General features: G+C 44.5%; 1 protein-coding gene across 5 annotated transcripts; it reads right to left on the bottom strand.

Moving 5' to 3' along the window:
• Positions 1-76,993: 76,993 nt before the first annotated feature.
• Sfxn1 (sideroflexin 1) lies at positions 76,994-143,860 on the bottom strand. Of its 5 annotated transcripts, XM_074058661.1 has the most exons (13): positions 143,441-143,859; positions 130,361-130,526; positions 113,846-113,948; positions 111,690-111,862; positions 101,022-101,192; positions 99,291-99,389; positions 97,901-97,976; positions 97,312-97,397; positions 96,178-96,305; positions 91,518-91,567; positions 83,926-83,975; positions 83,272-83,319; positions 76,994-79,025 (listed from the first exon to the last, which is right to left on the bottom strand). In XM_074058661.1, exons 4-13 carry the CDS (start codon positions 111,851-111,853, stop codon positions 78,929-78,931), a joined length of 969 nt encoding a protein of 322 aa, XP_073914762.1. In that variant the 5' UTR covers positions 111,854-111,862; positions 113,846-113,948; positions 130,361-130,526; positions 143,441-143,859; the 3' UTR covers positions 76,994-78,928. The 5 variants fall into 5 exon arrangements, with proteins under 5 accessions (XP_073914762.1, XP_073914763.1, XP_073914764.1 ...); XM_074058662.1 differs by lacking the exon at positions 113,846-113,948 and having other exon boundaries at positions 143,441-143,860; XM_074058663.1 differs by lacking the exons at positions 130,361-130,526; positions 143,441-143,859 and adding an exon at positions 128,019-128,057.
• Positions 143,861-144,179: the final 319 nt, after the last annotated feature.

Below are 144,179 nucleotides of genomic sequence, written 5' to 3'. Positions count from 1 at the left end.
TGGGACGGTGGCCGCTGGGTTGTGCTTGGTGGGACTTGAACTTGGAGCCAGCTCCATTCTGGCCCTTCTTAATTTGTGTGTCTGACTGCTTTGAGCCTCAGTTTCCTCTGCTCCAGAAGGTAAGCCAGCTGACTCTATGGGATATTGACTGCCCTCGTGCAGAGGGCCAGTCCATATTTTTGTGTCGTGACGTCTGGGGGAGCAGCTTCCAGAAGTCATAAAAAGCCATATAAGTACATTTCTTTTAACTTCCATGGGCACAGAGCCAAGGGATTCTGCTCTTGCCCCACCTTCCTGGAAGACTGGCATGGCCTTGGTGCTAGTGGACCCCTCAGGGAATGGCAGGCTGGCCCAACCATTGGAGGTCCCTGAGTCTGGGGTGCTGAGGTGGGCGTGGGGACAGGGAGGCAGGGAGACCTGGACTGACGCTCTCGGTGGTTGGGAGTGTGACAGTGAACATTTGGAGGCCTGTGGTGGTGGTCTCCTGAATGTCAAGTCCTCCCTGCTCTGGGCTGCCTGGCCTAACCCCTGCCACCAGGGCAGAATCAGCTGGCCTGTCTTAGGCTCCTATGTGTTTTGCCCACACACGTGTGACTGTTGTTTTCTGGTTGTGTTTGTGTTTTTCCATTTACATCCCCTACCTCCACCCCAGGCTCTGGAATCTTAGAACAGAGTGACAGCAATGGTGACTTTTTAAATTTTTGTCCCCAGGCAAAGTGAGGCAGGACTCCATCACCACAGTGTCCACTAAAGGCATCCACACTGTGGTGTCAGCAACAGCCACATTCTAGTGATTTGGGTCATTTATTCACATGGGGGCCTCTGTTGACCTGGAGGCCAGGGGTTACTTTCATCTTTGTGTCTCCAGCTCTTAGCACTCATTAATAAAATGAGAAAGGAAGAACAGCGGTTGCCAGTGGCTAGACACTCGAGGACCTCCCCCTGCAGCCTTATAGTTAAGGAACTTGCAGCTGGTATTTTAAGGAACTTACTTCCAGCCAGGGGAGGTGGTGTGTACCTGACGTCCCAGCGCCCGAGAATTCCAGGTCAACCTGGGGGACATAGTGAGACCCTGCCTCAAACAAAACAAAACAGGGCCAAAACAAAGAATGTATTTATTTTCTTTCATTCCCCAGGGCTCTTGCTTAGATTGATCCAGAATGCAACTGAAGCTCCAAGTGAGGTGAGGAACCAGGATTAGAACCCAGGCCCAGCAGAGGCCTGTCTTAGGCCACCCAAGAGGTGGTAATAAACCTTTACCCCCAGGGCCATAGCAGGATTGACTCCAATGACAGCAGTTCTGATGATCTTCTGTCCACCCCAGTGCACATGGGGAGAACGCTGTCGGCTATTCTCAGAATAGGAAATTGCTGAGCACAGCCCCAGAGGCCCCAGGTCCGTGACCACCAGGGCCAGACCAGCAGGTGACAGGCCTTGTTGTGATTTACCCAGCAGCAGGAGAGCACGAGCTACACAGTAGCTCTCCCTTTGTGACTTTGTGACACATGCAAAATGCAGTCCTTGGGTGTGGCACAGCCGGAAGAAAAGCCCCTTGTCCAGCCTCAGTCATCCTGACCCTGAGCAGGTCACCCCATGCCCCAGGGCCTGTCACTCTCCAGCTCTCCTCTCCACCACACCCCCTCCTTTTGTCCAGTTGACTCTGCCTTTTGGAGAACCTTTGGGTTCACCTCCTCCTTCTCCACTCAAACCTGTCCCTGCCCCTGTCTGTGGGAACTCTGAGTTGTAGCTGGGTGGGGCCCCTGGTGTTGTGAACCTTCAAGCAGCGGATAGTAAGGAGCTCCTTTGTGACTCGGGGTCCTGTGGTTCTAGGATCCCCCTAATTTCTTCTGTCACCAGACCTGCTCTGAGGACAGCATGGGCCTTGGAGGTGGCCATCTTTCCTCAAAGCTAGTGATTGTGGGCAAGTGTCTCTGTGAGATCCCTGTGAGGCAGACTTGAGTTAGGCAAAGTTCAGGACTCACAGAAAACATATAATTGACTGTGCCCTGGCTCAGGGATGGCTTGTGCCACCCTCTCCTGGCCCTGGGATAGCCCATACCCCTTCCCACTCATTGGTTATTGGGTGGGAATCACCTGCTTCCTCCCTTTGTGTGGGTTAGCGTAGGTTTTAAAAGCACCAGGAGAAGAGAGGCACGCTCCCTCTGCCTCCAGATTCCACCTGGGCCCCGCCATGCTCCCTTTTGTGTTTCTCTTCCCTAACTTGTCATAAACTCCATTTATACCCACATGTTCTGCCGTGGATTCTTCCAAGTGGGACACAAAGATCACAGACTGCACCGTGACCATTAACACCTGGGCCTCTGCTTCCTCACCTGTGCAGTGAGGATGCTGACATTGCTGCACAAGACTGTGGGGAAGAGGATAAAAGAGGTTTGTAAAACCATTGTAGTGCTGGGCACATACACCACACCCACCCTCTGCTGATCCATCACAGATCCATCGGTTTCCATGTGGCAGTCCAGGCCACCAGGCTGAATGGGATACTAGGCATGGACAGAAGCCCCTGGCCCCACTAGGAAGGCAACTTGGATGCCTCCTCCCTTCTCTCCCCTATTTCCACATTCCTTCCACCAGGACATCTTTCTCTCCTCATTTATCCACCATTCTTTGGCATCCCTGATGTGAAGGCTGATTTGATGCTGAGTAGTCCAAGAAATAATGACCATCTAAAGATATGAAGCTTACATAATAAGGAACCAGTCATGTAAAAATTGGAGAAGGGTGGATTCCAGGTAAAAGCAATAGCAAGTGCAAAGGCCCTGGGGCAGGATAGAACTTCTAGGAAGAAACAAAGCCACATGGAGGAAGGACAGTAAGTGAATGAGTGAGTGAGCAAGGAGTGGCTGGGTGGAAATGTGGGTGGAAGTTGCCTTGCTTTGCAACACTGCTGGCTGCTGCCACAAAGCTCCTCCCTCTCACCTCTACCTCCCCCAATTCAGAAGTGACCACTAGCTGGGAATTCTCTGCATGTGAGTCGTGCTCTACCTACTTTCTGCTCTGTCTGGTGATTATTTATGTGCAGTCTGACTATCAGAGTCCTCAGAGGCCAAGGTCAAGGCTACATTTTCATTTCCGTCTTAAACCTGGAGACAGCCTGACAATCCTCGAGGTCAGCAGAATGATCTAATCAGCTGCCCACAGCAAGGAGCTGAGCATGGAGGGAGCACCACTTCCAGCTCTCACACCGATCCTATACCAGCCAAGCCACAAGGGCAAAATGAACAGCCTGCAGGAATGTTCCTTGTACTCTAATTTTTCACTCCCAGCTCAGAAACTCTGGCAGGTGGTAGGCGACACAGTTAGGGACCTGTTTTTCTTGTTAATGAAACCCCAGTTTTCTGCAGACCTAGGAGACAGAATGCAGTTAGCTGATCCTGGGGTCTGGTTACTCCCTGCCAGAGCCTCACAAGCTGGGACCGGTATCGCTCCCTCTCCCCACTCCCTTTTCCCATAATAGTAATCTCTGTTGGGTAAGAGGTTGCCTGTGCAATGATTTATACCACCGGCTTTGGAGTAGGACTTACCTGTGCTTAAATTCTAACTCCACATTAGTTGCTACGTGACCTTCAACAAACCACTGCCCCTCTCTGGGCCTCACTGAATAGTGAGGGGAATGACATTGTCTGCCTCTCTAGGATGTAGGGAGGGCTAAGGGGATCATGTAAAGAACATGTGACCCCGAAGCTGGCATGCAGTGTGCCCAGTGCAGTGTCACCAAGGATGCATAGCCTCTCAGACCCAAGTGTCAGTGATGATGGTCACCTTCATTGGCTCAACAATTCCGTGCTCTTGAAGGCAGGAACAGTGATGGTTGTGAAGGTGATGTCACCTGGCTGGTCTCCAGGCATGGTGGAGTCCACCTGTGCCTTCTCCACGTGGGGCTTTCGATGACACTTGTTGAGCTGTCATTTCTGGAGCAGACGATCCTGCTGAAGCCGTCTCTAAGACCATGGCTTTTATCAAGTGCTGCTCCATATTGCCCAAGGTCACCCTTCCTCTCCTTCTGCTCTGTCACCTCAACTGCACTTCTTCCCACTTCACTGCTACCACCCAGTCTAGGCCACCTGCCCTTTCTCACCACCCACTGCAGCTATCTGTTGAGTGGCTTCATTTATCCACCCAAGGTCTCCTGAGTCCAGAGGCATGTTTCTAGCACATAAATCAGCAGATGTTCCTCCAGTGTCTGCTTACCACTCAGGATAAAGTGCAAAGTCCCTGGCCAGGTCTCCCAGGCCTGCAGCCCGAGCCCTGCTGAGCAGATCTTTGGGCTATTAGAACCTGGATCATGGGCGGATCTCCAGGAACACAGCAGCTTAGGCTCTGGTCCTATGGCTGCTCCATGCCCCTGACCTGGCACCAAGAGGATGATGTTCCTGCTTCTCACAGTCACCATTTTTCAGAGATGGAAACAGAGTCCTGAAGAGGGTAGCAGCCTGCCTGTGGGCATGTTCCAAGTCTGGCTGGAAGCAGGAGTCTAGCTCAAGTTCATAGATCTTGACTCCCAGCCAAAGCCCTGCCACCATTCAGGAGATGAATGAAGCCCCGGAGAAATGCAATCAAGTTCCCAACCAGTCAGCCACAGCAGAAGGCAAGGGCCTTTTTCCAGAGACTCTCAAACTTATTAAGATATCCCTACACTCCGGCCACACCCACCCTCGGCACAAAGCCAGCCCAGGGATTAGGGGGTATCCAGTCCTGCCTGCAGCTGTCCTTGGGGACTGAGGTGTTGGAGGGGAAGGGCTCAGGCTGAGATCTGGAGGCACCCCACACTGACGTCCAGATTCTGTGGCATTAATTGAGCGTCTGTGGTATGTCCAGGCCAGTGCTGAGAACTCCTCCTAGCCTTCCTCTGGTATCCTCCTGCCTGCCACCGGATCAGCCTCTAATATAAGCTCTAACCTCACCTCTCCTCTGCCCACAACCATTCCAGGACTCTGCACCACCCCACATTCCCAGGCCTGGGAGTTTCCATATCCTTATCTCTGAAACACTCTTACTAACTTGCTGACTTGCCACTCCTTCCCCGCTCCACGCTTTTAGTACTGTGTCTTAGAGCCCAACACAGAGCCTGGAGTCGTGGTGGTCAGTAGACACCCACTGAATGAATGAATGACTGAATGAATGAATCGTGTGGACCCTGGCTACCTCCCCAGTAACATCATTTAAAATTCTCCTTGCCATGCCCTGTCCTGCATTTTCTGCCTCAGCCCTACCCCACCATACCTGTGATCCAGCCATGCCTAGCCACCTCCCTGTTCCAGCTGTGACAACCCATGTCTGATTTCCAGCTGTACCCAACCTTGTCTGTGCCCAGCTTTCTGTGCTTTTACCAATGCTGTCCTCTTCCCAGAATGACCTTCCTGTCTTCACGTGCTGACTCCTGTGCATGCAGCAAGGTCCAGCTCTTTCTGGTATTTCCTCATCCTGTCTGCCCCAACCTCTGCGTTTCTCCCTCCATCTCTCTATGAATCCTCACGCATCATCTGAGTCAGGGATTCTGTCTGGGAAACACGTTTACCATCTAGGCCTACAGTTCAGAAGTCCAGAGGTCAGACCATGGAATCTGCAGTCCTGAGTTCGAATTTTGGCCCTGCTGTGTAGCATCCCACTACTCTGTACCTCATTTTCCCACTTCTATGAATTTTTTTTTTTTGGTGGTACTGGGATTTGAACATGGGGCCTCATGTTTGCTAGGCTGCTCCTCTACCACTTGAGGCCATTGCCGGCCCATTTTTCCACTTCTACAATTAATAGGGTCTTTCTTACAGTGTTGTTAAGACACTTGACAAGGAGCCTGGCACATTGTAAATGCTGAATAGATGTCTGCTGTTTCCCTTGTGACCTTGACTCTGCATCTCGTGCTCTTTTCCATGAACGGTTTACCCCATGCTCCAGCTATCCTATAAAAAACTTCACTGGAAAATAGACGGTGACAGTCGGATGTCAAATTGTTTTTGACCTATAGCCGCCAACGTAAAGGTCAGTGGCGTTTGAGACAAGCTCCACCCATGGCTTTGATTTGAGGGTTGGACAGTTAGGGTCTCTGACTGGGCTGGAGTTGGGACACATAGCATGATTGCCTTGGAACTGGAGTTTTAAACCCCAGGCTCAACTCTGGGGGTTCTGCATGTCAAGTCCACCACTCGCCCATCACAACAAATAGACGAGTGATGATGACGGGCAGAAAAGGAGGTTTGTTATGTGGCACTGGCACACCACAGAAAGGCAAAGTCAGCACTTCAGCTCATCTTTGGGGTGCAAAGTTCACTTCAACCTGAACTTAGGTTCAACTAGCAAATGGCAGGTCTGGGAAGGGGCTAGTCACAGGAGGATGTATGTCTCTTTAGGACTCATTCCAAACTAGAATCTGGGCCTGAAGCTGTGGCGAGCAAAGAAAGGGCAGCAAGGGGTCAGGTGAGAGAAGGGAGGAGTCTGGACATTGGATGCTGTAAGTGAGAGCCCCCACCTTTAGCCCGGGAAGTGGGGTTCAGACCTGAAGCTTAGAATCCAGGTCAGAAGGAGGCCTAGGGAGGGCCTGTGGTTATGTACGCATGAGAAGAATGAGTCACAGGTAAGGTCATTTCGTGTACAGGTCACTTCAGGGACAAGATATCTTGAAAGTCGAAAGCAAGATCAGAGCCTGGAATTTAGTGACGGATTTGAAGAGAGGGAGGAGGGAGTGCCCAAGGGAGGCATGCTATAGTAAGAATATATTGGGTCTTTGTTGGCATTCCTGGCATAGAGCGTCAAAAACCCCTTGAATCTCCTGATTTATAGGAGTGTTTTTCTTATGCAAATGAGACTTCCAGATGCGGGCTGGTTACCAGGAAGACCATGGGGTTAGAAGGTAGGTACTTTTGGTCAAACTGACCTTAGGGAAAGGAAGACGATGGGGTTTGAGTTCAATCACATTACCAATGATTAAATCACTCACACCTGTAAAGTTAGACTCGGGAGCCTGAGCTGAGAGCCACACTTCTACCTTCTAACACTAGGGATTTGTCGCTGTAGGAACCTCAGATAAGGGGCCTATACAGCATGCACCTTTTGGCGACTGGCTTATTTCACTCAGCTTAATGTCCTCAAGGTTCATCCATGTTGTAGCATCGTCAGAATTCCCATCCTTTTAACAGCTGGATAATATTCCATTGTAAGTACATGTCATACTTTGTTTATACATTCATCTTTCGGTGGACATTTGGGTTGTCTGCACGTTTTCGCTATTGTGAATAACGTTGCTGTGAAGTGGGCTTGCAAATATCTCCTTGAGAGCTTGATTTCATTCTTTTGAGTCTGTAACCAGAATTGGGATTGCTGAGTCACATGGGAATTCTACTCTAAATTTTCTGAGGATCCGCCATACTGTTTTCCACGAAGGCTGCACGAGTCTACATCCCACCAACTGTGTGCAAAGGTTCCGGGTACTCACATCCTTGTCAACACTTGTTGATTTCTGTGTTTTTTTTTTTAAAGTAGATAATTATCCATCCTAATGATTGTGAAGTGGTTTTGCAAAAGTCATTAGCTTACATTAATACTACAAGGGTGTTTCATTGTGATAATTATGTGGATATGTATAGCATCCTTTCAATAAGTTCAACCACTCTATTGTATTCCTTAGTTCCCCCTTTCAAACAGTGTTTGATGGATTTCATTATGCTACCCTGCTACCCCCTTCCCTTCCTGCAGACTCCTGCTTTTACACTCTGTCCTATCATCACCATCATCCCTTTACTCTAGATTTCACACACATGAGCAAAGAATACGTGATATTGGGCTTTTCAAACTTGACTTGCTCAACATGGTGATCTCCAGTTCCATCCATTTTCTTGCAAACAAAATATTTCCATTCTTCTTTATGGCCAAATACTCTGTTGTGATATATGTTTTCTCCATCCATTCTCAGTTTTTGGGCACCTAGACTGATTCTACAGTGTGGTTATCTGAATGGTGCTGCTTTAAACTCGGGTGTGCAGGTGTCTCTCTCGTATGTTCATTTGGATACATGCCCAAGGGTGGTATGGAAAGGTCAGAAGGCAGTTCTATTTTTAGTCTTTTGGGGAACCTCCATACTGATTTCCATAGTGACTGGACTAATTTACATTCCCACCAACAGTGTGTGAGGGTTCCTTTTTCCCCACACCCCTGCCTGCATTTGTTGTTGTCTTCTTGAAGACAGCCATTCTGATTGAGGTGAAATGGAATCTCAGTGTCGTTTTGATTTGCATTCTCTTTATGGCAAAGGATGCTGGACATTTCTTCGTGTGTCTGTTAGCCATTTGTACTTCTTCTGAGAACTGTTTGATCAATTCATTTGCCCATTTATTAATTGCATGAATCATTACTTTGGTGGTTAATTTTTTGAACTCTTTATATAATCTGGATATTAATCCTTTTCAGGGGGTATAAACCAAATTTTAATCAAGAAAAAGCAGATCTGATGATGCTACCTGTTTTCTGGCCTGTTCATTGTTTTAAACAATTTCATCTGAGTGTTGATAAACACTCAGTCAACCAATAGAGTCAAGCAATAAAGCAGTCAGTGGTGGCCGCCTTACAAAGCAACATGTCACCAGGTGACAGGTGATGCTGTTATCTGAGCTTTCTCTGCTGTTGGTCCGTGAAGATGCATCAGGCACTAAAATTACATCATAGTGTACATCTGTGCTGTCTGTTTCCTTTTGGATGCTAATCCTTTATCTGTTGACTAGCTGGTAAAGATTTTCTCCCATTCTGTGGGATGTCTGTTTACTCTGATAATTGTTCCCTTTCTTTTTAATTTGATGTAATCCCATTTGTCAATTCTTGTTTTCATTTCCCAGGCAATTGAAGTCCCATTCAGAAATGAATTGCCTATGTCTTCCAGTATTTCCCCTATCCTTTCCTGTGTGATAGTTTCAAAGTTTCAGGTCTTATGTTAAGATCTTTGGTCCATTTTGAGTTGATTTTTGTACATGGTGAGAGATAAGGATATAGTTTCAGTCTTCTACATGTAGATAATCATTTTCCCAGCACAATCTGTTGAAGAGGATGTCTTTTCTCCAATATATGTTTTTTGCTCTTTTCTCAAAAATCAGATGGATGTAGCTAAGTGAGTTTATTTCTGGGTCTCCTGTTCTGTTTCATTGGTCTTTGTGTCTGTTTTTGTGCCAGTACCATACTGTTTTTGTTACTATGTCTCTGTAGTATAATTTACTAATTTACACTTGCTAATTTACTCATTTAGTGGGATTTATTCTTTCCCGTATTTTCTAGGTTGCACTTATCTTCCTCTTTTATGTATAAGAGTCCTTTAAGTATATTCTGCAGTGCTGATTTAGTGGTCCTGAATTCCTTTAGGCTTTATTTGTCATAGAAGGTTTTGATTTCTGTTTCAATTATGAAGAATAGCTTATGGATATATCAACCTGGGTTTATAGTTACTTTCTTTCAGGGCTTGGAATATATTATTCCATGTTCTCCTTGCTTTTAGGGTCTCTGTTGAGAAATCTGCTGTTTTCTCTGATGGGTTTGTCTTTATGTGTGACTTGTTGCTTCTCTTCTGCAGTTTTTAAGATTCTTTCTTTGTCTAGGGGCATTTCTTTCTCTGACTTTGCTTGTTTGGTGCTCTGAAATTCTCCTGTACCTGGATGACTGCTTCTTTCCCAAGATTGGGGAAATTTTCTCCTGTTATTTTATTGAAAATGTTACCTATGTCATTAGTTTGTATTTCTTCTCCTTCATAGGTTTGGTCTTTTGATGGTGTCCCAGAAGTCTTGCATGTTCCATTTGTATTTTATTTGTTTTTGTCTGATTGATTTAATTCCTTTACTTTATCTTCAATTTCAGATATTTTATTTTCAACTTGTTTTGTTTCATTAACAAGACTTTCAACTGAAGTTTTATTTGGTTTATTGAGCTTTTTATTTCCAGGATTTCAATTCGATTTTTAAAAATATTTCTATATGATTTTTGAATTTCTTTCTAATATCCTTTATTGTCTTCCTTCCCTGATGTCAGTGGAGCTCACCACTGCTTGAAATCTGCAGGAACATGCCAGACCCTCTTACTTTCACCAACAACCTCTTGTGTCCATCTTCTACCCAGACTCTGTGGCAGGACTCAGTGAACAAGACTCTCAAGCTGTCAGTATTCCTAGGTTTCAGGTCCTTAGAATATTGTGGTCTCAAATAATAAGTCATCTTTCAGAATGGTGCCTTGCTGTTGCTGTCTGAGACAAGAAGAGTGGCAGAATGTCACCACACCACAGTAGTCACTCACTGTCTCATAAATTCTTGCACTGGGTTAAAGGTGTGTAGGAAGTGTAGGCTTATCTTGACCCTAGAATATCCACTCTGTTGCCAGAGTCATCTGTATTACCTTTGATATTGTTTTCAACTTCCCCTTTCTCCCCCTCTAGAAAGCTGGGGTAAATTTGGAACTGCTTGCTGCTTTTTTCTGTTGCCTCAGTTTCTTCATGCCTTTGTGCCATCGTGATACTTCTTTCACAGATCCCAATAATTTTCCCCTCTTTCTCTCTTCATAATATAGTGCCTCCTGTGTTACCTGACTCTTCTCATTCACAAAGTCACAATGATAAGTGCTCCTGATCCACCATCTTGCCCTGCTTTGCTGATTGTGGTTTCGATTTTTACTCCCTAGTGTACTTCTTTCCAGGTGATTTTTGGCCATGTGTTTATCTTCTTTGGAGAAATATGTATTCATGTCCTTTCTGGTTTTTAAATGGGGTTGATTCGTTGTTGAGTTGTGAGCATTCTTTTTATATTCTGGATATAACTCCTTATTGGATTTATGATACGCACCCTTTCTTCATTCCACAGATTGCCTTTTCATTCTGTTGATTGTGTCTTTTGATGTGCAGAAGCTGTAAATTTTGATGTAGTCCAAATTATCCATTTTTATTTTTGTTGCCTGTGCTTTTGGTGTTATAGGCAAAAATCTTTGTCAAATCAAATGCCATATGGCTTTTCCCTTGTGTCTTCTTCTAGAAGTTTTATAGTTCTGGACTATTTTAAAAAACAAAGCAACATATTGAAATGTAAAATTGTCTCCACTCAGTTTGTAGCCTTCTTACTCAGACATCCAGAGCCAAGAGTCTGGTGACTGGGCGAGCTTTTGTGTCCAGTTTGTGGACAAAGCAGTACAAGGTAGGCAGCAAGTATTCACTTCAGAAATTCCTTGCATCCATCCTCAGTTGAAAAGCCTTGGTCTTCTTATCAGAAGTAAAATGGACTTGCTTCCTTGATTCTCTGTAAGAATTACATGAGGGAGGACATAAGGCAATGGCCCTTACTACGTGGTCAATAAGGGTGATGTTGCCAGTCCTCATTGCGCCAAGCCAGTGGCCTTGGTAGGTCATCAATGGATCCTCAGAGTTCCAAGGCCAAACCACCAGTCTCTAGGGAAGTGTGGCCAGACATGGGAAGTGATAAGGGAAACCTAAGCTTTATAAGCAACCCTGGAAGACATGGAAGAAGATGCAATTCATAGCTATCAGGCACAATTCATCCCCACTTTCCCTTGACACTCTGCCCACAGGGCCTGGGCCTCTCCTTTGCCAAGCCTCACTGTGGCTCCCCATGTCTCCTCCCTAGGAAGCAGCTGCCCAAACCCAACAGGCTCCTTTTCCTCCTGGGCCACAAAGGGACTCTTTTAACATCTCATGGGCTCCTTTCTTTGCCATTTTTTAAAGCCCAAATCACATAAAGCTCTCAATGATCTCTAAGGAGTGGAGTGAGATGAAAAAAATCCAGGTTAAGGTTTTTAAAAATCTCTTCACACAAACATGGACAAACCTGGTGAACTTGGTGCTAAGGAAAGAAGCCAGTCACAAAAGCCCACATATATGCCTCCATCTGAGCCTCCATCTATGCAGAAGTTCAGGACAACAAATCTATAGGTGTAGAAAGCAGATGATTGGCTGCTGGGCTGGGGTGGTTGGGTGTGATGGATGGTGGGGTACAGAGTTTCTTTTGGGGTAGTAAGAATGTTCTAAAATTGATTGTGGTTATAGAGGCAAGACTCCATGAATACACTAAAAGCCACCAAGCTACACACTTTGTGGGATAAATTGTCACATGAAACCCTTACTGGTTTCACTTGATGTTTTCAGTTACCCAAACTGTGATCTAAAATTATTACATGGGAAATTCCAGATCTAAACAATTCATAAGTTTAAATAACTTTTCTTATTGTATATTGTTAATATAATTGTCTTATTGGTATTATTATATGTTAGTTTTTGTTGTTAATCTCTTACTGTGTCTCAAAGATAAAGCAAACTCTACCATGGGTATGTATGTGTTGGAAAAAACATAGTCTATGTTAGAGTTAGGTACTCCCTGTGGTTTCAGACATCTCCAGGACATCATAGAAAGAATCCACCCCTGTGGATATGGGAGGGGTTTACTATATTTGAGTTGTATTTCAACAAAATTTTTTAAAACAATCTCTTCACATTTCAAGAAAGAAACTGGGCTCTGAGAGCTGAAGTTACTTCCCAAGGTCACATCCCAGCCAGTGACTAAGCTGGGATTGAAGACCTGCCTGCAGGACCCCTGAGGCTGTGTCACACTCTCTACTGTGCTACCTCTTTGGAGGATAAGGTGAGGGGCAGGCCGTGTAGCAATTGTTACACTAAAAAGAAAATATCTCTCCCAAAGGGAAATAGCTTACATTTTACAAAGATTTTCTTCAGGTGATCAGATGGCTTTCTTCTTTGTGGTATTGCTTGGGTATTGTAACATAACTTTTAAAAAACATCTTAAAAAGAAAAATCTCAGAGAAATGTAGACCGTAAGTTCAATTGCAGACAACTGACCCCGTCTTTGTGCAGCCAAGATGGCATGCTTTTTTCTGTGGTGGGCATTGCACTTGGTTTGTAGTGCACAAAGCAGAGATGACTATTGTTCTCATCTTACAGATGAGAAAACTGAGGTCTTAAGAAATGAAGTGGCCTGTCCAAAGACACTCAGCAGGTGATGGCAGGGCTGGAATTGACTGCAGGTCTTCTGGTTTCAGAGTGCCTCCCAGGGAAACAAGGGCCTGGCCATTGGCCCCTGGCTACACCATTGACCATGGTGGTCAGTGCCAGCCCTGCATTTATGGAAGATTAGTGACAGGAAAAGTAAGTAGAGAGGTGAAGGACAGGGGCCATGATGTGTAGGAACAAATGGGGCCTGAAGGAACAGAAGGGTGCCCCAACTCCATCACAGCTTCAATCTCTGCCAGGCTGTGCTAATTGAGTTGAGGGAACTTCATGATACCAGGACACAGGGCAGAAGGTGGCTAAAACCGATGTTCAAACCTGTCGGAGACAAGGCTCCCTTTGTGAGCCATTCTGTCTTGACCTTGCCCACGGTTGTTTGTCCCAACTTCTCCACCTCCAGCACAAGATGGCGCCGTCCCTGCTTCTCTTCCGGGAGTTTACCTTGCCGCTGGCGTGAACGTGCACCCTATCAGAAGTCCTATAGTAGAACCAGCCAACCAGCCTGCACCTCGTCGTACCCCTCACTCCCTCAGCACATAAATACCCCTGTGTGAACACTACCTACCAACCCAGGGCTGTGACAGAATGATGTCCTCAGAGTCCAAGGCTAGGGGGCCCTCAGAATACGCTGCAAAGCTGTAATGGAGTTGTTAAAAGTCTGAAATCATTCCTGGAACTGTTGGGGTGGGGTGTGCAGCCCATCAGTTTGAATCTGGGTGTTCCAGGCCGAGTAGCAAGGCACCTGTGGTGTTGAGAGAACTTTCTAGAACCTTTTGATCAAGCAAGTGCCCTGAAGCATGCAGACTGGAGGCTGGCCAAGGCCAGGCAGCTCTTTTTCCCGGAGTCATAGAGCATGGAAGAAGGGTGAGCACAGTCTAGGAAGGCACGAGTGAAAGCCACCGCTTGGCCCCGGAGACGGAGGTGGAGTTTATTGGATGGTAACAGTGAGGACTGGCATCTCAGGTGGAGGGAGGCTTGGAAGTAATCAGCTAGGGAGGGACGGTGCCAACTTCCCTAGTTAGCACAAGCATTTAATCTCTGTTCCTGTGCACGTCTACCTTCTGCTAAAAAATGAAAAATGTATTCAGATGTATGCTGATTGTACACTCCACGCCCAGAATAGAAAATCTCGTAGGCAGAGGCTGAAAAATTGGCCCTCCTGCAAGAGTTTTGTAAAGTCAGAGAGAACAGAATCTGTGGCTTCCCTGAAGGATTGCCCAGACCCTGTCACTTCACACCACTCTTCAGGGAGCCACACATTGCAGAAATAGCTTGGGCTGGGGTTCACCCCTGACTTTGGTAGCTTCAGGCTGAGTGACCTTGGGAAAGTCATTTCTCCTCTTGTGGCTTTGTTTGCAAAATCTAAAATAGAAATGCAGACCCATCCTCGTGTTGCTTTGTCCCATCCAGAGCCAGGTGCTTGGACTACGATGACCAGTTGGGGTCCTCAAGGCAGCTTCGTCCTTGAGCTAGAAGCTGCCTGGCTGCCTGGATTTTAAGTACAAAATCACTTTCACCTATCTTTGCACCCAGTTGCTGAAAAGCCCTTAAATAAGTGAGAGCAAGCAAGGAAGAACACATCTTCTGCCTCCTTGAACTCAAGGTAACTTTCCACCAAGGTCAAGGGCCACAGTGCCCTCAACAGGATGTGGATTCCTGTGTCCCCGGTTTCAGGAGGATGCTCAGAGGGGACCTGTCTTGCTTTTGCCCCACACAAAGCAGGGAGAAGCCGCCTGTTCTTTTTTTCTGGTGACCTCAGGAATGTCCAGGTCCTGGGTTGAGATCCTGGCTGAGCTTTGTTACTTCAGGTAAGTCCAACTCCGCATCTGAGCCTCATTTGCTCACCCTTAAAACGAAGGCGACAGCATCCACCTCCCAGAATTATAATGAGGGTGACATTAAATAAGATAATGTATGCAGAGTGCCAGCTGCACGACGGGCGCTCATAAACACTGGCTATTTTTGCCTCTGTGATGCATCTTCAGACTGTGCCGGGTTTTTCTGCAACTCTCATCCAGTGAGAATTCCTACTGCATTTGGGACACTGCCTCATGGTTTATCATCTTGCTTGCTTCTACCAGCACCCAGGTTTTGAGTGCTTGACCTTTGGCAGATGAGGAAACTGAGTCTTAAAGATGTGACATGCAGAACTGGGGTTCCAGCCCACTCCTGTGATGCCAGATTTCAGGCTTGCTTTTTGTTAGTCTGTCACTCTGGTGTGCAGCCTGCCCTGGGAGCAGGGCTCTGGGGCCCTTCTGGCCTCAAAAAGGGATACCAGATCAGGAAGATGGTAAGACTGGGGTCCAGCAAAGCCCAGGTGATAGAGAATTGAGCATATGGAGGTCCAGGGAACAGTGTTGTGTCAAAGTTGGTTCACCTAGAAAAGCAATAATGAGTGAATTTTCTGAGAATTTGACAGCAATAATAAAAACCAACTAAAAGTTGTGCTGCTCTTTTATTGTTTCCACGTTCCTGGTTGGGGTACTGTTTGAATGTGTCCCCCAAAGTGTTGGAAGCATGGTCCTCAGCGAGGCAATGTGAGAGATGATGGATCTTTAAGAGGTAGGGCTTAGTGGGGATGGGTAGGTCTTGCTGGGACATGGCCCTAGAAGGTCTTAAGATAGTTCTCCTGGGACTCCTTGGTTAGTTCTTTCCCAAAAGTTGTTATGAAAGGAGCAAGCCTGGCCCCTCCCCCCTTGCTCTGACTTCCTGTCTTCTTCCTTTCTCCTGTGTTCACACCATGATGCCATCCTCCATGGCATCCTCACCAGAGTCATGCAGCCTGACTCCATGTCCTTGACCCTCCAGAACTGTGAGCTAAATAGACCTCTTTTCTTTATAATCTTACTTAGCCCCAGGGATTTTGTTGTAGTAACAGAAAAGGGACTAATACTGCCTGTCATTCTAAATAATGTTAGCAAAAATATTTCTCTTTGAAAAAAAGGCTTTTTGTTGGTCTAAATACTAAATAATTGCTGTGGTTATTACTGGGGCTTTACCAATATTATGACATTTTCAAATCATTATTACTTATCCTTTACAAATACAATGCAACATATCCATTGATTCTGAGAACTCTCATTGCACGGTCAAGTTGCCATGCACACAGAATCAGGCGTACACCCTTGTTTTGAGAGTGAGTTCACGCAGTTTGGAATCATTCAAGTTCACCTTGGTGAAGTTTGTATTTAAACCCTGTGATATTATACACTCACTCCTGTGTTTGAATGATAGATTTGGGATAAGTGTTAGCACTTAGTTAGGGATGGTAATGAGGATGAAACAGAACTTGAGTTTTTTCATTTCTGTGACTCCATGTGCCCACTTGGAATTTTATTTGTGTTTGATATTTAAAACAGCAGAACAAAGCACAAATGATTAAGGAATCACATTTTTGTTTGATACTGCACACTTTTGTTTATACATGAACATATCTGTCCCTTTTTGGATTGTTATTTTATTTCAGAATATTATAATTTAATATTGCCCTTATATAGAGGACAGACTACTAAAATAATTCATTATACATGTCCGATACGGTAGGTACTTTCCTCCCCAGCATGGCCAAGGAGCCAGCCAGGCTGAGGAGAGGATCCCGGGGACACCTGAGCAGCTTTCATGTCCCATCTCTCAAATCACAACACCCAGGTGAGATCAGGTGCATTCAGGGTGGTATGGCTGTAGACAGACCACGACATCCCAAGGTCCCATGTGTTGTGATCACACCACAAATGGCAGAGCAACTGGGATAACATGAAAGCACAGCCTTGTGATCAGAAAGACTAGGTTTAAATTCCAACTTGCTGTGTGGCCTTGATAAGTCACCTCGCCTCTGAACGTCAGGTCACCTATAGAACAGGGAGAAGAGTAACACCCCTCCTGGTGTGGCTGGAGCCTTCAGTGAGCTAAGGTGACTGGCTGCCCTCTGCCTGGCCCATGGTTGGTGCTCAGGCCTGGTGGTCACGGTTAGAATCAGCCTCCACCGAAGGCTGGTGAGGAAGAAAAAGGAGAGAAACAGAAGAAGGTGTGAGCATGGGCATCTTCATCCTGACCCAGGCTGGCTGTGCTGACCAGAACAGAGACTCTGCTTAAGGGCTCAGGTCCAAGTTCTGGAAGTTGTGAATTCCCAAGAGAAACAGGAAATGGGAGTTTTAATTGAAATCTAACATTTTTATATGTTGGTTCAAATTCTTCTAAAATACCACAAGGATCAAACAAAACATATCTGTGGGCCGAATTTGATCCATGGGCCACAGATCTGCCATCACAGTGTGAGAAACAATAGACCACAGACTCCAAGTAGTAAGTCTGTGCTGTGCGAAACATCAGTTAATTTCTGTCCCTTTACTCTGGCTTGTTATCGCTATCTCTGTCTCTCCCCTACTCTATTTCAGCTGCAAATGTCAGTAGTAATCTGCGATTGATAAGAGCTCTAAAACACAACTATAGCTCTGTTATCACACCTAAAATGCTAACGATTTTTCACCAGATACCCAGTATTCAACATTTTCCCTTCACTCTCACATACATATGTTGTAACTCATGTGTTTTCTTTCAGTGTCTTCAAATCTTTTTTTTTTTTTTTTCGTTCTGGTCGCCTACGGAAATACTTTTAAACATTTTCCTCAATTACAATTTCATTTCACCTGTGAAAATTGAGTTTCCTGGATTAAATATTCTGTAGTGTGAACACTCTGTATCCTGTATCCACAGACTCTCCCAACTGTGGATGGAAATACTCAGAAAAAAAAAATCCATCTATAACTAAACACACACAGGGTTTTTTTTTGTCATTATTCCCTAAATAATATGCTATTAGGTATAATAAGTCATGTGGGATGGAAGGATGAGTGTGGGTTCTGTGTGAGCACGAGGCCATTTTGGTATTTTGGTGTAGGGTTAGGGGTACGAATCACTTCCCTGTCGATACTGAGGATCAACTGGGTATTTCTTTATTTACAGTGTCCTCCAAACCATTGCAATAGCTAAGAATTTTCCATTTCCTCAAAAAGCATTTTTTTGTTCCTTTAGGGTTGATTTGATTTCTCCTTTCCCCCCAAATACATGTTTTAGTGGGATCAGGTAAGGGCCATAAATTACAGTTGGCTGATGGATTCTCTTAGACCCCTTTTCAGGTTCTCTCTCTAGTTTTAAAAGCAAATGTTTAAAAGAAATGTGCTCATTGGTCATAAAGAATTTCACTGACTGCTTCGTGCTGTTGCACGTGTTTCCCTGTCTCCTGTGTCTGTGGTCTGTTGTTAGCTGGATGCAGACTTGCTCCGTGGGAGGAGTGTAAGAAAGCAACTTGTTTATTGATAGGAGCAGACATTGACGATCCAGGCTAGATCCATGTGTTTCCCTTTAAAACCCATGGTTTTGGACTGGTGATGTGGCTCAAGTGGCATGAAGCCCTCAGTTCAAATCCCAGTCCCACCCCCTCAAAAAAATTCAATGGTTTCGAAGAGTTAATTCCTCAAAAGACTGAAAATTCTAGCATGTCTTTATCCATTGCTCTTCCTGCAAAAAATAATTTAAAGCCCTTTAATCTAGAACAGAAAGGCTACCATGAAAAGTTCAGCTCAGTAGTTTTTGAAAGGCAGGGAGATAGTAATAGACGTGAAATTCACACATTTCCTAGCCTGCTACAATCACAGGGGAAAACACACATCTAGAGATGTCTTCTGCTTCCCTTCCCTCCTTTCTCCCCTCAACAGCACTCACTATGCAGCTAGTGTGCACTGGGTTCTTTCCCAGTATTGGGGCGCAGGGGTGGAGCCAGCCAGGCCCAGTGGGAAGTCACGCTTCCAGAGCTACCAGCTCCTTCTCTGCAGGCTCAGCCATGGCTGGCTTCTTCTGACCTGTTTTCTTTTCTTTGGCATGAAGAAAATAACAAAATCAGATGCTTGGTTTTTAGGGCGTGGGAAGCATGGTCAGAAAGAGCCCTGGCTAGCCAGGAGCTGGGAAGAAAATAGGCTGTCTGCCGGACTCCGGGTAGCCAAGCTTGTGCCTTGTCCTGTGCAAAAGCTGGTCTGGGAACCATGGCAAGGTTAGGCAGAAATGAGTGACTGTGACTCATGCCTTAGGTCCACCCAGTTTCTTGTCCCTCAATGCAAATGTCCTTCCAGGATTGCCAAGGCATGCAGGAGACCTGCACTACTGCCATTTTTGTCAATTTAACTTCCTTCCTTTCCCTTCCTACTTGGGTCAGGGTCAAGAGGAGAGAGGGCTGGGACTCCATGTTCAGCTCCACAGAAAGACTGACTTGAGCCTGGTTTTGGCATCCCTAGCTCCTGCTGTGTGCCTCCTTACATAGGACTTCTGCTTCCACCTGGTTAAGAAAGAAACTGCTGAGTAAATCCTTTAGGATGTTCAACAAGTGTATTCAAGGAAGTTTGAGGGGAGGGAGAGGAATAACATTCTAAGAGCCAAGTCCAAGTTTGGAAGGGAATAAAGCCACTGGAGGCTGCAGAGCTGCTCAGAATGTAATCTCTAACACAAAGCCAGCCTGTGCAGGGCAAGGTTTAGCCAGAGACTTGCTCCCGGTGTTAATGAAGTGGGATTCTGGCTTCCAGGGCAGAGGCAGGAAGTGTGGGAACCCAAGAGGGGCTGAGGACAGGACATCTGTCCTCACAGGGCTCGTGTCTAGTGGGAGCTCAGAGCCAATGCTGAATAAATGAAGATCAAGTGAATTAATGTGCCCCAAAGTGCCTTTGAGATCTGTGAAATGCTGTAACCCAATAAAGGAATGCTCCTGTTAAGCGTTTTTCTCTTGACCTTGGAAGCCGTGGTTGGGGTGAAGGATGGAGAAGGGAAGAAAAATATTATGTGCTGAGTACAAATACTTACTCTATGGCTTGCATGCTCTGGAGATTCATTTTGGTTTTATGTATGTCAGAGACATACTAGATTGGGTGCTAACAGGAAGAAAGCCTTCTAGATAATTCTCCCAATTTGTTCATAGATTCACTCAAAGTATGCATTGAGTGCTGGGCTCTCAGACATTTTACAAATGCGGATACTGACGCGACAGAGCCAAGTGTTTCATATCTGGGCAACACTGGTTGGACAAGTCACTGAGCCTCGGGACTTTGGCTTGTTTCTGTGCAAAATTGGCTTTTCTGGTCAGCTGAGAGGATTCAACAAGATCTTGGCACACAGAGTGGAGACTCAGTGAAACAGCAGATGGATCACAGCACCTAAAATTTCCTTTACTTCAGAGACACAGGCTCTCATCTGGACACTGTCACCTCTTTAGGGGACTTTCTTTTTCTTTCCTTCCTTCCTTCTTTCTCTCTCTCTCCCTTCCTTCATTCCCCTTCCCCTTCCTTCCCCTCCTCTTCCCTTCCTTCCTTCCCTTCCTCTTCTCTCCCCTCCCCTTCTCCTTCCCCTCCCTCCCTCGCTCCCTCCTTCCCTCCTCCCTCCTTCTCTGCTATCTACTTTGGTGGTCCTGGGGGTGGAACCCAGGGTCTCCACCTGCTTGACAAGTGCTCTACTATGATTACTAGCCCCACGCAGTGTTTTCCTTGTCTCAAGGATTGTGACTGCTTCCTGCATTTGGACAAGATACCTGGGGCCTGGCGTGGGGCCCAGTCCTGCACAGCAAGGCACAAGGAAAATTGTCTGCGTCCCTCTAGACTTCAGATACCCCAGCAGGCTAAACAGCAGAAACACGAATCAATAACACTTCAATATTTGAAGAAGGAAACAGTTTTAGACGCTATGTGAAATCTCGGTAGTTAAGAAGTGAGAGAGGCTTCAACGGAGAGAAATATTGCCTGGAGATGATTGATCAATTTCTCTTTTCTCTGCGACAGACTTGGTCCTCACAGACTGAAGCATTGCTAGCCCCCCCGATTGTTGACAAGTGTTTCCAGCCACCAGTGCAGTGCCACAAAAGCAGGCATTGAATATTTGTAGCTGGGATTTGCTCTTTCTTACAACAATTTAGAGCCAAATCGTATTAAATTAGTGGAGAGGTATGGAGTGCAGACGTCTCACTAAATTACATTAGTAAAGATTTCAAAAGTATTTAAAATGACTGCTATTCAATGGGGTTTTCTTATAGGCTAACAATAAGAAAACTAAGTTCTGGAACTGGGCTTGGTGGCTCACCACTGTAATCCCGGCTACTGAGGAGGTGGAGGGAGGAGGATGGCAGTTCAAGGGCAGCCTGGGCGAAAATGGTGAGAGCCTATCTGAAAAACAAACTAAAGTAAAAAAGGTTGGGGAGTGGCTCAAGTGGTAGAGACCTTGCTTAGTAAGCAGGAGGCCCTAAGTTCAAATCCTAGTACCACCAAAAAAAAAAAAAAAAGAAAGAAAGAAAGAAAAAGAAAGTTCTGGAAGTTCTCCACAATAAAGTGCTTTATTTTGGAGTGTTCATTTTTAGTTAAATTGGTCTAACACCTTCAGTGCTACCATTATTCTCCCTTTTCCATCAAATACCTACTTCCTGTCTCCTTTCTGAGAACACAGATTCCCAACTCTTTGAGAGCAAATGTATGGCTTGGGACGCACTAAAATTTCAAGTTAAGAGTTATGCTTTCTGGGACCTTTCATCACTACCCTGTCCTTGTCACACACAAGGGATTACCTTGGCGCTACACTTCAAACGAGATGTGCCTATTTTGCAAGAAGGCCACATTTCCTTGTTTTTCCGTTTGTCTTGGCCAACCCTCTCGGAAGGTCATTTCCTCTCTCATCACAGATAAGTAAGTCTGACACTAGTTTTTATTCCAAGGTCCTTTCTGTCTCAGTCTCTTCATTTGCTTGAATTTCTTACACCTTGTGAATAGCATCTGAATGCTTTGCACCCCTTTAATTGAAATTTATACCTCATGATTAGAAACCAGCTGCTAACTACTCACCACATCTTTTACTGAGGTCAGGGCTGAGCACTGACCTTGGAAATATGCATTACTGTATGGTATCAGTCTGCTTTCCATTGCTGTAATGGAATGTCTGAGTCTGGGTCACTTATAAAGAAAAGGTTTATAAATGGTGCTGGCTCTGGTGAGGGCATCCTGGCTGTGTCACTTCATGGTGGTTGTCATCCCAGCAGGACAGCATGGGAGAGGAGAGGTCTCATGGTGAGACAGGAGACCAGCAACTAAGGAGGCCAGGCTCAGTCTCTTAAAACAACTCACTTTGTGGAACTAGCAGAGGTCCCATGAGAATGACTTAATTCCTCCCAAGGACAACACCAAGGATTTCCCCACTTCATATTGGTTCCACACCTCCCAACATCGCCACATGGATGCTCAGCTTCCAACACAGAACCTGTGGGGGACACTTAAACCATAGCATACTTTAGGAAGTGTCTCTTTTATACTGTGTGTGAAGGATTTTGCATGTGTGTGTATTTAAATCATGTATATAAGTATAGATAATTGCATCATCTAAAATTTTAGGATAATAAAGGGAATACTGTTTAAAAACTTGAATTTAAGCTTCCAGCTAAAAAATAATTCTTTGTAATTGTGCAGATTGGAGATGTTAGCTACACACTTTTATGATTCCCTTTCAAATATTGATTATACAAAGCAGTTATTGGGTGTATGGCTCAAGTAGCTTGCCTCAGTGAGCTCGAGACCCTGAGTTCAAACCCTAGTACTGCAAATAAAAAAACCCCAGGTGTTGTATGTGTGAGTGGAGAGTTAGGGGTCTGGAGGTGCCCTAATTGCCTTGGTGATTCACCTCTCCTGTCCTCTCCTGTTCTCTCCTCTCCTCTCCTGTTCTCGCTCTTTTTCCTGACCAGGGCCTCCTACTGTGGCCATGGTATGCCTCCTGACCACACGATTCCTCACTGTTCAGCCTGCCCTGGCCTCTCTCCAGCCACCCTCTGGGGTGATGGGCTGTCTTGTCCCTCCCATGGTGGAAGAGGGCCATTTGGGGTGTACAGCAGGGATGTCTCACATTTGGATTAAAGACCCAGCCACTGCATCCCACCTCTATGCTCTGAGGAGTCTCAGTGATTAGGAAGATCCAGATGGCCTGTATATGGTGCTCCCTGCCTCATCACTGTGGACATTTGGGGGTCTTCAGAGGGCTGAGGCAGGCTGCTCAAAAGTCAGTGTTTGAAAGACTACTATCTAACATTCATTATGTCCAGCCTAGGTCATGGGCAGGGTGTCCAGAACTGCTTAGGTTCAAATCCCCCCTCTACCACCTTCTGTGTGACCATAGCCAAATTACTCAGCCATTCTGTTCCTCTGTTTCTCCATCTGTGAAATGGACACAAGAGTGGCATGGACCTTCAGAACGGTTGTGAGACCGCAACAAATCAGTCCACTCAGTATCTAGCCCATCGTGAGGCCTATGCACTGGCTGGGTGCACATTGTTCAGTATTTTCTTGACATCAACTTCTTTCTAGAAATCTTAAATGTAGGCTGGGTACAGTGGCTCACGTCCATAATCCCAGCTACAAGTGAGGTATAGGTAGGAGAATCCTTGTCCTAGGCTGGACTGGGCAAAAAGCAAGACCCTACCTGGAAAATAATCCAAAAGCCAAAAGGATTGGAGGTGTGACTCAAGTGGGGTTACTGTTGTAGGACGGCTCAGATAGAGAGACGGGGCACCAAGGCCTTCGGGAAGCAAATTTATTAAGCAAGCTGGCATCGACTCAGCAGACTTGTATCCAAAGGCTGAGCCCTGAGAACAAAGGGGGCTTTCCTTATATACCTTTTAGAGCAGGATACAGAAATTGGGGGTACAGCTTGTCCCATACATGGTCACATGCTATTTCATTGGCTACTTTAACCTCTGGGGCAAGGTGACCCTTCTCTGGTCTCACTCCCGGTGACATTCCCCAAATCGGGTTTTTCTTTGTTTCACTGCAACACTCATTATTTCTCATTATCACTCATTATCTCCCTTCTCCCTCCCTGCCTTCCTGCCACACACCCCTCTTTGATGCTTGGACCCTCTTCTGGGTCAAAGAGCATCATCTGGATCTAGGGGTTTATATTTCCACAGCATCATTACATGAGCAAATGTCTTTCTTTCTATAGTGGCTTCCATAATGGTCCTGAAGGACTGCAGTACCAGGGGGATCAGGCAGGGTAATATCAGGCAAGCTCCTAAGACAAGGAAAGTTGCCCCTGTTAAAGTCTTGAACCCACCTAGGGTTGAGAACCAGCCCCCAACAGGTCATAGGGACTCCATCCTTTCCAGGTCTGCATAAGAATAATAAGTATGGAAAACTAGAGCTTTGGTAACAGCACTCCCTGCTTAGGTAGTGTGCATACATGAGTCACAGTCCAAGGCCTGGGGGTCCCCAGGTAGAAAGATGACTAAGATTAGCAAGAAGAAAACATGGAAGGGAATCATCCTCAAACGTGAGGTGGATGGCTCCTCAAGCTTCCACTGTGCATAGACTAGTCAGCTTCCGGAGTGACTAGAGAAGGGCTGCCATCTTGTCATTCACGGTCTCCTGTTGTCTCCTGGGAGCAGGGTCCTGCCTTCCTGCAGTGATCTGGAGTGCCCGCGTGAGAACAATGAGCTACTCAACTGTGTAACCAGAGAATAATTTCTGCTACCTTAACTGAGGTGGTGGTGGATAAAACAATAACAAAAGGGCCCCTTCAGTGGGACTTTAGCAACTGAATATTCTGTTCCTTTACCCAAACAGCATCCCCTAGTTTACAAGGGTGCATGGGAGTTGTCAGGCTAATGAGGAATCTCTCTCTTATCCAGTCATTGATTTTTGAGAGAGTCAACCTGAGGGCCTGCATCTGCTATCTCAGGGTGAGGTCACCCATTTTCTTAAGGTCCCCTCATAGGCCTTTGACTAAAGGGGGTGGGCACCCAAAAATAATTTTGAAAGAGGAGAGACCCATCCATTTGGTGGGGCTAAACCTAATCCTGAGCAAGGCTATGTTCGGTGACTGATCCCATTGTAGGTGGGTCTCCTGGCATAGTTTTCCCAGTTGCAGTTTTAGAGTCCTGTTCATACATTCTACTTTCCCTGAACTCTCGGGGCAGTAGGCTGTGTGCAGCTTCCAAGTTATTCCTAAGCTCTCAGCCATCAACTGTGCCACCTCAGCCATGAAGGCCTGCCCATTGTGCGATCCAATAGACTCAGCTATTCTGAACCAGGGGATGATTTCCTTTAACAGGCACCTGGCCACTTCCTGGGCTTTCTCAGTCCTAGTAGGGAAGGCTTCCACCCATCCTGAGAAGGTGCAGATAAACACCAGCAAATATTTACATCCTCTGGTCTGCATCTCAGTAAAGTCCACAATCAGGTTTTTAAAAGGAGTTCCTCCAACACTTTGCCCTAAGGTGGCACTGTTGGCCCTTGCTGGGGATTGTTTTTGGTACACAGACTGTACCTCTCACATATGCAGGAGAGCTTGAGGACATAAAATGCTGGGTCAAGGTGGTCTCAAGAGCTACTTTACCTGAGTGAGTTCCTTCATGGAATTGCTTGACCCGTGGGAGCTAGTGATTCTGGAATTACAATACGGTGTTGGCAAACTTCCACTATACACTAGGTAGAAAATTTCCTTCCTCAGTCTTAAACCAAGCCTGTTCTTGTGGTGTGTACTATGGGTCCCATTCAGATAAAGGGCACGGGAACAAGGCAGCTGTCAGTGAAGTTGGAAGTTTGTCCTCCTGTGAGAGCTGCTTGTTTGGCTTCCCTTTCAGCTTTTCAGTTTCCCTGAATAGCTATTATTTCTTCCTTCTGGTGCCCTTGGCACTGCATGACTGCTACTCACTTAGGGGCCCATACAACTTCTAGCAATTCCAGAATCTCTTATGTATACTTTAAAACAGAGTGGTGAATTCGGACTGAGTTCTTGTCCCAAAGTAAGTTTGTCTGCTTCAGCCACCAAGACAACAGTGGCTACCATAGCGCACAGACAGGGCAGCCAGCCTCAGGAAACTACATCAAGTTGCCTTGATAAATAGGCCATCAGGTGGTGCCACAAACCTAGCAACTGGCTCAAGACTCCCACAGCTGTCCCCAGTCTCTCATGTACATATAGGAAAAAGGACTTCATCACATCTGGCAGGCCCAGAGCAGGGTCGTTTGTGAGTACCCTCTTAATTTCTTTAAAGGCCTTTTCTTGCTTCTCTCCCCATGCCATGAGTTCCCATTTTTCCCCCTTTGTGGCTTCATAAAGGGGTTTTGCTAAGAGAGAGTAATTGGGGATCCAGATCTGCCAGAAACCTGCAGCCCCTAGAAATTCTCTAGTCTGTTGATGGGTCTTGGGGTCTGGAATGGAACAGACAGCCTGTTTCCTCTCAGGGCCCAGTTCACATTGTCCTTGTGACAGGTGAAACCCGAGGTATTTGACAGTATCCTGCCAAATCTGGGCTTTCTTTTGGGAAACTTTATATCCTGCCTTCCACAAAAGGGAGAGAAAGAGGCGAGTTCCTTCCATACAATCCTCGTGAGTTGGTCCAACCAAAAGAAGGTCATCTACATACTGGAGAAGTGTGCAGCCATGCTGGTTGGCTGAGAAAGCCTTTAGGTCTGGTGCCAGGGAAGTCCCAAAGATAGTGGGGGAGTTTTTGAAGCTTTGGCAACCGAGTCCAAGCCAATTGTTCCTTCTCTCCAGTACTAGAACTTTCCCGTTGGAAGGCAAAGATGGGTTGGCTCTGTGGGGCCAGACAGATGCAGAAAAATGCATGTGTAAGGTCCAGGCAGGTAAAGAATTTGCCTCTGCTGGGATAAGGTCCCAAAGCATGTATGGGTTTGGGACCACAGGGTGTAGAGTAACAGTTGCTGAGTTGACTGCATGCAGGTAGTCTGTCAAGATACTTTTGGGTCTCAATTTGGGTGTTGTGAGGAAGGTAGTATTGCCTCTGGCTAACAGGAATAGCTCCCGGCTTTAATTCTACCACCACTGGAGGTGTGTTCTGAGCCAGTCTGGGGTGTGTTGGGGGAGGGAGGTTGTGCTCAGCCCATACTCCTGGAATCTTAAAGGGAACTTCAGGCTTCTCAGGAATTTATTTCTAAGAGGCATAGAGTTGCCATTGCTCCTCCTACACAACCATGAGAGTTAGACTCTTGGCTTCAGGTCCTCTCAGCTTTAAAGCTGCCATGCCATCAGAGTCAAAAGTTATCTGTGCCCTTAGTTTGCACAACATGTCTCTGTCCATCAAGGCCACAGGGTGATCAGGAAGGTAAAGGAACTCATGCTTTCCAAGATTGCACTTTCTAGATATGAGGAGGAGGCAAGAGTCTGATCTCTCATGGCCCTGACAATAATTGCATGTCTCTGTGAGAGAGGGCCCACAGGTTGTGTTACAATTGAATGGGTCACACCAGTGTCCACCATTAGGTTAATGGGATGGTCCTCATCTTTATTTGGCCCATAGGCTCCTGGGGGCCCAGTAAAATGGAGCCCAGTCTGTCCTAGTCCTTCTCATAATCCTCAAAAGTGGCCAGCCCAACGATGTCTTCCTCCCAGGGGCTGCTTCTCCCCTGAGCTGGCTGATACTTTCCTTCAACAACTTGGCCTCTGCTTCTGGTCTGGAGGACTTTCTGGGAGTCCCTGGGCCATTGGGAACACTCATTTTTCCAGAGTCCTTCCTGATGACAGTAGGCACACTGGTCTCACCTTATCTCCTGTCTAAGGTAAGGCTCTTCTGTTCTGAAGGTGCTGACTGCCATCCACGGGGATAGCCTCTTCCTGTGCTGTGACCTGCATGCTGAAGCCTGCCTGACTGTTCAGCTAGAGCCACAGCAAGGAGGTCCACCTTCCTTTTCATCTTTCTATTGGCCTCCTGTTTGGCCTACTGGTCTCGATTGACAAAGATATTTGTGGCCACCTCCAGAAGCTGGCTGGCATTTATACCAGCAACCCCACAAAAGCTTTTGTAATTTTTGCCTTACATCCTCCTGAGCCTGGCTGACAAGGGCTGCATTAACCATCCTCTGGTTTTCAACCGCCACTGGGTTGAAAGCTGTGTACAGACGAAGGCCTCACATTGTCTCTCATAAAACCGGCTGGCTCTTATCTGGCTCTTGGAGGACTTCTGCTTTTCCCCCTCCTTTTTTCATGCCTTCTGATACCGTTCAACCTGCTGGTAATCTCGGTCATTGTTTGGGTCCCAGTGGGGGTCCTCCTTGGGGAACTGACTCTGGGCATAGGCTTGGGTATTTAGAGTGTCTGCAGAGGCATGATCTTCCAGCCACTTTAGAACTGCTGAAGTTATATAGTGTTGCTCCTCAGTATTAAATAGAGTCAGAAGAAGCTGTTGGCAGTCTGTCCCAGTGGGCTTGTGAGTTTGGATGATGGATCCAACTGCATTAGATCAATCAGGGACTGAGGCTTTTCTGTGAAGGAGGTGGTGTGGTGTTTCCAGTTAAGGAGGTCTGCAGTAGTGAAGGGCTGGTAGATGAATGTCCACTTTCCTCCTTGTATCTGATCTTGCTGGTCATAATATATTTGGCTCTGAACCTCTCTCATTGGCATCTACAGGACAGTGGGTCTCAGGGGGAGAGTCTAGGCCCATAGTGGACTTTTCAAATGTTCCTGGTTGAACCTAGGGCCAGTCTCACAAGAGTCCTTGAAACTTCAACACCCCCATCTTCCTCAGGCCCCATAAACCTCATGCTCACCCTGAGCCGACCAGTCCTCACTCCACAGCCCCTTGTGAGACTGGTCCCTAGGTTCAAACCCTGCATGCTTCCTCTAGGTGGAGATTTAGTTATGTGGGCCGACTGAGGACTGCATCCTGCCAGCAATATAAGAAAATTGATCTGGGTGCTCAGGTTCCCCTACGACCACTTCAAAAACCTCTATTGACTATGACCTTATCTATTGACCCCTCTGAGAGCCATCCTACAACAAAAGCAGGCTAATCTATTTTATAGAAGGTCCTAAGTTTGTCAGTAGTTAGCTTGACTCTGTAACCTCCATTAAATCCCTTTTTAAAGTTCTTAAGCATGAACCCCAGAGTGTGTTCTTACTCTCACCTCCTTCCATTCCTCCTGCTGCCAGACATCAAGACAGAGGCAGACACAGAGACGGAAGGGATGAGGGCTGTGGAGAGGAGGTAAAGGGTCCTCCTCTCAGGGACACAGGGGAAAACAAATAAAACCACTTGCTTTGTCTGTATCTGGCCACTCCCCTCGTAGGCATTTAGGTGTCTCTTGGCCATAGTGAGTCTGTATAAGCCCTGGAGCAGAGACCCTGTTAGCGCTCACCCAGGACCATATGAATTCACCACAGACCCGTGGATTGGGACTCTGCATTTGCTTTACAGCTGGGTTGCATCTCAGGCTCTCACTTTCACACACTCTCTCACAGCACAGTACTTCCACCCTGCTCCCTGAACCTGAGAGACACGGTTTCACCACAAAATGTGGTTACTTGTGTGTCTCACTGGGAGTTGATCAGACTCCCCTTCTGCCTCCTGAGGCAGGCCTGAATTTGAACCAGGGTTCTTACCAGTCTGATGAGCAGGGTTCCCAAGCCTTTCTCAGTTCCTTTGTGTGGCCAAAACTTGCCTCCTTGGTTCACCAGGAGAGAGGCTCCTTTCCCTTGGATCAACATGGTCTGGTCGTGCCTGGCAGGGGCAACCCTCCTTGTGGGCTGGGGTCACTGAGCTGGTGACATGGAGGTGAAAACACTGCCCTCCAATCCCAGACAAGCCCCCAGAAATGTAAGATGTCTCAGACAGAGAGACAGGGCACCAAGGCTTTCAGGAAGCAAGTTTATTAAGCAAGCCAGCAATGACTCAGTGGACTCAAGTCCACTGAGCCTCAAGAAAAAGTCTTTCTTATATACCATTTAGAGCAGGATACAGAAATGAGGGGTATAGCTTGTCCCATACATGGTCACATGCTATTTCATTGGCAACTTTAACCTCTGGGGCAAGGTGACCCTTCTCTGGTTTCACCCCATGTAAAATTCCCCAAATTGGGTTTTTCTTTGTTTCACTGTAATAGTCATTACTTCTCATTATCACTCATTATCTCCCTTCTCCCTTCCTGCCTTCCTGCCACAGAACATGAAGCCCTGAGATCAAATCCCAGTACAACCACTCTGGGAAGTCACTCATAATAACAAGTCCAGATTGGATATACTGGTTATATATTTTCCTCATTCGCTTTCAAAGAAGTGCATGACTGTTTGAAAAAGAAGACTGTGAGCCAACTTGTCATGTGCAGAGAGGGAGCATGAATCCTTCCTCCTGTCCCCTAGAGAGGAAGCCCAGTCCAAGTCCAGCCTCCAGGGCCTGGGGAAAATCAGCCCTTGTGGATGAAGGAATTCTTGGGTAATGGATTTGAGAGAACAGAGTCCTGGGGATTGTCCAAGGTATCCCTGGAGTCCCCTCCATTGCCCACAGGCCACTGATTCAGATGGGGGTGGGGAGGGGAGTGGCTATATATTCATCACCACCTCCCCAGTCTGTGGAGCCTGTGAGAGGGAGACCAGGGAGACTGTTATGTCATTTTTGCTGAAGCCATGTGTTTTTGGAGCTATCTGGTGTCTTTCACATCCATCCCTGGTGGGGGTGGCTGTGAGAATCACTCAGCTCTGGCAGATGATTAAAATTTCAAGTGAATAAGGAGCCTAGGATGCATCTTCTGCAGAGGATGTGTGCTAAATGGGCTTGAAGTGAGGGTCACAGCTGTTTGACCAGGAGAGATATGCAGAGCTGTCTCTGACCTGCCCTGCCACCTGAGCCCTCTGCTGCCCTGCCAGCTGCAGCCTGGCCTCTCATCCTGCCTGCATTTTGTCCTTTCCAGGGGAATTGAGCCTCTGCCTCTCCTGATGGAAGCCCTTTGGGGTCCTCGCTGCCCCCACCAGTGCTTCTCAAGTGAGTCCCACAGGTAGCAGGTGACAGCAGCACCTGAGGACATGTCAGAAAAGCAAATTCTTTTGTGGACACCAGTGGTTCATGACTGTAATACTAGCTTCTTGGGAAGCTGAGACTGGGAAGATTACAGTTCAAGGCCAGTCTGGGCAAATAGTTCTTGAGACCTCACCTCCAAATAACCACAGCAAAATGGACTGGAGGTGTGGTTCAAGCAGCAGAGTGCCTGCTTTGCAAGTGCAAAAACCTAAGCTCAGACTCCAGTCCCACCAAAGAAGAAGAAGAAGAAGAAGAAGAAATAATTCCCAGTCTTACCCCAGACCCACTGGCCAAGAAAGGCTGAGATGGCACCCAAAAATCAGTGATTGACCCCAGGAGGTCCTGGTGTTGGCTCTTAGCAAGTCCAGCCTCATCATCTGGGGTGTTTTCTATACCTCTCCCGGCTTCCACTGTGACACTTGTCCTGTGTCTTAGAGCAGTTGACTGTTTCCCACCTTGTCGGTTCACACATCTTGGAGACTTTAAATGAGCTGAGGGTGTGAAGTGGCAGCCCAGGCCGATGCTGAACAATTCCACAACAATCACAGCAACTATTAAGCAGTCTCTGTATGCCGGCAGTGCTGTAGACACTTGGGACAACTCTGAACAAAACAGGTAACAACCTGGGCCCTCATAGAGCTTAGAGTCTAACTGAGGGGTAAGACACGATGGCTCCCAATTTACAGTGGCTTGACTTAACGCTTTTACAACATTACGATGGTCCAAATGATGGGTGTGTGTCAACACATCCAGTAGACACTGTACACTGAATTTTTAACCTGGGTCTTTTCCTGGGCTGACAGTCTGCTGGTCCACTCCATGCTGTGAGTAGCAGTGAGTTGTGACTCTCAGACAGCCCCAAGATAGGAGGTGGTAGGGGGTTGGGACATGGACCCTCTGCAGCCTGTTGTGGTGCTGAACTGGGGTGTTTGGTAGATTTTCAACTTTTATGTGTGTGTGTGTGTGTGTGTGTGTGTGTGTGTGTGTGTGTTGATAGAGATGGAACGCAGGTAGAGCATGCTAGGCTCTACCCCTGAGCTACATCCTAATGTCAATTAAATACAGTTTGACTTAGGATATTTATCAGGATGTGACCCATCATAAGTCACAGCACATCTGTACAGACCATGGGCAAAAGACATTGCTCAGAGCCTAAGGAACTGATGGGAAGAAGAATAGAAGAGAGCCCGGTAGGAGGATCAGAGTGGTGAGTGCAGGTGAGGTGTGTGGGTTTGCTACTGACTTCAAGGAGGTGAGGTATTAGCCAGTGGAGCTCCAGGGAAGTGTGTCCCCAACAGGGGCAGACCCAGGGCTAGAACAAAAGTCCTTGAAGGGCACATATCTGAGCAGTGGATGGGTGGCACAGGGCTGGGGCTGGAGGAGAGTGTGGGTCTGGTAGAAAGGGACTGAGATGGCCCCATAGGCCTGGCAGGTCCCCACTAAGGACTGAAGCTTTTCCCTGAGTGTGATGGGAGCACCTGAGAGATTTTGATCAAGTCCTGTCTAGGGATTGGCACCAGTGGTGGGGTGGAAGATATAAGAAGGGGAGCAGGAGTGTGACTATGGAGGCAATATGTCCTCATGTATGAAAATGAAAACTGAGACCTGTTGAAACTATGCTAAGAATGGGGGGATAAAGGAGAATGATGGAGGGAGTGAATGTAACTAGGATACATTGTAAGTGCTTTTCTAAATGTCACCAGGTGAGCTCAGTACAACAATAATATGACAATAAAAAAAGAAAACTGAGACTACTGTCACTCACTAACATAGATGAAAATCCTCAAAAAAACATTAGCAAATCAAAAAGAAAAGCCAGGCACCGGTGTCTCACGCCTGTAATCCTAGCTACTCAGGAGGCAGAAATCAGGAGGATTGTGGTTCAAAGCCAGCCTGGGCAAATAGTTTGTGAGAAACCCCATCCCAAGAAAGGCCTGGTGGCATGACTCAAGTGATAGTGCACCTGCCTAGCAAATGTGAAGTCCTGAGTTCAAACCCCAGTACGCTAAAAAAAAAATGAAGATAGTGGTCACAAACAGAAGGCAAGACTGCGGACAGAACAATATTTGGAGCAAGGATCTGAGCTAAGCTTAGACACAGAGTTTGTCTATACCGCGGCCAAAGAGAGACACTAAGTAGGAAGTCAGTTGGGAGGCTGGAGTTTGGGAAAATGCCTGACGATGTGAACTTGAGCATTGTCAGTCATAGATGGCAACTGAGTCTCCTTGGCTTTGGCTGAGAGCCCCATGGGGGATGGGGGAGGGTTGATAGAGAAGGTGACCAAGGACTGAGTCCTAGGACACAAGAATATTTAGAGGAAGGGACAGGTCCTTACAGTGAAGGCAGCTGAGAGGAGGGGCTGGAGGGTTCAGAAGAGAAGGGTGTGGTGCCAGGAAAGGCCACATTTGCAGGAAGTGGGGATGACGTGCCATGCCCAGCACAGCTGACAGTCCCACAAAATGAGGATGTGGAATCGTTGATGACCTTGGCAAGAATGGTTTTGGTGGAGGGTTGGGGCGAGAGCCTGACTGAGGTGGGTTTACAGTGAGTGAGAGAACCAGAGACTACAAGCTTCCCTGCAAGTGGGAGCAAAGAAATGGAGAGCAAGCTGGAGAGGAGTAGGTGTCAGAAGTGGGATCCAGCTGGGCACCAGTGGCTCATGCCTGTAATCCTAGCTACCCAAGAAGCAGAAATCGGGGATTGGGGTTCGAAGCCAGCCCAGACAAACAGTTCACGAGACCCTATCTTGAAAAACCCTCTCACAAAAAAGGGCTGGCAGAGTGGCTCAAGTGGTAGAGTGCCTGCCTAGTAAGCATGAGGCCCTGAGTTCAAACCCCAGGACCACCAAACCAAAAACAAAGGGGGGAAAAAAACAGATCCAAATAGCATGTGTTTATTTTGCAAACACAGAATAATCAGCAGTGAGGAATGTGTGCAGGGAGTGGGTGCAGGATGTCTAGTCTCCACCCCATGTCCCCATCATCACCCTGACCTTGGCACACCACGGACAGTCTCAGTAAAGCCTTGGGTCTGTGCTGAGCATGCACATTAGTAGCTCCTTGTGTGATTCTAGCATCTTCTCTGCCTGGCAAACTCCCTCAAAGCTCCATTCAGTTGGGACACCTTTCCTGGGTACTTTTGGAGGAAGCCAAGGCTAAGTGAGTTGAGGGTGGGTGTCCTCAGGAACCTGAAACTGGGTATATTTTCTATCCTTCAGTAGCCAGGGAGGCTCTGGAATCACTAGGAGTTGTTGGGTTTTAAAATGAGGTTGTCCAGTGGGCTCTTTAGGGTGACACGATTCTGTCAGGGTCTGTGCCTGTCCTGGCCTTTGGCTGAGCTATTTTACAGCAGGAAAAATGGTTCTTTATTTTTTGTGTGTGTGTGGTACTGGGGTTTGAACTCAGAGCCTATACCTTGAGCTGCTCCACCAGCCCTTTTTCGTGATGGGTTTTTCTGAGATAGGGTCTGGTGAACTATTTGTGCAGGCTGGCTTCAAACTGTGATCCTCCTCAGTAGCTAGGACTATAGGCGAGAGTCACTGGCACCCATCAGAAAATGATTCTTCTCCATCCAGACGCTGTTGCACATTTCCCTGGAGGCTCAGTTGGCTCTGGCCTCACGGGGCCAGGTCTCCATCCAGGAACAGACAACAGACTTGCTGCAGTTTAGGGTATGGCTGCTTCACTTATCTGTTTCTCAGTTTCTCCAATCAACCTGGTGTCAAAGCTCACAGGTTCCACCATTGTTAGTGACATAAACAATGTCTTTGGCGTATGTTCATTCTGTATCTCCATGACAATCATGATCTTAACCTTTAAAAATGTTCTTTAAGAATGATTTTACTTGCAATCCCAGTTACTTGGGAGATTGGAAGGATTGCAGTTCAATGCCAGCCTGGGGACCCCATCTTAACAAGCAAGCTGAGTGTGGTGGTACATGCCTGTCATCCCAGCTGGACTGGAGGTATAGGTAGGAGGATCACCGTCCGAGGCTGACCAGAACAAAAATGAGCAAACTTATTTGAAAAATAACTGAAGCAAAAGAGGGCTAGCAGAGTGGCTCAAATGATAGAGTATTTGCCTAGCAAGTGCAAGACCTTGAGTTCAAACCCCAATATCTCCACCCCCCAAAAAATAAAAACAGTGCTTTAATTTGGAAGTGGGGTTAAGTATGGTCTGAGTAAGGATGGGGGTGAGGATAGAGACAAAAGGAGCTTAGAGTGTGTTTGCTTTGCAAGGGAGAAAATTCTGTCCAAACTAGCTCAGCCAGAGGCAGTTTGCAAGGAATATTTAAGGTCATCTGATGGGACCCGAGAGTACAGAATGGCCAGAGTCCAAGTAAACCAGGAAGAGGGCGGGGACGAAGTTTGACTGCATATAACAAAAATAAGCAGATCTTTCTTTCTCTCTGATAAAAGAAGGACAGATCTCAAGGTCAAGGTCCATGTGACCGCTTCCCAACGTCACGAAGAACTAAGACTCCTCATGCCTTTCTGTCTGTTATCTGCAGCAAAGATCTTCAAAGTTACCTCAACATCGAATGTCAGCTCTGAAGCTCCAGCCATCACTTCTGCATTCCAGGCATCAGGAAAGATTTAGGAAAGGATATGCTTCTTCCTTTTATTAGGAAAACTTCCAGGTTATTCTGTCTAACATTTCTATTGGCAAAAACTTGGTCAGATGGCCATTCCTAAATGTCAAGAAAGTTGGGAAATGAGATGGATTAGAGCAAAATTTGACCCCCAGACTGTGGTTTGAATCCAGCTTGCAGATTTATTTTGGTTGACCTTGACAATGAGTTTAAAATTTTTAAAATATGATTAGATGTTTCAACATCATGAGATGACATTTTTAGAAAACCTGTATTCCTGGCTTCTTTTCAAGACTCCGAGTGTCAACAACCTGGGGTCCCCGTCTCACATGGCAACCTTGGCTGGGACAGAGGGCCACCCTGAGAAGGGGCCTCTTCTCCAGTTTGCCCCACTCCTGTTGTCTGAGGGACCCTGGGGACATCTAAGCCTGTGACTCTGGATGTCAGCCTTCACTGGGGTGTCTCTGATGTACTCTGACCTCCTGTTCCAGAAGACCTGACTTTGGATGCTGTCTCGTCCACACCTGGTCAGTGCTGACCATGGGGAGAGGGAGTGTGTGTGGGGGCGGTCACAGAGCATCTCCCCAGATTGGTCTACGACTCAGGCTTCTGCTCCCTATTCTGTTACAGGTGACAGTTAATGTGCACTGGCTTTGTGCAGACTCTCGTGCTACAGAGCCAGCTGCTCCAGGCCTCCCTCACTGGGCACCCACTGAATGCTGTGTTCATTGGACTACAAGATGTGATCCAGAGGCTACCTGCCTCAGCCTTCCTTGGGAGCCTCCTGAGACTGTTGGCTGGGAGACCCACCAGCAGGACCATGACTTGTACTGAAGTAGTGTCCCCATTGTCTTACCATCAGCAGCTTGGGGGTGACACAGTAAGTCAGCCTGCTGTTGGGAGCCTGGGCCAGAGATCTGCAGCTCTTGGCTGTCCAGAGAAGTTGGGGACCAGTAGAAGGGTGCTTTGTTATAGGACGGTGCTGTAGGGCTCTGTTTTGAGAGGCACTTTCCAGGCAGCCCCTGCCAGACCAATCTCCTCCCTGTATGGCTGTACCTAGGCTGCAGGAAGCATCCTCTTAACTGCCTGTCTCTGTCCATTCTCTGTTGCTATAACAGAACACCCGAGACTGGATGAATTATAAAGAGTAGAGAGGTTGCTGGGTACAGGTGGCTCATGCCTGAAATCCTAGTTACTCAGGAGGCAGAGATCAGGAGGATCGCAGTTTGAAGCCAGCCTGGCAAATAGTTCATGAGACCCTATCTCGAAAAAAATCCATCATGGAAAAGGACTGGTGGAGTGACTCAATCCTGAGTTCAAACCCTAGTACTGCAATAAATAAATAAATAATAAAGAGTAAAGAGGTTCATTGGGCTCATGGTTCTGGAAGCTGAGAAGTCTTAGCAGAAACGAGAAGGCAAACAAGTGCTGGTGGAGGAGAAACTAAGGGGGCTGGGCTGGGTCCTAATGCCCCATTATCGTAAGAAGCGCTCAAGTTGCTTTTGCTGGAAAGCACTGACTCCTTACTTGAACCCACAAAGTAACTAAAAACAGGAAGAGCTTGGCATCTTTGTCTCTATATGTATCTGTCTTTGCTGTAAGCCATTCTCTTTGTAGTCACTTTACAACCACCTTGGATTTCAGAAACAACAGAACTGATACTATCTTTTTGACAATGAACTGGAGCCACCTGGATCTGCCACCCTCCCCGTGAGGGTAATTATCCCAAGAATCATCTCAAACAGGAACCAGATTACTCCCTCCAGGTAACTTTCCGAAACTGGACCAGAGCACCTGCCTGACCAAGATTGCCGGCCCCACCAGTTAAGAGATCAACCAGACCACACCTATTACTAGACTGTCTAGCTATGCACACCTTTGTCCCCTGCCCCAAGTTCTTTTGCCTATTTAAACCTATAGCTCATGTCTGTTCCCTGAAGGTGGCTAAAGATGAGCTGAGTGCTTACTCTGTCTCTTCCCGTAGCTTGTCCCTCTTACACTATTGTGATAACTACCCGCTCCCTCAAGAAAGGATGAATCCTTCTTCACGACCAATCACCTCTTAAAGGCCCCACGATGGCCATCACATTTGTCTTGAGCTGTGCAGGGGACAAAGCATTGTCAAGCTCTTGCCTTGTGTATTTCACTGGGGCAGGCAGCACACGTAGGGAACAAATCCAGGGCTCCTGGGCCGTGCTCCACCTTGGGAAGCTGCTGTGCCCTTTGAACCTGGCTTTCCCCCAGGAAGTTGGCAGTCTGTGGGGTAACGGATGTCAGCAGTTCATGTCATCTGAACACCACTGGGTGTTCCTCTCCTCTGATACCACCACTTCCCCCTTCCCTGCGGAGCCCTGTCTCCATATGCAATGACTGTATCTCAGGTGTCCTTGTCCTCAGATGCCCAGGACGGGATGGGCATCTGAACATCTGTAGATGTCAAAAGCGGCCCCGCAGAGCCAGGTCTATGTCCAAGCATGGCAGAGGCCCCTTCTCCTTGGTTGGGAGTCTGGGGATGCAGGTGAGCGGCCACCTTGTTTCCACAAAGGGAGATTGTGCCCGTAAAGGAAGCCAGTGTGGGGAAAGCAGGCTGGAGAGAAGAGAAGTTAAGAAAAAGTCCAAATAGTATCATGTCAGTCCGTGGGTCACACCATGCCCCAATGCCAGGCCTACTCCAGGATTAACACGGCCACGGGGTCCCTTGGGAGGTGAGACCCTGTGTCGGAGGAGCAGGAGAGGGGCGGGCCTGGGGATCTGCTGTCCTCTCCCAAGGCTGTGCCCCCTCCACCCCCTAGGATGAGGCTCCCAGTCAATTAGAGGTGCTGTTTACATGCTCAGGCCTGTTTTTCTCTGAGCTTCCTGCCAGTTAGCCTGAATGTGCTAAGCACATAATGAATCTGCCTAACTTTGTAACGCACTGGCAGTTCTTACTGATTTCCTCGTTGATTATGTATAATTTGGTGAACTGATTTGGCTGTGTGACTTGAAAGCCATTTGGGAAAAAAAAATCTCTAGAATTTGTCTTTCATCTCACTCTGGACTTTAAAATGAATGTAAAAACATGCATTTTTTAAAAAAAAGAGTTTCAGAGTTGTGATCTGTATTATTTTCAATGGATGGCACTGTAATCAACCAGACACAATTTTTTACTGAGTTCTACATGCTAGACCTTGTGGGAGCTTCTGCAGTTTTGCTGATGAATAGGAGTGTGTCTCTCATTTTGAAGTGCTCAGACTCAGGAGGTAGGGGAGGGGCATGGATGGACAAACCAATGAGTCAGAGATGAGAGCACAGAGGGGGAGTAATTAACTTCATCGTGCAGGTCATATGTTTGTCTCCCAATGAGCTGTCACCCTGACCAACTCCTCATTGTTCTGCAGAGCCCTGCTCAAATGTCCCCTCCTCTTCTGCTTGAGGCACAGCAAGTCAGAGCCTTCCCATGGGTTGAAGCTGTGCTGTGCCTGGGAAGTCAGAGGAAATTTGACCTTGGAGCTGGCTCTTGAATTTGACCTTAGAGTTGGTTCTATCTTGGTTCTCCAGGCAAACCAGGCACAGCTGGTTCTCACCTCCTCCCACCCCCTCCATTTCTTGATGGTAACACACAGTTTCCCCTCCACTCCCCTCATCCCAAGGGCTCTAGGTAGAACCAGGCCTTCCCCCACCCATAGCAAGATGGGGTCTTGCAATCCTTACCCTCCAGTGTGCCAGGCGTCTTCTAAGCTGGAGCCAAGACTTACCTTAATTTTCTCCTGCTGAGGTTCAGGCCCCACCTGAATTCTTTCATTCTGGAATCTCAGCCAAGAGTTCTTTACTGGGCTGCTTTTGGGTCCTCATCTGTGACCTAATTAACCTCCCCATCTTCCCTACCCTTGTAATTAAATTTGGAACACCTCTGAATTTTTCTGTTCCCAGGGTCAGTAGCAAAGGCTGGTTTCTATCGCTCGTGATAGGTGTGAAGGACCTCTGTCTCCTGCCTATAAGGACATGACTCACAGCCACTTGTCAGGTCATAATTCTGTCACTTCCCTGACATCTATACGGAGCTCTGACTCTGTCTGTTCAGCTGCCTCACTCATACGGTTACTGGACTATGTAATACACACCCCAAACCTGTACCTCGGTTCCCACTGCCCTGTCTCCAAACAATGACTTCCTCCACATCTCAGGAAAAGGCATCAGTCATCATGTATCCTTCTGCTCCAGCAACTCGTCATCTACCTTGCTTTTCACTTTGCCTCCATTGCCTTGGTATGCATGTGGTTGGTCCCTCTGAAACTCCTGGAGTTTCATCCCCACTGTGAGGCACAGAGAAGGTGGTGTCTATCAGCTGTGGTGTTTAGAGGGAGGGGCTTTGGGAAATGATGAGGATTAGGTTGTGGTGAGAGCCCCATGATTGGATGTGATAGCTTTATAAAGGGAGAGACCAGAGGGGACACATGCACACACACACACACACACACACACACACACACTCACACTCCCTGTCTTTGCCATGTGACACCCTGTGCCACTTTTGGACCCTGCCAGAAAGAGGGCACCACCAAATCTGGCCCCTTGACCTTACACTTCCAGAGTCATAAGCCTGAATAAGCCTCTCTAAATAAACTCTACCTGGTTTGCATTATTTCATTATTAGCAATAGACAGAAAACAGACTAAGATAAATGGATCCCAGACCACACTTCAGTCCTCCTGGCTCTGCCCAGATCCCACTGTGAGCCCATCCTTTTCTTCCCACAGTTACTCCTCCTGCCTGGGTCTTATGATAGCTCCCCGAGTCCAGTGTTAGACTCCTCCTTCATATTACCCCTCTGCAGAGGCCCTTGGCAGCCCTCTGGTGCACTTGGGGTGCAATTCAAAGGCCCACAGCTGCCTGGAGCTCCTGTTGTGTTTGCCCCCTTTCTGCTTTTCTGTCTTCACTCCCTCGTCCCAGTTTCCTACAGCCAGGACTCTGCTGACTGGATTTACTGCTCCTTGAGCCACAGGCCACCTCAGGGGTTTGCATGGGGAGGTCCTGGCTGGGGTACTCTTAGGTCTGGTGGACCCAGCATACCCAGGACCAGCTTATGGCAGATACACAGCAGGCAAGTGGTGGACATGCATTAAAAGAATTCAGGTGTTGTGTTTTCTGATAGTACTGATGCTCTATCATTCCCTTTTCCTTTTCCTCTAAAACACAACATCTGTGAAGGTAGAGGATATAAGTACGAGTACTGAAAGCTGTTGAAAAAGGGGGGTGGGGGGTAAAGAGGTAAGGGAGCGCAATGCAAGGGTTGAATGGACCATTTAAAGTAGACTCACAGCAGGGATATATTCAGAAACCCTTTTAAACATCAACTTAAGTATTAATAACAAAAGATAAAACTGGAAAATAGGTACACTGTGTGTTTGGGGTATACTTGTGGCGGGGGAGGGTGAATGAAGGAGATTAAGATGAGGGTATGTACAGTTGATAACTTCATATACTTACATGAAATAGAACAAAGAAACCTCTCGCAATGGCTTAAAGAAGGGTGGGGAGGGGGTTCAAGGGAGGAGAGAGTAGGGGTGATGTAACCACTGTACACTATAAGCCAAATGACTATTGTCACTATGAATCCCCCCCATACAATGAAGATTACTAATAAAAATTTCTATTTTAATAAAAAAAAGAATTCGAGCTAACTGGCTGTGATTGGGGGAGACACACAGAGGTTTGATTCGTGCTTAATGCTTTTATACTACATTCTTGCTGAGGGGCTGAGTACAAGGATTTTTTTTTTATGTTACTGGGGGTTTCTTTTGGCTCCCACACTCAGTGCTTCAGGGATGGGTGAAACAATGGAGTACTGGCTAATGGCATTCTTCTAACAAGCATTTCTCCTGTGCAAGCACCCCATAGAAATGACCTCCATAGACCAGAGTCCTTAGGGAAGAAAGGTGGGAATCAGGAATTTCTGAGAGCAAAGAAGTGGTGGGAGAGGAAGTTGAGATTTCCTGATTATGGAAGAGGTATAGAGCAAGGGTTAGATCTGTGAGTCCTCATTTTAGCAGTCACCCCCTGCTGTTCCTAACAGGTGGCCAAGAACTCTAGACTACAGGAACCATGAGTTGAGAAACTGCTTGACGTATTGGGTTCTCTGTACCCCACTCGAGGCCCTTTACCCTTGCTGTGGAAGCCCTTGTGGTGGGCACTTGGGGTCTTTGGGTACCTAAGGCTGTTAGAAAGCCCTGGTCCTGTTGGTGGGTGTAAGAAGTGAATGCAGTTGATGTGGAAGGCACAGCACATACAAGAGCTTCTAAGAAGGAACATGACTGGTTTGTGGCTGAAAGGTGAGTGATGGAGAGCAGCCAGAACCTTGAACTTCAGGGAGACATGAAGAGCCTGAAAGCAGAAATTGCAGGAAAGGTTAGATTGGGGAGGACTTGGATGCCAGCTTATGGAATGTGGACATTATTACCAGATACTGGGGACTTGAGGAATTTTCAGCAGAGAACCTTTTACCCAAACCAGTATAGGTGGGGGATAATTTCTGTTTGGTATGGCTTATCCAAGACATAGCTTCTTTCTCTCCCCTTCTCTGCTTCCTCAATTTTGACTCCATTACCAGACCTCCTATCAGAAGATGGCTGCAGCAGCTTCAACCCATTCACTTTTTCTCTTATTCTCTGGATGGGAAGAGCATGATATATTTCTTAAGTTCATAGAAAAGATCAAAGAGCATCTCATTTGCTCTATTTGGGTCAGGTTTCCATCTCCAACCCAATCACCACAACTAAGGGAATATGCTAGGCTTGGATCATGTATGTATGGAAACATAGGTGGATTTAATTCTACAGGAAGCAAAAGGACCAATAGGGAAGGATGGAGATTTGTCAAAGGAGATTTGATGAGTTCATTTCAAATTATTTACTCAGTATCTTCAGAGAACTATAGTGGGGAGGAGGGGGAAGACATAGCAGGAAACTGAAACTTAAAGAAACTGAACCTGAAAACAGTCACATAGCCCTGAGGATGGTGTAGCCAATGAAATTACAAGGAACCATACATGGGTTAAACTTTGCTTCTTGCTCCTGTAACCTGTTTGCAAGGGTATATAAGGTAAGACCCCTTTGTTCTCAGGGCTCAGTCTTTGGATGGGAATGCACTGAGCCACTGTTGGCACGCTAATAAATATTGCTTCCCAAAGAGACTTGGTGTCCCGTTTCCCTGATTGAATATCCACAACATTTCTGGGGCTCATCCGGGATTCAGAGACAGTGTTTTTACCTCCTTGTTGCCACAACTAGGCATCCCCAGCTCATCAAAAGAGCATTCTGCCAGACACCAGCAGACCTGTTGACCCAATGGAGGGACTTGCCTCTTCCAGTCTGCCAGAGAGCGAGACTTGGTTGGACAAAGGAACCTGGAGAAGGCTCAGGAACCAGTTGAGACCCTGCCCATCAGACTGCTAAGAACTTGGGTTCAAATAATAAGTCTGCCTTTTGGAGGCAGAAGGGGAGCCTGATCACCTCCCAGAGACACCCAAGTAGCTCTACCCAGTGTGAAATCCTGTCTCTTAGGTTAAGGGAGTGGGGCAGAAGTGTGTGTGGAAGTGTGAGTCTGCAATGTAGCCTGGGCACGAAGCGAGTGTGGACCCTTTGAAGGTACAGTTCTTGACTGGGGAGTCACATCCAGGTCACCAATAAGTGGCGCATATTGTTCTTACCTGTGTGTTGGAGAAGAGGACCCCTTACCTCTCCTCCAAAACTCCTACTCCTCTGTGTCTGTCTTGACATCTGGTAACAAGAGGAAATGAGTGGAAATCAGAGTAAGTAACCCCCTTGGAGTGTATGCTTGAAACTTTAAAAAGGGATTTAATGGAGACTATGGAGTCAAGTTAACTCCTAACAAGCTTAGGGCCCTTTGTGAATTAGATTGGCCCACTTTCAGTGTAGAGTGGCCCCCAGAAGGGTTGATTGACAAAATTGTACTCAATAAAGTTTATAGGGTAATTGTAGGGAAGCCTGGGCACCCAGATCAGTTTTCCTACTTTGATTACTGGCAGGATGAAGTTCTCAGCCAGCCCTCACAGCTAAGACCACAGCTGGAAGAAACCTCTAGGACCATACTGCAACTTCCAAGTGTAGGGAGAAATCAAAGGAGCCTATACTGGCTGAGAAGCCTGAGGAAACACCACTTTCCTATATACCACTTTATCCACCCTTGCCACTAGCACCCAGTTCCACACCCTCACCTTTGACATCAGATGGGGAACCTTGAGGGACAATCACACCTGTAAAATCTGGCCTGGGAGTCTCTGGGGTCTCAACACCCCTGACCAACTTGAGTCCTATGGATCCAATACCCACTCCAAGTCCTCCAGTTCTCACCCCACATCCCCCCATTCAATCAGGAGCATCCAACCAGTCTCTGTGAGGACCCTTCCTCTCCTCAGACTCCCACCACCCTGCAGATGCCCCTGAGGGAGGTCCAAGGCCCAGTGTATTATGACCAGGATGGTTCAGTACAAAGAGGAAGGTTGACATTTGTCTACCAGCCCTTTACCACCACAGACCTCCCAAACTGGAAACTTCATACTTCCTCCTTCATGGAAAAACCTCAAGCTCTTATTGATTTAATGCAGTCCATCATCCAAACTCATAAACCCTCCTGGGCAGACTGCTGACGGCTTCTTCTGTCTCGTTCAATACTAAAGAGTGGTGCCATATAATGTTGGTGGCTCTAAAGTGGTTGTAAGATCATGCTTGTGCAGGCACCTTAAATGACCAAGCCTATCTTCAGGCTCAATTCCCCAAGGAGGACCCCCATTGGGACCTTAATGATGACTGAGACTACTAGCAGCTTGAATGGTATCAGGAGACATTATTGGGAGGCATGAAGGAAGAAGGGGAAAAGTCCATGAACATGAGCAAAACATCAGAAGTCCTCAAAGGACCAGACAAATGTCCCAGCCAGTTTTATGAGACCTTATGTGAGGTTTTCTGCTCACACACCCTCTTTGACCCAGAAGCCACCAAAAATGAGTGGATGATTAATGCTGCTTTTGTTGGCCAGGCCCAGGGAGACATAAGGTGAAAACTGCAGAAACTGGAGGGATTCACTGGAATGAACACTAGGCAGCTCTTGGAGGTGGCCACAAAAGTTTTTGTCAATCAAGATCAGGAGGCAAAATGGGAGGCCGACAGGAAGATGAAAAAGAAAGTGGACCCCCTTGCTGCAGCCTTTGTTGAATGGTCAGGCAGGTCCCAACAGGCTGATCTGAGGAGAAGAAAGGGCAATCACCACGAATGGTGACCAGTGCCCCTGGGGATGCTCCCACCCCAGGGAGGAATTAAGGCAAGATCAATGTGGCTATTGTCTCCAGGACAAGCACTGGAAGAATGAATGCCCCCAGTGGGCCAGGGACTCCCAAAAGGCCCCCAGTCTAGAGGCAGAGGCCAAGTTGCCAAGGGAAATTATCAGCCCACCTGTAGGGAAGTCAGGCCCTGGGAGGAAAACATTGTTGGATTGGTAGCCCTTGGAAGGCTTTGAGGAGGAATAGGACAGACTGGGCTCCATTTTACTGGGCCCCCGGAGCCTAGGGTCTGAATGGATAGGGGACCATCCTGTTGACCTCATGGTGGACATGGGTGAAGAACACTCATTTGTGACCCAACCAGTGGGCCCCCTTTCACAAAAACATACAACTATTTTCAGGGCTACAGGGAACCCGACTGCCACCCCTTCTTAGTGTCTAGACAATGCAATCTTGGGAGGCATGAAGTAGGTCACGAATTCCTCTACCTCCCTGATTGCCCTGTGGGCCTGATTGGAGACTTGTTATGTAAACTGAGGGCACAGACAACCTTTGATTCTGACCAAGTGGCAGCTTCAAAGCTGAGAGGACCTGAGTCAAAGACTAATAATCCTCATGGCTGCACAAGAAAGAGGACTGGTGGCTCTGTGCCCCTCAGGGAAGGCTTCCTGAGATTCCTGAGACTCCCTTCAAGATTCCAGGTATATGGGCTGAAGATAACCTCCCAGGACTGGCTCAAAAATTCTCCAGGAGTGGTGGAAATAAAGCCCCATCAGCAAAAAGCAGCACTTCATTCCCTGTAAGGCCCAGGTCAGGATTCAAAAACATCTTCACGGACTTCTAAAGTATGGGATCCTTTGACCACGCCAGTCATCTGAGAACACCCCCTTAATACCCTCCAAAAACCAGGAACTGAGGATTTTAGGCCAGTTCGGGACCTCTAGGTGGTAATTCAGCAACTGTCACTTTGTACCCTGTAGGCCCGAATCCCTACACAATCTTAGGCCTTGTCCCAGCTGAGGCAAAGTTTTTTCTTTTTATTCATTTATTCACATGTGCATACATTGTTTGGGCCATTTCTCTTCCCATCCCCCTTCTCCCTCTCCCTCGCTTCCAGGCAGAACCTGCTCTGCCTTTTTTCTCCAGTTTTGTTGAAGAGAAGACATAAGCAATAGTAAGAAAAACAAAGCATTTTTGCTAGTTGAGATAGGATAGCTACACAGAGAGATTCCTAGCATTGCTTCCATGCACAAATGTGTTACAACCCAAGTTGATTCATCTCTAATTGACCTTTTCACTACTTCCTGGTCACCTTCCCATATTGACTTCTGTCATTTTAAGGTTACTATATTAGCTCCTCTGCAGTAGGGATGTTGTGGCAGTGTAGTCAGATAAGTAAGAAACCAAGTGACACTTAGAGGAGTGGAGAGCTCAGATTTTATTTTTATGCCAGCGGGCTCAGATGTGTACCTGTGTCTGAGCACTGAACAAAGGATTCACAAGATATTTAAAAGGCAGTGCAGGGCATCAGGTTACAAAAATGTGCTCAGGTTATGGTGTCCTAACCAGTGAGTTAGAGACCTAATATAGTTTAGGTTAATTGGGCTGGTAGTGAGCTAGGGACCTAATGTTGTTTAGATAAGGTCAGCAGAGGAGACCTGCTTTAGAAAGTTTATTTACAAGTAGAGACAAAGAAGGGCGGGAATGGGTGCTTATCTCTGCATGGTGCCTTTCATCTCGGTCCTGAACTTTTGCCTGGCTCTAATGGGCAATTCCTCACAGCTCTGTCTGAGGTTACAGCTTTTAATTGACAGTTTACCATGTTTTACGACCCTGTTTCAAGGCTATCTTCCTCTCCAGGGACATCAAACGCTTTCAAGTTTTGGGTTTCCTACTTATTCCCATTCCTCCCGTATGTGCTCTCCCCTTAGCGTGTGACCCAAGTCCAACCACATTGCTGCATTTGCCCTAGATCTAAAGTCCACATATGAGGGAGAACATACGATTTTTGGTCTTCCGAGCCTGGCTAACCTTGCTCAGAATGATGTTCTCCAGTTCCATCCATTTACCTGCAAATGATAAGATTTCATTCTTTTTCATGGCTGAGTAAAACTCCATTTTGTATAGTACCACATTTTCTTAATCCATTTGTCAGTTGTAGGGCATCTTGGCTGTTTCCATTACTTGGCTATTGTGAATAGTGTTGCAATAAACACGCGTGTGCAGATGCCTTTGGAGTAACCTGAGTCGCATTCCTTTGGGTATATCCCCAAGAGTGGGATTGCTGGATCATATGGCAGATCTATATTTAGATTTTTAAGAAGCCTCCATAATTTTTTCCAGAGTGGTTGCACCAGCTTGCATTCCCACATCCTCGCCAACACCTGTTGGTAGTGGTATTTTTGATGATGGCTATTCTAACAAGGGTGAGATGGAATCTTAGTGTGGTTTTGATTTGCATTTCCTTTATGACTAGAGATGGTGAGCATTTTTTCATGTGTTTTTTAGCCATTTGAATTTCTTCCTTTGAGAAAGTTCTGTTTAGTTCAGTTGTCCATTTCTTTATTGGTTCATCACTTTGGGGAGAGTTTAGTTTTTTAAGTTCCCTGTTTATTATGGTTATTAGTCCTTTGTCTCATGTATAGCTGGCAAATATTTTTCTCCCACTCTGTGGGTGGTGTCTTTAGTTTAGAGATCATTTCTTTTATTGTGCAGAAGCTTTTTAATTTTATGGTGTCCCATTTGTCCATCCTTTCTCTTAGTTGCTGAGCTGCTGGTGTTCTATTGAGAAAGTCCTTGCCTATACCTATAACTTCCAGAGTATTCCCTGCTCTTTTCTGTACCAACTTCAGAGTTTCAGGTCTGTTATTAAGGTCCTTGATCCATTTTGAGTTGATACTAGTACAGGGTGATAAACATGGATCTAGTTTCAGTTTTTTGCAGATAGATAACTTTTCCCAACAACATTTGAAGAAGCTGTCTTTTCTCCATCGTATGTTTTTGGCACCTTTGTCAAAAATAAGGTGGGCATAGCTGTGTGGATTCATCTCCAGGTCCTCTATTCTGTTCTACTGTTCTTCATGTCTGTTTTTGTGCCAGTACCATGCTGTTTTTATTGCTATTGCTCTGTAGTATAGTTTGAAGTTGGGTATTGTGATACCTCCAGCATTGCTCTTTTTGTTGAGTATTGCCTTGGCTATTCACAGTCTCTTGTGTTTCCAAATGAACTTTAAGGTAGATTTTTCAATCTCTGTGAGGAGTGTCATTGGGATTTTTATGGGAATTGCATTAAACATGTAGATTGTTTTTGGTAGTATAGCCATTTTTACTATGTTGATTCTACCAATCCATGAGCACAGGAGATCTTTCCACCTTCTGTAGTCTTCCTTGATCTCTTTCTTCAGGGGTTTGTAGTTCTCCTTGTAGAAGTCATTCACATCTTTTGTTAAGTTTACTCCTAGGTATTTGGATTTTTTTGAGGCTATTGTAAATGGAATTGTTTCCATATATTCTTTCTCAGTTTGTTTGTTGTTGGTATATAGCAAAGCTAATGACTTTTGTAAGTTGATTTTGTATCTTGTCACCTTTCTGTAGCTGTGTCTAGGAGTTTCGGGGTAGAGTTTTTTGGATCTTTAAGATATAGGATCATGTCATCTGCAAATAGGGATATTTTGGCAGTTTCTTTACCTATTTGTGTTCTTTTTATTTCTTCTTCTTGCCTAATTGCTCTGGCTAGGAATTCCAGGACTATGTTGAATAGGAGTGGGGATAGTGGGCACCCTTGCCTCATTCCTGATTTTAAGGGAAATGGTTTCAGTTTTTCTCCATTAAGTATGATGTTGTCTATAAGTTTGTCATATATAGCCTTTACAATGTTGAGGTACTTTCCTTCTATTCCTAGTTTATTTAGAGCTTTTATCATGAAGTGGTATTGGATCTTATCAAAGGGTTTTTCTGCATCTATTGAGATGATCAAGTGGTTTTTGTCTTTGCTTCTGTTCATGTGATTTATTACATTTATTGATTTTTGTATGTTGAACCACCCCTGCATCCCTGGGATGAAGCCAACTTGGTCGTGGTGAATGATCTTTCTGATGTGTTGTTGGATTCAATTTACCATTATTTTATTGAGGATTTTTGCATCAATGTTCATTAAGGAGATTGGCCTACAGTTCTCCTTTTTGGAGGTGTCTTTGTCTGGTTTTGGGATGAGTGTAATACTGGCTTCATAAAATGAGTTAGGCAGTGTTCCTTCCCTTTCTATTTCATGAAACAGTTTAAGGAGGGTTGGTATCAGTTCTTCTCCAAAGGTCTGATAGAATTCAGCAGAGAATCCATCAGGTCCTGGACTTTTCTTTTTTGGGAGACTCTTTATTGCTGCTTCAATTTCATTTTGTGTTATAGATCAATTCATGTGATTAATATATGCACTCATGGCTATAAACTTTCCTTTTAGGACTGCCTTTGCTGTGTCCCATAGGTTCTGATAGGTCGTGTTTTCATTTTCATTAACTTCCAGGAACTTATAAATTTCCTCTTTTATTTCATTAATGACCCATTGATTATTCAGCAATGTGTTGTTCAGCTTCCAATTGTTTGCATGTTTTTTACTGTTGTTTTTGTTGTTGAGTTCTAGGTTTAATGCATTGTGATCTGATAGAATGCATGTGATTATTTCTGTTTTCTTATATTTGCTGAGGCTTTCTTTGTGCCCTAAGATATGATCAATTTTGAAGAAAGTTCCATGGGCTGCTGAGAAGAATGTATGTTGTGCAGAAGTTGGATAAAATATTCTGTAGACATCAGCTAGATCCATTTGATCTATTGTGTGATTTAGTTCTAGAATTTCTTTATTGATTTTTTGTTTGGATGTCCTATCTGTTGGTGATAGGGGAGTATTAAAGTCTCTCACTACCAATATATTGGAGTTTATATATGCTTTTAGGTCCTTCAGAGTATATTTGATGAAATTGGGTGCACTGATGTTGGGTGCATATAGGTTGATAATTGTTATTTCCTTTTGGTGTATTTCTCCTTTTATTAGTATGGAGCATCCTTCTTTATCTCGTTTGATTAATGTAAGTTTGAAGTCTACTTTTTCCAAGATAAGTATTGCTACTCCTAGGCAAAGTGTTTTTTACCTGCCTTGATCTTAAGGACACATTTTTCTGCATTCACCTAGCCCCCCAGAGTCAGCCTATTTTTGCCTTCCAGTGGGAAAATCACAACCTTGGGGAAAAGGGGCAGCTAACCTGGACTCAGTTGCCATAAGGCTTCAAAAATTTCCCCAGTATCTTCAGAACTGCCTTGGCATCTGACCTCAAAGCTTTCTCAGCCAACCAGCATGGCTGTGCACTCCTCCAGTACATGAATGACCTCCTGCTGGCTGGACCAACTCAGGAGGACTGTATGGAAAGGACTCGTCTCCTTCTCTCTCTTTTATGGGAGGCAGGGTACAAAGTTTCTCAGAAGAAGGCCCAGATTTGCCAAAACACTGTCAAATACCTTACCTTTCACCTGTCACAGGGGCAATGCAGGCTCAGCCCTGAGAGAAAACAAGCTGTCTGTTCCATTCTGGCCCCAGAGACCCACTGGCAAATCAGAGTTTTTGGGAGCCATAGGTTTTTGCTGAATCTGGATCCCTGACTACTCTCTCTTGGCTAAGCCCCTCTATGAACCCACAAAAGGGGGAGAACAGGAGCCCTTGGTATGGGGAGAGGAACAAGGGAAAATCTTTAGGGAAATCAAGAGGGCACTCACAAATGCCCCTGCTCTAGGCCTGCCAGATGTGATGAAGCCCTTTTTCTTGTTCATCCATGAGCGAAAGGGGACAGCTGTCAGGGTCCTGACCTAGCTACTAAGCTCCTGGCATCGACTGGTGGTTTACTTGTCAAAACAACGTGAGGCCATTTCCTGCTGCTGGCTGCCTTGCTTGTGTGCACTGGAAGTCACTGCTGTCCTAGTGGCAGAAGAAGACAAACTCACTCTAGGGCAAAAACTCACTGTTGGGGTTCACCACTCCATCCTGACTCTCACGGAGTACAAAGAAAATTATTGACTGACCAACTCGCAAATGGTCAAATGCCAGAGTATGCTATGTAAAATCCCACACATTCCGCTGGAGGTTGTTAAGACTCTGAACCAGGCCACCTATTGTTGGTTCACTTGGGTCCCCCAGAACATGATTGCTTGGAGGTTATGGATGAAATTTCTCAAGCCAGCTGGATCTAACCAATCAGACTGCTGCTTCCGCATAGATGACAACAGTCAAGCAGTAATAGAAATTACCACTAATATTAAAAAGATGGCACATGTACCCATACAGGTGTGGAAAGGGTGGGACCCAAACAGTCTGTATGGAGGTTGGTTCTCTGCCTTGGGTGGATTCAAGACCCTAATAGTGATGATGGCTCTTGTCTTGGGAGCATGTTTGATGTTACCCTGCCTGGTTCCCTTGGTATTGCGGTCCATCAGAACCACTATGGAGGCCCCTACAGAAAGAAAAATAGCTGCCTATGTAATGATACTGTGCAAATACAAACCCCTAAGTCAGGATGATGCTCTTTGACCCTAGGCAAGTCTGAACATCAAAGGAGGGGATAATGTAGTGGAGAGAAGTGGAAGACATGGCAGGAAACTGAAACTTAAACTGAGCCTGAAAATGTTCAAGTATCACTGAGGATGAAGTAGCCAATGAAATTGCAAGTAGCCATATATGGGTAAAACTTTGCTTCTTGCTCCTGTAACTTGCTTGCAGGGGTACATAAGGTGAGACCCCTTTGTTCTCCGGGCTTAGCCTTTGGATGTGACTCTGCTGAGCCTCTGTGGGCACACTAATAAATATAGCTTCCTGAAGAGCCTTGGTGTTCCATTTCCCTTCTTAAATATCCCGGAACAGAAAGGCTTAGGTCTGAGATGTGTGTTGGATGGGGAGGGATGAAAAGTTGTCACCATAGAATGGTGACAACTCAGGTGCTGGGGGAGATGAGAGTGTGAATAAGGCAGGGAAGTAGCAGAGGAGGAAGCAGACCAAAGTGCATGATGCTTAGATGGCACATCCTGACGCAGCATTTATCTCCAGGATGACCTTGGGTCTCATTCCTCATCTGTAGAGAGACCATGAAATGGTTCCTTCAGAGAGTTCTGGAGGGAGTTGGCAAATTTATGCATAGTCCCTGGCACATGAAAGCAACTCAATAAAAAGTAGCAATTGCAATACTTCCTTGATTTTATGCCATCACTAATTATAGATGAACTATTGGTTTAATAAGCCTTTTTTTAGTGGAGGGAGCTGCCATATCAATTGTAGGAAAAATACACTGATTTCAGAAGAGTTAGAAGGTAAAAGAAGGAAATTTGAATTGTAGAAGTTGATGATGAAGAAAAGGAGAAGGAGGGGGTGATATTTGGGGGGCTAGGTCAGTGGAAAACAGCTCAGAGTTCAAATTTAAGAGTTTCCCAAGAACCCTGGGTCTCACACTCACCAGTTGCCCCCTATTGAGAGACACCAACAATCAAAAGGACTCAATGTGTGCAGCTTCCTCTCCTTGTCCTCCTGTGCCTCAGTTTCCCCTTTGATTCTCTTGTTTTCATGACATTAAACTTCATAATTTTTGCCTGCCTTATATAGGAAAAATGCATTTGTAGTCAACCACTTTCTACTTTTTGTTTACAATTAAATTGTTTGGATAATTTGGGAAAATTCCTTTTGAAATGGGTTCAAGACCAGGTTCTTATCTCATGAAGTCGAAGAATAAACTTCACAAAGAGAGCAAGCAAAGCAGGAGAGCTTATTGAGATAGAAAAGCAAAAAGTGGGAGAATAGAGCCCACAGAGTTGGGGTGGGGACCCCAAGAGAGGGTGCCCCAAAAAGTGACATGATCTGAGGTTTTTATGCATTCTCTCCAGGGCATTGCTCAATGTCTATGCTAATTAGGTGTGCAGAAAGTATCATTTTGTCTGGCTGTGCCTGCAACATTCTGATCGGTCAGTCCTGAACTTTACACTATCCATCCGACTTTTCCTTTTTTTCCACCCTCCAAGGTCACATGGAAGTCATAATGGAGGTTTCCGGGGGCCCCTCCTTCTGTCTCACTTCTAGAAAGCCAGAAGCAAAAAAAAATCATCCATGTTTCCTTCTTTCCCTCTAAATGTGCCCCTTCCGCCATGTTTTTCTTGTGTGAGGTTGTGTTGTTACTGCTGTCACGGTCATCTGTGATTTCCATTCAGTGTCCCAGCCCTACTTCTGTGATTACCAGCTCTCCCTAAATAGAACTTTAATGACTGCAAGATAGCTCATCGTGTGTCTGGAATTGCTTTACTTAATTATTTTCTATTTTGGGATGCTAGGTAGTTTCCAAGTTGTCACTAGGGGCTGATGATATCCATGACAAATTTTCTGCAGAAAAGATAATTTCATAGTTCTGATAATATCATGGGAAAACAACCTTGGATGCTGAGAGGTTAGGATCTCTTTTAGCTTCCTGGTAGCAATCAGCTCTGCAAAATGATGTTGACACTCTCTATTGGGCCGTTTCCAATGCTCAACATGTACAGAAACAACTCAGAGAAGAACACGTGCACACATTTTAGCATTTGCCATGAGTCACTCTTTGGATGGGAAGAGCAGATCTTTGTAGCTAGATAATCTGCCCTTTAAAAACCTGCCAGCCAGGGATTTGCGCTAGAAGGATCTAAAGAGGCTTAAAAGGAACAAGTTGGCAGTGGCACTACCATTTGTGCGTCAAATTCTAGTGGAGACCCAAGATTCTAGCTTTTACCCTGTACTTTTCTCTGAAATAAGACACAGCCCCTGAACCTGCAGCTCTCCCTGACTTCTCTGCACTGTGAGGGCGCCTGGGCCACTGCTGCCGACAGCCTGGCTTTCCCTGCTCCTTTCCCTTCTGTGCCATCATAGCCAGCCAGGGTCTCCACCGGGCCTCAGGCAGGTGCCATCCCCAGGACAATGTGTTCCCAAAACGCCTCTCTCTGGTGCAAGGGAACACAGTGGGTGTGGGAATGACCATGGGAACATTATAGCTTAGTTTGGTGTGGTTTGGGAGTTTTCTATAAATTGAATTAAAAGTATGTTTCCTCTTGTATTTGACCCTTTTTTTAACTCACATACTATTACGTGAGTATTGAACACATAATTTTGAGTTAAAAAAGTCAAATACAGGGCTGGTAGAGTGGCTCAAGCAGTAGACCACCTGCCTAGCAAGTGTGAGGCCCTGAGTTCAAACTCCAGTACTACCAAAAAACAAAGATATTAGAGAAAAATAAGTGTATACTGAATGTGTTCAGATTTTCTTTCCTAATCACTATGTCCTAAACAATACCATAAAATAACTATTTTCACAATATGTACGTTGCATTAGGGATTATAAGCAATTCGGAAATGATTTAAAGTCTGTGGGAAGATGTGTTCAGGTCCCAGGCAAGTCCTGTGTCAGGTTTTAGAAAGGGTTTGAGTGACCACAGACCATCGTATACGTAGAAGGTTCTGGAACAATCCCCATGGATACTGAGTGACAACTGTATGAAATATCTGGCCTTTGGCAGGAAAAGTTTGCTCACCCCTGTATTCTACAGTTGATGGGCACCTGGGTTGCTCTCCAGTTTGGGGGTACCCAAAGCAATCCTTTTAGGCACTTACCAGTAGTTTCTTTTGTGTAAGTTGCTCAAGATTTTTCTAAAGTGTGTCCTTAGGAATGGGATTTGCAGGTTCAAAGTGGCTGAACCAATTTATACTTCCAAGTCTTCCTGACCTGCATGGTCAGACTGTAAAATTTTTGCCAACCTGTTGGGTGTGAAATAGTATCATGCTTTCATTTGTACCTCCCCAATATCACGAGTGACAGTTAGCATTTTTTTCATTCTTGTTTTGCCTCTTGATTGTTCCTTTTCTGTGAGTTGTTTGTTCATTTTGCCCATTCTCTATGCAGTCAATCATCTTGTGAAAGTTTGTCTGAATCAAAATGGAGTCACTCGTGTCAAAACCCCAACAACGACACCATAAATCAATGAATCCAGAAGGTCAAGAAGAAGAGGCTTTCATGTACTTTTGCCTGATAGCAGAAGTTACCGTGGTGAACTTTGTCAAAATCATAACTGACCACCACAATCAGACACAGAAAATGCTTTGTCGAGACATCTGACGACAACTGCAGGTCCAGCCTTGTGATTGATCCTTAAGCTAGGGAGAATTGTTTTAAGATGATTTTTGTGACCCTTTGCATTTTACCTCTGAGAACCTGTGTCTTCCTCCCCCTCTTTGTATGTAGCATGCATTCTCATTGCAATGAATTAGTTCATTATTTTTGGAGAACTGTTTTCCATCCATTAATGGATGACAGTGTTTCTGTACTTGATTTATAGGAATTCTTTACAATATTCTGCTTATTAATATCCTGTTTGGTAATTATCTTGCCTTTGATGAATCATTTCACTTTGTAGGTGGTTATTTTTTACTTAGACATTTTAGACTTTAATCAAATCAATTCCTTTCCCTGTGGTTTGTGCGTTTTAAATTTACCCCCAAAAAATCTTTTGTATTGTGACCTTAAAAGTATTTTTTTATGCCGGGTGCTGGTGACTCACACCTGTAATCCTAGCTATTCAGGAAGCAGAGATCAGGAGGATCAAGGTTTGAAGCCAGCTGGGGCAAATATTTCTGGGAGACCCTATCTTGAAAAACCCTTCACAAAAATAAGGCTGGAGGAGTGACTCAAGGTGAAGGCCCTGATTTCAAGCCCCATTACCACACACAAAATTTTTTTTTTTACAACTTCTTCTAGAATGTATTCTTTTGGAGTCAGTATGTACATTGTTTTCATTCTTAGATAGTTATGTGAAGAATGATGAAGAAAGAAATCCCAAAGCCCAGTGACTTATCCATGGTCGCACAGTTGGATAATGCAAAGTGGAGCAAGGTCAAAGCCTGCCATGTCCCTGTACTTAGCTCTGAGCCCTCAGGGGGCCCCAAGTTCACTTCCTTCTCAACAGACTTCAAATAAACCTCAGTTCAGCTCTGTAGTCCAGTAGGGGGTAGATCTCAAAGAGGGAAGTGGGATCAGGTGACTTGGCCAGGGTCAAAGGGTGAAAAGCAGCATCCCATACCTGTCCCTTTGAGGAGCAGGCTGGGAACCACGGATGTACAATGCTCCCTCCCTGTTCTTGGAACACCATACCAAGGTGCCAGGCCCTGATGGGCTACAGTCAGTAATGTGACCTTCCTCACAATGTGACCGTCCTCATGGGAGAGCTGGAAGGTGGGCCCTTCCTCAATGTCCCTCCTCTCTTTACTCTGTTTTTCCCAGAACTTGGCGTCCTGCCTCCCAGCCTGTTGTTCTGGACAGCAGAGCTTCCAGGAAACCATTGCCTGGTCTCTACCACTTCCTGAGAGGACCCATTGGAGTGGCCATAGGGGAGGTGGACCCTGAGACTGTAGACTCTAGGCCTGGCTCTCAGTGACTGTGCCAGAACTGGAAGTGATTGCTGTGACTGTCGTCTTGGACTCCTCTCTCTGGGGTGGTGACAGGGGCAGTGGCTTGTAGTGCTCACCAGGCCCTCACATGGTGGGCCCCTCAGGGGTATGCCTTTGATCATAACACCTAACTCCACACCTTTCTGTAGAGGTCCAGGATCCAAATAGTCCCCTCAAACCACAGAAAATGTCCCCCTCCTTAGACATTTCGATTCATAAGGAAAGAAGCCTTCTTCCTTGGCCTTTGCCTGCTTCGTCTCACTGAATCTCCACAAAGAGTCTCGTGAAGAGCCATTCTGGGTCAGGCACAGTGTTTCACTTCTGTAATCCCGGCTACTCAGGAAGTGGAGATCAGGAGGATCATAGTTCAAGGCCAGCCCAGGCAAAAATTTAGCAAGACTCTATCTCAACCAATCAGCCTATCATCCCAAATACATGGAAGGCCATACATAGTAGGAGGATCGAGATCCAAGACTGGCCCCAGACAAAAATGTGAGACCCAATCCTGAACATAACCAAAGCAGGAAAGGGTCTGCCATAGAGCACCTGCCTAACAAGCATGAAGCCCCAAACTCCAGTACTGCCAAAAAAAGACCCATTCCACAGATTAGGAAACAGAGACAGAAAGGCTAGACAGTTGGACAATAAGGTCACATCCTTACAGTGTGGCAAAGGCAACACGACCCACTTGTTCACTCGGCACGCACTCAGTATGCTGGATCCTGATTCTTAGGACCTTGCCTTCTAGAAGGGAGAGCGTGAACTACAAGGAAATGGGTGAACAAGGTGAGTGCAGGCTGTGCCCTGCTCTGAGGGACACCTGGGGAGAAGAACCACCCCGGACCCTGGGCAGGATGGCCTCCAAAAGGAGGTGATGTTGCAGCTGAGACCCACATGAACGGACCACCTGTGGGGTTTGTGGGAAGGGCAAGGTTGGCAGAGACGACAATCAAAAGATCAAGTTCAAGTGCAATGGGGAAAGGCTGGAGTGGATTTGGGTGGGGAGGAATGCCACATGACTGGTACTTCAGAAGGAGCCCTTGGGTGTTGTATGGGCTAAGATCAGTGGAATCACTCAGTTTCATGGCCTCCTGTTCATGGTGGGGACCGGGACCAGGGTGGGGACAGTGGGAGGGAGGACAGGCAAAGCAGGGAGCCTCTGGAGATTCTAAGGGTTCTGTTAAAAAGTGTGTTGTCCAAGATACATGCCGTGAAACTCTCTTTCCAAGAGCACAATCAGGTATGCCCCCATGAAAGGCACCCCTCATAAGTGTGTCATTAGTGATACAGCCATGTCCCTGTCTAATCCCACAGTCCTCCCATCACCTTTCAAAAAGCCCTGGACCCAGTAGTGGTCACTCCCCACTCCCTCCCTTCCATTCCCACAAATTGGCTAACCATGACATTTCACAGAAATGAAATCACACAGTACATCACCCTTTGGGTCTGGCTTTTCTCACTTTGCAAAATGTCTTCAATCTGTCCACATTGTAGCATGAACAGGCACTTCATTTCCCTTTATTGCAAATAAGGCCTCATTGTATAACTTCATGGGTGGATGGACATTTGAGTTGCTCCCATTTCTTGGCTGTTATGAATTATGCTGCTGGGAACATTTGGGTTCAACTTCCTCTGTGGATAAACATTTTTGGCTCCCGTGGGTATGGGCTGAAGAGTGAATTGCTGGGCCATGTGGTGACTCTGTAACTTTTTGAGGGGCTTCCTTACCATTTTCCAAATCAGCACCGCCATTTAAATTCCCACCAGCAGGGTGAAAGTTCCATGTTCCCACATCCTGGCCAACACTCATTGTCACTCATCCCTTTGTCCTGGCCATCCTATGCTGAACATTTTTTCATGTATTTACTGGCCATTTGTACATCATCTTTGGAGAAATATCTACTCGAGTTCATTTTTAATTATCAGGTGATTTGTCTTTTTATTGTTGAGTTCTACGATTTCTTTGCATATTCTAGATGCAAATCTCATCAGATATATGACTTCCAAACATCTCCTGTTTTGCCAAATGTCATTTCACTTTCCTGATGGTATACTTTTTGTGGTATTGAGGTTGAACCCAGGGCCTTGTTCACATTGAAGCCACCTCTCCAGCACTTGGCTTTTTGAAAAAGGATTTTGTTATTTAGCTCAGGCTGGCATTGAACTCACTATGTATCTCTGATTGGCCTTGCACTCTGGATCCACAAGTGCTGGGATTATAAGCATTTGACAGCATGTCCAACAAGTTTACAATTTTGATGAAGTCCATTTATTTATGTTATTAGTGCTTGTGCCTTTCGGGGTCATATGTAGAAATCATTGCCTCATCTACGATCACAAAGATTTAGCCTATTTTTAAAAAGTGTTATAGTTTTAACACTTATGCTTAGGTCTTTGATAGCTCTTGAGCAAAGTTTTGTATATAGGGTTTGTATATGGTGTAGGAGGTCTGACTTCATTTTTTCACATAGAACACTTTCACATTCTTTTCTATGTGAAAGAATGAAGTTGTCATAATTTGTTAAAAAGATTATTCTTTCTCCATCTTCCAGGGTTCTTGAGAGGATCTGATGAGAAGCAAGAGTGAAAAATGATGCTCTGATAGACCTGATCTCCCATCTCAGGAGGTTACACCGGACCTGCTGAGTGCACAGTTTACTAGAGAAGTGGGATCAGAACTTAATAGAAAATTCCTGCTTCCTTGGAGCCTCCAAAACAATGATCCCTGAGCCTGGGTCAGAGAAGCACAGATTCTGGAGGCCTTACTTCCTAGGGAAAAATCAAGGTGGAGAGAGATGATCTGCCCACTTCACACAGCCATTAACTGGAGCTGGGTGGAGAGCAGCCTCAGCTCCCCTTTGGCTGTGGTCTCCTAGCAAGCACAGGATCAGCTCAGCCTCCCCTACATGCAGAGAGTCTCCAGGGCCCAAGCTACCTCTGAGGACCTGGAGGATGGGGAGAGAGGCTTCTTTGGCATAGATTCAGCAGGAAATAGAATAATGAACACTTTTCTTTTTAAATTGAGTCTAATTGCAACATGGAAAATAATTACAGCTTTTGAAAACGCAAATGTTTAATCTCTCTCTCTCTCTCTCTCTCTCTTTCTCTTTCTCTCTCTCTCTCTCTCTCTCTCTCTCCAGGAGCAGCTCTTCACTCCCAGGGCTGCCTTCATCACCCTGTCCTCATCAATCAACTGTACTGCTGGTGCCCTAGGCGGGGCAGAGGTCCTCATGGTCAGGGCTTGAGAGGTCCTTATGTAGGCTACGGCCATTCTTGCAGGAGGATTTGAGGCAGAGAGGAAGGCCCATGGTGGAGGGAATGGCCAGGGAAGAGGAGAGATGGTTCTTCCAGAGGTTCTGCCAGTCTGAGATCTTATTTCTTCTTTATTCATAAAATGCTCTGAGCTGCAAGTAACAGAGTACTTGACAAAGAAATGTACACATTGGGGTTTGACACCTCCTAGCCTGACAGACAAGGAGTCTGGAGATCAATGGTGTAAAAAGAAAAACTTAAGACAATTGAAATGGAAGAGTTTAATTGAGCAAAGAACAGTTGTCAAATTGTACAGTCCCTGAGCCAGAATAGACTCAGAAAGGCCGAGTCTTTCTGACTCAGCTGCCGCATGGCTGGATGACATTTATCAACAGAAAATGGCAGAGGGGAACTGACAGGTCTGTTTGTTAAAACCCAGTTTGCTTTAATTCAATTTGGTTTGAACAATTCACTGTGGGTGATTGACAAAAGTTTGGCCACTGTGATTGGCTGAGACTCAGCTATTTGTTACAAAGACAAATGCTTTGTTCAGTTTTTAGTCTGTTGAGCTACAGAGTTAGGTTGTGAGTCACAGGGAAAGAACTGGAGTATATGAGTACGGAGGCTCTCTCAGACCAAATTTGGTTTGATTTAATAGTGATCCTGAGGCAGGTTAGTAAATAGGGAAAGAGTCCCTGGGACTTCTATGTACCATGAATCTTCTCCCAGTGCATTTCCTGTTAAATCACTCCTCCCTCAATCCAGTGCTGTTCTTAGCACATGTAAATTTCCTTTCAAATATAAAAGCTCAGCAGTTGCAGAGTCCTTTTCAATTGTAGGTCCTCTCCAGGAAGACAGGAAGCCTTGAGGGGAGTTCTGCTCTCTGTCACCTCTCAGGAAGAAGCCCTCTACTTAAAACATGATTATTGGTTACACCTCATACATGCAATTAACCTGAGAGGTAAGTAAGCAAAGTGCCTACGTTGCGTGGCAAGACCTTGTCAGTCAATCACTCTAACCCATCCTGCAAAGACCACCTCAAGTTGTTCCACTATTTGCACTTTTTATTTATAAAGACCCTTTGAAACGAAGACTGGCATGTGTGCGTCCAGCCCACCTGGACGGGTCCACTGCTGCTTTTTCTTTTGTTGCCTTCCCCTCACCTCCAATAAACTTTATTATCACTTTCACTATGTTTTTGAGTCTTGACCCAAGTTCTTCTCTTGCAGGAAGCAAGTGACTAAAAGTCTTCTGACTAGAGTCTTCAGAGACCACCCATCTGGTAACATCCCAGTCTTGGTGCCCTAGCTCTGCCTTGTCAGAACTTCCAGATGGCATCCCTGAGGTCCTCTTCTTTTCCTCATGTTGCACGATTACAGTCACGGTTCTCTGGTCTAATCACAGGAGAGAAGACAGGCCACCAAACAGAAAACAAGCTCACGTGTCCTCTCTTCTGTGACTTCCACAAAATATTTTTAAAAATAGGAACTTTTGGGTCAGCCAACTCCCCAGTACCTTCAGGGCTCTATCTTCTTAGTCACTTCCCCCGTAGACTCTTGAACCTTTATCCACAAATGTCCCACTGGTACCAGAAGGGGAGTCTCTGCGAAACTCTGGTCAGAAGATTCCTAGTTCTTTCCTGTCTCTCACATGGAAAGAATCCAAGTGCGATGCAGAAAAGTGAGGGAAAGTTGTCATTGAAAGAGCAGTGGTGAACCCCTGGCCAAGTAGGGTAGAAGCTTGCATCTTTGTTTAAAGGGACTTTTATACATTCAAAGAGAAATGGCTGGGGAAAATCTAGGAGGACTCTGTGGGACAGACTAGAGTGATAGATGGGTTTGATTCTCTCTGTGCATGCACTTAAGCTAGCTCTTAGGTATTTTAATTACATGCATGAGGTATGATCAATGTTTATTTTTAAACAGAGTGCATTTACCTGAGAAATAAAGGGGGCAGGGTGGAATTGCTTCAGGATTTTTTGTCTTGCAATCTTTATGAGTTACAACTGCAAAAGACAACATTGGGCTGAGGTAAGGAGTTTAGCATGAAAGGCTCCGAGAAAAGCCACACTTCACGCAACAGGCAAGACCAGAGTTCCAAAATCTCTATGCTAGCCTCCTTCACCACCCTGCTGTGATGTTTAATCTTGACTGTCAACTTGATTGGATTGAGAGACACCTGGGAGACCACTACAGCACACCTCTGGGTTTGTCTGTGACGAGTTTCCAGGGAAGATATGCTCTGAAAGAGAGCAGCGCCGTCCCATAAACTGGGGACCTGGATGGGAAAAAAAAAGGAGTGGGGGGCAAAGGAGAAAGCCTAGAACACAGGCAAGCTCTCTCTCTTTCTCTCTCTCTCTCTCTGCTTAATAATACCCTGAAACCTCTGAAACCACGAGCCAAAACAAACCTTTCCTCATTCAGTTGTTTTTCTCAGGTATTTTGTCACAGCACAAAAAGTCTGACCAAAACCCGTGGTCCTCTTGCATCTTGTCCCCAGCAATGACCCTGCTGGTGACTCCATCTTTTCCAGTGACATTTTGGAGAATACAGAGAGACTATACAACAGGGACAGGGGCCATCAGAGCTCTTACCCTAGCCTCCTGTGTTCTGGGGAGCTCGGCCACCTGGTTTTGTTATGTGTTATCTGGGACTTTCTTCTTTGGTTGCCCTAGTTCCGAATGTGTTTGCAACAGACGTTGGGAGAGTAAGGAACTCCACTGCCACTGTTCCCATCGTCTTGGCTTTGCCCTTTTAGAGGGGTCCCATGCTTTCCGTGATGACGTGTCTCCACCAACAAGCTTCACTTCTTTACTATGCACATTTCTCCCACCTGGTCCCCTGGTAACTGATACCGGATTGAGTTCCTTGGGTTCTTGTCTAGGGTCAGTTGAATAACAAGCCGGGACACACGACACAGGGTGAGTGGCAAGTGAGAAAGAAGTTTACTGAGGTAAAGAAAAACAAAGCACCCATACAAGTGGGACTCGGAAAGAATGAGTTGTGACAATTGCACTGTCTAGGAATTTTCATCTAGTTTTTGGTGTGTTTTTGGGTTAGGCTTTGTAAGTTCCTTGGAAACAGCATTCTGGTAGGTGAGCCTTTGGGTGGGCCCTGGAAACAGCTTTCTGACAGGTGGGTTCTTAGGTGGGCCCTTATCCCCTCCTCATCCTGAGCCTACATTCACATTTTCAGGGCTGTCTACGCTCTATCTGTTTGCTTGTGTAACATCTGCTTCTTGCTGACTTTAACTGCTCCTTTGTGGCCCTAGCCCTACCTGCCTAAGATCAAGCTAGCTCCTAAGATAACAAGGTCAGAGTCCCAACTCCAAGGGCTCCACTCACCCCAACATATCAAAAAAAGAAATGAGTAGTAGTGAAGGTCAAATAAGGGAGATTTATTAACCTAGCTCAGGCCTATGGAGGTATAAGAAAAACAATCTTTTCTATCAAAATATATGTCACCCTCTTAGATTACTTAAAATTCCTCAGGTTGCCATCTTAGGTGACTTGCATTGTTTAAAGGGTTCCTGTTTCTTCTTCCAGATTCTTGTACAGCCCCATTGCCCAAGAAAATTGCCCAGCAAATTTGTGTGTCCTAACCCATCCCCTAAGCCTTTTAGGAGAAAAGATTGTGAACCTTTGACCTGGACAAATCCCATGTAAGGGGCAGGTACAGCTGCATCAGGGATATAAGGAGAAGCCACTGTCAGCCATTTTGTGCTCACATGTCTGCTCAGCTGGAGTGAATATGTGCTTGTACCTTTTTGATCAAAAGAAATTGCCTTGTCAAGATTTTCTCTCATGTATCTGTTTTCAGCCCCAGAGGATCTTTAATTCCAACAGAGGGACAAGGCAAAGTGAGCATTGCAGCTCATCTTCTGGGTACAGACAAGAGATCTGAGTGTAAACGGGGGAAGAATTGAGGCAGGGTGTGGGTGCTATGAATAGTTATGAAATAGGCCTGGTTGATCACTCTCTCAGTTCTGTGAGGATTCTGGAGAATAGCTATCACTGTCATCACTTGAGGGGAGCAAGCTGGGTCCTGTGAGATGATTACACCTGCTCCAAGGTGCAGCCTCATTATCATAACATTACTTACTTGGGGGTGATCTGTCCTGCCAGGCTCTGCTGTTCCTTTCCTTGGGGATAGTTTTGGTCTTTTGTCATAAAGATGCTAGCAATCAGTCTGTTCCTTCCTGGTACCCAAGATGACTGCAGGAGAGAGAGACTCAGAGTGAAGGAGACAAATGTAAAATGCAAGCAGGGAGGCCAAGCTTTTCTCCTGCTTCAGTTAATGGAGGGCCCAAGTAAAGAGCCAATGCTTTTGTGCAAAGCAGTTTCTAAGTACTTTTTATACCCCAGGCCTGTTTCCACCATAAGCCTTTGCTTTTCTGCATCTACTTCTGATACTCAGCTCTGGCTTGTGTGAATCTACGAGCTAATTTGCTTGAGTTTTTCTTTCTGTTGTACTTGAGAAGTTGTTCCATCCTTTTCCTCTCTCTTTCTCTCCCTCTCACCCTTCCTTCCTCCCTCCCTCTCTTCCCCTCTCCCTCTCATGTATGTTTTTGTCTTTTTCTAAATTTCTCTCTTTGTGAGGCAGGATAGATAAATGAGCAGACAGGGAAATTATATTGTTTTAATAAATATTTAAAGGGCCAGACCCTGACCTTGGAACAAGGAAGTAAAGGCTGGAGAGCCAGAGCAGCTGGCCCCTCCCGTCTCTTACATCTAAGTACAGGAACAGGGAGACCAAGAGTTGCTACCTGCTTCTGCTTTCCTCTTTGAGACGTTAGGAGCTGCCAGGATCCTTGATGGGAGGAGGAGCTAAAGTTCTAAAGCCCACCTGTGGGCTCTGTGACTTGAGTGTGATTGGGTATAATTTGGGAGGGTCACCCCTCCCTGTTTTGTCAGCCATCTCAGCCACCCGGCCCCATTATCTTTGACCACGTGTGTTCTCCCAGCTCTCCAGTACACGACTAAGAGATGGGGCCACCATTTTGAGTCTTTGCTCTCATGTCCAGCATGGACAGGAAATGCTTCTCTCTCTTTTCCTCTCCACCCCCCACCCCATTGTCTATACTTTATCCTGTTACACTGAAAGAAATCCTTGCTGAAACTTCTACCTTGTGAGGCTCCTTGTTGTTTCACCTTGAAATGCTTTTCAATGTTTATGGCTGTCAAGGACCTGAGATTTTGTGTGGAAACTAGGAAGCTGTGGGAGCCCTCTCATCTGTCCTCTGCTGACATTTGCATTGCAGTAGAAGGAATAGGGATTTCTACCTCCCTGAGGAATTTTCCAGAGAATTTCTTGAACTCTCTGAATCTCAGTTTTCTCATATGAAAAATGGAAATAATATAAACATGTCAAGGACTCTGAGAAGAGTAAGTACATAGCAGGTTCTCAGTTCATCTCAGCATCTCCGGCTCGTCATGACGTTGAAACTGAAGTCCATTGTCAAGTATTTTGTGTGCATTTATTGAACAGCTTTACAGGTTTTTTTTTTTTTTCAAGTGATGTGTATTCACAATGTTTTAAAATTTCACTTTGAAGAACTATCCTCCTCTATGTGGGGTGGGGAGAATAAAAGAAAGAAAAAGGGAAGGAACTAGGAATTGAGATCTCCCCCTCTTTGGCTGCTGCCCTTCACAGGAAAAGAAAAAGAAGAAGATTTGCTTTCTGTCCACAATTCCCCTTTTAGGAACACAGTGTTTTGGTTTTTTCTTTTTTCTCCTGAATTGACATTTCTGTGTGCCACATTTTTTAGCCTTTTAAAAAACTGCCAAAAATGATTAGAAAGGAGAACAAAAGGATGAGGATGCTGGAAGGTAAAGACTCCCTGCGTTTGAATCCAATCACCCCTTTTATTATGCAAATGAGTCCCCTTCCAGTCGCCTCCCCCGTGTGATTAAGTGTGAACTCTCTCAGGACAAAAGGAGCACAGATGCTGAAATAAAGGTCCATCAGTTCTCAAGTCCCCTCTTCTTAGAAGCCACACGGGGCTCCCCTCACCACCTCAATTGTTGTCTTTACGACATACCACATATTTCCTGCGGGAACATTTTTTTTTCTGATTCTTTCTGTCTAATTGCTGAAGACAAAAACGAGCCCTAAATCCTTCACACTAATTCTATCATTTGGGTTCAGATGGAGTGATGCTTCCTGCCTGATAAAAGAAATAATGGCACACGTGTTTACTGCGGGCTTCCTGAGTGCCATACCTTCTATCCTGGTCCCCAGACAGTTGGATCAATTAGATACTTCTTGGATTCTTTTGTTTTGCAGAGGCACAGTGGGAGCTTCACCCAGGTAGTCACTTAGCTAGAGCCAGAAGCTGGATTTAAACCCAGGGGGTTTGAAGAGCTGGAGTCACGTTATAGCAACACATGCAGGATCCCATGGGCTTTCGGGTAAGGACTCAAGCTTGCTTCTAAACAATTTTTTTTTAATATTTAATTGAATTCATGATTAAATAAATCATGAATAAATGATTAAATGAATAAATCACCCAGGTTTGATCCCCAGGTGTATAATGTGGTGATTGTGTATTCATTCACACACACACACACACACACACACACACACACACAGTTGTAAGGATTACAACTGTATCAAGGATCAAGTTCATTGACACATCCATTACCTTCCATGCTCTACATTTGGTCTCTAAGACTTGTTCATCTTATAACTGAAAGTTTGTGCTCTTTGACCAATGTCTTCCCCTGCTATCCTCACCCCTGGCAACTGACATTCTACTCTCTGCCTCTCTGAGTTTGACTTTTTTTAGATTCTACATGTAAATGATGTTACTAGAAAAATGGCCTTGGAGGTTACCTCAGTTCTTGTGTCCAGCAGGAGAAGAATTCAAGCAAGACACAAAGATTCAGTGAAAGTAACAGTAAAGTTTATTAGGAAAGGAATACAGTGTCGACAGACTGAAAGTGGCTTGTCTCTACAGTGAGAACAATGGGGTCAGGGAGGAGAGAAAGAGAGAGATTTTCTGCTCCCCACACAGGGAATGGGAGCAAAGACTCAAAATGGTGGTTCCCCAACTCCTAATTTTATACTGGAGAGCTGGGGTAAAAACACATGCCCAAAGATAATGGGTCTCGGTGGCTGAGATGGCTGACAAAACAGGGAGGGGTGACCCTTCCAAATTATACCCAATCATACCCACATCCCACCCAAGTCACAGAGACCATAGGTGGGCTTCAGAACTTCCCTTCATTACCCTCCTCCCATCCAAGGATCCTGACGGCTCCTTAACATCTCAAAGAGGAAAGCAGAAGCAGGTCTCCCTGTTCCTGTAACTTAGCATGTAAAAGGAGATGGGAGGGGACTAGCTGTTTGGGCTCTCTTTGTTCTAATGTCAGAGTCACCCTTTAAATATTTATTAAAATAATTTCCTTGTCTCCTATCTATTGTGCCTCAAATGAGATCATACAACATGGCACTTTGTCTTTCTGTGTCTGTCACTCAAGGGTTTTGTATCCAGAAGGACACCAAGCTTCCAGAAGCAGAGCTGAATGCAAGAATGGGCACAACACGCACAAAAGAAGAGGGAAAAAAGTGTGAATAAATGAATGAATGCAGTCAGGGTTGAATGCCAACCTGAGAGCAAGGCAGGAAGGTGGAGCAGGAATTGCCAGGCTCTGGGCCTCCTCTCGCCCCACCAGGCTTGCAGTGGGGCCTCTCTGGGTCTGGCTCTGTTCCTCCTGTCGCAAGGCACCATAAAACCTTATGAAGCAGGAGCTATTATTGTGCCCATTTTGCAGATGAGAAAACCAAGGCTCAAAGACATAAGTGATTTGCCCACGTTCATATTGTGACTTAGTTATCTGGACCTAACTAAGGGCCATACTTGCCTGGAAGTGTCCAACTCGCCTTGACCACAGCCATTCACCCTGGCACGCATCTCAAAGTCTACAGGACAAATGTCCTCAGACAGCCAGCTGACATGTGGTGCCAGCCACTGACACCTGGCTGGTCCCTTCACTGATGTTGGATATGTTAAGAGTTTGGAGATAGGCCAGCACATTCTGGTTGGCTGTGGTCCTCCCTTGACTACTTTATGTGTCAACCCCTTGGTGTGCAGGATCCTCTGGTCAGGTCGCCATCCAAGACATGCTTCTGATGGTAAGTCCTCAATGAACTACTCTTTGTGCAATCCTGGTCTTCCTTCTGCCTCGTCTTTGCATCCACTGGCACTTTCTGCATTTGGTAGCCGACTCTCATACACCTAGTGATGGGGTTTTTCCAAAGCATCCTAATTTCTGGGGGTGGGGAGGAAGGGAGGAATCTTCTTTGGGATGAATTAGAAGTAGGCTCAGATGTACACGTGGTTTTTTGTTGCAAATGAACTAATCAGGGCTTTCAGCAGCTACTTATTACAGGGCAACGGTGTGCCAAACATTCTGGAAATTTCATCAAAGGAAAAAAGATGCCTACTTTAACCCAATATGAGCCAAGAGGGAAGTCAACAATATTCTTAGAGAGTAATTTAGAATTATCTAGGACAGGGCCTTAAAGCATTAATTAATGAAGCACAAACTAAGACATTTCAGCTGAAAAATGCTCAAATATTAAAAGTATTTTATTTTTTCTAATTAGGAAAATATATAGCTACTCACTGCAAAACATCTAGAAAACACCAGAAGGAATAAAAACAAATAAATACTGCTTGCAATTTTATTATCATTGATAACATTTTGGTGTTCTTTCCTGGTTTCACCCTGGCTCCAAAAGGAGCCATATTAACTGGGCTCTGAAGGGTAAGTAAGAGTTTTCCAGGCAAGTTGGACATACCTTCCAGATAAAGGGAGTGGCATGTGCACAGATCCACAGGAGTTCAGGGACAGGAGGTACCAAGATAGGACTTGGACAGGCTGGCTGGGATGTGTTCAGGAAAAGCCTCAGTTCTTAGACTATGGAGCCAGGTTATTTGTCCTGGAGGTGACCAGAGGAATCAAAAGGCTTCAGGGAGAGAGTGACTGCTTGGACAGTGAGGGACATGGATCGGAACAGGGGAGCCAGTGAGGCTCTGGTCCAAATTGGGTCTGAAGCAGAGAGGTGGCAGTAGGGGCTATGTCCAACCTCAGTGATAAGAAAGGAAACCAGGAAGAAGCACCTTTGCACATTCAGTTCTTACATCTTTGTAAGATGTAATGGTAGCTTACACTAGTGCTGGTGTGAGGAGAAGGCCAGTGCAGGTGTGAAAGTCAGTAATGCCTTTTTGGAGACTTGTCCACTTATTAGCTGTGTGGCCTGGGGTAGGGGATCCAACCTCTCTGGTTCTCACTTTCATTGCATGAAAATGAGAATAGTCTTGTAGGACTGTTGAGAAGACTAGGTGAGATAGTGAATATGTTTTCAACGTCTGGCACACCAAAATAAATGCAAAGTATGGTCAGCTAGCACCACCACTACCACCACCTCCACCATTACACCACCATCTCTAACATCACCACCATCGCCATCATCACCACCACTATCACCACCATCGCCATCACCATCACCACCATCACCACCACCATCATTACCACCACCATCTCTACCATTACCACCACCACCACTGCCATTGCCACCACCACCATTGCCACCACCATCATCACCACCACCATTGCCATTACCACTGCTATCACCACCACCACCATCACCACCATTGCCACCACCATATCACCATCACCGCCATTGCCATCACCACCGTCACCACCACCAAAATTTTAAATGCTTATAACTTAGCTGATCTCACGCAAGGAACCTCTTTTGCAGAAATAATATACAAGAATACAAAGCCATGCACGTGGGCATTTACAAGGGGATTGTTTTGTAGTAGCAAAAACGTGGAAGAATGTAAATGTCCAACAAGTAGGGATGATAAACGATAACAGTCAATATTTTGGAATTCTATGAAGCTTTCAACAAGAATGAAGGTCTCTTTCTCTCTATATATGTATTGCCTTGAAAAATTCATGGTATCTTTTAAGGGATAACAATGAAATTGTCCTATAAAATGAGATCAACTTCATTTTTATAGGCACATCAACATAAAAACACTTAAAGAGCCTGGGTTTTCACGGATGAGTACAGTGTCTGAATGGCACATGGCAAGCAGGACACAGTGGTTACCTTGGTGACACAGTGGTGCTGGGGCTAGGATGTGGGAAGGGAAGTGGGATGCTGTCATCTTCTGTATGTCTGTGTTATTCTACTTATTCTTGTGAGCATGTATTGGTTTTGTAGTGAAGATAAGGAGCTTTTAAGGTCAGAGAGGTAGAAGTGAGAAGAAAGGAGAGAGAGGAGTTTGAGGCCCAGCCAGGACAGACACAGAGACAGGTTCAAATGTTTCTTAACAGGTGTGCACTCAGAATAGGAGCTCGCAGTGGGGCTCCAGATGACACCTCATCTCTCAAGTTGCAAACTCCATCCACACCAGAATCTTTATAGAGCTACCTTCTGCAGAAGCAGATGAGTTGCAATCTTGGAGACATCTGCTTCTTGCTTGCAGTGACCCTTCAGGATCCTTCTCCCAAGCCAGTGGTGGTTGTCCGTCATCCAATGGAAGGCAGGCTGAGGAAGGGTCTGGGAATGATGTGACTGTGACAGGCAGCTGGTGTATTGGCTGGGGCCATTAGAGCAAGATGCCCTGGCTCAGTCCTATTTCCTCTGGCTGGCTGATCGTGGGCAAGTTACTTAACTTCTCTGCACCACAGTTTCGTCTGTGAAGTGGGGATGACTAGGGTAGTTATTTAACGGAATTGTGAGATCAAAGGAACTTCTGTGGCTCATGTGGTACAGCACCTGCTCAGGAAGCACAGGCTCTGAGTTCAGATCCCAGTACCACCATAAATAAAGAGATAGTGTCTAAGGCAAAGTAACTGTTTGATGAATGTTAAACCTGGGGCTTGCTGGGGGCTGAGTGGATTTAAATGAGCTAACGAATGTCTATCCTCTTAGCTCAGTGCAGGACACTCATATCCTAAATGCATCTTAAATTTCCTCTAGTACTCTGGAAGTCATTAAAAATACTTAGAGCACTTTCTGATCACTAGAATAGAAGTTCTCACCCTGGCTGCCTGGGGAAGTTCAAATAATGATCCCCAAGTCACTCCAAGGTACTGAGGAGCAATTGGTGGGGACAGGACCTGATCTTGGAGCAAAGCTGGGCACTGGTGTCTCACATTTTTAATCCTATTTGGGAGGCTGAGATTGGGAAGATTATAGTTTGAGGCCAGCCTTGGGAAAATAGTTCAAGAGACCCCCATCTCCAAAATAGCCAGAGCAAAATGGACTGGAGGAGTGGCTCAAGAGGTAGAGCACCTGCTTTGCAAGCGTGAAGCCCTGAATTCAAACCCAAGTCTCACCAAAAAGAAAAAATAAGAAGAAGAAAGAAAGAAACCTTGCTCAACACCAAAATGGGGATGTCCTCCTAAAGCCCGGCTAGTTGTTATGGTGGCTCCTTGTTCCTGCCCTGGGCTGTGGAAGACCGTCAGTCTACACAGCTTTTCATCAGCCGCTTCCTTTGCCCCCTCCATTTCTTACTGTTCAGTACCCCGGGATTCCATCCTTGGCTCCCCATTGCCTGGAGTTTGCCTGCAAAGTGCACAGTGCTGAGTCCCCACAGCATCTTCCTCCCCATTGCATCTCCATCACTGGACTTCTAGATGTGACCCACCCTGTCCTTCCTGCTTCTGACCTCACCCACTCCTGGGCATCCCATTCACCACCAGTCCACTCCTGAAGTGGATCCCAAACCAACACACCCCACCACCAGCCATCCTGGATGAAATTCTGACTCAGTAGGTGTCACAAGGTTAGGGGCTTTCAACCGAGTTGGTGTTTTCTTCTCTATTTTTGATTTATTTTAAAAAAGTTCTTTCCTATTACTATTTTCTCCAGCGATGTGATTGCTGTAGTTGGAATAAAATTCATTTCATTTTAAATGCAAATAAAAGGGAAGAACTTGCTCTTGGTGGCAATCAAACACGAAAACCATTTCCTGGCCCTGGAACCCTCTGGAATGACTCTTCTTTTTGGAGATTGGCTCACTTTTGGCCAAAATCACACAGTAGCCATCCTGGAAGTGGTCCTCAGGTCATGCCGTGTCCCATTTGGGTGTTAATTGCAGAGAAGGAAAGTCCCACACGAGTGGGACCTTGGCTGAGTTCCTCACTGCTTTTCATCTTTACAAAACTCTAAGTTAGATTTTACAGATGAGAAAACTGAGGCTGAGGGAGCTTAAGTGTTCAGCGGCAGACCTGGGATGAATCTTTTGACTCTTCTCCACAAAACCCTTCCAAGGCATCACCCAGCTCCTCCCCAGGGCTCAGCAGGGCCCTGATGACTTCTTGCCAATCTGGTGGCGTGTTCCTGCACACTCACCGAGGGACAATTTCTCTGTCCCTAGGTCTTTTGTGGGCTGTCCCCTTTCCCTAGTAAGCCCTGGCTTTCTTCCTGACAGTTTTCTTCCCAGTGAAGATGGCCTACTCGTCCCTCTAGTGTCACCTAAGGTGCCAACTCCTAGAGCCCCCAGATTGCCCCTGCCCCAACGGGGTTAAGACTCATTGCGCTCCTGCAGCGCTGATGGCTTTGGGTCCAAGGACAGGTGGGTCCACCTTTGTTCTGCGTTGTTCCAGCCTTACCCCTCACAAAGTGCCCTGTGCAAACGACCTCAAAGGAATGCACATGGAATCCAGCTGCGGACGCCACTCCAGGCGTCTTTGCGGCTGGCCGCAGATCAGGTCTTTTTCCAGCTTCCTTCAGGGATCCACCATCAGGCCGCAGTCGGTCGCCCTGCGCCATCTGCCGGCATCTCCGGGAAGCGCCCGGTTGCAGCCACGCGATCACCCAGGCAATGCTGCCCCCTGGTGTCGTTCCTCGGCGCTGCGGCTCTGTTCCCAACCTGGAGCTGCGGAAATGGAGCCTGGTTCAAGGCCTGACAAAAGGGTCCTTAGGGTCACAGGTTTTCAGAGGACAGCTGGAATCTGTTGACTGAGGAGCTGAGGGCCTCCTCAGGACTGTCCTTCCTTGGCCTGAACTTGTGGCTGTCTGATGATAAGATGAAAACAAGTGCATGCCAGAAAGTGTGAGAATCAGGACACTAAAGAAAGTAAAGGTGACTTGCAAACTCAGAGACACCAACTGTCAATCATTGGATGACTGTCCTTCGTGTCCATACATTTATTATATAATTTGGTATCACATGTACTTAAGGATTTTTTTTTAAATAGCAATTATTGTGTCCTGAGTTCAGAAACAGAAGAAATTCTGAAAAACCAGGAAAGAATAAAGGAGAAATTTAAGCATCATTGTCAATGCTACCGTCCAGACATGGCCTTTCTCCCCAATTCACTTTATGTTTGTGACGGTCAACTGTAATGTAGCAGTTTGCACTCCAGCAGTCATAAAAGTGCCCATTCACCAGAAGGGTCACCAACAAAGTTTTGTCAAAGTTTTGGCCCCTAGAGCCACACACCTTAAGCTTAGCTGAAAGTGTTGAGTGTGCACTGTGCCAGGCAGAGGAGTTATATGCCTTCATTCAGTCCTTAATACAACCCGAGGAATACTGTCTCCATTTTCCAGATGACAACACTGAGGTTTGCAGAGCTTAGCCAGTTTGGATTCAAGGAAGGGAGTGGAATTCGAGCCTGGGGAATCTAAGGCCAGCACTCCTTCTCCCAGCCGGTGGCTCTAAAGCTTGGCTGCCATCAGGGCTAACTGAGGGCTTGTGAAGAGCTGGCTGATTCCCACCTCAGTGTCCCAGCCAGTAAAGTGGGATGCCTGAGAATGGTAAGTCTAGGTTCCCAGGGGTGCTGATGCCAAGGTTCAGAGGTCACATTTGGAGACTCTTTGGTCCTGTGACCCTCATATGGGACCCAACCTAGAAATGACCTTGCTGGCATAACTTTGATCTTGGCTGGGTGTTCATTTAAACTCTATGTGCATTATAAACTGTGTGTGTGTGTGTGTGTGTGTGTGAAAGAGAGAGAGAGAGAGGGTGACATCACCTCTTCAAGACTGCCTCCCACCTTTCCAATGGAGATAAAGGTTCAGAGGAAGCCCTGGGGAGTCCCAGGGATAAAGTTGCAAACAACACCCAGAGGATGTAAAGTGCTGTGCGAGGTGAGCTGTACTTGTCACAGTTGGTGGAGCTGTGAGGTCAGTACAGGGCCTTTGGGGCTGGGCAGATGTGGACTGAGACTGTCGTTCAGCTGCCATGTGACATGAGACAAGCCAATCCATGTCTCTGAGCCCAGAGTTTCTTCTCTTTAGCTGGGGGATATCAGGGGCTCCTTGGGAAAAAAGCCACCACGCCCACAGAAATCCAGCCCTCCTGCTGCAGAGCGGAGAGTGTGGGGTCTTCCAAATGAGTGGAAGGGACTGACTGTGGAAGAAAAGGTCTCAGCTTGGTGACTCACTTGCAGGTCTCTGGGTTCTAGAGGGGATCAAATTCCTTTGCAGCTCTGTTCTCAGAGAAATCTCCAGATCCCTTTTCTTTCCACATCCTGGCTATGATTTACTTCCTCGTGACACAGAACTTCCTCTTTCCACATTTGGATGGGACATGACAATACTGCAGATTTACAGGAAGACCCCAGGCTGAACCTGATGACCATGTGGACCTTGGTTGGTGCCATTTGTTTTGGTGCTGGCCATGGTAGTGGAGTGAGCTGACAGACCTGCCCTCATAAGCCTGGGGCCCCATGTTGCTGAGCATGTCAATGCTGACCCTCTGCAGTTTTCTTAGAATCTGGTAAGGGCGTGAATACATAGACTCATAAAAAAGCACAAGTTGACTTCCAACTGACCCAGCAAAGCTGACCTTGGGACATGAGAAAGGTAACCAGAACTTCTCAAGCTGTGACGTGTGCAGGGGTCACCGGACCTCCTGTCCTGCTGTCTAGGCAAGCCCGCACATCTGCATCACAGACAAGCATGGATGTGCTGGCCTGAGTATCACACCTGGCTTATCTAGTGATCAAGTGACACACCTTAGTCATATGACAGGATGGAACCTTATTTTCCTTCAGTTTTAGAAACATCCTGGATGTGCAGAAGAAAAAGTAATTGTGTTAGCACCTTCCAGTGGTCTACTTTTTTGTACAGAGCTATCTTCAATGACAGATCTGGGCTCCCAGGTGACTAGGACAGCACTCCCAGGAGTTAGCTTTCTCATTTATGCAAAACCTCAATAACTGGACATTCTTATGGGATGGACCCCGGCATCTGCACATGACTTTAAACTGATCCTTTTAGTTCGGTTGGGAGCAAGCTGCCAGGGTTCTGAAATCTTGCCGGGAAGAATGACATTCAGCATTTTGAATGAATGTCCAATGTTCCTAGAGCACACAGCTGGCAGGAAACCATTTGCTGAGTGTTTCCCATGGACCAGGCAGCATGCTACCTGCTGTGCAAAGTCATAAATCTTTACAACTGTTCAGCGAGGTACATTCAACAATGTTCTCCAAACAATCAGGACAAATAAACACAAAACCCCGTGAAGGTCACAGTGCTACAGTTCAGATCTGGAATGTCCCCCAGCGGTCCTTGTGATAAAGGCTTTGTCTCCAGGAAGGCACCTTTGGGAGCTGGTGGAACCTTTAAGAGGTGAGGTCTAGTGGGAGGAGGTTTAGGTCATTAGGGGTGTGCCCTTGCAGTGGAAATTTGGTCTCTTCCTCTTTTCCTTTTTTTTCCCCCTGTGGTCATGAGGTGAGCCATTTGCTCTGCTATGTCCCTACTATTACTGCCATCTGTAATCTTGTCCCATCACAGGACAAGAGCAATGAGTGACCTGGTTATGGGCTGGACTCTCTAAAACCGTGAACAAAGCTAACTTTTCCCTTTTTTTTTTTTTTTGGTGGTTTAGGGTTTGAACTTGGGGACTTATGCTTGCTAGGCAGGAGGTCTACCACTTGAACCACTCCACCAGCCTTTTTTTGTAATGGGGTTTTTCAAGATAGGGTCTTGTGAACTATTTGCCTGGGCTGGCTTCAGACCTCGATCCTCCTGATCTCTGCCTCCTGAGTAGCTAGGATTGCAAGTGTGAGCCACCAGCGCCTGGCAACTTTTCTTTTTCTAAGGTGATTATTTCAGGTATGGAAGGCTGAGTGACACCAGGGAATGCCATCCACCCAAAGGCACATACTTCACAAATGGGGCCAGTCAGCGAAGATGGGACCCAGCTGTTGGACTCCTATCCCCAGGCTCCTGAATGGATTGGAGTAATGTAGGCGAGCGCAGAGTTATAGCAGCAAAGCAGATGCAGAAACGTGACAAAGGAGGTTTAAAATGCTCACCTCTTTATTAAGTTAATGAAGCACACTTAATTTAGACTTTCTCTCTTAACAATGGCCAACATGTTACAACCTGACAAGCAAATTTATTTCACTAGTGGCAGTGCCAAAGCACTGCCCAAAGCAGAAACTCATCCCCACCCTGACTTACAGTTATGCTCCTGGCATGCGTTTCTATGTACATCTTCTTTTTGGTGCTGGGGTTTGAACTCAGGGCCTTGTGAGCAATTCCTCCAGGCCTTTCTGATTCAAGTTATTTTTCAGAGAGTCTCAAGCTTTTTGCCCAAGCTGGCCTCTGACTAGGATCCTCCTATACACCTCCCACCTAGCTGGGATTATAGGTGTGCACCACCACGCCAAGCTTGTTCTTTGAGACAAGGTTTTTCTAACTTCTTTTTGTCTGAGCTGGCCTTGAACTGAGATCCTCCTATGTCTGCCTCCAAGGAACTAGGATTACAGGCATGAGCCACTGAGCCCCACCTACAGTAGTACCTTTTTTTTTATGGTACTGGGATTTGCACTTAGGGCCTACACCTTCAGCCACCCAACCCTTTTCTGTAATGGATTTTTTTGAGATAGGGTCTCACAAACTATTTGCCCAGGCTGGCTTTGAACTGTGATCCTCCTGATGTCTGCCTCCTGAGTAGCTAGGATTACAGGTGTGAGCACCTGGCACCCAGCACATTCTTGTCTGTGGTTTTGTTTTTCACAATTTCAGGTACCCCTGGTCCAGTGCAGTCTAAAAATATCAAATGGAAAATTCCAGAAATAAACTACTCATAAGTTATAAATAACTTTCATTATTGTAATTGTCCTATTTTTATTAGTTATTATCATTAATTTATAATGTGCCTAATTTATACATTAAGCTTTACCATTCGTATGTATGAATTGGAAAAAAACATAACCAAAGTGCTGGCGGAGTGGCTCAAGTGGTAGAGCCTAGTAAGCATGAGGCCCTGAGTTCAAATTCCAGTACTGCCAAAACAAGACAACCCCTTCCCCCAACCATAATCTAGGATTTGGTCCTATCAATGGTTTTAGGTCTCCATAGGGAGTCTTGGAAGACGTCTTCAATAGATAAGGGGGACTACTGTGAATGGGATTCAAGAACATAGAAGACTGGTGACCCAAAATAGAAATTATTTCCTGCTAAAGGGACAATAGTAACTCCTTTGGGAGTTACTAATGGTCCTGCAAATATTAAGTCTGAAGGGGGCACCATCAATTGCAACATGCAAACTGCTTTGTCCACTTCATACAAATAAAAGAGAGAATTTCTTTTCATTCTGAGTTTATTTAACATTTCATGATACATCGACTCCAATACTGGAGAGACACTGTGCTAATACTGACATAAAAACTGCCTGTCAGTGAACACTGATGAGCATATTTCTTTATATCTTGTCAACAGAAATATTAATAACTATTCACCTTACCAGCTTATTGCACTTCGTGTAGATTTTTGTGTTCTCCAGAAAGATCAGCTAGGATTGCCAATCTTGGTTCATTTGTTCTTTTATTACTCATGATTACACTACACAGAGAACATTCCTATAGAAAAGCATTGAGTCTGAAGGTTCAACAGACAGGTTAAAAAAACACACCATTCCACACTCATTACACTTATTACTGTGCTTTGGTCCTATTTTTCCAGGGTCTAGAACATTTTGGTGAGTTGACATTTTCACTGACGGTCAGTGTTCTGATGTGGAGCTATGCGTGAACTGGGGAGGTGGACGAGTGAATGGGGGGGTGAGAACAAAGATTGATGTTAGCAGGGTGGATGGTGCCAGCTCAAAAACTTTAGCTTTTTATTAAAAGTGCCTACTAAGCACCTTGGGGAGGTCACCTTTAATTTCAAGCCTTTTACCATTGTCTGAAGAGGAGCACTGATGACAGCAAAGTCTGTCTGAGGCCAGAACGTCATGGGACAGCCATTGTGCTCACATGGCCTGACTGCAAACCTACAGAAGGTTCTATAGGTCTCACAGAAGGCCTGGATCTTCCGATCCACTAATCCTTTCAGAGAAAACAGAAACGCAGACACAAGGCACACTATTTTTCTTTATGAGTAAATTCAGTCTGGACACATCATCAGGAAAAAGGATCTGTCAGAGCTAAGTAGTTTCTAATTCTTTTTCACTTTTAAGTCTCTGGGTTATAATGGTCTACACTGAATACCTCTGGACTGGAAACATAATCTCTGCTATGCTAAATGTCCTAGGTGTGACATCACGACAGTAATGTAAACAGTGGGACATGGTTTCATTATTCTCAGGATGGGATGTGACAGACATCATTCAAGTAAACTCAGTTATTGATTCATTCACAGTGCATCTTTCTGAAAGCCAAAGAGCTGGATGTGGGTGGCTGGAGGGGACCGCAGGAAGGGGAACCTGTGGCCTCTCTTCTTAACATATCTAACAGCCCAGATCCACCCAGTCACTTAGCACTGGTACTGAAGACACTCCTAATGTGTGACATTTGATGGAAACGACTGAATGTGAGGTCAATAACTGCAGGGCAGGTGGACATCTTTATAAGAGTATGGAACAATTTAAAAACCAGCCAAGAAAATTCATTGACAATGTGACTACATATAACCCTTGACTGCAGGGATGGTGCATGACTGTGGCTTCCAGAAGGTACAGGAAGGAACATTTGCCCTCCAAACCCCAAACCTTCAGCATCTATACTGGGTTCATCCGCCACCCAAAAAAGAAGCAAAATTATGTCTTCCCAATTCACTACTGAGAGCTCCTTGATTTGAAATGGAAGGGGAACACATTGCCTTGTCACAGACAGAAAATAAATATTTACCGAGCACAGACTTAGAGCCTACTCTATGCCTCGTGGTGCTTTTTAAAACCCTAGGCAGACTGGGATATTGTCTTTAAAAACAGTTGCCAGAAAAAGCTACTGGAAGGAAGAGAAGAAGGGAGGGAGGGAGGGAGGGAGGGAGGGAGGGAGGGAAGGAAGTATTTCTGTAAATCACAACATGATCCTTGTGTTGGGGACCCAGCAGGTGGCAGGCACCTGGCCTGCACCACAAGCTGTTATAAAGAGCAGTTTGATACTAAAAGGCTGATGTGGCTCTTTGAAGGGATCTGCCACTGGGAGAACCCTGCTCAAACAGGACTTTCCTCACTGACACAGCGACAGGAGGTCTGCAGTGGGCAGGATTGGCCCTGGAGGTTTCTTTCCCTGAGTTACAGTCCCTTGTTGAAGTACACACGCCGCAATTCAGGATGGCTCTCCTGGATCTTGGCTTGCAACTCGGCTTCCAAGCTTGTCACAGACATGGAACTGGGAGGAGAGAGAAAGGACAGAGTTAGAACAGGGGCAGAGGTAGGAACCACAGCTAGAAATAGCAGGGGTATGGGCCCAGGGCTGGAGCAGGAAAACGGGGTGCTTCACAGGGCTGCACAATGACTCTTCTGTTCCCTTCAGAAAATCACCTGTCACTAGCAATCAAAATAATCAAGGAAAACTAAGAATGCAACACCCAGCCTTCTATCTGGCCTGTTATTACAGGCTGCAAAATCCCAGCATGGGCAAGAGTGCATGATGACGACACCATCAGATCCCAACAGTGTGGGAAAAAGCAATGTCACTTCCTAAGGAAAATAATACTGTGAGGGAAGCAAACATGGGGGAGTGCAAATGGCAGAAATGCCTCTGGGAATAAAAGGCAGAAATGACCTGGGAATGTAAAGGGAACAGATGGCAGAAATGACTTTGTCTTAGATTAAAGAGTCAGGAAGACATCCTTAAGAGCAAACATCTGAGAAGAGGTGAGGAGCGGGCTTCTCACCCAGATAATGAAGTGCAGCGGTCTCTCTCCTGGATAAGGGAGGCAGAGAAGCATCTTTAAAGACCGACATCTGAAGAGATGAAATACAGACCCCTTAAGGAAAGTGACAGCATATCCCAAGATAGCAACGGGGGTCTCCAAAATAATGAGTGGGCATCACAAAATGTATACAGCACGTCTCAAGGACAGAGTGGACTCACAAGGCCCTCCTGGAATGTGCAGTTCAGTAAGGACGGGGCCAACAGAAGTTACTCAGACAGCCAGTTACAGACGCAGCTGCAAAGTAGGGGGTGCCAGGTGCCAGTGGCTCACGCCTGTAACCCTAGCTACTCAGGAGGCAGAGATCAGGAGGATCACGGTTCAAAGCTAGGCCAGGCTAATAGTTCACGAGACCCTACCTCAAAAAAAACCTTCACGGAAAAAAAGGTGTGGGGGGGGGGGCTGATGGAGTGGCTCAAGGTGAAGATCCTGAGTTCAAGCCCCAGTACCACAAAAAAAAAAAAAAAAAAAAAAAGTAGGGGGTGCCCAAGTCAGGCTGAGCCCTGTATTAACCCTTAAGACTTCAGCTATTTTATGGCTTAGCTCTTTCACTAACCCCACTTGTCAGGGTCCTTGCTAGCCTTTCAATAAATTTTGTGCTTGCTTTAACTTAACTCCTGGTCTGGTGTCTTGAATCGTCGATACACCAGGACTGAAATGTACAAAAAGAAAAGAAAGGCAGAGAAAACCACTCATAGTTCCATTGTGACAATAATCACATGGTGACAAAGGTCAGTGACAGAGTGCTTGCTCGGCACTGCAAAAAGCAAAAATAAAAACATAATGTCTTTGTTTTATGCACTTAAAAATGTATTTAATGTATTATATCAGTAAGCACATTAAAGCTTATTTTTTATTGTAAACACATACTCATTAAGTCATGAAGAAAAATTGTGCAAAATGCCTACTACCAGAAAAACTGCTGATATTTTGATATATACTTAGCTTCTTAAAATATTTGGTGTTTTATATAATTGAGATGTGGTAAAGTATAAGATAAGAATCAGGATACAAATTTGTATAAAAACATTCCAAATGAATAGAAGACAAATTATGTATAGAAAAAAAACTTGAGAAAACCCCACAGAGGCACCTTCTTCATTTGAAATCATTTTCCTGTAATCCTTTTAGCCTCTGCTTAATCTGAGTTTACACCTCCTTTTCACTGAGTGTATTCAAAGCATTCTCTTTGTTTTGATTAACTTCCCTGGAGAATTGTACAACTGTAACTCTTTTCAAAGAACCAACCTTGACTTTTTCCTTGCCATTCCTTTTCCTTTCTTTGTTACATATTTTATTTATTTCTGATCTTTTCTCTTTCCTTTTTTATATGGAGTTTACTTCTCTGCCCTTTTTAATTTAAGCTGGCCATGTGGATTTTGAGCCATTCTTTCTCATAGGAACATTTAAAGCTACACATTTCCCTCAAAGTAGCAGGTTTGCTGCTTCCTAAGGAGGTTAGTAAGGCGTGTGTCATTATCACTCATCGTGCAAGGGAATGAGTGCAATGTGTTCACACAATGGACTATTACACAGCAAGGATAATGGATGGATACAACCTCATGCAACGATCGATGAAGCTTTCAATATTCAATAAGAAAAAAAGAGTACCAGAAAACTATATGTGGTATGATCTTGTCTAAAAAGTTCCAAAAGAGGGTTACAGGTATGGCAAAAGAGATAGAGTGCTTGCCTAGTAAGCATGAGGTTCTGAGTTCAAACCCCAGTACCACCTAAAAAATAAAAAGTTCCAAAGAACAAAAACTAAAGGTGTGTGTGTGTACACAAGATTCGCACAGTAGTCAAAACTGCAGGAGAGGCCCAGCCAGCCTGGGAGAAGTCCATAAGATGTAACTTATATGTAGTATTTTTATCCATTGAGCAATGGATTCATAGATGTTCATTATGTCATTCAAATAAATAAAATAAAAGTAGCTGGGTATAATGATTCATGCCTTGCAATCCCAGCTATTTGGGAAGTAGAGATTGAGAGGATCAGGTGGAGAATGAGGACAGGACAGGCAAAAAGTTAGCAAGACCCCATCTTAACAAACAAGCTGGGTGTGTTGGATGGTACATGCCATAATCTCCAGCTGTGCTGGAGGCATAGGTAGGGGACCATAGTCTGAGGCTGGCCCCAGGCAAAACTGTGAGACTGTCTGAAAAACAAGTAAAGCAAACAGGGCTGAAGGCATGTCTCAAGTGATGGAGACAAGTATGTATGAGGCTAGCAAGTATGAGGCTGAGTTCAAACTCCGTACCATCAAGAAAAATAAGTAAATAAATAACTAAAAGGAATTAAAACAGGGTCGCCAGTGATAGCAGTGTGTTATGAACCAAGAAACATGACTAATTGCACCAAGCAACTGAGGGCCAAGAGAGGAAAACAAACAAATGAAGAGACAAAAATCCAACCAGTAAGCTTCAGTTCTAGACAGATCTGGGCGAAAAAGCAATGGTTTCCAAAAATGTGAAACCTCTTCTCTCAGACAGCTTTGACCCCAAAGCAGTTGTAGCTACAGAAAACTTTATTCCTGTGCGTAGGGTGAAAACGAATCACGAACAGAAGTATATTGTGTTTCTTACCACCAAGGCACCACAGGATTCTTCTTTGTGGGTGTTAACATCTACAGTCCTTTCCCTGTCCAATGACAGATGCTGCATTTCTGAAGTGTTTATTTGGTGTGGGTATCCACCTCCCCTGTGTCTCAGTCTCCAAGTTCAAGGGCACTGCTGAACCTGGCACATTCCTGCTGGTCACTAGAGAAATGGACGCTCCTAAGTCAAGCCCTGAGGTCTGGGGCTTTGGACTTTAAATAGACAATGGTTCTCTGCTTCAGAGACAGAGACATTCATCTGGAGGGGCTCAATAGAGGACCTGAAGGTGCCATCCCATTCAGAGGGTGCTGTTCTGGCCAGGAGGGATCACTGGACGAACAATATCCTGTCCCACGAGCATGGGGTCGAAGGCAGAGTGGCAGAGCAGGTAAGAGGCAGAAGTCTCCATCAAGTGGAGGTCCTAAGGAAGTCAGTTCTACAACAGAACACTTCATCCAAACCTACTTTGAAAGAACAGACCCTGTGTTTAGGACCCATAAAGGAAAGGGCACTCAAGGTCAGAGATGAAGCGACACTGAAACAAACCCCCAAACTTCCCTGTGTTCTTGTGCTCTGGTGTGAGATTAAGAGGAAGCTGCAGACCTCATTTGCTGATTCAATGCCAGTCAGTTCAAATTTGCATCAACACAGAATTCAAGGGCAGTTTGTGATGAAAGACACATGCCCCGCAAAGCTTTTAGGGAAAAGTAGCAGGAAGAAGAGGAGCAAGTGTACCAGCTTCCTGAGCTCAGGGCAGACACTAAATGCCAACAGATCTGCCTCACAGATGCACTTGGCAATGGACTGGATGTCAACGAACCATAGCTAAATTTTTATAAAAGTGATTTGCACCACAGTGAATGTGACTCTTAGAAGAGGATAAATGAAGCCTTTTCAAATTTGTAACACAGGGTAGAAAAGAGAATTTGAGGATGGATGTGGGTTTGAGTTCTGCCTCTCTGTCTTCCTATAGAGAGCTTCGCTTTTCTGTTCTTTTGAGTTGCAACTTCCTGCCAGTGAAAGGGAATCACTGCATCTCTATCTCCGACTGGATTTTATGACTAAAAGTCCTGGTCACCCTGAAGAATAAGGAACAAGTACCTCTTCTGAGGAAACAGGGCACAGCACAGGGGCGTGGCAAACACCAAGCTTAGGAAAAAAAGGAAAAAGGACATGTCAGCATTTTGAACATCTTTTTGGATTATTTTCCTATTTTATAACAATCTTCTCTCTTCTTTAGAGCATCAGGCTGCCTTCCCAAAACATGTCCTGTTAATTTTATGACCTAGGATTGCCAAAATAATGGTAATAAACAAACAAAACAACAAAAGCTAAAGAGGTCACAGGAGTTTGAAAAAAACCATGCAGATATCCCATGCTTTGTAGGTCTCTGTACACAGTTTATTTCTCCTTAATTATTAGGACCATAAGTTTTGGGTTAACCTTATTTTCAAAATATCTGTAACATATTACCCATTTTTTTCCTCTTGCTTTTCATAGGTTGTCTTTATTTTTAAAAAGGAAATTAATAATCTAAAAGTAATCCATATGCTAACAATCCTGACTTGGTCATCACACATGCATAAATACACATATAATTAAAATAATAATAAAAAAATTATAATAATAGATTTTTTTTTTTTTGGTGGGACTGGGCTTTGAACTTAGAGCTTCATGCTTGCAAAGCAGGTACTCGTCCACATAAGCCGTTCCTGTAAAAATAATAGATATTTAAAAAAGATAATTTCCACTCACCAGAAGCCAACTAATCCAACTTGAATTGGAGCGCTCATCCACGGGAACCTCTGTGTTGAGAAACAAACAATTGTGAATATTTTTTACACAGGCCTTAGAGACATTTCTCCTGACAATTATTTGGAAGGAAGCTCTTCTTGTCACAAGAGCCAGATGCAACATGGTTAGTGAAACCTGGGGGTGACACTGCAGGTGTTAGTCCTGACTCCCTGGCACCCTCTGATCTGCACATGGACATGCATGCAAAGACCAGGCGCCTTCACCACTTTCTCCCTCACATAATACAGTCTGAATACTTCTTGGATGTGCACGGGAGGTGGAGAAAGAGCTGCCATTTAATTGAAATTTACCTCCTGGCTGAGGTGAGCAGGATCATCTGACCACAAGGTTTGAGACAACACACAAACCTGCATTCAGGTCTCTGCCCTCTGAGTCAGTTCCCGACAGTGGGGAAAAGGTAGTTTCCTTGTTAGGATGAAAATGAGCAATGTTATCAGTGTCCTCAAAGTGTGTGGACAACACTAGGAGGGTGCTTAAAACATGGCAGGGGCTGTGGCATTAAATGTTTACTTTCCCCACCCCCTTGCACTCTCTCTCTTGGTTTTAGTTGCCATCAATCTGGTTAAGACTATTTTTGGCATAAACATTTTTTATTAGTTCTCCCCTCCCCAGTGGAAAGGAATGGGCTGGGTTTTTTTTTGGAAATTAAATGCTGTTAGATTTTTAGTTTTTAAAAAAGATTGATATCAAAATATACAATATAAGAGCAAGGAGCTATAATGTTATCTAAATAAGGCCACAAAAATAGCTGGAGCTATGTTGGGAACTGGTTGTAACGCAAGCAGCAATTTAGTTAGGAGCCAGCCCACGCTGTTATGGGATGTCGTGCTTAGGAGGCAGGCATTACCCTGGTCCCCAAGGAGACTCCTCTGGCAAAAAAGGAACATCAGGAAGGTCAACATACAGGAAGAAAGGGAGGGACTGGAGAGGAAAGGTAGAATGTCACCAAAAGGAAATGGATCCATACAGGCCAGGTAGACAGCTCCCCCCACCCAAGGTAGAAAGAAGAAAATACAGTTATGTGTCACTGCATGGCAGGTTATATTCTGAGAAACGCATCATTAGGGGATTTCATCTCACTGAAAACTGGATGTCTACCCTTGCGGGACTGTCATCACATCTGTGGAGACGCCATTATGTGACACCTGATTGCACTGTATCTTGGGCAACTGGCTGTTTGATGAAGGCATTTCATAAGAGGGTGGTAATTTCACTCCCCAGGTCCTCCTGGACATGTGACACTGGGGCTGGGACACACTGTGGTGATGGGAAGGCAGGCTAAGTGCTGAGTGAGATGCTGTGCTGATTTCAGGTGGACTCTTGTCTGCAGCAAACTGGGCTAGCCTGTTACCCAAAAGGCACAGCTACGTGACATCTGAGGGATAGACAGGTACAAACTAAATGCTCCTCGTAATGACAAAGATCCTGGAGAATTCGAACTTATTCCTTAAAGCCCAGCCTGACACTGTCTCCACACCTCATTCTGCCTAACTCATCCCTACTTCTCCAAAAGAACTTAGTCTAGGACTAAATGAGTGAGCTGAGAATATTCATAGCTAAAGGGATGGACATGTCTTACTTGACAGAACCATGCAGAAGACATTTTAACTAAACTTCAAATAAATTCAAGCTAGTGAACATAAGTTGCCATCATCACAAGCAAAGTAAAGAATATACCCAACACTTTAAGTATTTTTCTTATTCCTTGTGCTGTTCTCTTCCTGAAAACCGGCACCATTTCCTGGCAACGTCTGGTCTACTTTCTCTCCCCATATATTAGTTTGCATTTCCTAGGATTTTATATTTGTTATTATTGCATACATCAGTGGCTCATTACTTTTTTCTTGCTGACTTAAGTATTCCACTGTATGGATATACCACAACGTGTTTATACATTTTCCTATTGATGAACATTGAGTTGCTTCTAGTTTGGAACTATTGTGAATACAGCTGCTATTTTTCATCTTTTATGGTCACTTTTTTTTTTTTTTTTGTGATACTCGGTTGAAGTCAGGGTCTTATACTTGCTAGACAGGTGCTTTTACCACTTGAGCCACTCTGCCAGCCCTTTTTTGGGTTGGGTATTTTTCAGATAGGGTCTCAAGTATATTTGCCCAGGCTGGCCTCAAACCACCGTCCTCCTGATCTCTGCCTACTGAGTATGATTATAGGCATGAGCTTGGAAGTCACACACTTTCATTTCTCCTAGTTAGTACATTAGAGTGAAATAGCTGGATCATATGGTAGCATATGCTCAACTTTGTAAAAACTACCAAACTTTTTCTAAAGTCACTGCCCCATTTCAGCTTCTCCCCAGCAGGGTATGAGGATTCCACATCCTCCTTTTTCTCACCACCACCTGTTATTGTCAGTCTTCTTAACTGTAGCCATTCCTGTAGATATGTCCGGATAGCTCATGTGGTTTTAATTTTACTTTCTCCAGTGACTAAAGTACTGAGCATCTTTCTATGTGCTCATTTAGTATCTTGTATACATTTGGTGTAGTGTCCAAACCTTTTGCCCATTTTTGTGCTGGGCTGTCTTCTTGAGTGAATGCTGAAACTTTTATCTATCCTGGATACAAGTTCTTTTCAAAACGATTTGCTTGGCAAATTTTCCACCCAATTTGTTTCTTGTCTTTTCCTTCTCTGTATAGCTTTTGAGGAGCAGAGTCTTAAAATTTTGATGAAGTCAATGTTTCTTTGATGGACTGTCCATATTTGTGTAAGGAATATGCAGTGTCCCGTTATAGTTTCTTCTAGTAGTTTTGTGGCTGTAGACTTTTACGGTGAACCATTTGGAGTTAATTTTCGAACATGATAGAGTTAATCCCTACACACTGCCTACATCCTGCCAACCTAATCATCCACAAATCTTCCATAAGCCATGCTCTTTGTCCTTAGCCAGGAGACTGGTCATCTTCAAGTCTCTGCACACCTACGCCAATTGGGTAAGACAGCTTTTTTTGTGCTATTCATTGCCTCATGCTGTAACCACCATAATTAGAGTCATTTGTTCTGTGTGTTTCTCCTATTATGCTACAGGTTCCTTGAGTTTTTTTTTGTTTGTTTGTTTGTTTTTTGGTAGTACTGGGGTTTGAACTCAGAGCCTCATGCTTGCTAGGCAGACTCTCTACCACTTGAGCCACTCCCCCAGCTACAGGTTCCTTGAAAGCACAGTTCATGTCCTACTTCTCTGACTCTAGTCCCTCCCAGACTGCCTGTGAATGAACACAAAAATGTTATGTTCACAATCAGCAGATAACTGAAAAACTACTGAGTAGAAAGCAGTCCATTTTTATTAAAGGGAATATAAAAGACCTAGAATTAAAGGGAATGAGAACTATTTTAGGATCCAAGCCAACATTTATTCCCAATGAGAGTGTCAGCATGAATGACCCAACTTTAAAGAGATAAGTGGAATTAGTCTGCAAGAAAGTTGTTCATGGAAGCACTTTTAGGTGGTGAACTGTTTGGTTAGTTGCAAATTTTTCCATGAGTCACCTGCCCATAGCTGGTTCCTTTTTTTCTTCCTTTTTTTTTTTTTTTTTTTGCAGCACTCCACTTGAGAAAAGGTAAGGCATAGGGAGGAGGATGAGTCACACCAAATGCTCCCCAAGCACAATCATTTAAAACAACTGACAATGTTCAATTAGTTTCATGTTTGCAGAGGAGTTTGGTCATTTGCAAAGGAAAAACCCAAATCAGTCCTCCTTGTATGGGAGGGACACTTGGCTGCTGGAGCTGTGGGCACCAAGGCAGGGGCTGCCTGGACAGGTGTCATCTGCTACATAGAAAATGGTCTCTTGAGCCTTTGTGAAAGGTGTACAGCAAAGCCCGATTTCCCAAATAGAACATGAGAAATGCTCTGAACGTGAAGAAGCACAGGTATTGATAGAATCTGTGTGTTTTAGTAGTGTTGATACCATCAGAACACAAGGTCTTCTCTACATAGGCAAAATGCAATATTCAAATGGAACAGCAACCCTGAACTTGGGAGTGGTTGGTATGTCATGGGTATTTCACAACAACCTAGCCTTGATTTTTTTCAAAGCAGCATCTTCTGTTGGAGTTGAAAGAACAGCTACAACCAGATGCCTCGCACCTAGGGAGGTTCTTGGATTCATCCTTGAGCTGCTCTCGTCACATCTTTCCACCTGGCCACAAATGCTCCAAAATCAGGGGTCCCTTCAGAATGGGAAGTTGGCGCAGGCAGAAGGCTCTCTGGGAAGGGTAAGCGAGGTGGCACACTTCCAAATTATCATCGAAGAGTACGATACCAAGTCGAGCTAAAACCCACAAATTAGGATGAGGGTAGGGAGAACGTGATGGTTATTCATCTTCTTAATTATGACAGGGCCTGGAACAGTGTGGCCATACTGGGCTAGGATGCTTATAGCATTCGCTCCTTCCTTTCATGTGAGAAAATGCTGGGGTATGGCATTAGCTATTTCCATCTGTCACAGCAAGAAAATCCCACAATAAGCCCAACTATGTCTTCTGCCTAGTGTTTGTCACAGAGATATAAGAGGAACTGTGGCTACCACTCCAACATCGAGACCCCAGGAGTTCAAAGGCATGACTGAAATATGACAATGAAGTATTGACTTCATTTCATGGGTTTTCCCATATAGCCTAACTCTTCAGCACTGAAGTATGTTGAAATGCAAACTTTCTTATAGAATCTGTGGAATTCCAGGGCTGGCAGAGTGACTCAAGTGGTAGAGGGCCTGCCTAGCAAGCATGAATCCCTGAGTTCAATATCCAGTACCACCACCACCAAAAAAAAAAAAAAAAAAAAAAAAAAAAGAGAGAGAGAGAGAGTACTAAGTAGAGTCTGTGGAATTCCAAGCAATGATACGGACATGTTAATGACCAGCATGTGCCCAGGGCCCACAGGCTCTTCAAGTAATGTAATGTCACTTTGGCAGCAGCAAGTGACAAGAGTCTTAGCCTCTACTCCGGCGCCAAGCTGGATGCCATTTGAGAGGCTGAAAGAAAGGAACAGGGAAAGTTTAACTGGTGGAGATGCTGCCACAGAAGGTGGCCTCCAAAGTGTCTTCAGAGTCACCAGCAAAATCATGACGATCATGACCTTGTTACACATCGGTTGAGTCACCCACATGTACCTCACTTTTCTGTCACTGACATGGCAGAAAAGCTAACATGATAAGATGATCATTTTCTCCAAGCCTGTATCCATCTAGAAATCTGGCCTTGCTTTTGAAGTCTGACTTGTATCAATTCAGCAGGAAGGGAGTTGCTTTATTAATTTTACTTTTCAAGTCTTCCTTGCTTTCAATGCTAATAGTTTAAGAGTTAACAAGCAAGCAAGCCAAAGGCTGCTCAGGTCAACACCTGCCCCAGTGGAAATGCTATCACTCTCAGATCAAGAGCCAGCAGAGAACAATGGGACACTAACTCAAAGTCTTCAGAGTTACCGATCCATCCACTGTTCTGAAGAATGAAGTCGATAGCTCCCATGCTAAATTCATTTTACAAGTTTTCTCTCTCAAAGCCTGAATGACTATAGGTTTGAGAAGGGATGACCTGAAGAAGGGGCTTGAATTTGTTTTCAGATTACATGAAAATCACGGGAATGTCAAAGTTGGTGAATTCAGATGACTTGTATCATTTGGTAGTTTTTAGGTAGAATTACGTCTTTAGTTCATAAACTGTTCCTTAGCTGCTTTGCACCAGAAAGAGATTCCAGCAAACCCTTTTCATGAATCTTCAAAATAAAATTTATAAAAGTCAGCCAAATGTCAAGTTCACAATTACATTTTGTTTTATAAAGTGGCCCCCTTGTTCAGGATTCAGTGGATGCCTGAATAGTACCATTCTGATATATACCATATTTTTTCTTATGTAGACAAACCTATGTCACACAGAGAGGTTAATAATAACAACTAATGATGCAATAGAACAACTATAATGATGTACTGTAGTAAAATTACAGGCATCACTACTTTTGTGCTTTAGGGTCATAATTACATAAAATATGTGTTCCTCGAACATAAGTAACTGAGACGGTTGAGCTGATAACAAAGATGGCCACTTAAGTGACTAACAAGCAGGCAGTGTGGGTGTGATGGACAAAGGGATGATTCACATTCCAGGCAAGGTGTAGCAGGGCAGTGCAGGGTTTTACCACACTGCTCAAAATAGTTCACAATTGAAAATTTGTGAATTGTTAATTTCTGGGATTTTCCATTTAATAGTTTTGGACCATGGTTGACAAGAGGTAACTGAAACTGTGGAGATGTACTGTTTAAATATCTGTAACTGTTCTGCATTTTTGATTAATCTTGTGACTAAGGCTGTCAGAAGCCGCCAAAGGAGAACCATGGGTCTGAGAGGGCTTTTGAGGGTGCAGCTCCCTGGGAAGAGCAGGGTCTGGGTCTGTGGGATTCCTCCAAGAACCCTCCAAAGAGCAAAGTTTTGTCACCACAGAGCAACTATGACACTCTATTGCACTCCACCACAGGTAGCACTGCTGGCATGGCAGTGTCAAACACTATAGCTTGGGGAACACAAACCTTCCGTGACCCCAAAGAAAGGGGGTGCTAAGGACGCCTTTTCTTACATGGGGTCAAGTGATGTGCTCAATACCTCATAGCGTATTTTCATAGCTAATTTTTCTAATGAAATTGAAGAGAAAGTGGCTATGGAGCATTGGCCTTAGTTTTCCTACTGGGGTCCTTAGAAAGTATACAGGTCCATGAGCATGTGGACAGGGCACTTAGAATACTAGTCACCATGGAGCCCATTCAAGAAAGGTTTGAACTGTGAACAATGCCCTTTTTCTAAAGCTTTATAGAAAGAAACTTCTTGTGTTACAGGTCTGTTTCTAAGACTCAACTCACCGCAGGGAGCTGCCGTGTTCACCATGGCACACTTGCTCCTCCAGTGAGGAACCGAACCACTGCTCCTGGTAGATGTGACCACCTCAGTTTCCAAACACCATGAGCCTAGAAGCCACCCAATCCCACTATATACCTTTGCTATGAGGTCAAGTGCAAGTAATACTGCATTAATCATGGAACCTACAAAATCCAATCTCAAAAGATCACATAAAGTGTGCTAAGATTTCTTGGTTACAACTTCACTCTCAAGTATTTCCAGACCTTCAGCAGGGACAGCTGACAGATTAATGAATTATTAGGTGTGATCGTCAAAGAAAAATATACCAGGACTCTACATTCCAGTCTTTTCCCATTCTTGATATTATGGATATACTATAAACATATTCTAAATCCATGCCATCTATCTTTCTGGGCATATGACAAATGACTGAGTATAAAGCCAAGTTGTGACCTCACAACAGCTGTGGTCTTCATGTATAATGGCTTTTTGAAATATCTGAGATTAGGAATAAAATGTCCCTGGAAACATTTTTTCAGTTACAGAAGTGCCCGAGAGAAACTGACCTTCCATTTCTGTATCCACTATTTATGAATGGAATATTCTGTATGGCATGAAGTCTGAAAGAGCATGGAAGGATTAAGAAAATGACAACAGAACTGGGCTTACCTTCAAGAAGGCTTTCTTCTCCAGAGTGTTCATGATAAATGGAGGGATGGCTGGAAGGAAAGAGAGATCCACTGAAATCTTTACTTAAAGCCTATTTTCAGCTCACTTTGTTTTTCAACAATTTAATGGAAGCTCATGTTGCCTTTAGGCTATTTTTACACTGGCAAACTGAGAACTGTTTATAGTCATTTTTTAAATTTCTAGATTTAAGCTTATTGATTATACGCTGGATACATGTACTGAATTATCAGTGTGCCTCATCCATGCATTCAATTAAATCAGTAAATAACATAAACTATAAAATAAATGCATTTAAGTGTATTAAATTGAAAACTCATCCCACCCTTCACATTTTGCAAAAATAATGTAACGCTCTCTGCTAGCCAAAAGTTTTACAATATTGTAGAGAATCCTACACTTAACTTTATTTACTTTTTGGGGAGCAGTACTGGGGTTTCAACACAGGGTCTACACTTTGAGCCACTCCACCAGCCCCTTTTTGTGATGGGTTTTTTTGAGATAGGGTCTCATGAACTATTTGCCCGGGGCTGGCTTTGAACTGCGATCCTCCTGAACTCTGCCTCCTGCGTAGCTAGGATTGCAGAGTGAGCCACCAGCGCCTGGTGGTGTAACTTTAAACAGGAAACAGTTCAAACATCAGTAACTTCTCCGTCCCCATAGTAACAACACAAAGGCATCCTTCCCAGAGTGTCTACCAGGCATCAAAGACAGCCAGAGGACCCTACCTTGCTTCAGGCAGAATCACTTCAGTACTCGTTGGACCACTCACCTGCTAGCTGGGGTCCTGGAAGTTACTGATTTCTCTGGGCATCATTTTGTTTTCCCATCCATGAGATGGGAACATTATGAGGTGGAATAGATACATGAATTGACAGGGAAATCATATAATTTTAATAAGTATTTAAAGGGCGACTCTGACATTGGAACAAGGAGCTCTAAAACAGCTGGCCCCTCCCATCTTCTTTTAGGTGCTAAGTACAGGAACAGGGAGACAAGAGGAGCTACCTCCTTCTGCTTTCTTCTTTGAGATGTCAAGGAGCTGCCAGGATCCTTGGATGGGTGGAGGGTAATTCTAAAGTCTCTGTGACTTGGGTGGGTTGTGGGTGTGATTGGGTATGAATTTGGGTGTAATTTGTGAGGAAAATGCCTCTCTCTTTCTCTCCCCGCTGACCTCATTGCTCTCACTCTAGAGACAACCTGCTTTCAGTCTGTTGAAAGTGTAATCCTTTCCTAATGAATTTTACTGTTATTTTACTGAATCTTTGCATCTTACTTTTTTTTTTTTTTTTTGGTGGTACTGGGGTTTGAACCCAGAGCCTCATACTTGCAAGGCAGGTGCTCTACCACTTAAGCTGCTACACCAGCCCTTTTTGCTGAATATTTGTGTCTTGCTTGAACTCTTCTCCTGCTAGATGCAAAAACCAAGGAAATCTTCAAGGCCACTTTTCTAGTGTCAGTTACACTAAACCTGGCCATGGTAACCAGATGTAATAATACATGGAAAACATGCGGCATTAGTTCATTAACTCACAATTTTTATCAGACTTAACAGTTTCATTAGCTACTTCAATATGTCAGCTACTCTTGGGCGATTCACTGGCACAGAAAGATTGGGTTACTTCTTTGGGGACCAAATAGTGTTTAAAAATAACCAAGTTACTGGAAGTGGAGTTGGCTGAACTCCAGGAGGAATAGGGAAAGACTCGAACCAAAAGCAAAAATGCACAGAGAAAGTTGGAGTTGCAATACTGCTTTCTGAGAATTGGGAACCTACCAGAGTGAGTGCTACAGCCTCCTCTTAGGTAGTGACAAGCATACTAGCTTTGGTCTTGGGGACAGCTTGCCTACCTTTCAGGACTATGGTTTCCTAGACACCACCACAGAACACACTAGCACCCCACAAGGGCTTGGTGGTGGTGGTAGGGGGTTCCTTTATTATATCAGATAATGTTGAGCTCCCTCAAGTAGCTGGAACACAAATACAGCTGTCCCTTGCCCCTCTGTATCCATGGGTGAGACAGGCTGGAGGTAGGGAAAGTTTGGGACTTATATGGTGTTGCCCAGGAATAGCCCAGACCACCCTCACCTGGCTGAGAACTGTCCATGCCCCTCTCCACTCATTGATTACTGGATGGGAAGCTCCTTGTTCTCCTCTTCCTGTAAATTATCGTAGGTTTTAAAAGCACCTGAAAAGCTGGGTGCTGGTGGTTCATGCCTGTAATCCTAGCTACTCAGGAGGCAGAGATCAGGAGGATCGAGGTTCAAAGCTAACCTGGGCAAATAGCTTGAAAGATCCTATCTCAAAAAAAACCTTCACAAAAATAGGGCTGGTGGAGTGGCTCAAGATGAAGACCCTGAGTTCAAGCTCCAGTACTGCAAATAAATAAATAAATAAAAAGTAAATAAAAGCACCTGAAGAACAGAAGCACGCTCTTTTGGCTTCCAGCTTCCACCTGGGCCCTACCATGCTTCCCTTTGTATTTCTTTTCTCTAACTTTTAATAAATTCCACTTACAGCCATGTGTCCTGCCATGGATTCTTCCAGGTGGGATACAAAGAATTTGGAAGTCTTCTGATCACAGACTGAACCAGTGCTGTTAACATGGGGACTGGGTCTGGGACTTCCCTTGGATACCAAAACCCACGGAAGCTCAAGTACCTATATAAACTAGCACGGTGTTTGCACATAAGCTATGCATATTATTTCAGACATTGAATCACTTCTAAATGACTTATAAAACCTGATGAGAGTCAATGCTAAGTGAATATCTGATACAGTGTATTGTATCAGGGATAATGATAAAGGAAGGCAGTCTTATGTGTTAGTTCAGATGCGATATTTTTGATCTGTGAGTAATTGAATCTGTGGGCACAGAGGGACTGCTGTAGAATGCTCCTCAAAGTCACTTTTATAAAAACTTTTGCTGTCAACTCCTACTTGCCTGCTAGGGAGTATTCATAGTGACAAAAGGAATTTAAAAACCAGCCAAAAATACACGTGGGCAAAAGTGACAGCAGTTGATTAGGGGTCTTCACTTGAGAGCTGCCTGTTAATAGCCAAGTGCCACCTGTATGTGACTTTGGTGATGAAATTACACATACTAATTTCTGGGCTTTTCCTGCAAAGAATACTGTAACTGCCAGGCTGTCTGGTTTCTGAGTGTCTGAGGACCTTGTCTGAGTCCTTGTTCTGACATTAGCTTTCAGCAGCCTTTGGGTGGACAAGAGGGTCTCAAAGGATCTCCTCACATTGCAAGTTTTCAGGTTCTTGTTGTGCTGACCCCAAGCCCTAGGGAGAAAATGGACTCGTCTGCACCCATGGCATTCACTGAGAGCTGTTCTACACACCTCTACTTGCTCCATGTTCCAAGGGTTTGCAGTGGATAGCAGTAAATCTTCACCAGAAATTATTTCTCTCCATGGACTTTGGACTTTTCAAAGCAACATTTATAAAGAGCAAATTTCTTCTCTTTCAATTCTTTTTTTTTTTTTGTTGGTGGTACTGGGATTTGAACTCAAGGCCTCAAGTGCTCTACCACTTGAGCCACGCCACCAGCCTCCCCCCACCCATTTTCAGTGATGGGTTTTTTTTTAGAAATAGGGTCTCTAGAACTATTTGCCTGGGCTGGCTTTGAACTGTGATCCTCCTGATCTCTGCCTCCTGAGTAGCAAGGATTATAGGCGTGAACCTGGCATCTCTCTTCCAATTCTTATCACCTCCAATGCATCGCTCTGGTGCAAGCAGCCAGGGTCTCTGGGCTGGGGTGCTGAGACAGCCTCCCAGAGCACCTTGTACACCCCTTCAGTCTACTGTCAATAAGCACCCAGTGGCATACACTTAAACAGAGCTGGATGATACCAACCCCATGTCAAACCCTTCATGACTAAAAGCCAGAGCCGGAATCCTAAGCAGCCAAGGCCACTCTCTGGCTTCTCCCTTCCCCTTCCTCCTCTCCCGCACACTCTGCTTAAGTCCCTCTCTACCCCAGCTGCACAGGCCTCCTCCCAATGCCTCCACCGAGGCTCTGGCCTCTGCTGCCATTCCCTCTGCCCAGAACTACGGCTCTCTGCCTCTGCCTATGGCTATCTCCTCCCAGCCCTCCTCCTGCTGCTCTGTCTACTTGCACCCTGACATTCCCTTCCTCCTCAGCCCACATCACATTTCACATACAGGCTAAGAACCTCTAACGTGAAAATCCAAAAATGAGGCCCCAAGTGAAATGCCACCCTTGACTCACGAGACAGGTCACAGTCAAAATACAGAACCACGACACACAAACTTTTTTTTCATGTATAAAATTATTTAAAAAAAAGTTATTTTTAAGTCCTGTGTAGAGGGTATATATGAAGCAGATAAATTTCATGTTTAGACTTGGATCTCATATATATTTGCAAATAGTCCACAAAAAAACAAAAAAATCCTAAATCTGAAACACTTTTGGTTCCAAGGATTTTGGATAAGTGATACTCAACTTATACTGTATTTGCCTGTACTCCATGTTATTTCCTGGCTCTTCCACCAGGAGGTAATTTTTGCTAAGGAGAGTGCTATCTTTGTGGTTGTTAGTCAGTACATAATAGCTTTTGACTTATTGATGGAATAAAAGAATAAGTGAACAGATGGCCTAGTTCCACTAACCCATGCCTGGCGCGGCCATAAGAATCCTGGAGATGACAACCTGCACGATGGCTTGCTGAGCAGCGTTTGCCGACTCTCCCAAGCGGTTCCCGTTTTCATCGGTGACAGGAATGCCCACCTTGAGTTCCCTGTAGAACAAGCCATGTGCGAAGGCGTTTACAGGTTGCAAAAGATCATGCTCCTCCTTCCTCCAGACGCCCACCAAGTGTGTCACCGGTGGCACTGACAAGTCTATTTTTAAATACCACAAAGGAGTTCAATCCTTCTGTGATAGACGCAGAAGTAAAATAACACTAGTACACTTTTTAAATAATAATTTGATCTAAGGGTGGATATGCTATCTAAAAGACAAGGTTAATTTCTATGCTCAGGTACAAGTTTGAGCAACTTTTCTATGGCGGAAATAGATACAATACATAGACACATCAGAGAGCTAACTGTACTGTCACGGAAAAAGTCACCAGAGCCTGTGGACAGTTACTAACTGTAGCTGCTAACGCTGCAAGTATAACTCCTGTTGTTACTCTGTTTTCATTGTCTGTTCCAAAAGGCCATTTCTTTTTGCAGTACTGGGGCTTGAACTCAGGGCCTATGACTTGAGTCACTCCACCAGTCCCTTTTTGTGATGGGTTTCAAGAACTATTTGCCCGGACTGGCTTCAAACTGTGATCCTCCTGATCTCTGCCTTCTGAGTAGCTAGGGTTACAGGCGTGAACCACCAGCGCCCAGCCCAAAATACCTTTTCTTATTCCTTCTTCTTTAATTTCTGTCCCAATTCTAAAAACAATACTTTCAAAGATATAGATTAATGTTACCTCAAGAGAAAATTCTGGGGAAGGGGTGGGGGTGGGAAGAACCTATCTTAGAGAATAATCTTTCTTTATACAGACTTTGTCTAACCCATCACGACTCAGTGTCAGCTTGAGAAGTGTCTTTTCTATTATACAGAGGTAGAAAGGCTATTCTAAATTCCTGTGCACTTACCAACTTGCTTCAAAAATTAGCAATTCACGATCAAGTGTATTGCATCAGTGGACTCATCTTCACCCCAATCCCAGATTATTTTGAAGCAAATCCCGGATCTTATATAATTTGATCTGTACTTATTAACTTATTACAGTAGTCTAATCTTACCTCTGCCTCATCAAGGGAATATTTATGCAATTAGCAGCAGCCACAGCAGCAAAGGGAACAAAACGTCCTACCAGCGGGGAGACGTGCTGTAGAAAAGATGATTCCAAAAGCGTTGTCTTAGGACAGCTGAAGACAAATGCTTATCTCTTCTTCAAAGTGCTGTGGAGTCCTGGCTGTACAGAAACTCAGGCCAAGAGGACTTTCAAAGCTTGCTGCCTACTTCTGCTTTGGTTACACCAGGACAACGCACATTTCTGGGACACTTTGTCAGCTTAGCATGATTGAAAGCATGTGCACTTAGGAGTCCCAGAGTCCCAAGGCTGGACTTCAGAATCACCCTGCCTGCCATAGTCTTGGGTGGCCTGCTAGGCTGTGTATTTTGGCATTTAATATACAAAGCCAGATCCTGACTGCTGTCTTGGCTGATGCTACGGGCGATAGCCCTTCCCACACTCCTTGGAAGATATATCTAAAATATGCATATTACAAGAAAGCCACACGAATGCCACCCTTGAGAAAGAATCAACCTAGAGCCACCCAGGGAAGAAGAAATTAGGAAGCTTTGCCATGGAAATAAAAATCTGGGTACCTTGGTCAATGTGTTGAGTCCTAGAGCAGTGGCCACAGCACCTGTTGTTGCAGAAACATAAGCTGTCCCCAACTCGCTGAAAAGAGAAGAGGATAACGTGTAAACAGCGAGTGTCTTTTTGTCAGGAGGCTCCAACATTTGAAGAAAAATGGGGGAGGGGGTAAGGACATGAGCACAACCAAAAAGCAGAGTCCTTCTCACTCTATAAATGGAGGAATAGAGAGAGAAAGCGAGTAGAGTCCCAAGAAAGAATTCTTCCCCTCTAAGTGGACCTCAACCCGAACAAGGAGACATACAGACTAAGCTCTCATGGTGGTGGAGGAAGGAGGGGAGCCATGAACGTAAAGGGAGCTACAGATGCAGAAAAGTGCTAAAGTATGGAATATATTTGCTTAAATCAAAAATACTTCTGAAAATACTGATGTAAGTACAAAAAGCAAAAATGCAATGCTGTCATTCTTAGAATGTTATCTTTGTGTGTGTGTGTGTGTGTGGTACTGGGGTTTGAACTCAGGGCCTACACCTTGAGCCCCTCCACCAGCCCTTTTTTTGTGATGGGTTTTTTTGAGATAGAGTCTCATGACCTTGATCCTCCTGATCTCTGCCTCCTGAGTAGCTGGGATTACAGGCGTGAGCCACCAGTACCTGGCTGAGCATTACCTTACTTTATAAAAATACTAAAAGGCTCATCTTTAAAACACAATTAAGCACAAACAATTCTCTCCTGATGTGATAAACACTGTTTGGTGGCAGGTTTTATTCCATTTGATGATAGCAGAATATGGATTTTCAAAGGCCATTTCTTTTTTTTTTTTTTTTGCTGGTCCTGAGGTTTGAACTCAGGGCCCACACTTGTAGGGCAGGTGCTCTACCACTTGAGCCACACTCCCAGCTTTGTCAAAGGCTATTTGCAATTATCTTCCAAGTATATACAGGCCATGCTAACATTTTTATTAAAGTAAACACTTTAGCTTGTCTGTTTGTAAATTCATTGTTTTCTTTTGGGCTCCTGAGATGAGCTGTTTTAAAATAGCAGGTGTCAAGGTCACATCAGCACAGTCTCCCCTTGACTTCTGCAGAGACCACTCCATAGACCTCTCTATTTTGATGTTGGTGGCTTTGACTCATGCAGGCTAGACAGAAGCACAGTTGGTCATTTTCCAGAAGCCACACCTGTGACCTACCCGCTCTGTGGTCTTCAGGGGCCCTGGGCTCCAAGGAGCATGAGATACTATATCCTACCAGTGCCACTAACAGCACAAGTAATGTCTGTGACGGCAGCTACCTTGATACAGAGGGAGGATAAGAGACACCTTACATAAATGACTTGTACAGATAGATGTTTTAGTCAAAGACTGTCACCATTTAAATCACAGGAGCTCTGCCTTACTTCATGGTGAGGGGAGCATCTCCGCTTCTGTTGGTGTAATTGACCACAGCGTTGAAGGACTGGTTGATCCACTGCCAGAACAGCACAGCTGGCGTGGTCCTAAAACACAGAGACCCATCACACACCTGCCATGACCAGTGACCAAGCACCATGCAGAACAGAAACATGAATACCAGCCACTGGGGACAGGCACTGGAGAAGGGAAAACACGGGGCAGACTGCGCACATGGCCACTGGCTAGGACCTGTGTGGCCAGGCAGACTTTCCCCTTCCGACGGTCAGTTTTCTTGTCAGCAAGCTTAGAGGGTAACTGTATAATGAAGTTAGTTGAAATTTATAGAGAACTTAGCACAGAGTGGACACTCTAAAATGGCAGGTCTCTTCCTAGCCATTTGAAGGCTAAGCAGTCCTGGTCCTCCTCTCTGCAATTCTGTGTTAATGTGTGTTGATGTCTATACCTGCACCTACACTTATACCTATTTTCTATAGAGAGGTTAAGGAGAATTTGCTTACATTCTCCATTTTCTCATTTTCTTTTGGGTCTAAGATTTAGGGAAAACTTCAATGTTTTGAACAAAGAAGATGCTATTTTGCAGAAGGAAAAGGAAAAACACACCTTTTTAAAAATTAATTTTATTTGATAGGTCTCTAGTTTGAGCTCAGGTCTCAGAACTTGCAAAGCAGGTACTCTATTATTTGAACCACACCTCCTTTCCATTTTGCTCTGGTTATTTTGGAGATGAGGTCTCAAGAAATATTTGCCAGGGCTGGCCTTGAGCCATGATCCTCCTTATCTCAGCCTCCCAAGTAGCTAGGATGACAAGTGTGAGCCACGGATGCCTGGCTAAAAAGATACCATTAAATAAAATTAAATGTTTATTTAAAGACATCACACTAGCCTGCTGCTTAATGGAGCAGCGACGTTTATACAGAGTGGACTAAAAGCAACACCATATTTTATTTTTAATTGTTTTATTTTTTATTAAATATATTTACGGGGTATAGCATGAATTTTGGACCTCGTGCATGCTAGGCAAGTGCTCTACCACTTGAGTCACATCCCCAGTCTTTTTTGCTTTGTATTTTCTTTTTCCGACTTTTTCCCTCTATTTTTATTAGCATGTATTAATTGTACAAAGGAGTTTCATTGTGACATTTGCATCATGCATATAATGTACTTTGATCAAACTCACCCCCTCTATTGCTCTTCCTTGGCCCTTTCCTCCTTTATTGAACAATTTTAATGGGTTTCATTATTCTATTTTTATTCATGCAAATGAAGTACTTCAATCATATTTACCCCCTTCCCCCATTAATTCCACCCCCAAACAGTCTCCCTGTTTTGTATTCATGTCATTCATCTTTTTTTGGTTTTTTTTTAGGTCTAGATTCTGCATATGAGAGAGAACATGCAATCCTTGCCATTTCAGCCTGGTTTATTTCATATAACATGGGTTTTGTTTTTGAGATAGGGTCTTGCTCCCTTTCCCCTGGCTTGTGATTCCCTTCCTCTGCTTCCTGAGTAGCTGGGATTACAGATATAAAACACACCACATAGTATGATGTTTTAACATATCATGGAATAATTAAACCGTGCTCATAAACATACCCATCACCTCACAGACTTAGAAAAAGACATTTACTTCCATAAAATAATTTACGAGCAAAAAAGATAATCTGAGTTTCTAGAATTTCATATGAGGTAACTGCTACTGTGTATCTGTAGCTCACCTATAAAACGTCATCATACAGCCGGTGATGGTCATGTTCATCGGGACCTGAGCTGACATTCTTCCGATCAAAATCATCTTTTCGCCAGTGTCGGGATGAAAAGCCGAATCGTAGACGTACTTGGCTCTCCACAACTCATTCTCTGTGAGACCTGGAGGAATAACTCCTTGTCTACGAAAACAACACAGCAACCGTTCATTTCCAACGTCTCACTGGGGCCCCCAAACAACCAGCCACAGGGTCTTCAAAAGGTTACACTTACTTCCTAACAATAGGGCTTTTGTATTTATTTATTGATTTTTGGTCTTTCAGATGGAACCGAGAGCCTTGCACGTTGAGTGCAGGCTCTACTTCTGAATCACACCCCAGCCCCGGTCAGTATAAGGGACAAAAAAAAAGCACTTAAAATGAGCATTTCAGCGGTATTCATCTCAAATTAGATGTAATTTGAGAAATAAAAAGTATTCATCTGTAGTTTGAACTTTGCAAACTGGAATGTTTTAACCATTAGGCAAAAGCTATGGGGAAATCAGAAAAATTAAATCATTTTTGAGCCTATAGTTTGGAACCTTGGATGAGGAACTGTTTAGTGATAAAAAATTAGTGTTAGGTACATCATTTATTGTTTCTTCATTTATTATTTCTTGTCCTTATCAAAGAAACACATGTCATTGCCAGAAATTCAGAAAATATGGAAATCTGTGAGAGAAATTAAAACCCCTCCAGCCTCTGTCAGTCTTCTCCACTGGTAATGTTTTGGGGAACACGTTTCATTCTTGCTAGTAGGGCCGTTTTTATATAAGATGTTTTTATTTAAAGGGTCACATCAGACCTGCTGCTCAGTAACTGCTATGTTCAATAATATTTGGTAAACATTTCTCTGCATCTTCATGTATTCTTGTAAATCATCTCAATTGGGTTGAATAGTGGTCCCCCCACAAAACAACAGGACATGACCTTATTTGGAAAGGGGTTCTTTGTAAACGCAATTAGTTAAGGAGAAGTCACACAGGAGAGAATAGTCACTAAGTCAAACGATCAGTGTCCTTACAAGATGGCCATGTGCAAACACACATGTATGCTGTGATGTTCCTGACAGAGGCAGGTGCTGTGATGCACCTACAAGCCAAGGGATGCTGAAGAATTCCTACAGCCACCAGAACCCAGGAAGAGAAAGAAAGGATTTCTCCCCAGAGTGTCAGAGCAAGCACAGCCCTGCTGACACCTTGATTTTAGACCTCCAGCCTCCCGAACTTGGGAGAGAACAAATTTTTATTGTTTTAAGCCACCCAGTTCTAGGAAACAAACACATTGTCCTTTTAAATGTGGCATCCTATTCCACTATATGGTTTTTTTATTTTACTTTTTTTTGTGGTACTGGGGCTTGAACTCGGGGCCAATACCTTGAGCCACTCTACCAGCCCTTCTTTGTGATGAGTTTTTTTTAAGATCAGGTCTCATGGAACTATTTGCTCAGCTTGGTTTTGAACCACAATCCTCCTGAGTAGCTAGGATTACAGGTGTGAGCTGCTGGCGCCCGGCTTCCACTGTATGATTTTAAGGTAATAAACCAATCTCCATGAGTTAGGCATTTTAATTGCTTCCAGTTTTTTTCCATTTCTAAGGGATACAGAAGGAAATAAATATTCATGGTTAAAGCTTTCCCCACAGTTGACATTATTTGGGAAGAAATTAGTACCAGGTATGTACAATATGAAATCTGTGGGTGTCTTTTATCCTTTTTCTCTATTGTGCACATCTTTGTCTTAATCACATCAGATTCGCTGTTATTTATGTAACTCGCTGTGTGCTTTATGCACTTGGTAATTAACCCAAATGTTAATTCTGTGAGTTGTACTGTCTGTTGTCTGTACTGTCCAGGTAGGAACAAACAAACTTCTCCCTACAAAGGCTGGCCACCTTGAAGTTGGACAAGTGTTCACCTGGACCTCTGGCATTCTCGTAACAGTAATTTTCTTTTTATCATTTAAGGTTTTAATTTATTTGGAATTTATCTTAAGATACAAAAAAGTGAAACTTTGCTTTAATTTTATTTCCCAGTTGGCTGATCTCTATCAATTGAGATTTTATGAACCTTCTGTTGTGTTCCTGCTCATCTGCGTGTCCTGATGGCAAGACTTCCATTTTTTAAAGTATTTTTATGTGAAAATTGGCATTTATCATGTGTAATGGCTTCTTTTGAGCCTTTTTTATTGTTATGTATTTTGTCTTATCATTATATAGTTGGATTAGGGGTACACTGCGACATTTACAAAAATTCTTACAATATATCATGGTTGAATCCACACCCTCCATCACTCTCCTTTATCCCCTTCTCCCCCCATTCCTGAAATAGTTTCAACATGTCTCACTGTTCCATTTTCATACATGAGTACATAATATTCCACCATATTCACTTCCTTCACCCTTTCCTTCTATCTCCTCCTCCCACTGGTACCAACCCCCAGACAGGACATTCCTGTTTACCTCCCTAGTCTCCGATTATGAAAAAAAGCATTTTTGTTTAAGTTAGCTAGATATACAGGGAGTTTCATTAAGACATTTCCATGTCTATATGTATTATAACCCAAATTGGTTCATGCCTCTATTTTTCTCCTTTCTACCTTGGTCCTCCTCTTATGGTGTCAATACCCCATTTGAATGACAGTCCATTTTAATTTTTAGTAGAGCAATTGTCACTCCCTCAGTTATTCTTCTTTTTTAAAAATTCATTAGGTACACTCATCCATTTTATTTGTCCAAAAAAATTGTAAAATTATTTTATACATTTTATAGATGGTCGCAATGGCACTGGCCTTTTTAGCCAACCCCACCCATTTCTCTCCAGTGGCTCAGACTTTCCACACCCCCTCAGCCAGCTTGTTCCCAGGTATCTTGCATTTAAAGTTGTTCTCATGAATGCAAATAAAAATACTGTCTGATTGACTATGGCTGATATACAAGAAAGCACTATTTTTGTGAATATTAAAAGCAGTCTGTGCATATTATTTTATTTGTTTTATTGACTTTCTAGTTGATTAGAGTATTATTAATTGCAAAAGAAAAATTGTCCCGTTTTTGATATCTCTACCTTTGATTTAAAGATAAAAGGGCCCACACTCACTCCTCAGCCACATTGAGGGTGACTCAAAGTGCAGTCTTTCCAGGGTGGGTTCTCTTGGGTATTAATAGACGTTATGGGAAAAAAGACTGGGCCCAAGTTCAAGTTTGGGAGAATGGATTAAATAGATTTCTTTACTCCTTGAACGTCTTGGAAACTTTACAAAGTAAATGGAATGTGACATCCACAAGAGTGTATGAACTTCCCAAATCTGACTACAGAAAGCACCTTCTTTTGTTCTCTCTCCTCCTCCCCCTCCTCCTCCTCCTCCCTTCCAGGTCTGCAGTCTGTTTAGGAAGTTCTGTTCTAGTGGCTCAGTATTTAGGGCAGCGGTGGCTGCTGTGGGGTCTGTATTCTTTATCATTTTAAAGAAGCACTCCACATTGCTCTTAGGAAATTAATTTATGCGAAATGCATGTACTATTTCACCTTCTTCTGGGCACCCATCAAGATGTGGCTTTTTGCTTTGGCATACTGACATGGTAAGTTGCATTAATAAAATCAAATCACCTTTTCATCCTTGGAACAAATCCTTCTACATTTCATATTTTAGCACAAGGCTGGATTTGATGTGATAATATTTTACTTTGGACTTTTGCCTTAATTATTTTGTATTGGTGTGTCTTTATTTTTCACTTACAGTATCAGGGATGCCACCAAACTGGGGACAGTCTCATTTTCTTCTGTGCTCTCATAACTGTTTTATTTTAATTAAGTCAGCTTTCTTAAGGTCTAACAAATGCAAGTATACGACTTGATGAGTGTTGGGAAATGTACCCTGTGCCATGCCCCCTCCAGAAACAGGGCACACTGGATCTTCATCTTTCCATCAGTCTCCAGCTGCACCTCTGAAGTCACTCACTCCCTCACTTCCAGCAACCACCTCCGTGCTCTCTGGCAACACAGTACCACCTCTGAGAATTTGGCAAAAATGGAAGCATGCAGGAAGGAATGCGCTGCATCTGGCTTGCTTAACTTTGCATAAAGCTCTTCAGAGGCATCCTTGCTGTTGTTTGTATTCCTAGTTAATGGCTGAGTAATATTCCTTAGTACAGTTACTTAGCAATTCTCCCTTTGGCCATTCCAGCAGAGGGGAAGTGCTATTTCCTTATGGTTTCATTTTCTGTTGCAAATAATAATATTGAAAATCTTTTCACATGTTTCCTTGTTAATCCCATCATTTCTTGGTGAAAAGTTGTCAGTCTACTCAAATTTTTAAAAATCATGTTGTGGTTGGGTGCTGGTTGGTGCCCAGCTACTCAGAAGGTAGAGATCAGGAGGATGTCAGTTTGAAGCTGGCTCAGGCAAATGGTTTGGGAGGCCCTCTCTTGAAAAAACCCACCACAAAAAAGGGCTGGGAGTGGCTCAAGGTGTAGGGCCTGAGTTCAAACTCCAGCACCACAAAAAATAAATAAAAAATAATAAAAATTGGGTTGTCTTATTGAATTTAAAGTATTTTTTTTGTACCTTCTGGATACAAGCCTTTAAAGAGAGGCAAGTTTTACAAATATTTTCTTCCACTTTCATTTTCTGGTATCTTCGGCAGAGAGAAGACTTGTTCCTTTTGAGGAAGTTCAATGTTCCTTTTATTGCTTCCTGCTTGTGTCCTATCTAAGAAATTTTTGCCTGTCCCAAAGTCACAAAATGTTTGCTTATTTTCTTCTAGAAGTTTCCTAGTGTTTGCTTGTATGTTTTGGCCCATCACTCATTTTGAGCAAAATTTGGTTTATGGTATGAGTTAAAGAGCAACACTCACTTTTTCATGACTACCCAATGTTTCCAGAACCATTAAAGGAACAGAGTATCTTTTCCTCATTTAATTATCTTGGCATCTTTGTATAAAATCAGCTATATATACTTGGGCTTATTTCAGGATTCTCTCCTCTTGTTCCATTGATCTATGCTATAGTTTGGATGCTGAACGTCTCCCTGAGTCCTCAGGTGGTACTGTTGAGAGGAAGTGGAGCCTTTAAAAGGTGAGGGCATACGAGGATGTCATTAGGTCCTTGAGGGAGTGTCCTCAAAGGGGATTGTGGGACTGGCCCTTTCCTTGTTCTTTTTCTTTCCTTTTGCTTCCTGTCCATGAGGTGAGTGCTTTTCTTTCTTTCTTTTTTGGTGGTACTGGGGTTTGAACTCAGGACCTCACTTGAGCCACTCTGTCAGCCAGTCCCCCACAAGTGTTTTTTTTTTTGTTTTTTTAACTCCACCATGCACTCCTGCCATGATTTTTTGCCTCTCCACAAGACCAAAGCAATGGGACCAACTGATCGTGGACTGGACCCTCCAAAACCATGAGCCAAAATAAAACTTTTGTCTTTAGAAGTCGATTATCTCAGGTGTTTTTAATATAGTAACAAAAGACTGTCTAGTAATACAATCTACATGCCATCCTTGCGCCAGTGCTCAACTGTCTTGACTATCAGTGCTTCACAGTCTGTCTTAAAATCAGGTAGTGTAAGTTCCTCAAATTTATCTTTCTCAAAACTGTTTCCAATAATCTAGACCCCCTGGATTTCCATGTAAAAATTAAAATTAGCTTATGAATTTCTATGAAAAGCCTGCTGGGTGTTTTTAAATAACTACATTGAATCTACACATCAGTTTGGGAAGAAATGACATCTTAGCTACACTGTTTTTTCTGATGTATGGTTACAGTTTTATATCTACATTTGACACATGTCCCAACACCAATTCCTCTCTGGAATTTCTGTGTGTATCAATTTTGGTGTAGGCATTTTACATTATTTGGTTAAAGTAACCTCCAAGTACTTACTACTTTGTTACTGCTGAAAATGGTATCCTTTTTAAATTTCCGATTTATAGCTGTTAATTCCTACTAGACAGAAAGAAAATTGTGAACTGATCTCCTATCTTGTGACCTTGCAAAACTCACTTGTTCTATTTGCTTTATTTTGTAGGTTCTTTCTAGAAGATGAGCATGCTTTCTGTGAATGAAGATAGCTTTATTCCTTCCTTATCTTTTTTAAAAAATTTTTCTATTAAGAATTGAAATCCTTGCCTTGTTCCCAAGCTTTGTGTGTGTGTGGGGGGGGGGAGGAATGCTCAATGTCTTGTCAGTAGCTTTTTTTTTTTTTTTTTAGCACAGTCTGGCCTTGAACTCATGATTCTCCTGCCTCATCCTCTTCACCTCACTGATTATTGGCATGTGTCACCACAACCAGCTTGTCAGTAGGCTGGATGTTAGCTGTAGGTTTTCTGTAGACAGACTTTCCCTTTCCAGCTCTAGTTTTTGAGTTTTATTGTGAAAGATACTGGATTTTGCCTGCTTCCATGGCTTTTTGCTTTGTCATCTGCAAACACAGTGACTTACAGATGCTAAGTCGGTTTCACGTTCTTGCCAGCCACTCCCTGTGAGTTCTGTTTACGTGAGCACCACTCCAAGCGCTTCCTACAACAGGCCAGCATCAGCTCGTCACCTGTTCTTAGGACTTTCCTGTCTAAATTGATAAGGATATCATTCCATAGTATTTTCTTGTAATCCTTTGTCTGATTTTGCTGGAGGGGGCTTATTTGTGGCCTTATAAAATGAACAAGGAAGTGTTTCCCCTTCTATTTTTGGAGGAGCTTGTGGCTGAATTGGTATTTCTTCCTAAAAAAAAATTGTTTTCTTGTGCCTGTAAAGTCATCTAGCCTTGGAGATGTTATGGAGCAGATTTTCGTGTGTTTGTTTTACCATCTTGCTCTACGTCTTCTGCTTGTCTCACTTTTCCCTCACTCCTTTTTCTTCTCTTTCTGTCTTCTTTTGGATCGAGGCAATTTCAGAATTTATAAATGGGCTGAAAGTTATTTACTTTATGAGGTTTTTTTAGGAAGTTTAGCCAAAAAAAAGGTATATAGTAGGTTTATTTTCATATTATTATTTCGTTCCTGGTTAACTTTCCTATTCCGCTTTGGGTGCACTTTGAGTTATATTTAAATCTTTATTAGACTTGACAGAGACTTATTACATACTGGGTCCATCAAAGAACCAGTTCTTCCATTTTATTTTTAATCCTATTAATTAATTTCTGAATTCTAAAAATGAAGCCTTGCCCATTTTCCTGGAAAACCTGTCTACGTGGTGATGAACTTTGTACACTCTGCAGTCAGACCTGGTTTCTAGGCCCGGATCCAAAGCTCACCAGCAGTACGACTCTGAACAAGGTCACCTTTTATGCCTTCCTTGTTCTCCCTAAAAAAATGGAGTGACAGCTGGGTGCTAGTGGCTCACACCTATAATCTTTGCTACTCAGGAGGCAGAGATCAGGAGGATTGTGGTTGGAAGCCAGTCCTGGCAAAGAGTTCAAGAGACCCCGTCTCAAAAAAACCCTTCACAAACAAGGGCTGGTAGAGTGGCTCAAGTTGTAGGCCCCGAGTTCAAATTCCAGTACCACAAAAAATTAATTAATTAATTAAAATGGGGTGACAATGTCCCTACCTTTAACAACTATTGTGAGGGTTGAACTGATAAATATGGAGACCTTCAAGCAGTTCCTGGCACCCAGGAAGTGCTTCCCCAGTCCAGCTGTCCTCTGATTTCTTAATGCTCAGTTCACTCACTGTCAGTCTTCCTTACTGAACCACAGATATGGAAAGATATCAATTTCCCACAGAAACACAATTTTGGCACAGTTCATAAGGTTCCTGTTTTCTCATTGTAATTCTACTTTTGTGTGAGTGTGTGTGTGTGTGTGTGTGTGTGTGTGTGTGTGTGGTGCTGTGGATGGTTTTTCATTTTGAACAAAGAGTTAAAATAGAGAACTTAAAATTTCTAATATGATCCAACAAAGAGTATGAGTGAGCCAGGCTCCTGCCTGTAATTCCAGCTGTGTGGGAGGCTAAGATCAGGAAGATCACAGTTCAAGGCCAACATGGGCAAAAAGTTCACAAGACCTATCTCAAGAAATCCCAACACAAAAAAGGGCTAGTGGAATGGCTCAAGTGGTAGAGCATCTGCCTAGCAAGTATGAGACCCTGAGTTCAAACCCCAGTCCCACCAAAAAAAAGAGCAATATGTTAGAATTTCCTATTGTTACTGTGCTTTAATTAATTTCTCTCTGTATTCCTAGCAGCCCTTTCTTGGTCTATTTTGATGTAGTATTTACTGGCTCCTGAATGTTTTTCATTTGATGCTCACTGTGTCTTTAATCAGTATCATTTTTTTTTTTCATCCATTTCTGTGGATTGTGTTTGTCAAATTCCCATACAACAACTTCTGCCTCTTTTTCCTTTGCTTCATCTCTTGTCCACTCAAGAAGGGTTTACAAGGAGTGGGAACTTGAAACTCTTGACTATTTTTGTTGCCTTTGCAAATAAAGACAATGTTACAAAAATCCCTGGTTGCAACTCTGTTGAAAACCTTTCCACATTGCTTCACTGTTTTTCTGCACTCAGTGCAGAGATGAAAGACAGACCTTTTGGTCAGGTTATCTTTCTTAAGAACTTCTTTTTTATACTATTCACAGTTCCTTATGGAAGTTTAAAAAGTTTGTTTATAAGGCAACATAAAAGATGAAAAGAAATTGTCTCAAACAGCAAGGGTCTCTTTAACTAGCACGTGTTTCCTTATCTGAGGAATGCCCCTTTTGTGTCATGCATGTCATAGTGCTTCACTTGCATTTTTCTCATGCTTCCTTGGGAAGCATTGGATGACTATAAGCTTAATCTCCATTCTCCAGTCCTGGCGTATAACCTTTTACTACCTCTGCTTTTTTCACCTCTGTCAGGGATTCACATTTTTAGAGAGTTGAAAAAACAAACCAACAAGAACATGCAACAAATGCTGCTGCAATGCCTAAAAAATTTGCCCTCTGGTCTTTTGCAGGGAAAGCTCTGTTGGTCACTGCTCATCAACCTTGGCAGACTCGTTCTTGTCCTGCTAGTTTCAAAGTCTACTTTCTCATGGCGTCATTTCTACCTCTCTACCACTGTCTCCTGAGAGGATTCTAACTTTCCTCTGACATTTTTAGGTTCTTGCTATCTTCCTCGTGTCTTCTTTTCAACTCACACCAATCTTTGTGTCTCAACTTCTCTCCTTTTCTTATAGGTTTTCATCCAGATTCACAAAGAACCTTATTTTCCTGAATTCCTGGAATATGTTTATATGAGGTCTTCTTTTACCTCATTTTCTGGTATTTTTTCATAAATTTCCACGATGTTCCATTTTTTGTATATTCATTCCTTCCTCCTCTTCACCTCCCTCAGCCAGAGTGCTAGGGTGGAACTCAGGGCCTCACCCAAGATAGGCAAGTGTCACACCACTGAGTTACATCTGCAGCTCTGTGTGTTCCCTCTCGGTGTTGGAGACTGGCCTCAGTTCCCTTCCTAACCACCTCTCCGAAGTCTGCCTCTGATAGATGCCTCCTGGACAAGTTTAGGTACAACTCTTGCCAACAATCCAAGTCCCTGCGCTGGTTGGTTTTTCCCCTGAGCAAGAGGCGAGCATGCTACTATTGTCCACACTCTTTCCTCCTGGGTCACAGTGGTCCACAAAGCCTGAAATATTTCCTGCTTAGTCTTTTACATAAAAAGTTGCCCACTGCTGCTTGGGGTCCAGTCATCCCTAGGTATCCACAAGGGATTGGTTATAGGACCTGTACCTCCATGGACATCAGAATCCAAGGTTGCCCATCTTTTCTAGAAAATGCATCACATTTGCATATAACTCACACAATCGTCCCATGTACTTTTTTTCCTCACTATGTTGCTCAGGCTGGTCTTGACTCATTGGCTCAAAAGATCCTCTTGCTTCAGCCTCCTAAGCAGCTGGGTCTGCAGGTGTGCACCACCACACTCAGATTCTCTCCCACACATATACCTTATTTCATCTGTAATGATTTATAATATCTAATACAATGTAAATGTCAGGTCAACAGTTGTTATACTGTAGTGTGTAGGGTTAATGGCAAGAAAAAAGACTGCACCTATTCAACATAGGTGTAAGATAATTTTTTTCCAAATATTTTTCATCTGCAGTTGGTTCAACCTGTAGCTGTAAAACCAGTCCTGGGGGAGGGCCAACTGTCTCTCTGCACAGGTAACATCCTCTCTTGCCTTACAAGTGGCTCTCTCAACTGATGGAGTACAACCTGAATCTATGATCCCCGAACTCCCATCAGCGTCCTTCCCATCTGAGTGCTTACCCAGAAAGTTTTATTCACTGGGGCTTTACCTTGGAGCAAGGACCCTCCCATAACTCTTGGTAACCTGTTTCCTGGATGATGCTGTTTCTGTCCAGAGACAGAAGAATTATCTGGGGTGGTTGTATTAAAGAAAAGAGGCAAGGTGCTGGGGAAGGGAGACCTCACAGACAGCTACCTCTGAGTAGAAGGGATAACTGTCTCATTTTTGAGTTAAAAACAAACCTTGGATATCTGCCTAATGGTCAGCAATGGGGGTGTGACAGGTCTTCCTAGGCTTTTTGTTGGGTAAAAAGCATTTCATTGCAAAAAACACCTTGCAAAACCGTGAAGCAAAGGTTTGAAACAGTGAAGCAACATGAAGATCTGCATCTACATTAAATCCCAAACCATAATCATTAATGTTACCTGTAATCATGTACGATTTTTCTGGCGTTCTCTAGTTGTTCATTTGTTAACAGAATATTCCTGGGATCCGTTACCGTGAAGAAATGATTGGCGCGCCCAACAAAGGTGCTTTGATCCCACCGGGGTTCCTTGATGTTGATGTTTAGTGGAACTTCCCCAGACATGGTCCCAGACTGCAGAGGGAAAGAGAGAAGTCCAGTTAAGGCAATGCTGTCACTCAGAAACTGCAGTCACACTCAGCCTTCAAGTTTAGATCTGTGTGCTCTTCCTACTTAGAAGTTTGCTATAATGGCAAAATGAGCAACTGAACCAAGGTGAACTCTGCCCATAAATCTCAACACATCTTAACCAGATTTCAATAATTCCCCCATCTTTCTCTTTGTAAGTGTCTAGCATTTTATCATTCCTTTCTTGTTGGAAACCTAAAAGTATCCTACAGAAAATGGAAAAATAAAAAGTTTTAACATAACACCAACAGTAACAGGGTCTGACTTTTGAGCCCCTTTTTCTGAGCATAACAACCAATGTCAAGCCACTACTGCAGATGGTCTGTGAAATTTGTTACTCCTCCCAGAAGTAAGTAATGAAGCCAAAAGTGGTCAATGCTAAAAATTATATAGTTCAAAAGATTCAGATTCATCCAGCTAAGTTCAGCATATAAACCACTGATCACATGATAAATTATAACTTGTGTTCTTTAACATACTGTGGACATAGTGAGAAAAACACATTCTGACAGTGCCATAAAGAAGAACTCTAATATATAATTTCCCTCTTAAAACTTCTGCTTTCTGGCTCACAACCATTACTTATTTTCCAATAGCAATGAATTTCTTTCTCTGGGTCATAATGCTTACGTTAGAACTACATTGTAGTGTGGTGATCTATGCTTACTGTAGTACTGGGAACATAAGCTAATTATAGAAAATAAAGAATAAGGAAGCAAAACTTCCAGCCATCAAAAAGTAGACATTGATACTACTTTCAAAAACTTCCTTGCAGACATTTCCTATACATATTACCATACAATTAAAAACATATACTCTATTCTAATGTCAATGTTTACATTATTTCATGAACACCCTCGGGGGAGGAATTACAGATCTATTTGGGGGTGTACAGTGAAACCTTCAGTGCTCACGCTTCAGTTTTCACCACTGCATGCAATGCTGAATCCCCATCTATATCCTTTTCCTCACATCTAGAGATTTTCTTGAACCAATCTCTGCCTGATGTTCAAAGGCTCTAATACTATGAAGTTTTCAACCACTGCTTTCTTGTACCTGTTTCTTTTTCTTCCATTTCTAACACCACTTCTAATCATAGCTTTTTTTCCCAGGTCATTTGTTCAGTAAGTTATTTCTTCAGTGCTTTACAAGTCCCTAGGTGTGTTAAGACATCAGATGCAAATGCTAGGCACTTTTGCAATTTGAACTTTATCAAAACCTCCAATTAATACATATCATGAACCAGTGGATCAAAACTCAGCATGTCAGTTAGGCTCATGGATGTGCAGAATCTAGCCTATGTGAAACAGCTATGCTGTGACAGGAGAAAGTAAAAGGTCAGTCCCTCTGTTGATAACACAGGCTTGGGGTAACACAGATGAAACCAGCCACCAAGTTAATGGAAAACCACATTCCGCCATGGTCACCCTGCAGTGTTGTAATAATTCCCTTTTCTGGGTGACTACTGCTTCCTTATCTCATGGAGAAACCTTGTTCTTTACAATCACAGTTGGTCAGAAACTTTGCTGTCTGAAATCACAAGAATGAAATATCTTCCTCCTGACACATGGGACACTGGGTTTCCTGATAGGTGCAGAGCTTCAGATTGGGGAATTTTTGGGACACAGGATTTCAAGTCTGTCTTAGCTTTGTAGTCTCAGAGGAAACAAGAGCAAGGGTCCACTTCCCCATCCAAACCTCTGTACTTGGCCCTGCTTTGAGCCGATCAAAACATTGCACTAAGCTGGTGGCTCATGCCTGTAATCCTAGCTACTCAGGAGGCAGAGATCAGGAGGACTGTGGTTTGAAGCCAGCCTTGGCAAATAGTAAGGACTGGAGGAGTGGCTCTAGGTATATGTCTTGAGTTCAAACCATGGTACCAGAAAAAAACAAAACAAAAGCAAAACAAACAAACAAAATACACCACACCTTAGAACTTCATCTGGGTTCCACCATTCTCCAAAATGCAATAACAGATCTCTCTTCTCCTTAGTGAGACCCCACAGGCTTCCCTGGTATGTGAGCTCCATCACTGCAGTGAGCCAATAAATGTGACTGTTAGATTTTATGTTCCTGCTGGTCTTCAGCTGATTGGGTTGCAAGAGACATGCATGATTTCAAATTAGAACCAATCAAAACTGCATGTCCTGTCCAGGGTTAAAAGAAGTACAATATACAGTAGTGCTGCCTTGTCTGATGGGGATGCCGGAAACCAAAACTCTATACACTGTTTTCCTATGCATACATCCTTCCGATAAAGTTTAATTTGTAAGTTAGGCACAGCAAGTGATTAATAATAATAACAATAAAAGTCAACACTATCATACATACAATATGCTGTAATAAAATTATATGGTTCACCCCTATAATCCCAGCTACTCAAGAGGCAGAGATCAGGAGGATGGAGGTTCGAAGCCAGCCTGGGCAAATAGTTCCCTATATTGAAATAACCCACCACAAAAAAGGGGTGTGGAGTGGCTCAAGGTGTAGGCCTTGCGTTCAAACCTCAGAACCACAAAAAAAAAAAAAAAAAAAAAAATTATGTGAAAGCAAACTCTCTCTCTCTTAAAATATTGTATTGTTTCTGACTGAAATTTTCCTTTTAATATTTTTGGACCACAGTTGGTCATGACAGTTCACAGGTAAAGGAGGTCTACTGTGCATTAAAGAGCTGTGTCACTATGGCGAAATGTCTACCTTTAGAAAAATGGGTCACACTAAGGAGACGTCACATATATATGAGAGCCAGAGGTAAAAGAAGGAAGTTAAGAACGTGAGTGTGGTTGATGCACTTTCTATTCAAGAATGAATGTAGAATTTTTAACCAATTGAAATCACCATAAGAACAGGACTAAGGTAGAAAGGGAAAAAAAAAAAAAACCAGAGGGATGAACCCATTTGGGTTATAATACATATATACATGGAAATGTCACAAGGAAACTCCTGGTGGAGTTATCTTTAACAAACAAAAAGGTAATTTTTTTCTTCTTTTACAAAATCAGAGGACAAAAGGGCAGACAGAACAGGTTTTGTCTGAGGGGTTGGTACCAGTGGGAGGGGAAAGGATGTGGAGAAAGGGTGAAAGAGGGTGAATATGGTGCAAATACTGTGTACACATGTGTGAAAATGGAAAAATGAGACCTATTCCAGGAATGGAGGCAGGGGGATAAAGGAGAATGGTGGAGGGGCGAATTCAACCCTGGTATATTGTAAGAACTTTTGTAAACGCTGCAACATAACCCCAGCACAACAATGAAGAAGAAGAAAGCTCATCGTCATTACAAGAGAGGGACACCTGACGATCAAGGCAATGATTTGTGAAGTATAGAAGGTCCAATTGCCTGTGTTTTTCTTCAACTTTGCAAGTCAACCCTGATGTCCATTTGACTACTCCCTCTCCCACTATGTGTGGTGAATGATCTGCTTGGTTTTTCTAATTCCCAACACTAATATTTTTGTAAACATATAATAAAAAGAATTTTGAGATAAATGGAAAAAGGTACACAATTAGAAGACCTCCCCCCACCCCCTCCGCCACACATACACACTTTTTGGTGGTAATGGACTGAATCCAGGGCCTCTGCTTGGCTCTATCATTTGAGTTACTTACCCAGCTCTTTTGTTTTTATTTTGTTTTTGAGACAGGGTCTCACCAACTTTGCCCAGGTTAGCCTGGAACTCACAATCTTCCTGTCCTCACTGCCTAAGAAGCTGGGATTACAGGCATGCACCACTAAGCATGGCTCCCAATATTTTATTATTAGCTTTAGCAGATATAAAATGACTCTATCAAACTGTTGTAAAAGTTTTTGATGCTTATTTTCAATAACTTAACCTCAATGTGGACCTGTAACAAACACCTTATACACATTGATCCCTGTGGGTCACATTTTGAATTCATGGGTATCATTCAAAATTTGTTTCATCCTTGAGTGTTATCAAATAAATACAAAATGTTTCAATGCCCAGCACTGCAAAAAAAAAAAAAAAACCCACTTTTTTTTGTTTTTGTTTTTAATCCAGGCATGGTGGCACATACCTGTAATCCCAGGGAAAACAAAAAAGGCTAAATAAGATAATGTGGCATAACTTCCCACTTCTGAATGGATCAAAGTTAGAGTTCCTTCCTTTTAGAGGCCATAGTTAGTACAGAAGAAGTTACAGTTTAACCAAAGAATGCTTTGCAGGAGGACTTTTAGCTTTTCTTTTTCTGAAAGTTCTACAAAATGCTGCTGTCTTTAGCATTCATTTAGGAAGCACTTACTACCTGGCAAATCCTTCATCTGTATCAGAGAGCAAAGAGGAGAGTGATTCCCACCCCAGCTGAGGTGATGCTGGGATGGCTAGGCAAAAGAGAGAAAGAGCAATAAAGAGAAAATGTAAGAAATAAGTAAATTATATCAGAAGGCAATAAAAAAATCAGGATGGATTAAGAAGAGTCATGCATGCTATGACTGCATTTTAAAAACATCCAGTGTGGACAGCAGAGAAGTGGAGACTGCAGGCAGAGATTGTAGCAGGTCACAGGATGAGATGAGGTCACTGGGGAAGTAGGCTGTAGACAGAAGAGAGGTCAGAGAATATGAAATGTGTTAGCAGAAGAGCTTGGGGAGGTGGCAAGTCAGGAGTGTGGCATCCTGGGAGACAGGAGTGACAAGCTTGCTTATCTCAAGTGAGCTTGGTAGCTGGTTACTCTCATTTTGGGGTAGTGAAGAGGCAGGGATTTAGCTCCATGGGGCCAGTCTGGAGGAGGGGGACCCTGCAAGGACAGTTGTCATTTCAGGTCCTAAAAATTCCAGGAGCCTATGGGAGGAAGTAGGGCAGGTTGCCCTCTCCTGGGGGAACTATTTGCTTCTGCAAAGCCACTGGTGCAGACTGATGGTTCTGAACCCAAGAACACATCAAGAGTCCCCTGGAGAGGTTTGAGAAAGACAAACCCCTCCCGCTGTCTAGACATTCTGATCCAGCAGTCATGCATGGGGCTGTGCCTGTTGATCCTGCAGGTGCTCAAGGCTGGACTTCCACCTTGATGGGCACAGGGCTATGGATGCTCCTTGTACTGAGTCATCACCTTCTCTGTTCCCCTTGGGCCTCCTCAGGCCTGAGCAAACTGCTCCCCAGGGGATATCAGACACTTGTTGTTCTCAGAAACTGAGCACCGAGTAATCCTTCTTCCTTTTTCACTGTACTTCTACTGTTACCATTCCTCCTTTATGCTTCTCATAAATGATAAGACAAAAATTAAAAGGCAGTTTTCACAAATCTCTGGTTCTTAGTAACAAACTATCTGTAAAGCATTAAGTTATAAAGTGACACTTAGGGTGAGCCATGACCTCATTTTAGTATAGAGCTACTTAATACAATGAAAATGGTATCACAGTTTAGGAGCTAGACAGAACTTAAGAATAATCCATCGGATGTGCTCAGGATGTACATACGAAAACGTTGGCCCAGGGGAGGGAACTGACTTGCCCAGATGGCATGACTGTTGCTGGTGGCAGAACACAGCCAGGGTAAACCCTAGCTGGAAGCAGTCTTAAGCTAATTGTTTTTAAAGGATGAAATCAGTTAATGTCTGATATATATATATATATTTTTTAATATAATATAAAATATAGTATATATTTTTTAATATAATATTTATATATATATATATATATTTTTTTTGGCAGTACTGGGGTTTGAACTCAGGGCTTCACACTTACTAAGCATGTACTCTACAACTTGAGCCACTCTGCCAGCCCAGAACTGCTATCTTTGGTGGTCTCTCTTTTCCCTTTAAATAAAAACTTGTCCCCTACACCATAAAGTTTTGCATATAATAACTTTATAGTGATGACAGCAGGGTCAGCAGGAAGGGGCCTCACAAAAGTGTCTTTTTAATGGGCCAAGAAAAAGAACAGACACGGGCCAGGAACTTGACATTCACGGGAGTTTTGTTTACGTACAAGGAACTGAGTCAGATACTTGCCTGAGGGCACAAGCTCATTACTGCAGTCCAGCCTAGAACAGCCTACCTTGGTTGTCATGCCTGAGTGCTTTGCCTGCACTGCGTGCATTTTACAGACAAGGAAAGAAAGATTCCGAGATGTCACCCATGGCCACCACTTGCCTACTCAGCAAAAGGAAGCAGGGCAGCCTGACTCCAACAGCTGACCTTTACAGAGAAAACCAGCAAAGCTCAGACATTGAAAGTCCTGTTGAAGTCCTTGTTGGTGGGCACAATAATGGCTTCCAAAGACACACACACCTTATCCCTAGAACCTAAGAAATGCTACTTTGCACATCAAAAAGAACTTTGCTGCTGTGACTAAGATTTGGAGCTTGGGAAACCAGCTCAAGCTGGTGTCCCCAGTTTAATTACAAGAGCCAGAAAAACAGCCGTTGGGGGTGGGGAGGATATGATAGGGGATGGGAGTGACACCAGACCTGTAAGCTGAGCAATGCAGGCAGCCTCCAGAAGCTGGAAAGGCAAGGAGGGAGACTGTTCTTGGGCCTCTGAGAGGAAATGTCCACTGCTGACCTCCAGAGCTCCACAGAATAAATGCATGTTGTTTTAAGGTGCTAAATTAATGTGATTTGTTCTGATAGCAATAGGGAATAAATACAGAACCATTTCCCCTATTTGAAAAGGATTCCAAGTTGCACCATACTAGCATAAGAAATACCAACTAGATTTAGTGACTTGTGTTCTCTAGCCCCGAGAATCAAAAGAAAGGAGGGGAGGGAGGGAGGAAGAGCAAGCAAGCCAACAGACTCACCAGGAATGCCTTATTAGCATTCTGAACAAAAACAGAGGATCTCAAACCAGATATCATTTTAATTATTAACTATGAGTCCACGTTTCCACTAGACAAGCCTTTTCTCAGCAGGAACTTCTACCTTCAACCTGTTTTCACTTTCTCCATTCCAAATGAACCAGCCAGTTTTATATCAGGACTTTCATATATATATAAACTTATTTCCTATTTCACATTAAAATCAGGGGGGCATTCCCCTCTGGTTCCAAGCACAAGAGCGACCCCCAGGCTGTGTGCTGGCTACCCTCTGAGTTCCCTGCCCACAGAGAAGACAAGGGAGGAAGGCAAGGGTGACCCTAGGCTGGGTCCACTGTGTGTCAGGAGTGGACCAAGGAAGGGGCCATTGTTTGGCCCCTGCACAGGGTTGTGGGCATGCCTCCTTCCTCCTACCCAGTTGGTCAGATACAGCATCCTGAGTGCCTACCAGCTGGCCAGTGACTCAGAGAGCCTGGGTTGGTGGCCTGGGTGATTTGAGGTCAGAGGAAACAGACAGATGGACTATCTGACATACTCTGTACTAACCTGTTGGCCTGTTGGGGATGCCTCAAAGCAGCTTCATGGGGAGGAAGCAGGTCATGGTGGGGTGTGGGGTGGATGGGGTGAGGGAATGAATTTGGTTTCCTGTCTGTTTTATGCACAAACAGAGCAGCATCCAACAGCTTGTGGTTCCTGAACTTGTCTTGAAGGTTGGAACTGGGCAAAGATCAGGCACTTTTTTAACATAGTGGGGTTTTTTGGTCATATGTTTGTTTTTCAGTACTAGGAATTGAACTGTGGGTCTTGCACTCTACCACATGAGCCATGCCCCCAGTCTTTTCTGCGTTTATTTCGTTTGTCAGTTCGGGTCTCTGGCTAACTTCTTGCCTAGGCCAGCCTTGGTCTTCAATCCCGAGTATCTGGGACGACAGGTACACATCATCACAAATTCCCTATGCAGCTTTCTTTTTTTGGCAGTACTGGGGTTTGAACTCAGGGCCTCAGGCTTGCTAGGTAGGGACCAGGAGGTTCCCATAGGAGCCAGGAGGTTCATGACAACTTATGTGATGGCTCTCCAACAGATATATCTTAAGTAGGAATAGCTGTGCCTGCTTTGGAGGAAGACACCATGTCATAGAGCTCATGGTGACACTGTGGACACCAGGATGATCCACAAAGCCACAAATGGTTCAACAGAAGGCTTCCAAGAACAAGATACCTACTTTCCACCTGCAGACATGCAAAGGTAATGAAAACACCGTACCTCAGAGGGTCAGACTACATGCAATATCAAAGATGGTGAGAACTGGCCAGCTTTGTAACACCTGACCCAAGTCTAGGATGCCATGGAGATTCTGGGGACTGTCGTGGGGAGGACAGTCTCTTTGCCTCGTCCACCTGAGGATTTGGCAGTGAGGCAGAACTGTGGAAGTGCTAGCTCCAGACCTCCAGAGAGGCCATGAAAGGAGACAGGGAGCGTACCACAGGCCATCTCAGATGGACCAGGCAAGCAGCGTCTGGAGAAGATGTTTCCTAACCAGTTGTATATAGGTTGACTGAAGGATTGTAGATGGCCAACCACAAAATGTCACGGTCTACACATCATGTTGGCATCTTTCTAATGTTTAACAGATTCATTTTCATGTGGAGAGAAGCAACAGAAGCTGTCCAACTCAGCAACAGAGACAGCAGGAGGAAATGACTAGTCATCATAGGACCCTTTGTGTATTGGAAGGGCTAGATTCTAACTCCTGATAGTTGACGAACTGAGGTTTTAATTCTGACTGAAGAATCTTTTTTCCCAAGTGGCTCTAATCCTCAGATTTAAATACACTGGATTTTAAAAGCATCAAAAACTTTTTTGGGTAGTTTGCTGTAGCCAGGCATGCCTATAATCCCAGCTACTCAGGAGGCAAAGGCAGGAGGATCAGGGTTTGAGATCAGCATGGGTCAAAGTTAGCAAGACCTTGTCTCAATTACAAAATATAAACAAAAGAGTTGGGGATGTGGCTCAAGTGATAGAGAGCTTGCAGAGTGTGTGACGGCCTGGATTCAATTCCTGGTACAACAAAAAAGAAAAATATATATATAAGAGAGAAAAAAGTGGGATTAATTGTGGTTGGATGATACCACTTTTGCTAAGAAACAAAGTGATTTTAGATTATTTGTCTACAAAGTAACAATGATGCTTACTAATTGCTTACTTTGACATTCTTACAATGAACTAAAAATACTGGTTATGAGGAGTCATTAATAATTAGTGTTATACCACACTTAGAAAAAAGCCAACAGGTTATTTTTACATATGTCTGTTGAGGGGACAGAAATATATACATTTCAAAGGGTACAGAAATGATGTCTGAGAGAAAAATCACTGAAGTTTAATCTCTTGGCTAAGGTTTTGGGTAAACTGAGTTTCATGGAGCCTTATCAGAGCCTTCCTTCCTTCCTTCATTCATTCCCAAACAAAATTAATGAATGCATACCATAGCCACTGGGCTTTTTTAACTGGCCTGGGCCTGTGTTTGGAAAAATCTTAACATATGGTAAACATTAAGGCAAAACCCAAACACATTCTCATGCAATATAGCCTTGGTTAACTTCCCCAGACACACTTGTTGGTACTCCATATATAAGAAGTTTCTAGACTACTATTGTAGACAAATTGTATCAGACCCTGAGAAATGAATGCCTCTGGTGTTTGAATATGCACGTCTTTCAAAAAACCCCATTATTTCAATGAACTCACCCTGTTTTGAAATTCACAATAACCCAGCCACGTGAACACCAAAAGCATTCTACAGTCATAACACATCCCATATGAAGTCAGACTGGGTTAGCAAGTCTGGTTTTCAGTTTGTTTTGTTTTACTCCCCCAAAATCAACTAATAAAATGAGCCTTGCCTGAAATGAACAAAGAAAAATCAAATACGCCCTCCTAACTGGTAATATGTGTTTAAGTTTATAGGAAACAGGGACAACTGTAACACCTGGTGACCTGCGGACAATATAAAGACCGAAAGCTCCTGCAAACTCTGTGCTGTGACCCCTGGCAAGATGGGATTTGGGTGAAGCTCTCTTCCATTCAACCTGCTGGTTGCTGCCAGTTCTTTCCTGCCACTATTTGGAGTGACTCTGGAGTTGCAATCGACCCTGATCCCTCCCAGTTACAACAGCACAAGCGCACTGGAAACATGAGCTAAGTCCATCTTTTTTTAAAGTGTTAATATTTAAGTTACACCACAACCTTCATGAACAATTCTGTGAGAGCATCACTGCCTCCCTTCTCGGATGTACATCATATGGGCAGCACACAGGTGTGCAAGGGTGAGGACCACCCCGATGCCTTGGCCAGGGGGACTTCCTATCTCACAGATGCCTTCATGACTGGTGTATTGTAGGCTCCAATTTAATCTCATCCAGATAAATTTACTGAACTGATGGGTTAGAGACCTGAATCAACTTGAACTCCTGGCTCCAAGCCACACCTCCTCAACCTTGGCCAACTGCTGTTTAATTAGAATCCTTGGATGGAGGGGACAAGGGGTCTGAGAGCTGCTTGTAGGCAGTGGTTATCAGCTTGTGCTTGTGGAGAAAACAGATCTGAGTTCAAATCCAGCTCTCCCAGCTACTGGGAGACGTTGTATACATTGTCCAAGCAGCCCATGTTTATCAGGTTAGGACATTGTCTAATGTGAGGACATGAGTTAATATTCACCAATCGCTAACTCTCAAAGCATTTCTTACATCATCTCACCTAAACTCAGAACCAGTCCAACTCCCATGAGTCACAGGAGAGCAGTTTGAGTAAGCGGTAGCACCTCACAGTCACCCCTTGCTCCTTGCCTTGGTGCTATGAGCACAGAGCAGCAGAGCAAGATCATTGTCTTAGCGAGTCCAGTACACAGAGCTGAAGCAAGTTGGAGTTTTAAGTACATCAGGAATGACCAAGTAGGGTTAGGAACACTGTGTTGGAAAGAATATAAAATAAGACAAAACCCCAATGGCCCACCAACTCCAGGAAGATGTGTGCTTCTGGTGGGCCCCACATTTTGATGGCTCCCTGGATACTCACATGGGTTCTGTCTAGCTGGATCCTGTGGAGGGGCTCCCTGCCCTGTGGCCAGTTCTGAGGATCTACCAGGACAGCCTAGGGAATGGAACTGGACTAAAATGAACACAGTCTGGATGTGAGCCCTGAGTCTCACATTCCCTTGTGGGCACGTTTCCGAGTGAGTGACTTTCTAACTCTGGGCCTCGATTTTCTCATTAATAAATGGAGAAGTTAGTAGGGTCATGAGTTGAAGGGCCCAAGAGGGCTTTAAGGCCTGATCACCAGAAGCAAGCCAGTTCTTGTTGTGGGAGCTTCTGCCTTCCCTGACTGTAATCTTGCCCAGGGATACAGTTGCTCAGGGATGAGAGATGGGGATGCTGGCTTTCTCGCTTCCCAAAGGTGATGAGAAATGTCCAAGAAAAAGAACTCTTCTCCAAGATAAGCTGTACTTCAAGACAATGCTTAAGTACTGGGGAAAAAGAATTTTTTGAAATTCCACGGAAAGCAAATTATCACAGAATTAGTAATGCAGGCCTTTAATCTCAGCTCAAAATTAACAATGATAAGTATGTTATTAATCTGGAAGCTTGTTGTTGGTTAAAACTGCTGTATTTTGAAGGAGTTCAGAAAGTCTCCGGCTGGGCACATGGCTCAGTGGTAGAGTGCTGGGTGTAGCGTGTGCACGGCTCTGGGTTCTGTCCCTTGCACTGCGGGGTGGGGAGAAAAGGTGTCATTGCTCGGCTTGCTCAGCTGGGCCAGGTATTGGAGTCCTTGCTGTCCTCCGTCTTGGGGCCTGACTGAGGACCTATAAGATTCCAAACACTGGGCTTTCCATGCATCATTGAATATAAATCCTCATCATAAGCCCTCAAGATACTTCCCGTTTTGTGGAGTCACTCAGAGAAATTAAGTTCCAAGTTCAGATGACATGGCCTGCAAGTGGTGGTTCTGTCTGACCCTTGGGAAGTCAGAGGTGGTGTGTCTGCAAAGAGCAATGCAGCAGGCAAAACAAGTCACTAATTTCTGTTTTCTTTTGGTCAGGCACAGGCCCCAGCATTCCTTGTTGATGGGCATGTTCACATAGGGATTGAACCACAGATAGGAAGCTGAATGTTGCACAGAGAACTGGGTTCATTTAAAGGGTATTTCCACTTGACAATGGATTTGTGGTCAGTCTTCCCTGGTCAGGGACGGAGCTATATGGACACATGGGCCCTGTCTAGAATCAGGGGGACAAGGAAAACTACTCTTCTGCCTGTCTGCCATGCAGATCTCACCCTCCATTAACTGTAGAACAGCCACCAGGGAAGGCAACAATGCAACTTATGTTCACATTCCAGTCCTCGAGATCAACTTTATTTTTTTTTTTTGGCAGTATTAGGATTTGAACTCAGGGCCTTGTCCTTGCTAGGCAGGTGCTCTACTGCTTGAGCCACAAATCTAGCCCTTTTTGCTTTTTAGATTATTTTTCAGATAGGGTCTGATGTTTTTGCCTGGAGCTGGCTTTGGACCTCAATCTTTCTACCTATGCCTCCCACTAGCTGGGATGACAAGCATGTGCCACCATGCCCAGCTTGTTGGTTGCAATGGGGTCTTGCTAACCTTTTGCCCAGACTGGCCCGGAACTGTGATGCTTCTGATCTTTGCCTCCTAAGTAGCTGGGATTATAGGTGTGCAGCACCATACCTAGCCTTCAAGGTCAACTTTGAGTAAGAGTTGTTTAAGCAGTAACTTAGGACAGGTAAAGTTCTTACCCATTAAAAAAAATCTATTTCTCCTTGAGATAATGGTATCAGCCTGTAAAAATTATACACTACTAACCAAACTATGAAATTTCGGACACACTTAGTCAGATGACTTACCACCCATTTAAAAAAGTCAACTCACAGATTATATATACCAATATTCATGAAATTATTTACAAATAACACTAGTAAACTAAACACTTAATAACTGAACTTTGTGTACAAAGTTCAACAAGAGAGAGAATGCCAGCACATTTCCTGGGGCTCAACCTGACCACAAGCTGGTGATCCTGCCACTGATCTACCGAGTCTGAACCTAGGACATGGAGCTGGGGGCGGGGGCCTAAAGCAAGGAGGCTGATCTAGGCAGGCAGAATCTGCAGTGAACACACACCCTGTCACTGAGATGGATAAGGGGCAGGTGAGCCAGAAGTGACTGTTTTGAAAATCCTGTGTTTGAAGATAGCACGAGGAAAGCCTGATGGGTCTGCAAAGCCCGGCTCTGTATTGAGCAGAGAGCTCCTTCCTGCATGGAGACTGGACTTTTTTGTCTCACCATCCCTTATGGAATTCAGAGCCTTAGTTTTTATAAGCAATGCTCAGTAAGTATCAATTACCTGATGACTTGAGCCTTTTTGCATACATTTCCAGTTAAATTTACATAAGGAGGCAACATTTGTAGACCATAGAGGTTGTGTATGCAGTTGTAGTCTGTGTGATAGACTTATTGTGACTTTCCATTCAATGGGCAGTTTCTCTCTCTCTCTTTTTTTTTTTTTTGGCAGCATCAGGGTTTGAACTCAGGGCCTCACACTTGCTAAGCAGGCGCAAGTGACCACCTTGAGCCACTCCGCCAATCCTAGTGGACAGCATCTTAATGCACAGTAGAAATTGTTACAATATTACTTGATGTTTGTTACTGTGTAGTTGAAATGTCTAGTTTCTCTATAAGCAGAATATGCTTGTGTTTTAAAATATATTTGACATAGGAAAATAATGTACATGGTTTTAGAAAATTTTCCAGAGATACCTTGTGTAATTCTATGTTACTTGGAAAAATACTGGTATCATGTGATATCTAATTAAATATTAGTTAAATCCTTGTCACAAGAGTATATATAGGCCAGGTGCTGGCTCATGCCTGTAATCCTAGTTACTTGGAAGGCTGTAGTCCTACCTAATGGAGGATCATGGTTGACCTCATCTTGACAGAAAAATCTGGGAATTGTGGCACATACCTGTCGTCTCAGCTATAGCAGAAGGCTTAAAATAGGAGAATCTTGGTCCAGGCTGGCCTGGGCAAAAAGTGAGACCCTACCTCCAGAATAACCCAAGCAAAATGGGCTGGGAGGTGTGCCTTAAGCAGTAGAGCACCTGCCTAGCAAGCTTGAGTTCAAACCTGGGTACTGCCAAAAAGAAAAAAGAGAGAAGAGATTATATATGGGTGGGCAACTGGTTAAAATTTGACTTTTATGGTTGTAATAAAGACTATTAGTTTAGCACTCAGTGATTGGGGGGAAAAAGGCTATTAGTGGTTTTGATTTAAAAAATAAAAAACCAAGCCAGGTGCTGCTCCTCTACTCAGGAGGCAGAGATTAGGAGGATCGAGGTTTGAAGCCAACCTGGGCAAATAGTTCTGAGAGACCCTATCTTGAAAAACACCCTTCACAAAAATAGGGCTGGTGGAGTGGCTCAAGATGAAAGCCCTGAGTTCAAGCTCCAGTACCCCACTCCCCCCCCAAAAAAACTCCCAAATTTTGTGCAGTTATGTATAGGTTTGACATATGCTTAATATTTGATACATAAACATAATATATATAATATAATTGTAACAATGACTTTCCACTTTCAAAGGCATTGGAGAGCAATAGAGTTGGGTGGCAGCCTGCTGTAAGGATCGATTCCCGATTGTCCTCTCTGCTTCCTTTGCAGGACTCAGCATCTTCCTATGCCCACCCCAAGGGGTTGTGCAGAAAAGGAAGTACGCTGTCACTGCTTTGCAGGTCCCGAATCATAGCTGTCCTTTGCTAGGCAGGTTCCTCTGACAAATGCACCCACAGGTACTGTCCTTTCCCAAGCATCCCTCTGGACTGAAAGCTCGCACCCTCCATCTAACACTTGAACACACACTTAGAGCAGTTTATGTCAGAACTAAGAACTAACAAATTCTATGTAGACACCATCAGTTTTGCAAGTGGGGCACCTGTAATCCTGGGGAGAGAAAGGACCTGGTGGAGTCCCAGAACTTCTTGGTGCAGCTGCCACTTGTCCTAGATTGGTCTCTCTCCAATTATCAAGTCTGAGCCAGCACTGTCAGGGGAACCAAGCCTCCTTATTTACCTGCATGCCCCCCACCTCCCACCAGCAGCACCTTCACATAGCCTGCAATGTGGAAGCAGCTCAGTAAAAGAGGGATGGATGGAGAAGAGAAAGTCCAGAGGTGTCCAAGGCAAAATCTAGAAGGTGAAGCAGACAGGGATTAGAACTGTGGTGAAGGCCGAAGAGAAGCGCTTCAGTGCTTAGAGGGCACCTGCCCATGCCCTGGGTAAGTGCCCAAACTCAGTCAAGCAGAGCTAGTCTCTATATACAGTCAGTCAACAAACACATGCTGAGGGCCTGCATGGTGGAAGCCATGCTCGGTATGTGTGTTAAAATAAACATAGATCCTGTTTGTGTGGAAAGAATAAAACAACTAAAGTTTATTTCAACCAGTGATAAATGTTACTGAAGAAAAAAAAAGGACACAGGTATAATACAGCAGAGGTGTGCATGAGGGAGGGGGCAAGGGAACCCATCTTGGAGGCAGCATTTAAGCTGATACTCAGATGGCCTTGCCTTCTCATGACCAGCTGTGTGTCCTTGGCCAGATCACTCAACCTCTCTGAGCACCGGTTTTTGTCATCTGGATTATACAGACAACAGCAAGTACCTTGCAGGGCTGGAAGAATGTAAAGTAAAGGGCTCCAACTCACCTGGCCCACACTTAGTAGATATCGTGGTCACAGCCATTCTGGGAAGGTTAGAGATCTGTGACATATGGGGACCACGACAATTCCAAGAGTCCCCCACTAGCAGCTCTGTTCCCTATTGCATGGAGAGGCCAGGTGTCTCCTCGCTGACCTCAGAGTCCTGCTCTACCCAGGAGGAGAGGCCCAAAGCCAAGGATGCGGAGGTCAGAGCCACCCAGTCACCTGGCACTTGCTCGCGCCCATCCTCGTGGTGGCCAGTCCTCGTGGCAGCCATCTTGGGTGCGTCCCCGCCTCGAGTTTCGTCACACGGTCGCTGGGGACAGCATGGCAGGGCGCGCAGAGGCGTGGACGCACAAACCCCCTCATGCTGGGGCGACCCACTCCTCCCGGGGGACATGGGAGTCACCGGGGCCCCGGGATGCTGCAGATGGAGAGCTGTCAGGCAGCGGGATCGCAGGATCCCCAGGGCGCAGGGACCCTGCCGAAGCATCCCCGGCCCCAGGAGGTTCCGGACGCGCGCCCGGGGTCCCCGCGCCCGCCCCGCCGTCCGCCACTCACCGCGTCCCCGCCGCCGCCCGCGCCGTCCCGGTGCCGGTGCCGCTCGCGCCGCCTCCGCCGCCACCGGAAGCGCCACGGCGGCCCTGCGCGCCGCCGCCGCCAAGAGCGCGTCCCCGCAGCGCGTCCCCGCAGCGCGTCCCCGCGCGCGCCCTGCCCGCGCCGGCCTCCCGCTCCGCCCAGACCCAAGTTCATCTGCATCCCCACCCCAGGGCCACCGTTCACCATTTGGCTGCCCATGTGGGGACCACAGCTGACTCGCTGACTTTATTCCAGGGTCCTCCGGAGGGGCCCCGTCCATCAACCCATTTGCCTACTTAAACTAGGGTTTCCCAAAATGAGGCGCCACGAGGGGGTGTAGACGCTCAAGTGCCACCACCTGATCTGCGCCCTGGAATGTGTCACTGGCTGCTGTGTGCACCTTAGGTCAGAACGAAGGTCAAGGGCAGGCAGAAAGGGGCTTTGTTGTTTGTTTGGTGGTCCTGAGGTTTGAACTCAGGGCCTCGCACTTGCATGACAGGCCTTCTACCACGTAAGCCACACTCCCAGTCCTTTTTTCTTTAATTATTTTTCAGGCAGAGTCTCCGGTTTTGCCTGGGCTGCATAGCTGGGATGCCAGGCAGGCGAACGCCACCACACCCGGACTTTGTAGGGATGGGGTGTCTTCCCATCTCATCTCCACCTCCTGAGTGGCTGGGATTACACATGTGAGCCACAGGCCCTCAAAGGCCTTTTACTGAGGCTACTCTGGTTAACCAACCAGGGGACTGTGTTGGTGTCCTGGACCAAGTGGGGAACAAACGGTGCAGGTAGAGGGACATATTGGATGCTGGATATATTTTTTTTTAATTTTTAGTATCATATTATTGTACTGAAGGTACATTATGACATTTACAAAAGTCCTTACAATCTGTCTTTGTCAAATTCATCCCCTCCATCATTTCCTTTTATCACCCCCGCCCTGCTTCTTAGAACAGTTTCAGCAGGTCTCATTTTTCCATTTTCATACATGAGTATGTAATATTGTAGGACATATTTTGAAGGTAGATGAAGGGTGTGTGTTCATGAACTCCACTTTTAATGACATAAATTTTCTCCTAAATCACATATTAATGTAATGTAATTCCAAACAATTCTGACACCACCAGTGTGTGTGTGTGTGTGTGTAACTAACTTGCCAAGATGACTAAAAAGCAAATGGTGAAATTAGTCTGAGACAGCACACACAGTTTCAAAGGAAAGAGCAAATACAGAATTTGTTATAAAGCAATGGCAGATGAGAGAAGTAGAGTGTTTGTATCAGACTCAGCAAAAAGCAGCACACAGCACAGGCAGATGGGAAAGTCAGATGTGGTCCTATACGGGCAGAAATTTGCTATGACCTGGCATCACAGGTAGGGAGAGAAAGGTTAGAGATTCATTCAGCAATACTGGGAACAACTGAATCCCTTACACAATACTCAAAATTCAGCTGGATTAGTGATTGAAATGTGAAAAACAAAACTTCCAGAATTTAGGCGCTATTTCACAGACATGTTGGATGGTAATCCTCATCCTCAGAGTTCCTATGAGCTGGGCACAGTGTCTCCCACCTGTAATGCTAGCTACTTGGGAGGCTGAGATTGGGAGGGTCACGATTCCAGATCAGCCTAGGCAAACAGTTCTTGAGGCCCCATCTCTAAAATAACCAGAGCAAAATAGACTGGAGGTGTGGCTCAAGCAGTAGAGCACTTGCTCTGTAAGTGCTAATCCTAAATCAAACCCAGTTCCACCACCAAAAAAAAAAAAAAAAAAAATTCCTATGAAGGTTTAGTTGGCTTCTGTGCTGGACTTGAATACAAAACAAAGAAAAAGGTCCTATGGCTCAGGACTGTAATATTCCAAACATAAGCTGATCAGGAGGCTCATGGTTGGAGGCCCCCGGATAAAAAGTTAGTGAGACCCCCGTCTCAACAAACAAGTGGGTGTGGTGTCTAACATCTGTAATCCCAGCTATGCAGGAGGTGTAAATAATAGGATCAGGATCCAGGCCAGCCAGAGAACACAAGATCCTATTAAAATAACTAAAGCAAAAGGGTTGTGGTATGGCTCAAGAGTTAGAGTTAACCCAGTACTGCCAAAAATGAAACAACAACACCCCCCAAAAAAAAACCAAACAAACTTGCAACAGTGTCATATGGAAAATGTAAGTAAATGGCTAAGAAGATTGCCCAGGCTGGCTGCAGAGCAGGGCGGAGACACACTAGATACAAATTGCCACAGCAATGCTACATCAAAACACAAAATCCAACATGAAACATTAATTTTGTTCGTGTGTCTGCAGCTGCCTGGTCAGTTGTGTTGACCTGAACTGGGCTTTGCAGAGTTTACTCAGCGTCTGTGGATGGCTGTGGTGTCAGTGGCTTTGCTGGCCTCAGCAGGGCTCGCACGTGTCCCGGATCTCAGCTGGAACAACTGCTTGGCTCTGCTCCACGTGTCTGTCCTCCAGTAGGCTGGCCTGGGCTTGCTCGCCTGCAAAGGAACAGGAGGGAGAGAGTGATGGGTGCCAGGCCTCTGGAGGCCAAGGCTTGGAGCCAGCACACACACCTTCATTTCTGCTGCTTTGTATTGGTCAAATCAAGGAACCAAAGAGCCCTTGTTTGGGAGAAAAAGACTTTATGTCTCGGTGGGGTGAGCTGCCAAACAGCACAGGTTTGTTTGCCAAACAGCACTTGGGATCCGTTTTGTCCCCAAATCTTCTGTCCCGTGTGGCCTCTGCCTTTCTAGCATGCCAGTCTGTTCTTGGGACAGCATCCTCCCTCATTTCATTTGACTTGGCCAGATTGTCAAATGTGGGATTTTTTCTTCTCATGCCTTCCAGAATCCTGCCTGGATTTGTGTGTAGTCGCTGGGAAAGAGAGGTACCTTGTCCTCTGTTCCTCATATTGGGGCTGCTAAGCTAAGAGGATGTGAATCAGAAATGAAGCACTGAAGGACAGCAGAGGCTTCAGCCAGTCGTCCAGCTACATCGACCTCCTGGACTTCCAGGTGTAGGAGCCAAGAACTCTGCTCCACTTTCTCTTTTTTAGTCTTAGTCTCTGGGTTAGTTTTCTAATCCTGGAAGGCTGGATGATGTCTCTAATCCTAGCTACTTGGGAGGGTGGAGCCTGGATAGATCTCAGTGCAGGCCATGGGGACATAACACTGAGACCCTATTAGAAAATTAACAAAAGCAAAACAGGCTGGGGGCATGGCTTATGTGGTAGAGCACCTGCCTGGCAAGCTCAAGGCTCTCAGTTCAAACCCCAGAACTGCCAAAACAGAAATAAATAAAAGTAGATGTCTGTATGTGTTCCTGCATGATTTTAAATAAAGATCTTTCAGAAACAGCTTCCAAGAAACTAAAATGTTCCTTTTTGCTGAATACTGAAACTGACTGCTTAGGAATTCTTGCTAGCTTTGAATTAGAGAGTTTGCTAATCCTTTGTGATTTCAAATGGACTTTGAACTATTCAGGAACAGCAGAAGCAAAAAAAAAAAAAAAAAAAAAATTTAAGTTAGCAAAGAAGAGCACATTTCTGAGCACAGTAAAGTCCTGTGAGGTGGGCAAAGATTTCCCTGAAGGTGAAGATAGTTTTGTCACGGCTAAGTTAGTTAAACATGAATCTGTGTGTGTGTGTGTGTTTAACAGACATAGATAGTTAAACATGAGTTTATAGATGTGGTGAATATCTGTACTCAGTTGACTTTAAGTAGAAGAGATTGCTCTGAATACTGTAGGTGGGACTCACCTAATTGACTGAAAGTCTTAAGAGCAAAACCAGATTTTCCCAGTGCAATTCAGTCTGAAAATTACAGCATCAGTTCCTCTTGGAGTTCCAACCTGCCATGGGCCCTACAGACTTCAGACTTGCCAACCATGAGTGCATGAGCCAATTCCTTAAGATAAATCTATCTTTCCACATAGATAGGTAGATAGATGTTTGGTGATTGATGATGGATGGATAGATAGATGGATAGATAGATAGATAGATAGGTAAGGAGATACAGTATATATTCTTGGCTCTGTTATCTAGAGGTCACTGACTGATAGAGGTAATTAATCACTCAGGTTCTAGTGAGAACTACAGATGTCTGTACAAGAGACCCAGTTACTGTCATGTCTCTACGTCCCTTCTTCCTGAAGGCTCTGCTGAGTTGCTGGACCCAGAATCTTCAGGTCTCCTCATCACTTTAGGGAACCCACAAAGTATCAACTGTGCCTGAGAGGACTGTGTGAAAAGTGTCCCTTATGGGTGGGGTGGGTAATGGTGGAGCTGCCTGATGGTATGCTCTACAGCTATCCAGGTGGGACAGGGCACCTTCCCTGGGGTCTTCCTGGCCTCAGTCCCTGTCACCTCCCTCTTCTTCCTTTCTGTATAGCATTTGCTTCCTTCTAACATGCCATGTGTTTCACGAATTCACTGTTTGTTGTCTGTCTTCACCTCCTAGACCGACAGCCCGACAGCCGCATGAAGCCCATGAGTTAAACTTGCTCCATTCAGTGCAGATTATCCAGCAGATTCTTATTAGCTGCTAATGGAGGCAGATGCCTCCGGGGCTCCTACATTAATGCGCCTTATAGCTGTCCTTCCTTTTGTTCCAGCTAAAACTTTTTGGAGAAAGCAGAGCACGCTCAGAGTTGTTACCATCCACCATGTTTCTTTTCTTTTTTTTTTTTAGTTTCATTATTTGACTTTCTTATTTATTTATTTATTTATTTATTGTTTTATTATTCATATGTGCATACAAGGCTTGGGTCATTTCTCCCCCCCTGCCCCCACCCCCTCCCTTACCACCCACTCCATCCCCTCCCTCTCCTCCCCACCCCCTCGATACCTGGCAGACACTATTTTGCCCTTATCTCTAATTTTGTTGAGGAGAGAGTATAAGCAATAATAGGAAGGAACAATGGTTTTTGCTGGTTGAGATAAGGATAGCTATACAGGGAGTTGACTCACATTAATTTCCTGTGCATGTGTGTTACCTTCTAGGTTAATTCTTTTTGATCTAACCTTTTCTCTAGTTCCTGGTCCCCTTCTCCTATTGGCCTCAGTTGCTTTTAAGGTATCTGCTTTAGTTTCTCTGCGTTGAGGGCAACATAAGTTAGCTAATTTTTTAGGTGTGTGCTCTCGCTTTTATCATTCCACCATCTTTCTGATGTAAGCTGAGCATGCCCAGATGTGTTCCTGTCCTAGATTTTAACCTTGCAAACATGTGTTCTGTGACCTTGAGCTAAGCATGCCCAGGAGTGTGTCTGCCATCTTTCCTACTGGACTTATGACCTTAAATTGGGCACGCTCCGTAGTGTACATCTTAAACTGAGCACCAAATGCACCTACCCGTAAAGTGTTTTCCTATCTGGAGACACAGGTTCCCCATTTAAAATCCCATGCTCCCTTTGTTTGAAGAGGGCACTGCTTTTGGAACAACTTGTCTCCCTTCCTGTTGCAGGTGACAAACCTATCTCCATTCTAACTTCTAGTTGTTCTTATTGGTTTGCACTCACCAAGAGAAGATGCCACTGTGTTTGGCTCTAGAATGACAAAGGTGGAATCAGCATTCAATAAGGCCTTATTGAATAAAAGAATGAATGAACGAAGAGTGTGACACCACCCGATAAAATGCTGATGAAGCATGACTGTAGGTGAAGAAAGCAGAACATAAATGTATGAACCATGATTCTAACACAGAGGCAAGCAAATGTTGAAACCACAGACGTTCTCTTAGCCAATGTGGAGAAGAGCTGAATAAGTCCTGGTTTCTTATTCTAAAGCATTCATGATTTAGAACTAAGACAGAGCTATAAAACTATGGTTAAATACAATGAGGTAAGGCCAGGTGCTGGTGGTCCATGCCTATAATCCTAGCTCCATTTTGTATCTGTCTTTGCTCTCAGCCATTCACTTTGCAATCCACCTTGGGGTCCAGGACTGGTTGATGTGCAGATATTCAGCACATCTATAAACTCGTGTTTAACTAACTATGTGTGTTAAACACACACATACACTCGTGTTTAACCAACTTAGCCCAGCCAAGCTGGCACATAAAACTAACCATCACAGCACTCTTATCCTGACTTCACATCTCATTTCCACTCTTCTGCTTTGGAAGTATTCCCTTCTTTAAATACTCAAAAGCTTCCAATTACACCGACAAGAAAATCACAACCAATGGGCCTCTGTGATCTGTCTGGTCCTATTTCTCCTTTTTCACTAGATGCCACTCTTCCTCTTGTTGACATTACTACCACCTGAGCAGACTGACTTATTCCCACCTCTGGGCTCTTTGCACCTGGAATGCTCTCAGATCCAATGTCACCTCCTCCAAGAAGTCTTCCCTGACCTCCTTGTCTGGAGTTCTTCCTACTCACACTGGTGCTCACCAATCTTTTATTTCTTTAGCGGCATTGCCACCACCCAACTACACTTTCTTTACATATTTGTTAACTTCCTTCTTCTGACTCTTCTACTAGAATGTTCTATACACCATAAGGGTGGGGACCTCATTTGTTTTACCTGCACTTACCGTCAGTTGCTCCTGTAATGCTCAGAACTACTGTGGGGAGGACCTGTGGCCTCCACCTCTGAACATCAGGCATGCTCTGAACAAGGGATGACTTGTGCCATAGTCACCACCACAACGAAGTCTGCCTGGTCTGAGCGGGGTGTCTGATTGGCTGAGCTAAAGTCATATGTCAGGATGGCATCAGGCCTCCTGTGGAGATCAGTGATTTCTGCCTCCCATTCAGACACAGCAAGTTCCCTGGATCCTTTCTCAGGCAACGTGCTGGTGTTACTGATGTCACATTTCATTGATCTCTATCCCCTACTCTCTGCGAACCTATCACTAATTTCTAGTTAATGTCACCTGTTCTGAAACCTCATCTAAATGGAATCATGAAGCATGAACATTTGGTCTGTCTTTTTTCACTCAGTGTCTTTTGGGTTTACCTGCAGTTTCTTTCTCTCTTCAGTGTGTAGGATTACTGTTATATGAGAATGCTATGATTTTTGTATCATTTCCAGTTGGTGGTCACTTACAATGTTCTCTGTTTGTGGCCACTGTGAATAAGTCTGCTGAGGACACTCATTCTCACACTTTTATGGATACAGGAGCTGGTATTGTTACTATTTACCTAGTTCTGAATATGGGGACACTCCTCCCAGAAAGTTCTGCCTCCAGAGTGGTCTTTCCAGCATCCGAAGTTCATGTCACTCCATCTGATCATGGTCTTCAAAGCTTCTTTTTGGTGGCACTGGGGTTTGAACTTAGGGCTTCATGCTTGCAAAGCAAGCACTCTACCACTTGAGCCACACCTCCAGTCCATTTGGCTCTGATTAATTTGGAGATGGAGTCTCACAAACTGTTTGTCTGGGTTGGCCTCAAACCATGATCCTTCCTGATCTCGGCTTCCTAAGTAGCTAGGATTATAGGTGTGAGCCACCTGCACCTGGCCTCTTCAAGGTTTTTGACACTGGCCATGACCTCTATCATGTGCAACTCCTGCCTTACACCTTGGTGCAGACACACTTACCACCTCCCTGGGTTCTGGAATGTGCTTGGCTCTTCTCCTCTTTTGCCTTTGGTCATTTTTTGCCAAGGGTTGGAGGAGTGGCTCAAGTGGTAGAGCACCTCTCTAGCAAGCATGAGGCTCTGAGTTCAAACCCCAGTACCACCAAAAATAAATAAATAAATACATTAATAATAATAATAATGAATGGCTCAAGTGATAGAACGTCTGCCTAGCAAAGCCTAGCAAGTGTGAGGCCCTGAGTTCAAGCCCCAGTACCCTCCCCCATCCCCTGCCAAAATACTTTGCCTGCAATGCCTTTCCCCAGAGTCTTGATTTCTGGACAAACTGATTCACATCTTTCAAGGCCCAGCTCAAAAGACACTTCCTCCAGGAAGCCACCTTAAGTCTGCTGGGCACTTTCTTGCACCCACCATTGGGTACATGCTCTTGTGTTAACATTTAGTATCAATCACGCTTTGCTGCCACTTCTGTCAGAGCTCTTGTTTCATGACATACACTTTTGAAGACCATGATCTGTCTCCTCTTTTAGTCTACGAGCTGTTGGAAGGTAGAGAAGGAGTCCTCAGAGGTGTGAAGTCACTTCCTAACACTCTCAGCTGCTGTGACTCCAGGACTGCTGACTGGGGTTAAATGTTCTTACCTGTTCAGAGCAAGGGGGAGTGTATACTGATTAACACACACAACGTTAATTGATGTTAGGGTTAGAGGTCAAAAGCCCAGAGGGTCGGCTGGGTCATAGTAATGAGAGCTACGGAGGGCACACCTGCCACACAAGGGGGCAGAGTCCACTCCCTCACCAAGTCATTGCCATGGGAACCGGGATTCCTGTGCGGCCTCTTTGGAATTGTTTCAAAAGAAGCTAGAAATCTGGATTTTAAGTGAAACTGCCTAATTTTTGAATGATGGCAACTAAGTTATTATTTTAAGGGTAAGATAACACAATCAAGTTGTTGTAGAGAGCTGGGGGTGTGGCTTAAGTAGTAGAGCACTTGTTTAGCAAGCAAGAGGCCTTGAGTTCAATCCCCAGCACTGAAAAAAATAAAGTTGCCATGAGCTGGACTCAGGTCACTGTTGGTTAATTTCCTCATTGAACATGAAACTGCTGTTCAAAACGTGCATTCTGACACCTCTGATGCAGAAGATTAAAAATAAAAATGGTGAAAAATAGAAGTGATTCAGAGATTCATCTGTAAACAGCCTCCACCTCTCTAATAGCCCATTGTCACTGGATGAGGGGACTCCCTCAGATTCCTGGTGCCCATGAAAAATCACAGGTACTTGAGATCCACAAACATGAAAAGAATTTCGAGTTGTCTCACACACAAAAAGGAGCTTTCGCAGGTAGAAATTTGAGCAAGGATTTATTTTAGTGAGATAAAATATAGAGAAATGGGGGAGGATAAAGGAGAAACATTTCTTGCTCCCTAGGCAGGAAGTATGCATAAAACCTCAAAATGGCGGCCTCATGCTTTTTCTGAGTTGGGGGATACACTGTTCATGTTGTGCAGCAGCATCTAATCATTAGCTGATGGGTCTAGGTGGCAAGATGGGTGTTGTTTGTTGTTCTAAAACATGGATCTGTGATCTAGGGCTGCCCCCAAAACACAGGGACAGTAAGTGTGCTTTTGGGTTTTCTTGTGCTAGACATGCCTTTAATTTTTCCATCCCTCTACCTCTAACAAGCTTAAAGAGGGAAGCAGATACAGGTAGCTCCTTTAAGTCTCCCGGTACTTGTCACTTAACATCTAAAAGGAGATGGGAGGGAGCTAACAGCTCTGGCTGTCAGTTTTTACTTCCTCACTTCAATGTCTGAGTCACTTTCACTACATTTTCATGTCTTGCCTGAATTCTTCTTTCATGGGACACAAGAGCCTAGGAGTCTTCTGACCAGAGTCTTCCTGAACTGTCCATCTGGTAACACCATCAATTCCCCAAAGCCCATCAACTAGCAACCACGCCTCTAACACATGAACCCTTTGGGGAGCACTTCGTAGTAGTAGGTAAAGTCATCTCCCAAGGTGGAGTGGGGTGCAAGAGTTCAATTTCATGTCAATTTGCACAAGTCCTGCCAGGAATCCTTCACTGATGACTTTCAACTCTGGTGACACTCTAGAACCACTAGGAGCACTGGAAAATGTGCATGCCCCACCACAAGTTCCCCCATGCTGTGAGCCCCATGAACTGAAGCTTAAACAAGGCCATAAAACATGAGAAATTGCCAATAAAAGCTATAAAAGATAGTTCAGGGCCAAGACAAAGGGCATCATGCAGAGATAACGCCCATTCCCACCTTCCTTTGTCTCCTCTTGCAAATAAACTTTCCAAAGCAGGTCTCCCCTGCTGTTTTTATCAAAAGAACCTTAGGTCTCTACCTCATGGCTAGCCCCAATTAACCTGAGCACATTCTTGTAACCTGATGCCCTGCACTGCTTTTTAAATATCCTGTGAATCCTTTGTTCAATGCCCAGATAAGGAGTGTGAACTGACTTCATTTACCCTCAGCCTCTGAGAGTCTCAGGCTGACCAAAAATCCACATATCCACTCACACTCACATATCAAAGCTTCCTTTGCAGCTTCTGCTTTTCAAAGAGTCCAGAAACAATTGACTCATTCCTTCCCTCCTTTCAGTGTCATCTGCAACCGCTGGTATAAAATAAAATCTGAGTTCTCCACATGTCCAAGTGTCAGTTGGTTTCTGACAATATTTCCACAACAGAACTACAATAGAATTGCAGCAGGTGGAATCTAGATTTGGAGGCTTCCCTGTGCAGAGAGAGAAAGAAGCCACTGCCACAAAGAATCTGTTGTGTCTCTCTGCCATGATTCACAGGTCACAGGGACTGCAGTTCTTGAACCTCAGGAGGTTTGCTGTGGGATTTCTAGTTTAACTATGGAGTCCACCAACCATTTGCCCATCAGTGGGGCCATAGATTTGGCACAGCAGGTGGAAGGCCCTTAACCTTTCACTCTCAAACATGCAGATAGTCCCTAAAAAGCATTTTTGTTTTGGAGGCAGAGCAAAGCATGTCTTCCATACAAAGCATCAGATATTGGCTCTGTTTAAAAGTCAAAGGCTGCTAAATGTCACTTGGAAGCCAATCAGGTCTTTTAAATTGGTCCTCAAGGCTGAAGGCAATGTTGATTATTCTGGAAAAACTTAGCCTCTACCCTGTGGGCTTTAAGGATCTGGTTCAGTAGTCAAATTAATTGTAATGTCATAGGGAAGAATTAAAGAACAAAGGACACTTTGCGCTTCTTTTTGCTCAGATAAGCCCCTGCTGTTCTGCTTCCATAACTCTTTGGAGAAAAATACCAGACTCTGCTTGCTGTATAGATCTGATCCATTCATCATTTTCCTACAAACACTGGCTCTGGGCCAGGACAAGATGGATGGCAGTCAGTGAGCAAGGCTGTCTCTCCCCCTTTATAGAGTTTACAGTACGTGAATGCATAGCTAGAGTGAAGAGAGAACTGAGGAAAGCTGAGTGAGGGGACAGAGCAAGGTAGGGTTGGGGCTGTTCAGGGAAAGCCACCCTGCAGAGATGACACTGAAGGGAGGGAAGGAATGAGTCAATTGTTTCTGGACTCTGAAAAGCAGAAGCTGCAAAGGAACTTTTGATATGTGAGTTTGAGTAGATATGTGGATTTTTGATCAGCTTGAGACTCTCAGAGGCTGAGGGTGAGTGAAATCAGTGCTCCAGCAGGCACATATACAGCACTTTTATGGGAATTTTAAAAGGCCACTGTTTCTGGTGTGTGTGTGCATGTGCACACATGTGTTTAAAGTCACTCCTACACTCCTATCTGGAGTGGAAAGAGTTTCAAACTGGTCCAGATTACAAACAGAGCCCCTGCTGGATGTCAGTTTTCGCTCATTCCTTTGGGCACTTGTGCAATGTCCAGACTGGGCAACTGGATATGGCAGTCCTCATGAGGGTCACACAAGTCACAGGAGAAGAGTTGGATGAGTGAACTCTTTTTCTGGTTATTTTTCATAGATTTGAAAGCTCTCATCAGGAACCTGACATGTTTGTGGTGGGATGATATTTGGAAATATTTGCTGGTTAGCTGATTGACTAATGGAACTCCCAACTCCTTTTGTGCTTCTCCTTCCCCCTTCAATGACTAAGTTCTGGACTAATTTCCCCAGTGGAAATTTGCTTCAAGGCAGAAAGGAAGGTTCTAGACTCACAACTCCAGGCAATACACTGAGATCTTAAGGGAAGGGCAGAGGTTGAATGAAGACAAGATATTTGACAGATATATCCCCCTTTTGTTTATTCATTCAATTCTCTTTTCCTCCCTTCATAGGCAATAGCTCTAACATGTTACAACACATCCTTACAGAGAACGCAATGTGGTTTGGGTATATATTTTTTTCTTTTGGCGGGACTGGGATTTGAACTCAGGGCTTTGTACTCTCAAAATAGGCATTCTACAACTTGAGCCACACCTCCAGTCCATTTTGGTCTGATTATTTTGGAGAGAGGGGTCTTGTGAACTATTTCCCTGGGCTGGTCTTGAACTGCAACCCTTCCCATCTTAGCCTCCCAAGTAGCTAGGATTACAGGCGTGAGCCACCAGCTCATGATTTTAAGTTCCAAAAATGATTATCTCCCTTAGATCTTCCTTAGCATTCTTCCTTTGGTTTTTGACTTTCTCTCTCACCACTGTTACAGGAAGAGCAGCACAGCTATTCTTCGTCTGGTGAGAGAATTCAGGTTAAGACGAGGACATGCAGTGAAAGTTTACTAGGAAAGAATGCATTTTCACAGACTCAAAGTAGGCTGTCTCTAGGGTGGGAACAATGCTATCAGCCTTCATGCTTTGAGCATTTGTGAGAAATTCCTATCCCTAGGTCGAGCCTACCAGGTGGAAGCAACTGTGCCATAAGCTAGGGTAGACCAGAGATTATTGGGTTCATCTGACCCCTACGGTATGGCTTATGGGCTTCTCCCCTCCAGCCATGTGGCTTTCCCTTGTGGTGCTTTCTCACTGTCCTCTATGGCACAGGAAGAAATTTCTAAAGTGACAGAGCTCAGTATTCAGGTCAGACCTTGTTCTCGACCTTCTTAGCCATTGCAGTATGGAAGCTTACATCAGAGAGAGAGGGGAGAGAGAGGGGAGAGAGAGAAGAAGAGAGAGATGAGAGAGAGAGAGAGAGAGAGAGAGAGAGAGAGAGAGGAGAGAGAGAGAGACAGAGAGAGAGAGAGAGAGAGAGATTTTTAAAAAGGGCTTGAGTAGAAAAAGTTTGTGCATAGCTTTTCTATGTTGAAGTTAAGGCACTCAAACTTCCACACTAGTATTTTGTTTTGTTTAAAGATGATGTTGATAGTCAGGCACAGGTGGCTCATGCCTGCAATCCCAGCTACTCAGGAGGATCTCATTTTATATAAATATGCTGCTGATTAATTTGCATATAGCTGACGGGGGGGTGGGGTGGGGCTTGGAAAGTCTTTTCTTTCAAGGCAATTTCTAGCAGATCTGAGAGTGCCTAGACTCTCTTAGCTACAATTTTACTTGCCTGGTGTGTGTTTGAGTTTTTTCACACATGTTTACATGCTGTGAAGGCTAAAATGTGGTTTGATTCATTTAAAGAAATACCACGCTGATATGTGCCAGTGGATCTATGCACTGTTCCCCTGATGAATGGTGCATATGTAGCCTTCTGGTTCAGTGTACTCCAGCCAGTATTATGTCCCTTGGGGTTTTCTATTGCAGACAACAGACACCCTTCTCCTAGTGTAGACATAAGGGAATTCACTAAAGGATATTGATAATTTGTAAACCTCCTGAGTGTTGAAGAACCAGGTACAACACAGTTGAGAGAAGCAGTCATTTTAAAGATGGTCTTAGCAAAAACTGGGCTGCTTTTACACCCGATACTCAGTCCCAGTAGTTCTGGGACTCAGCCACAAGGCTGACCAGGGGAGTCCCTCATCTGCTGGCAGGCCCCCTTCCATCCCTCACTTACACATCCCAATTTGGTGATGCATAAGAGAGGTTGGAGCCAGGTCACACACCTGTGCCCCACTACAAAGGAATCTGGGAAATGTGTTAGTAGCTTTTCATCCCCTAACGTTAGCCTGCCACAAAATCTAGCCTGAATGTGGCAGAGGCCATGATACGAGAGGACCAGGGCTAGAGTCTGTGTTATTCCATTCAAGACGAAGCATCAAAGTGTAATTTTGAACCTCTTTTTCCTATGTTGGCTCCAAATTCCATGTTATAGAGTGTGGTAAGCTGCTCTGATCTCCCTGAAAGTCAAAACCAAAACCCAACTTGCTGTTTCACTGCAGGGGTTGAGTTCAGCTGGCGACCAGCAGCTGTTAGAGCCTTGAGGATTTACCATCCTTTTTGGGTATAGGCCTCAGTCTTTCCAGGCAGCCCCAGGAAAAGACCATACTTTGTGGACTTGTCGTCTTCCACCCAATGGAGAGTGTGGGAAATGGGAAATCCTTGCCGTGGAGGTCCCCATTAGGTTGGATTGGGGGAAACTTCTATCAGGTCTGCACAACCCTTTCCTGCTCAGCCCTGCTTTGTTCTCTTCTTATCCCTAACAGGCCTTTATCCCAATAAAACTCCTGGCTCCTAATTATGCCTCAGCATCTGCTTCGCAATGGACCCAGAAGACACAAGGGCTTCTTGAAGATAAAATGGCAATAGTCCATGAAGCATTGACTAGGGCAATTATACCCATTTTCAATGGCTTCCTCTTTGGTGCTCTCTCCATTTCTATCTAAATCTAATCCAATAGAAAATTCCATCATCCCCACCTTCAAAAATGTATCTCAAATTCATTTTTTTAAAAACCACCTCCAATGCCATTACCCTATTCCAAGGCATTATTGTTTCTGACCTTGGATGAGTTTTCTAAGACTGTTATAACATGTTACTATAACAAAGGTGACTTAACCAATAGAAATTAATTGCCTCCTAGTTCTGGAGGCTGGAAGGTCAGGGTCAGGTTGGCAGCAGGGTTGCTTCCTTTTTGGGGCTGGGATAAAGAATCTGTTCCACGCCTCTCCCTAGCTGCTGGTGGCTTCCTGGTGATCTCTGATGTTCCTTGGCTTTCACAAGCATCCATCAATGATGGCTTCGTTTGCACATGGTGATCTCCTGTGGGTTTGTGCTCAAGTCCTCTCTTTTAATTTTTTTGTTTTAATGTGTAACTTAATTTTATTTCTTTAAACATTTTTATTAGTTTATAACAGTTGCACAGGGGGTTTCATTGTGACTTTTCCATACCAAATTTCCTCTTTTTATTAGGACAACAAGGACTAGTGGAGTAGCTCCAGGGGTAGAGCACCTGCCTAGCAAACGTGAGGTCCTGAGTTCAAACCCCAAATCCATCAAAAAAGAAAATTAAAAAAAAAACAAACAAAAACCCTATAAAGACATGAGTTATGTGGATTACAGGCCCACTTTATTCCAGTGTGAGCTCATTTAAACTTAACTGTATATGCAGTAACCCTATTCCCATAGAGAGGACATTCTGAGTAACGGGGGCTAGTGATTCAGGAACACAATTTACCCCATGGCAGGCCTGAGCAAAGCCTCTTAATCAGTCTCCCTGCTTCCTTTCCTGCTTTATTAGAGAGATCAGAACAAGCTTTTAAACACTTGAACTTGAGCACATTATGGTGACTCCTTCAGGGACTTCTTAGCATGCATGGACTAGAATCCAACTCCTCATGTGGCCTGGATTCTCAGGCCCAGTCATCTCTCTGGCTTCCTGTCTCATCACTTTTGTTAGTGCAACCACCCAGGCCTCCTCTCTTCAAATGCACTGAACTCTTTTCCACAGAAAGGCACACACACTGACTGTTTTGCCCTGTCTGTGTCTTTCCTCCCCCATTCTGTACTTACCTAACTGGATCTTTCGCTTCATTCAGTCCTCAGACTCAAGTGCCATTTTCAAAGAGGTCCTCACTGATGACTCAGTGTCAAAAAGGGATATCAGGGGCTGATGGATTGGTTCAAGAGCTATAGCACTTGCCTAGCAAGTGCTAGTACTACCAATAAAAAAAAAAAGAAAAGAAGAAGGGATATCAGCCAGGATGAGTGGCCTTATGCAGCACTAACAGTGATCCCCCGATCTCAGTGACTTATCAAAGATCAGCTGCAGCTCTGCTCCATGATAGCTTCACTCTGAGACACACTGAGAACGTTCCTTGCCTGGGGCATTGCTGGACCTAGGGCCCAAAGAAGAAAGATGGTGAATCATGAGCAGGTTTGTAAGGCTTCTGCCTGGCAGTAATACACAGCCATCTAGTCACCTTTCACTGGCTCAGAGAAGCCACATGGGCTCCCTCCCTGAGATGTAGAAAGTCCCGCAGGGAGCAATGTCCCAAGTCCATGGGCAGGCCCGAAGTCAGTGAGCTGAGGAAGGGGAACACCCTCCTGGAACAAGGCAGAAAAGGTTTTGAGTAATAAATAAGCTCCCAAAAAGGTCATCTCAGTCTGTATTTTTTCTTCTTTGCCTTTTTCATAACAATTATTACACCTAAGTTGTAAATTTATTTGTAGAGAGACAATGGGAGAGAAATAGATTATCGAGCACCAAAACTTGAAGGATCATGGGAAGAGCCAGGTTTGGTAATCAGAC

This window comes from Castor canadensis, chromosome 16 (genome assembly GCF_047511655.1).
Source record: "Castor canadensis chromosome 16, mCasCan1.hap1v2, whole genome shotgun sequence".
Lineage (NCBI taxonomy): Eukaryota > Metazoa > Chordata > Mammalia > Rodentia > Castoridae > Castor > Castor canadensis.
The sequence above is the reverse complement of the archived record's forward strand: the minus strand, read 5'-3'. Positions and strand labels throughout refer to the sequence as shown.

Bases quoted from the DNA above. Each gene is read 5' to 3' on its own strand.
- Sfxn1 (XM_074058662.1), bottom strand. From the start codon at position 111,853: ATGTCTGGGGAAGTTCCACTAAACATCAACATCAAGGAACCCCGGTGG. The intron at 101,193-111,689 runs GTAACATTAATG...TTGTTTTCGTAG, and splicing joins AAAATCGTACATGATTACAG to ACAAGGAGTTATTCCTCCAG. The intron at 79,026-83,271 runs GTACTTGTTCCT...CTCTCCTCCCAG, and splicing joins GCCCTGTTTCCTCAGAAGAG to TTCCATGTCTGTGACAAGCT.